Source organism: Camelus bactrianus, chromosome 19, assembly GCF_048773025.1.
Source record: "Camelus bactrianus isolate YW-2024 breed Bactrian camel chromosome 19, ASM4877302v1, whole genome shotgun sequence".
NCBI classification, from domain to species: Eukaryota; Metazoa; Chordata; class Mammalia; order Artiodactyla; family Camelidae; genus Camelus; species Camelus bactrianus.
Genome location: NC_133557.1, coordinates 33,173,483 through 33,292,500, shown reverse-complemented (window position 1 = coordinate 33,292,500; position 119,018 = coordinate 33,173,483). Strand labels below are relative to the sequence as shown.

The following is a 119,018-nucleotide window of genomic DNA, read 5'->3' as shown; positions in this document are numbered from 1 at the left end:
CCCTTCACTTGTAACCTGCCAAGCTCACCTTAATTATTTTTTGACTCCTTAACCACCCCTATAGATAATGCCTCTTGACATCTGGGTTGCTGTAGTAACAGGGGCTTAAATTGTTTTCCAGGAACTTGGAGTAGGCTCCAGTTCAAGCCAGCTAAAACTAGTTGCAACCACTGACCTTAAAACTGGGCCTGCACAGGTGTCTGGTGACGTCTGACGAACAACCAATCAGGGCCCAAAACCACCACCCTCAGACTATGCTAAGTGCCTCCACCTTCAAACACACATGTGACTCCGATACCTTTCCCCTAACTCCAATCTCCTTTCCCCACCCCTAAAACCACCCTGCTTCCTCATCTCGTAAGTATCTCAGGCCCCTCGCCTTCAGGGAAGTGGCTATGATATTTGTTCTCCTGGGTCCTCGTTTGGCTGTCTCGTGACCTCAGCGTCTCAGCATCTGCCTCCTGTGTGAGGGGCAGACGAGCTTGGTTTTGAAACACCGTAAGAGCGAGCTACTTTACCCGGAGTCGCAGAGCAGGGGTGCTCTTATAAAATATATCCTGCCGAAGGAACTACACGAGAAAGTAGGGAGACACCCCGGGACAAAGGCCAGAAAACCAGGCTTCTGTGCTCACTACTGAATGCAACATCTCTGGGGAAGCAGGGAGGCTGCAGCAAACCTCCCCCTGCGCACTCGAGGCTGTAATCTGATGTGGTTACAGAAAGAGAAAGCGGCACAGACCATCTGCAATGTACTCCAGCCCCAGAAAGGGCGCCCTCACCCCACCACGCCAGCACCCTGATCTCAGGCTTCCGCCCTCAGAACTGTGAGAAATAAATGTTTATTGTTTACAAGCCACCTAAAATACCCAACTGGTGTTTTGTTATAGCAGTCCCGAGGAACTAAAATAATCAGCAGTGATGTTTAGAAAATTTTGGACTTTGAAACGGAAAAAGAAAAAAGCTCATTTACAATTTGTAAGTCCAGACCATAACCCTCTGACCTTCGACCCTAAATCCTGACCCTGGCCATGCCTAACCCCAACCCCAACCCTAAACCCTCACCTCGTCCCTTGCTGCCCAATTACCTTGTATTTACCCATTTTCATATTAGAAAATTGTGCCAAAAAACTACCCACAGACTCTTGTGTAGTCAGAGCAAGCCACTTTCTCTTTGGCTATTCCAACTTCCTGTGTTTAATTATGTGTGCTAGAATGGTACAGAATTCAGCAAAAACACAAATAATGAAAGAAAATACATGATTCGGGGGGGGGGGCGTTAGTTTATTTTTTAAAGATTTTTGAAAAAAAGAGTATGTAGCCCAGAATTTCAATTCCACACAGGAAACAGAAGCAATGCCAAGAAGTCTCAGGCGTCTTCACTACCTTTACAGGTACCCTTTGTGTACTGGCTCATGAAAATCTTTTGTTTCTAATTTCTTCCATTAATTCCCTGGAAGTTCCAAACTGGCAAAAATGTTTTTAAATACACAGTTGATTTCTACATTACCTACTCAATATTTATAAATTTATTTGTTTTGCCCACGTCTATGGCTTTACTACTTTAGGACAAAACTCACATATGAAAATACAGACCCCTCAGAACACAGCAGTCAGCAGTTGTCTAGAATGTGGTTTACAAATACAGAGCTTGCAGCCAGCACAGACTATACATAATTCATCTATTTGAAAACAGAAGTAGTGTCCCACACCAAACTCTGGTGTAAGATGCTTAAGCACACGAAAATTCACTTACGATTCTCCTTTATGTTTACAAGATAAACAGCAAACCACTGCACATATATTATATCTATATATTTTTTAAAACAAATTCTGATCTAAAAAATCACAAACCAACAATACATAAATACAAGATGTTAGGAAAGGTTTAACATACATAGGGGAAAACATGTCTTACGCACTGTAGAGAGTTTTTACAATCTAGCATAAAGGCAAATACGGTTTTGAAAAAAAAATGAAATCCATATAGGGGAAAATCAGTCAAGCCACCTAATAACAGATTTCATAGATACCATTTATGTAATATTATCTCCCAAACGTCCACGTATTGCAGAGGCCTCTACAAGTCAATCAGAATAATGTCAATAAGACCTGCAAACTGAAGTGTCAGCAGATAAACAGAACTCATGCTCCTCCTCTGAAAGAGGTTTGACTTCCAGTTAAAAAGCAGGTAAACACAACTATGAAGTAAATTTCTTTACAACAGCTTAAATTTACACATCTAGGGCAATTCAGACGTTTTCCCAGCTATGCACGCACACAGCGTTCTGTGACGAAATGACTCGGTTACTAAAAAACAGAAGCATAAAAGGTAAAAAATATAACTAGAACTCAGTTAAGCTGGTGAAACCAGCAACACCCATGAAGCTAAGGGATACAATTAATCACAAACTCTGGACGATGAATCCTCCAACAGCACTGATTCTGGGTTTACTGTTAACATTTCATACTGGTCTTTGGGTAAAATTAAAAAGTCTGAAAAGAACCAAAGTTTTGGAAGAAGCAGTATCACCGGTAAACATGCTACCACCTGCCTGACCTGATGGCTTTTTCTTCCAGACCCGTGACCTGATGAAGGTAGAAAGTTAGGCCTGGAGAAGACAGTTTCCAAAGTCACTGAGAGTTAAACTGTTCTAATGAAATGGAGCTACTAAAATACATGTTTGTTCTTAAGAAAAACTACAAAACTAATGAATCTTTTTCTCCAGAATTATAAAAGATAAAATCTACCAATCAGTATTACAATGATTACAGAAAAATAGCCAACTGAATTTAAAAAAAAAAAAAAAAAAAAAAGGTTCGGGCTGCCTGTACTATGGCCCCCACCCTACTTCCTGCAACCAGCATCTTCCACCTGTGCTGAGGACTAAGCAGGCAGTACACCCGCTACTACTGAAAGTAGGATCAACAGTCAGCCCTGACCCTGGGGGGAGTAACACAGTTCATTACATTCGCTTTAGTCCTCAGGATATGCTCTGAGGCGTTACCCAGTACTGGTTCTTTTAAAGGTAACAAAACGTGTCAGGAAAACACTCCTTGGAATTCTTCTGGAATTCCAGAAAGACACCTGGCACTTGGATACTTAAGTTCCTCCTCCCACATCACAATTTTTCTTTCTTAAAATTACAACTGACGACTCGCATTAAGATTTAATTAACTTTCTTAAAATAAGGGAAGGCTTTTCAACGTCTCCCCCTCTAGATAACTAAAGGTTCAGTGAAACTCAGTGCCAGAAATTAAGTGGCTGATACGGTAAAATTCAAACCTGGACACAGGTGTCCCACCCAGAAGAGGTTTTACACACTTATGCTTTGTCTCGCATTCTGTAAGCAACACAGGTTAACTTCAACCTCAGTTTTCACTTTTGATGCAAATATGGGCACCTCCCGTGAGAGCAGGTCAACAGCCGTCTCCATGCGAGACCGCAGCGTTTCCTGAGAGCGGAAAGGCACCCCTTCTCCAGGAGATCCTCCCCCTTCTGAGAACACGTTCTCCCTACAACTGCTTTCGTCGGTCAGACTATGTTTAAAGAAATCAGACCAATGAATGAAACTCTAGAGGACAGTCAGGAACAGACCAGAAGCAGAAACACAGAGTGTGGAGCTGCTCCTTCCCCGCTGCACCTGCTCCAGGCGGCCCTCGGGGCGGAAGGCCGCCTGTCCCCGAACCACAGACTTACTTTTCCCTGTAATAAAGCAGGTAGTATTTCAGGGGGTCTGGCAGCGGGAGGCTCAGGACCTTCTCACGCAAGAAGTTCACCGGGGGGTCTGGCTTTGTTTCTGATGGGGTTTTCACCTCTTCTTCCCGCCGGTCCTCCTCCAAGTCTTCACAGCTGGTATCATCAGAGGGGTTGGAAACCCGACTGGCAAAGACCTCCTTGTCCAAAAAGACAATGGTTTCCATGCGGCGGCGGCGAACTCGCCTCCGTTTGAACTTGGGAGTGTTCTTCAGCCCATTTCCGGCTTTGTTCACCGTTTCCTGGTGAATGACCTTTTTAATGGTGCCCCGGATGGCAATGCGTGCCAGGTCCTGGAGGCTGCGAACTGCCAGGGGTGCTGTGGTACAAAGAACGAGACCGTCAACGTCCCTACACGTCTGAGAAGACCCTGCGTCACCTTCATCCACTGGCACATTTACAAATACGGTGCGAGAATACGGGTGTTCTACGTAAATGTTAACTACTGCTCTCATCTGCATTCACACGGTAGGTTCCAAAGATATTTTCAAATACACTAACCCTTATTAAACGAGATGAGAAAAGGAAGCAACATTGCTCGCCTAATCAATCAGTGGTAGAATAAAAACCTGAGTCATGGTTTTTTGGTTCTCTGGCAACCAGTTTCATTACCCTATTCACTGTGATCACTGAGGCATTCCGTCTCATCCTCACACAGACACTGCAGGGCTCCACCATTCTTTTATCTATTTTAATTTTTCATAGTACCTTAGAAATTTAGTATTTGTTCCTTTTTTATTACAACAGAGACAAAGCAGTTCCAAAACATTTTTAAGAAGAATGAAAATCTCAAACCACATAAAGGAAAAATAAAATCCGGCAATTAAATTAAAGCTCAACTGAATGGAGGCAAGACACACGTGGTGACATACAGGCTTTTCTGAGGGAAAAGAGTTACAGGGATTGTGTGTTTAAATACATTAAACTGAAAATCAGCATCACTCTTTACTTCCCGGGACCTAACTTCTCCAAATAACAACCTACCCCATAGGGAGGCTCCTATGCTGCCCAGGTCACAGGCCCCCACCTCTGCTGCTCTGCCCGCTGCTCCACCGTCCCTGCTCCCTCCTCCAGGACATCCGGCACTTACCCGCTCCTGAGCACCCCTCGTGGCTTCCAACTCCAAGGCCACAGCCTTTCCTCCTCTCACCCCCCCGTGCTGTTGTCCTGAATCGACTCCTTCCCAGGCCAGGTCTCCCACCTGCCAGCTCTGGCCCCTCCAGCTCTCCCCCAAGGTGTCCCCTGGCCCAGGTGTCTCTTGCTACCTCTTCCTCATCCACCCAGCCTAGCAGTGCTCCCTTGAGAGGCCCCCTCTGCATACGCCTGTTAGTCCTCGGCTTTACATCCATCCCATGGCTTCAAGTGATAGAGACTAGCCAAAGGCTCCCAGGATTCTCATCCAGTCCTGACATGTGTCTGAGCCTCCCACAAACCAACACCCAAAACAGAGGGCAGACACCCCAGGCTCCCACATCCTTCCTCAGAAAGGCCCCACGTGCCTGCTTGAGTCCTCGCCACTGTGGAGCCAGGCATCTCAGTCTCCGTCTTTATCTCCTGCCCGGAAAACTCCAACAGCCTCCTAACTGGTTCCGGCCTCGGTGTGAGAGCTGCCCCTGCCTACCTGTTCAGCACACATCCACGCCCTCACGACTTCTATACGCACTGTCTCCACTCACGGTTGTTCTACTCCATTGTCTTCACCAACATGACTTTCCTGGTCTAGAAAACGCTGGCCCAGGAAGATAAAGTTGCAAGTAATTGGACAGTTCACCTCAGGAGCCCTAAACAGCATCACATGATGTTCAACAGGCCACAGTGGCACTGAGCCTTGGCCCCACCGCCCGCACCTTGGGGTGCTTCCACATCGCCATGATTCTCACCCAGATGTGATCAAGCCCCCACACCAAGACACATCTTCAGCCAGACCCCCAAAAAGCCTCACAGATCCCCAGGTGTGCCCTCGCCTTGCGAAACTCTGCTCAGGCTCTGGAAGGTGGTGCCCGGCCCCACTACCCGCAGCCAGTGTTTGCTCAGTTATTCTGGTGGGGTTTTCAGAGAGCACACTGACAAACTCGTCCTCCCCTTAAAAAACATGACAGCACTCTACATGATGAACTCAGGTCTAACCCTCCTCCCCATCTAGCTCCTCCAAAGACCCCACTCTGACCACACCGGGGCATCCACATCAGGCACTCGGCCTCTGCTGATGCTTCTCTCTCTTTCTTCCCTCTTTAGGTAGTTCCTTTTCACCCCTGAAGACCAAGCACAAACGTCCTGAAGTAACCCAGAAGAGGCTAAAATGGGTTATAATTTTTAAGTGCCTAAAAGTCACTTATGAAACTTTCCATTGGGTGGAAAATGCTCCTTAACACCGAAAGGCTCCTTATGAATTTTACTTCCCGTCAAATCTTAACGTAAAAAGATCTAAGGGTCGGCAGGCTCCTTGTACTTACGTAACTGGACGAGCCTTGACTTCCCCGGCTCTGAATGGCAGGGCTGGATCAATGGAGCAAAAGAAACGGCCAGAATCTTTTTGGTTTCCCAAGCAGAAGGACCAGTACGAGTTATCTTAGTCAACTACCCCAAAGACAAAAACGAGAATATTCAAAAAGTTTGACTACTGGTAGCTTACATGTAAATACAATCGTTCCCATATACAATCTAAAAAAACACAGAGACGCTGATAATGAAATGACCTGACAATACGGGCTCTCTAATATGATATGACATGAATTACACATAGCTTATTGATATTCTTGCAAACACGTTTAGCCTGAATATACTCAAGCTTCTAGTACAGGAAATACATCTGATACAGAAAGAGGTTAAAGTTAACAAGAGAGGAGACAATCAGATAAGGAGAGTGGGGATTCTGATATGACAAATTTCTTGGACTCTCCAAAAATGTCAATGTTGAGGGAAACATAAGGAGACGGGGGCTATTCTAAAGCAAAAGTCATCCAAGACATACACAAAACCACCTGCAATGCTTCAACCTAGACTGAACCCTGGGCTGTCGGCTCTGGTGGACGGGACTGTGAAAAGACCTTCCTGCAGTGACTGGGAACTCATGACTCCACCAGGGGGCAGAAACTATTGCAGCCAGTGCTGCTTCCTTCAAGGTGGCCTGCCACCTCAATGTGCAGGAGCTCACTCTCACTGGCGTGGGGTGCATGCGAATATGCTTAAATGAGCTTCCCAGTGACATCACCCCATGACATGCGGAGTCAGCCAGCTCACACACCGCAGTGCAGGGCATCAAAGAGTTCTGTGAATCATAGCAAAGGGGCACCAGGAGGACCAGGTCAGACCCCACAGTCCTCCTGTGTGTTCTGTGACTGAGCCCGTCTCCAAATGGCCCAAACAGGTCACAGTCCTATTTCTGGTCAGCTTTGACACGCCAAGATTATTGCTCTCTTGTCTAAAAATATCTAAGCCAGCAAATCCTCTAAAAACTGAGAATCTGTGTCCTGGATCTTAGAGCTGGAAGAACCGAGTGGCCATGTACTAGATGAATTAGATAAACATCATCAACTTACTGCATTCTTGTATACCAGCAAAATCTTTTTTTTGAAAACCTTTTCTTAAAAGGAGAATTTCTAGTTTTAATGAAATATTTGAGTATAATCAGTAAACTACACATCCCTCTGTCCTGTTCTACATAAGCTAGTGAAAACTGAACAGATGTCTTCAGTCCCCAAAGTAATCCAGACGTTAACACACGTCCAATAAAGAAGTCCAGTTATTTCTGCAATACAACGAAGATTTCGAAAGTCACTTGTAAGTAAACATGTATTTAAAACAGCATTTTGAGAAAGAGGAGCAAACGTGGGGACGTGAGCCTTGTCACACAGGACGAGCTACTAAACAGCAGGCAGGACAGTCAGCAAGGCCTCTGGCCAGCAGCTCTTCCATGCTGAGAGCACTGCCCTTGAAACGACAAATGGCAACAGTTAAAATATAGAGGATTTGATCAAGCACTTCCGGAGGAAGTCCTGGATATAGACAAAAACTAAGAAAAAGAATATCCACAGAACAATATATGCACAGGCTCTTCACAGCAGCACTGCGCCTAACAGCAAAAGGCTAGAAAGAACCCAAATGCCCATCAAAAAAATTACATTTTATATATCAACAAAAATTTTTTAAATAAACAAAACAGGGCCAAAAAAGAATTCCTAGTTAGAATGAACATCAAATACTTAAAACAATAAATGATGTATAAAACTTAAAACTACCATTTCTGGGTGGGTGGATGGAGTGTAAAAAAGGGCATGCACCTTCACTGAAGGAGGTTATCAAGAGATGTGTTTGCCTCCATCCTTTTAAATGAAAGAGACCAAAAAGAAACCAAAAAACATTTTTTTAAAAAGTTACCTACAGGTGAAGGGAGCAGGGTGGAGGGGACACGCGTGGAGGAAAATTCTGAGTACCCCTTATTTAGACTTTGGACTCTAACTACTTTACACAGTTATGGTACCTAAAATGTCCATCCTTCAAAACTGAACAAAAAGCGATCAAATGAGCCGTGTCAAGCCAGTGCCATAACTTCACAGGGAAGCACCATTTCCAGTGACATTAAGTGTAACAACTGTACGTCTCCAGTGGAACATAAGGACAAACGCACCACACCCACCAAAAAAAAATTCTGAACCAGTTTCAGATCAGAAATCAGATGGCTGATGATGACAGTGCTACACACTGCAGACAAACAGTGCATGGGGGGGGGGGAGGTCAGGACTTGCAGCGAGAGAAAGGTAACACTGACGTAAGACTGAAAAGGTGAGAAAAACCCTCTGGTCCTGATTCTGAGTTGGAAGTACCAATGGGGATTTATGGCGTATTTTCTCTCCAAAACAACAAACCAAACAAAAACGCGTGCACATGTACGCAAACTTCCTAGCTATTGATACAGCATCAAAGATTACCCACAACGTGACAGATGTGGTCTCTGGACACCAATTCCTACTGAATTAAAAATGAGAATAGGAATCCTCAGAAATGGTCAATTCCAAGTTGGTGGTAAAAAAAAATTATACAAAATAAGTGTGGAACATCTTTTCTTACCAGAAAGCAACACAGCTCTCAGAGACGACTGAGGTTGTATCAGAGCCCAAAGGCCAGTTTGGGGAGGCTCCCACTGGCCAAGGTGGGGCAAGCTGAGCTTCAGTAAGAATCAATACAATGATTAAAATATTAAGTATGCTTAAATCGATGAATTCCTTCTGAAACTAAAAAAATCAAATAAAACCTCATTGGTCACTATCTTTAGCAGATGCTAGAAAACCAGTTATTGAGAAAACTGATCAACAAAGGTTATGTATGAATCAGAATTCTCCTTATAAAGTAAACCTCAGGGTAACCAAGTAAGTAACGAGGGCATTTCTCTTTACATAAGCATTCTACCTACTAAATGAAGAGAAACAACAGAATCAGAATGCATTATTCTGCAGCCCTTAATGAAATACTGGATCAGGACCACAGTCACGCTGCCGGCATCAGAGAGAAACGGCAGGCGTGACGTCTCACACACGGAAATACGTCATGATCCTGGTGAGGATTCCTGCACCCTTTCTCTCCCCCAAAATAAATCACACCAGAACCTAATCAAGTCTTCAGATCCAACCACCAATTTATAGGGGATACAGAGGCCATAAAGAAGAATCTGCAAAACATCACCACAGAGGAAAGTAACCTCCAAATCAAGGCTGCAGGAAACTGAAAGACTAATGACCTGATTTCTTTAACAAAAAGACTGCAAGAAAATAGTAAAAAAAGAAAGAAGGAAAACTTACAGATTAACAAACACTGAAGAGCACAGTCCATAACCCTAAACGGAGCCTCATTCAAATACCTATTCAACCCAATATTGAGCACAATCAGGAAAATCTCAAGGCTGGTTGGACATTTGAAGATATTAAGAAATTACTATTAATTTTTTAGGCTGATAATGGTTTTGTGATGCTGTTTTAAAAAAAAAAGAGCCCTTACCTTTCACAGGTACAAACTGAACTATTTATGGATAGTTTTTTTTAATTAAGAACATTCACTACAGCCTTTATATCAACAGTGGAAGACCACACACCTGACGAGCAGCTGCAGGATCGGAGGGTGCACTAAGGCGACACTCCAACAGGCTGCCATGCAAGCGCCAAAAACGACGAGGTGGGACGCCAAGCGACCTACAATCATACTCAAGGCCTCTGTTACTAACACACCTTGACTTCTAAACCACATGTACAACAGCCTTTTTTTAAGAGGGTATAAACTAAGAGAAAAATGCTACAAGAATCACACACTAACAGTCACTAGGGATTGTGAGCAGTTTTTCTTAATGTTCATCTCTTCTGGATTTTCCAAAATAAATGATATGATTACTTTTCAAAAAAAGTGAATTAAATGCCAACATTTAAAAACTGGAGAAAACTACACCAAAATGCACAATCTTCTAATGGTTATCATTTCTGTTTTCCTTCGTTCTTTGTGACTGAGAAATTCTTCCTGACCAATTCATGTCTAATTAACTTGCTCATTTATTACAATTTGTTTTTCCCAGTGAAACACAGTATCTAAAATATACAGAAGCATGCGTGGACAAACATACTTGGACAAGATTCCCACCAAGCAAGGGATTCTAAAGATACTCACCACCATGGAATTTAAGTCGGACAAACGGTCAGAACAGGATTACTCTAACAATTTTTTATACATGTACAATAATTCTAATACTAGAACAAGCATGACCGAGTAGTTACGGAGGAGGGGGAAGAGGAGGAGGGAAGAAAGGAGGGGGGGGGGAGGGAGGTGGGTCAGGGCCCATAGTGCAGGCTCTGGGAGGCCCACCTGAGTCTGTCCCGGCCCACCCAGGCGTCTTTGTGACCTGCACCTGCCTGCTTCACCTGTGAAGTGGAAGGAGTGGTTACGAGGGTCACAGGGGAGATGTACGTCAACTCCCCAGAACAGACCCTGGCGGAGGGGTGAGTGAGCAGAAACGTGGGGTACAAAGGGTCTGACCTTCTCCTCCAGCGGCATGACGAGGATGCCCCCGACTTTGAGCAGCCCCTTCATGTAGTCCTCGTGCTCCTTCTGCACGCCGGCCCCGCAGTACACCCGGTCATACTGAGAGCGGTCCGGGGAGATCTCCAGGCAGTTGCCAGTGACAAAGGAGGGTTCGCAGAAGTCAAACCTGAGAGTGAGAACGTTTTCCACACCTCAACACACCACAGTGCAGCAAGTCTACACAGCACCTCTATGCTAAACACAGTCCATGTTCTCACTGCACGATCCCACGGCAATTTAATAAAATTAGAGCCAGAAGCCGGAAGCCAGAATTCGGAACGGATTATACCGTTAATAAGCAGAACCCTAGAAATTCCAAACAAAATACTATGAAATTCGGTATCATAACCATGATCCAAGCTTAAATCACCCAGGTGCCAATCATCACTATCTTTGCTGTTTTTATTATCTTATTATCTTTTACTATTTCATTCAAGATCTACTAACTGAGTGAAATGAGGGAAAAATATATTTGGTTTTTCTAAAACTTTTAGTCCCTAAAGTAAGAACTTTAATGCCTTACTTTAAAAATGGCAAGATCTAGTTTTATGCTACCATTTAAAGACAAACGCAACAATTCTGTTTTAGAAACAAGCAGATGATAAAATGTTGTCTCTACTGGAAACATGAAAACTGAGAAAAATAAACATTCTATTTCCTTCTCTTACTATATTGGTGAGGAATCACCTTGACGTAGGTATCATGGTTAAAAAAACTTGAGGTCCTCAGAAACAAAAAATATTTTTTAAATAATTAGAACAGATACATGTATCTCCCTGAGTCTCTGTCACATAAATATGAGGACCAATAAACTGGTTTCTTTCCATCTAATCCCAAGTTGAAGCTATAACTGACAGCAGGCCTGTGGACAGACTTGACCTCACTTGTCAAAGCTCTCGCTCGTCCTGATGAAGAAGTCTAGCTTCTGCTTCGCATATTCTGTTACATCTGAGTGAAGTTCCACCCCGTGGTTCACACCAAAAGGACCTAAAAGTTTCAGGATAAGAAAACATTCAGAATTAGGGCAAGAACTCTTACTCTTCATTTTGTTATTTCATCAAATGCAATGCATTTGACTTAGCATGTACACCTACAGAAATTCACACTATTGGGCTTAAGTCACCCAACCTAATCTCTAAGCACACAGGTGAGCGTCTGCTCACCACATCGTAAACACTCTTCCCTATAACATTACCGACTCCCAGCCCCCTAAGTCTGGGCCTCTCTGTTCTCAAACTTCCAAACAATCATTTGAAAATGTAAAAAAGCAAAGTCTGAAACCAAAAGTTCAAGTCCTTACTAATGAATTAAAGAAAAAACATGTGTTTGCAAACAAACATAGGCCTGTTTTCCATCAAAGGTATCCCCAAACACTCAAGATGTGGGCATTTCAATAATCGTCACAAAGTAGGTTTTAATCATCACCATCCAGAAAAACCCCATAATTCCAAAGTCACAATGAAACATTTTTTAATCAAAGGAAATTTATCAGTAATTGGATATAAAACTGTGAGAAAAGTTAGGAGACCACTTAGTGATGAAAATGCTCCCTCCGCACACAAAAGCTTCGGAGTTCAATCGCAGTGAGAACCACTGACTCAAACAGCTGAGGTGACTCTGTGTTGTCAGAATCCAAGCAGGCAAGACCACCTGCGTGATGGGGGGCAAGGACAGTGCCCACCCCTCTGGAGGGTGGGGTCCTCCGCGCTGGGGGGCGCTGGCCGCAAGAACCTCAGGCACAGAGTCTGCCCTGCACCCTGTTCCGAGGGGTGCCTGCGTGGAGGTGGATGTAAAAACTCACCAAGTTCCACATTTCAGGCTTGTTAGTTTACTGCAGGTGAGTTATCCCTCAACTTTACAGAACTCTGCATGTGAAAACGATCAGGACATACAGGACTTTATCCAGAAGACACACTGAAGCCACAGTGTAGCAAGCAACCCGAGAGCCCACCAGAAATACCAGTTAAGTGAGCACCCCTGTGCTCACGCATGCCTGCCTCTCGACACGTGGGCTCAGTCTGGTCCTTCCTAGTGTGAGAGCCGCCACCCCAGGCCACGGCTTCCCTGGCCCCCGGACCCCTCACCTGCCCCCTCAACACCTGTCACACACCAAGCTGCTGCGAGGACTTTCTCCCATCCAACACACCCTACTTGAGAAGTCACATTTCCACTATTTACAACATCAGATTCAAACTATTCCACTTTCAGTCCCCACTGCTCTCTTGGTCACTTGCCGGAGTTGGAGAAAATTTGCCTTTATTTCCCACTCATCATATTTTCAACAGCCCCTCACCCTGTGTCAGACACAGTTCTAACGACAGATACAGGACACAGTCCCCGTTCCCAAAGAAGCTTCACACTAAACAGAGCAGTAACACACACCCCCTAACCCGCCGCAAGAGAAGGAGACTAAATGAGGAGGAAGTCCAGGGCCTCGGGGGAAGGGGGGGGGAGGGCAGGATGGTGGCACCAAGGACACAGCACTGAAGCCGGTCCCCACCCCACCCCTAGGCAGACCAGCTCCTGCACACACTCTGCTCCTGAATCACACGCACTTTGGGTTTAGCGCACGCGCCACTAGCTCTGAAGTAGGGGTCATGCCCTCCCCTTGCCCATTAAAACCCCAAGAAACGAGTGTCCTGAGCAAAGGAGAGGAGCCCACAGAATGAGCACACGAGTGTGACAGAAAAAGGACAAAGTTCAAGGCCAGGGAGAAGGCAGCTGGGGTCAGAAAGAACAAGGACCCCTGCGTCAGAAGAAAGACTTCAGGCCTCACATTTGCAGGCACTGGGAGGCCAACAAGGTTTTCACCCTGGGGTGATCTGCAGGAAGCAGTGCGAAAGGTAAATAAACCACAGCGGGGGCCCAGGACACACAGCAACAGTCCAGTGCGTGCAGCCTCCCCTATAGATCCCAGACGTCTACCTGTGAAGGCGGACTCTCAAGTTACCTCCTTCAAATACATCAAAGCAGTACGTAGTGCCCATTTCCACTAAAAACACAGCTTTCCTTCCTTCAAATGCTCCTCCCCCAACACCTAGTGAAATTCCCAGGAAAGGAGGGGCTCAGAAAAGAGAAGCAACACCACCAAGTTGCAAGCCGTCTCTTTACAACTCCCAGGAAAAGTCAAGCGCAGCATCACTGGAGGTTTATCTTAAGTCATCTTTTCCGAAGCATTTGGTTCTTTCAACAGCATTTATGATCTGATCAGTTTGATGATCCGTTCCCCCTTCCCCAAATTCCACCTATCCTTATAGCTCCTCCAACTTCCCAGCTCCCATAAACGGAATTATAATGCACTAATTCTAGAATGATGGCTCTCTTCGCAAAGCAGTCTCAATCCAAATTAAGTTCAAAAAGCATTTAGCTTAAAAAAGATACACATTTAATAATCTGAGGGTAGCAAATCTAGCCTAAAACCAAATGATCAAAATCTCAAAACTTCACCAAGTTCCAAAGTATATGAACTTAAAAACAAAAGATTTCATTCCATATCCACAAAAAGCAACTGTTACTGCTAAGATTTTCTAAAGCAGCTGTAACAGCTACAAAGAAACAAAGTCCTGATGTACCTGCCAATGATTACATATAACTTTTAAGTTGTTACTTTAAATCTCCAATATTCAGAATCTTACAATGACTTGATAATAACATTAAGATATTTAAGCCAAAAACTTTGCTATTTCACACACCCTATCTGCTCCAACATCCAAAAGGATGCAAACCCCCAGCACCCAGCACCCAGGGTCCGGCCTCTGCCCCTTCCACCCGAAACCGCTGCAGCAGCAGCTCCAGCCCACCTCCTCCTCAGAGCTACCTTGGAAAGCACAGATCAGCTCCTATCCCTCCACTCACGAAACATTCCACCTTGCTCAGAGGGAAAACAGACGCCTTCCCCCGCTATCACATTTTGCGCAATGCTGGAATTCAGTAAATCCTGTTGTCTGATCATGTGTTTCACTATTAAAAACGGCCAGTTCCCATGTACAGTCTCACAACTTACTTGTTTGTGAGACTAGGCTAAGTGGCTTCAAATAAGAGAATTCATGAAACCCTTCCCATTCCTGGAATTCATTTAAAAATAAGCAACTTACAGGTAATAACTCTTTTAGTATTAAAACAACAAAACAAACAAAAACTGCTTGAAAGAACTTTAGCTCCCAGGGGACTTCAAAGTTGATGATTCCCTGTTTAGAGACAGAATGAGAGGGCAGGTGGGGAGCTTGTATTCATCAAGAAATCACCGCAAGGCCCAGATCTACACAATCTCCAGGTCCTCCGCTGTCCAAAATGAGGGTGTGCGGAGTAGACACTGGTGGTGCGGGCGGGAGGGACGGGGAACAGAAGGGGTCCCTCTGGAAAACTCAGGGCCCTCCCGCCACCACCCACCTGTGACTGAGTGGACAGCACAACGCTGGGAAGGCCAAGGGCAGGCCTCTCCTGAACCGAGACAGAACCAGACTCACCGAGGATAAGCCCCACCATGGAGCTGAGGTAGCCAGTGCCACTGCCCAAGTTCAAGAACGAGAGGCCGGGCTGCAGGTCCAGGGCCTCCATCACCTCCGAGTAGATGCACGGAGCAGAGAGGTGGATGTTGCCGTGCTTCCACGCCAAGTCTTTATAGGCATTTTCCTTAAATTCCTCCAGATAGTAATCTGCGCGGTCAACAGCTCGGAAGGCCTGCTCCACCAGCTCAGTCCGGATGTACTGCGCCTCCTTCAGGTTGTCTATCAGCTCATCATTGTCCTCGCCGGCACTCACGGCACCCCCCATCCTCACACGCGCAGTGGCAGGGCTGCGGCTGGACCGGTGTACAAGGAGCCGAGCAAGTGAAAGGTCAGAGCAGAGCAACAGAATCCTAAACACATACCAACCTCAGACTCCGAACTCTGAAAATACAGATGGAATATATTTGGTCAAAACCCACTCGACTCTTCTCCACTCCCAAGGATGCCAGTTTCAAAACAGGAAAAAAAAAAACCTCAAAAAAAAAAAAAATTTGAAACTCAACCATGTCCATCCAGAAATAAGTTTGTACTTTATAATATCAACTGAATACAAGTGAACTTGAGATACCTAAAACTTAAAGACATCATTAATGAATTCAATACTTCACTTTTGAAAGTCACCATTTTAGAAAGTTCAAGTATTCAGGATCAAAATCATCTTGAATGCTGACCCATCTTAACAGGGATATAACCACGTATGGCAAAATCATTGAATGCAAACATGAAGAGACAGTAAGTATGTCTATAAAAATTCATGCTAATATTAACTTCTTTGACTATTTCAAGCGCTGTTGATCTTTTTCTTGGAAATAAATCTTTAAAAGCAAAAAAAAATTTTAATTCGGGTAAATAACAAATACTAAAAAGTTATTCATTGTTCGTTTGAAATTCAAATTTAACTGTTGTCCTCTGTTTTATCTGGCAACTTCACATCCACATCCACATCAGTATCAAGTCAGACAATCCATGCAGTCTTTGACTTGGACATCCTGACATACAAATTTCAAGCAAAAACAACATCCATACAAGTCTCTTCCCCGATGGAACAGACTGCGACAAACTCCTTATTGTAACAAGTACAACATGTGTTTCCAGGCTACAGCTTAGGAGCAGGAGAAGCCGCTACCACAACAGCCGAAATCCCTCTGAAGGGCCTGCTGTCCAACCTCCCAGCTCTTTAACAATAAAACGTGCATTTCTTACCTTCTTCCCAATTGCCTTCAAGAAGAAAAACTAACAGCATGTGTTCCCCTTTGAGCCGACTACTAACATACAAGGAACATTCATCTAATTCATCAAGGAAAATGCCCCTTCATCTGTAGAGGTTTTACTCTTCCTAAACTATAAAAATATATTTTCCAAGTTTATACTTACCCCACGTAACCTTTACTTCACATAAAATGGTAATGTTTTACAAAACATTTGATATAAATTGTTGGGGGATGAAGGAAAACACCAGACATCACATAAGCTGACTGTTTTTCTGAGTCAGGACAATGTCCATAACACTGTACTTTCATTATTAACGTTTACACCTGTTTTCCCCCTCACAATCCTGGGAATTCTACCAGCGGAACAAGAATCATAAAGAAATACTGAGGTTAGAGATTCCATACACACACCCCAAGCACAAAACTGGCAATTGTGGTGGGAGAGGTGTTCCCAGGAATGAAAGTAATGAGAAGGATGAATCTTCATCTTCACACAAGAAGAACACAAAATGTGTGAACGGTGGGGCTTAATGTTCTTCCACTGTATGGCTAGAACAGTTCATCCTCATCATCAAGATTTTAAAGGTGAGTATTAGACAAATCACCAGGACAGTCCAATTGTTAGACTGTCATCCCCACTTTAAGCTGTTTCAGAGCCCTTGCTATGTTGCAGTTCATGGCCAGTTAACTTAGATGGGATAAAGTGCTAATGAGGTCAAGTCTAATCCTGGATAAGCCAACTTAGTCCTGAGGCTAAAGTCTACACCCCTAGCCTAGGACAGTAATCTCAAAATTTGGGTCACTAGTTAGAAGTAGAGTCATGTTTGGCCACTCAAGGGTCTACTGAGGAAAAGATCTGGTGACCACATATGCCACACAGCGGCTCTGAAAGCCAGCTCTACCTCAAAACAAACCAAATGCCAGTTGGGCATGTTCCATTTTCTACGAAGTGTTGAATCCGTAGTTTCAACTTTGCCTCACTTTGAAAGTGTATTCCACATGCAAAGGCTAGCTTTTTTTTTTTTTTCATAGCAGCACCATTTATTTTTTTAAAACATTTTCTTATTGAGTTATAGTCATTTTACAACGTTGTGTCAAATTCCAGTGTAGAGCACAATTTTTCAGTTATACATGAATATACATACATTCATTGTCACATTTTTTTTGCTGTGAGCTACCACAAGACCTTCTATATATTTCCCTGTGCTATACAGTATAATCTTGTTTATCTATTCTGCATATGCCTGTCAGTACCTACGAATTTTGAACTCCCAGTCTGTCCCTTCCCACCCTCCTACACCTTGGCAACCACAAGTTTGTATTCTATGTCAATGAGTCTGTTTCTGTTTTGTATTTATGTTCTTTTTGTTCTTTTTTTTTTTTTTTTTTTTTTTTTTAGATTCCACGTATGAGCGATCTCATATGGTATTTTTCTTTCTCTTTCTGGCTTACTTCACTTAGAATGACATTCTCCAGGGACATCCATGTTGCTGCAAATGGCATTATGTTGTTGTTTTTTTACGGCTGAATAGTATTCCATTGTATAGATATACCACATCTTCTTTATCCAGTCATCTGTTGATGGACATTTAGGCTGTTTCCATGTCTTGGCTATTGTAAATAGTGCTGCTATGAACATGGGGTGCATGTGTCTTTTTGAAGTAGAGTTCCTTCTGGATACATGCCCAGGAGTGGGATTACTGGGTCATATGGTAAGTCTATTCCTAGTCTTTTGAGGAATCTCCATACTGTTTTCCACAGTGGCTGCACCAAACTGCATTCCCACCAGCAGTGTAGGAGGGTTCCCTTTTCTCCACAGCCTCTCCAGCATTTGTCATTTGTGGACTTTTGAATGATGGCCATTCTGCAAAGGCTAGCTTTTTGTAAAAATAGCTACGACCTTTTTACAGGCACCACCTCCAGTCACGACCTCATTTTGGCTTCACATTATGAGGCAAAATGGGACTAAGAAGTTATTTTGCTCATGATCACACACCAGTGTGCAAGAAGAGGGCTGGCACCGAAACCCAGGACTGTCCAGCCAAAGGTCACACCAAATACAGCCTTAAAAATTCTCAAGGGAGCAAAATTCTTTAACATAGAATATGCTGGTAATCTCTGTCCAAAATGAGACAAAATAACTATGTGGTAACCCTATGTGTTGCCACTGGTAGGGTGCACATGACCATCTGTAGATCTGATGTTATTATTAACTTTGCCTGGTAACCTAACACTCGCCCTCACAACTGACCATCAATGTCCTGCCACCAAAAAAAAACTGACAAAGGTGCAAAGGTACCCTTGCCAAACCAAATGTGGGTCCACAACCCACTCACGTCCACTTTTCCAAAGTAATGGCACATCATTTTTTGGATGCTGTGCTTGATTATACTTTGCAATCCTTCACATACTTCATTACCCTGCAGTAAATGGCCACAGCCCAACAGGACAACCAGACGCTTACTGCTCCTTCCAAAAACAACTGCAAGGGCACAGTGAGGAAGAAGGAGAGCAGCAGCGGGCTCAGGACTGATGACTGAGAAGTCCGTGACTGTGGTGAGGTTAACACAGCACGAAGCCCTAACAACAGGGGTCAGGAGTCAAGCCCACGCTGGGTTTGTCAGAGTACACGTGGAGGGCCACGTTCCCACCTGAATGTTGCTTATCAAAATCAGGGCAATGTGAACAAAGCAATTCATGTAGAAGATGAGCTGGGAACTAAAACCACACCTCCTGCCTGAGGAACAATGGAAGAAACTGAGGTATTTTTCATCTTGAAAACCAGAACTCTTACAAGGAAATGCAAAGGGATTTTTTTCAAATACTTGAAAGGCTGCCAGCGTATGCACTGTTCACTGGCCTGACAAAGCCAGACCAGAGGAACACACGTTAAAGAGAGAGAATTTCTACTGAACACACAGAAAAGCTTTCTAACAACCAAAACTGCGAAGACCAAAACGTTCTCAGGAGGATTCCCCAGGCCAAGCACAAGCAGGGGGAGGGCCCAGGCGCTGAACCCCACCACCTCCAAGGTCCCCCCTCACCCGAGTGTATGGTGCTCTTTCCCCCAGGCAGAGCCATAAGCTCTGAGATGTTTATAGGCACCCTTCAGTCTACTCCACGCCAGTAGCAGGGCTATTTACTTCAGCAGCTCCTTGAGCAAAGGGGGGGGGGGGGAAGAGATGACCTTTTTGAGGTGCAAACATCAACTCAAGAGGCCTGTGCCCTCGCAAACAGCAACAAAACACAGGCACCAAGCCAGCGGGGGAATGTGGAAGGAGAGAAGAGAGCAGGGGGAGGAAAAAGGAGGCGGAGGGGAGGGGAAGGGAAGGTGGGGGGAGAGGGGTAGAGAAGGGGGGAGGGAGGGGGAGAGGACGGGGGAGAGAGGAGGCCAGGAGAGGGGAGAGGGAATGGAGAGGAGGCGGGGTGGGGAGGGGCCGAGAGGACACACCGCCCCCGGCCAAGGGCGGCGGCGACCGTGACTCTACCTCCTCGCTCGGCCAGCCCGCGAGAGCGGGACCTGGCTGCTGGCCGCGCCTGCAGCTCCTCAAGCGCCCCTCGTCCGTCCGCCGAAACGCTACGCAAGCTCGACCTCCGCCGCCGTAAATATCCGCCGTCCCACTGCGCCTGCGCGCGCTACGGCCCAACTGCGCGTGCGCCCCGACCCAGCCTTAAAGGGGCGATGGCGCCGCGGTGGGCCCCACCCCGACGTCGCGGCCGACCCTGCGCTTGACAGGGATGCGGAGGTCGAAGGTGAGCGTTGTCACTTCCCGCCCCACCGCGAGCCAGGACCTAGCTGCGAGCAGAGCAAGCCGGGCTCGCTCCCGTGGAAGTAACATTCCACGAGGGGGCCAACAATTGAGGAAGAAAGGAAAACAGAGGTGACGGACAGTAACCCAGTGGCGGTGGCTGTTGTGGTTTCTGTGACACCGAAGGGCCATTCGAGCGAAGATCTGCAGGATGAGAAAGATCCAGCGGTGTCAAGAGAGGGTCCAATGGCTACAGGCCACAGAGAGCAGAAGTGGGTGGGAACCCCAGGCCGTCCCCACACCTGCGAGGGGTCCACGCAGGCCCAGGCCTGCCCGCTCACCCTACTGGGCTTTAGCGGGCTGCTGCCTCCCACCCTGCGTGTGGTGCGAGAGTGGGTGAGGGTCGCAGGTGGACCTGATCTCAGAGCAGGAAGCTGTGCTCCACAGCAGCTGGCTTGGAGATGTTCTTGGCCAGGCAGGTGGCCCCCACACAGGCTGTCTGATCAGCCCTTCCTGTGAGAGTGGTCTGGACATCAGTCCAGTGACCTTCAAGGGACCTGCCTCTGCGTTCTGGCCCACCGGCAGATCCTCAGTGTTACCTCCCCAACCACCCACAGCCGCCCTGGGGCCTCCAATCTTCTGCCAACTGGTGCCACCATCCCTTTGTAGCCAGCCTGCCCAGTAAACTCTGGAATCTGCCCATCTTCCTTCTGCTTCAGACCAAACCTCACACAGGTTTTCCAAGTGAGTTTTCAGCAGCAGAACCCTTTCCTCAAACACAGTCTTATAGGGCACCCCAAGCATTGCTGCCCTGGAGAAGAAGACTTGGGTCCCTCCTGCACCCACATTCCTCCCCTGACTTGAGCTCCACCTGGGGGCGTGGTTTTCACCACTTTCCCTGGTTCTGGGGAAGGCTTGCTTCTCCTTTGGTGGTCCACAGCCCTGATCAATGGCCCTTTGGTTGCCACCAACCTCATGACCTTCCCACTGGCTCTCAGAGTCCTTCCTACCTGGGTGCCTGTGGTTTCCTGTGACAGTTTCAAATTGCAGAGGCCCTGGAGCCATCCTTGACCCTCTCCCTGCTGGGAGGGGATACCCCTCATACACACCCTCCCCCCCTTAGCCTTCTTCCATCATCTCTACTGGGCCATGCTATAGCCTCTTCAAAGGGCTCCTGCCTCCCATCCCACCACCCCTCCCCAGGCTCTGCTGAGTGGTCTTCCTCATATATGCCTAGTATACATAATAGATAACATACCATCGGTATTCATCTCCCTAGAGTGTCATGCTAAGCACTTTACACAGGTTATTTCTGGGAAGTAGATACTAGCGTGCCCCCCGAGGAAAAGAACAGCCCCGACAATGGGAGTTGGCCTGGCTCTCGCAACAAGGCCCTGTGGCTCTCCTGCTGGACATGGGCATCTTGCAGAGGAGCTCCACAGCGATAAAGGGAGACAAAACAGGGCCACGTCATAACTGTGTCAAAGCACAGACCAAAGCCAGGTCCCTGTGCCACCAACGTGCCCTCTCCCAGTCAACAGCAGTGAGCCCTGCTCCTTGTCAGTACAGCAGAGCAGCCCTCTGCCCTGTCCCCACAGATATCATTCACTGAGTTAATCCTGCTTCCTGACAGGAGCCAGTCCGGTCAAAGCTTCCCTGTCTGTAAAAGAGATGTCAGTGTCCCACCAAAGGCCATCAGACACACCTATAGTTGGATGAGCCGGGATTATTTCTTGTCCCAGGGAGTGAGGTGCACACCATGGGGAGCTGTGAGGTGTCTCTGGCAGGTATTGGGGAACCTTACTGAAGGCTGTGGGCTTCGGTTGGGTGACTTGTGGGCCACCCATGGTTGACAGATCTGGAAAAAGAGTCCCCAGCACAGGGACAGGCGTGCAGAGCCAGAGGCAGGAATGTATCCAGTATTCGTGTGGTTGGAGCCACATTTAGGGCTCTGTTGTCATTGTCCTAGAGCTGTACTAAGACTTCCCTTGGTTCAAGTGGCCCTTTTTATTTTAAGGGTTGTGTGTGTGTGTGTGTGTGTGTGTGTGTGGTAATATATAGATAACATAAAATTTGCCATTTTAGCCATTTTTAAGTATACAGTTCAGCAGCATCAAGTTCATGCTCCTTGTTGTACAACCATCACCAACATCTATCTCCAGATTTTGTTCATCATTCCAAACTGAAACTCTGCTAAGAATCTCTGACCAAGATGGAGTGACAGAAGTCGGACTTGCCCTCTTTGCTGAAACAACAAAGAAATAGACAAAATATGTGAAGCAACAGTTCTCAGGACACTGGACATTATGTAGCAAAGCTCAGTGACTCCTGTGAAATGCAAAACCGATGGGCTGAGCCCTGCAATTGCCACCCCCCCCCCCGCCCCCACCACTCCAGGCTGCAGTGCAGAGCAGGGGCCCAAGCAGAGCCTGGAAGATGCCCTGACCTGAGGAGATAAAACTGAGACTGCAGGGCACAGGGCAGAATGCTGGTGGGGAGAGAGCTACCTTGAACAGGAGCTTGGGAGCTGCAGGAGACCACTCCAGTATCCTGTAGAGAACTAATCAGCACCTGTATGTGAAGAAACAACCCAAGTCCAGGGAAAGAATCACCTGGAAGGATTAGAGGTAATGCTGCTCACAGTCACAAGGCAGGAAGTGGTGAGGCCCCCATCAGCCAGACTGGAAAACCTCCTGGTTCAGGCGACATTGGGTAGACTGCACAGAAAGTCCTTGCCTCAGTATTGAAGAATAATTAGCCCCAGACCGGGCACTGCACAGACCCCACCTAACAGATTAAAAAAAAAGATTTGAAAGAATCAAACTATATCCTTCTAATTGTGCCCCAAAACAAATCTCAAGAATAGTTTTAAGAATGCAAAATATCCAACCCTCAACAAGGTAAAATTCACAAAATCTGGCATCTGATCTAAAATTATCAGGAGAAAAGGAGGAGAAAAGGACAACTCACACTGAGGAGAAAAATCGGGCACTTGGAACTGGCCCGAGAGCTGATGTAGATCTCAGTGTTAGGAGACAAAGACACTGACACGGCTGTTAAAGTGAATATAAAGTGTTGAAAACAGTTAAGCAGAGAAGAGAGACTCAAATATCCAGAATTGAAAATTACAATATCTCAGTTTAAAAATACACCAGATGGTTTTAGCAGCAAATTGGACACTGCTGAAGAAAAGACTGAAGACACAGCAGTAGGAACTAACCCAAATAAAACATGGAGAGAAAAGAGAATAAAAAGTTAACAGTCTCAATGACAGATGTGGACAACTCCCAGTGTCCTAATACATGTGTAATCAGTATCGCCGGAAGAAGGAAAGACAGTTTGGGACAGAAAGAGTAATTTGACAAAACAAAGTCTGAGATTTTTCCAAATTTGATGAAAACTATAAAACTCAATGAACCACAAGCACAGAAATATAAAGAAAACTACACCAAGGCACAACATAGTCAAATTTCTCAAAACCAACGATAAAGAGAAAAATAAAATAGGACAAAATACCCAGAGGAAAAAGACGCATTATATACGAAGGCATAGAAATAAGGCTGACAGCAGATTTCCTGTTGAGAACAACACAAGCAAGACGACAGGGAAGCAACATATTTAAAATCCTCAAAGGGGGAAGAAAACCCTGTCGACCTAGAACTCTACACCCAGTGAAAAGATCTCTCAAAGACAAAGGGGCGAAGAGTGTAAGTGCCTGGCACGAAGCTCTCATTACCAAGGCACCGACGTCAGAAGATACTGCTCGTGAATAAACATATCACCAGCCATGTGACACAGCTACTAGCAAAACAACCAGGCAGGGAACTGCTCCCCCAGCGTGGAGCCCCCCTTTCAGAAAACCCTGGGTGACCTAGGAAACTGAGCACCTGAATGACCCAGCCTACATCCTAATTCCCGCCCTTATGCTGCAAGCTTGCCAGTAATGAGCATGAAGCCCCAGACACCCCCCCCCCCGCCTCAGACCCTGATAAAGGCAGAGCCCCAGGTTCTCCCTCTCCCCTTCCAACCTTGCTGTGTGGCCGTGGGGTGTGCCATCTACCCTGCAGGAACTGTGAGTAATGAATCTTGTTCCTCAGCGTTCCCTCATGGTTTTGCTGCAGTGCATCCTCTGGTCATAGTAAGAACCACAAGATTCCGGTCCAGCCACAGCATCAGTCCCAGCAGCAGGGGTGGGGGTGTCTACGAGGCTCACTACAATAATACAGGCCTAGAAAATGCCCCAGGCACTCCATCAACAAGCTGGGAGTGGCACAGCAAAGAGCAAATTAAATCCAAGTGAGCAGAAGAACAGAAATAACAGAAGTGAGGGCAGAAATCAATGCAAGTGAAGATAGGAAACCAATAGGGGAAATCAGGGAAACCAGCAGGTAGTTCTCTGAAAAGACTGATAAAATCGATAAACCTCTAGCCAGGCCAACCGAGAAAAAAAGAGAAGATACAAATTATTAACTGTCAGAAATGAAATATGATCCCATGGATATTAAAAGGACAATAAAAGAACTTTAAAACAACAAGTTCATACTGTGTAGTACACAGAACTATATTCAATATCTTGTAACTTATGGTGAAAAGGAATATGAAAATGAATATACGTATGCCCATGTATCACCGAAGCATTATGGTGCACACCAGAAATTGACACAACATTGTAAACTGACTATACTTCAATAATAATAATATATATATATATATATATATGAACATTCCATAAAATTAAAAAAAAATTTAAGAATTTTGTGAACAACTCTATACCCACAAATGTGATAATCTAGGTGAAATGAACCAATTCCCTTTAAGACACAAATATCCAAACTCACACAAGGTTACACAGATCATCTGAGTGGTCCCACATCTATTAAAGAAATCAGTAATGAATAACCTTCCAAACAGAAAGCACCAGGCCCAGATGGGCTCACTGGTGAGTTCTAACACTGGAGGAAGAAATGATACTAATTATTTAATCTCTCCCAGGAAACAGAAGCTAGGGAATGCTTCTTAACTCATTCTAGGAGGCCAAAATTGCCCTAATACAAAAACCAGACAAAGACATCACAAGACAGTGAAAGTAAACACCAATATCTCTCATGGTCATAGACACAAAAACCCTCAACAGAATATTAACAAATCCAATCCAATAATATATAGAAAGAATTACACACCACGACCAAGTGCAGTTTATTTCAGGGATGCAAAGCTAGTTCCACATTCAAAAATAAAAATCAGTGCTATCACTTATACATGGAATCTAAAAAAATAAATAAATAAATAAAAGACACAAATGAACTCATTTACATAACAAAAAAGACTCACAGACATAGGAAACAAACTTATGGTTACCAAAGGAGAAAGGTAGAAGGAGAGATAAATTGGGAGTTTGGGGTTAGCAGATACAAACGACTATATACAGAACAGAAAAACAGCAAGGTCTTACTGTACAGCACAGGGAACTATATTCAATAACTTCTAATCACCAATAATGAAAAAGAATATATATGTGTATGTATAACTGAACCACTATGCTGTACACCAGAAATTGACACAACATTGTAAATCAGCTATACTTCAATAAATTAAAAAATCAGTGTAATCCATCACATCAATAAGCTAAAGAAGAAAAATCTTAAAATCATATCAACAGATGCAAAAAAGCATTTGACAAAATCCAACATCCATTCATTATAAAGACTCTCAGCAAACTAGGAATAGAGAACTTTCTCAACTTGATAAAGAATATCCTCAAAGCCCCCACAGCCAACATCATACTTAGTGGTGAGAAACTAGATATTTTCCCATAAAGTTGGGAATAAGGCAAGAATGTTCTCTCTTGCCGTTCCTGATGAACATTGAACTGGAAGATTAGTATAGCATCGTACTAATCCAATGAGACATGAAAAGGAGGATAAAGGTATACAGATTTGGAAGGAAGAAATAAGCTGTCTTTGTTTGCAGATGACATAGAATACACCCCGAAAATCTATTAAAAATAAACAAAAACCTCCTGAGCCAATAAACAGTTGTAGCAAGGTTTCAGACTACAATGTTAATATACAAAAATCGATCACTTTCCGATATACCAGCAGTGAACAATTGGAATTTGAAATTAAAAACACAACATTTACATTAGCATCAAAAAAAAAGAAATACTTAGAATCACTTATAAATCTAACTCCAAAAAAGTAAAAATGGATATGAAAAAGACTACAAAACTGATGAAAGAACTCAAAGAAAATCCAAATGAATGAATAGATAGTCCATGTTCACAGATAGGAAGCCTCAATGTTATTTAAATGTCAGTCCCTCCCACCTTGATCTGTAGACTCAATGCAATCCAGTCAAAATCCAAGCAAGCTATTTTGTGGATATCAACACACTGATTTAAAGTTTATGTTGAAAGGCAAAAAAACAGAGTATCCAATACAATATCGAAGGAGAAGAACAAAGTTGGAGGACTGACACTCCCTGATTTCAAGACTTAATATAAAGTTACAGTAATCAAGACAGTGTGGTATCAATGAAAGACTAGGCAAGTAGATCAATAGAATAGAATACAGACTCCAGAAAAAGACGTACACAAATATAGTTGACTGTGTTTTGACAAAGGAGCTAATCAATACAATGGAGGAAGGATAGTCTTTCCAACAAATGATACGGGAACAACTGGACACACACATACACAAAAATGGATCTAGACACAAACCTCACAATTTTCACATAAAAGTTCCAGAAGATAATATAGAAGAAAATCTGGGCTACCTTGGCTGGGCAAGGATGTTTTACATACAACACCAAAGAGGTGATTCATGAAAGAAAAAAAACCTGTAAGATAGAGTTCATTAAAATTCAAAACTTCTCCTCTGTGAAAGACACTATCAAAAGAATAAACAGATAAGCCACAGACAGAGAGAAAATATTCACAAAATGCATAATCGATAAAGAATTTGTATCTGAAATATATAAAGAACTCTTAAAACTCAACAACAAAAAAATCCCAAACAACCCAATTAAAAACTGGGCCAAAGACCTGAATAGATGCCTCAGCAAAAGAGACATACAGGTGGCAAGTAAGCAAAGAAAAGATGTTCAACATCCTGTTATCGGGGAGATGAAGCTAAAACAACAAGATACACACACTGCACTCCCATCACAATGCTGAAACCCCAAACACTGACCACACCAAGTGCTGGTAAGGATGTGGAGCTACAGGGGATCTCATGCATGGCCGGTGGGAATGCAAAATGGCACAGCAGCTTTGGAAGACAATTTGGCAGTTTCTTACAAAGCTAAACAGTCTTATCATTAAATACAGCAATCACACTCCTTGGTATTTAACCAAAGGAGTTGAAAACTAATGTTCACACAAATATCTCCACACGAATGTTTATAGCAGCTTTACTCATAATTGACAAACATTGGAAGCCACTTAAGATGTTCTTCAACAGGTAAATAGATACAACTGTGGTACATCCCAACTGTGGAATGCTATTCAGCACTAAAAAGAAGTGAGCTGTCCAGTCACACAGAAAGACGTGGAGGAAACTTACATGCTTATTGCTAAATGAAAGAAGCCGGTCTGAAAAGGCTACATAGTGTATGATTCCATACATGTTGTATGATGTGACATTTTGGAAAGAGCAAAACTGTAGAAACGGTAACAAGATTAGTGGTTGCTAGGAACGGGGGTGCAGGAAGAGAAGAGACAGAGCACAGGGGGTTTTTAGGGCAGTGCAACTATTTTGTGTGATACCGTGATGGTGGGAACATGACATATGCATTGTCGTAATTCGCAGAATGTACAACACCAAGAGTAAAGCCTAATGTAAATTATGGACTTTAATTAATAGTGTATCAAAAAATAGTGTATCAATACTGGTACATCAGTTGTAACAATGTATCACAGTAACTCAGGATGTTAATGGCAGAGGAAACTTCGTGATAGGGAGGGTATATGGGAATTCTCTGTACTAGTCCCTTAAAACTCCTCTCAGAAATAAAGTGTACTAGATTTTTTTAAAGAAGATGAAATTTTTTTCAGACATACAGAAACTAGAAGAAGCAGCAGACCCACACAACATGCAATGATAAAGCGAGTTTTTCACACAGCGAAAAAAATTGTGACAATGAATATATGTATGTTCATGTGTAACTGAAAAATTGTGCTCTACATTGGAATTTGACACAACATTGTAAAATGACTATAACTCAATTAAAAATGTTAAAAAAAAAAAGAGCTATCTGACAAAGTTTTTTTTTAAGTAATGAAACTACTTCAGTGAGCAGTTGATGAACAATCTTGAAACAAATGAAATGAAAAGGTGTAACGTATGTAATGGGAATATCAAAAGGAGAATAAAGAATAGAGCAGAATACATTTTTTTAAAAAGTGAGTTTTTCGGGCAGAAAGCAAATAATAACAGATGGAAATTTGGATCTATACAAAAGGATGAAGAACACTGGTTATCACTGTAACTATGTGGGTAAAGGTATAAGGTTATTTTTTAGTGTGCCTCAGCCCTGGATAAGAGTGTCTCTTCTCACTTTGTTCACTGCAGTGTTGTCTGACTGTTTTTACTGTGGGCAAGAATTGCTTTTACAATTACAATAACAAAAATACGTTCTGTCCCCCAAGAGTCTTCCCACCGCACTCTGCTTTTGAGAAGGAGCTCCATTTCCAAACCCCAGACCGTGGTCAGGGAGCTGATGCAGGGATGCTGATAAAGAGACTCGCCAGTCAGAAACACAGCCCCTCGCCCCCACCCTGTGTCAGCCAGGAAGGGCTGCCCAAAGCCCCGCTCACACAGGCGTCCTCAGCTCCACCTGCTCCCCCACCCCACCCCTGCTTTCTGACGTCTCCCCCAGGGGAGGGGGAAGGTGTCGTGTCCACTCTCCGTGTCTTGGGCCTCTGACTGAGATTATTGCCCACAGACACATCAAACACCACTGAGGGGTTAAGGCAGGGGCAGCATCCCAAGTAAAAGGTGTTAGAGCTGGACCTTCTCTCCTGCCTCCATCAGTGAGACTAGCCGGGGGGGTCCTCATCCCAGGGTCGAGGCCACAGCAATGACAAGATGCAAAATTAACCACAAGGCGTCGCTACTGCACAGCTGTTGTGTTGAGAGCATCCAGCTGAGGTGGTCTGAAGAGAGAAAAATTTTGTTCTTCACTTTAAGCCATTTGTAGCCAGAAAGTCGAATTAACCACAGTTCCAGACATGCGCAAAAGCTTCTCTGCTATCTGTACTGTACAGGTGGCCGCGATTTGTTGTTGATCTAAGAATACTGGTGAACTCAAATGTATTCATTTACGGGAAAATGATTGGAAAGTTTCTCAAAAATAATTTCTCATCTTACAACGAACCACCTTAGTAAGAGGCTAGCAATGCCTGGGTCAGGGAAGGAGTCTGCAATGATTAATTTCATGCGTCCACTGGCTAGGCTGTGGTGCTCAGATGTGTGGTCAAATACCAGTCTAGGTGGTGTTGTGAGAGTATATTTTAGATGTGGTTAACACTTCAGTCATTAAACTTTGAGTAAAGCAAATTACCCTCCAGATGAGGCCCTGAGAGCGAAGACTGAAATCCCAGTTCCTTGAAGTAAGCGCCTCTCAACGCACATGTGTCTGTAGCTACAGACGGAACGCGCTCTGAGTGACGTACTCACAGGACACCTGGGGACCGGGAGCTGGGGGACTCCCTGCTGCCCTACAGAATGCAGGGAGGGCTGCGGACCAGGGCAAGCAGTCCCCCTCTGAGCACGCACCCATGATTCCTCAATTTCAAGTTGTTCTGACTCCAACAGGCCCCTAGACTCAGCACTTCAAGAAAGAAACGCGCCTGGGGGTCTGTCTGGTCGTGACCCAGACCTGAGGTTGGGGGAGTTTACTGGGAGCATATCCCCTTCCCTAGGGTCAGCACACGGATGAAGCCAGGGAGACATGAACTCTCCAGGAACAGTAAGAACACGAGGGGCCCCCCAGGGAGGGTACATGTGATGGTTGCTCCAGAACAGTCAGGAGTGTTCTGGAAAATGTGCTCCAGGGCAAGGACCACGTCTTACTCCTTTCTGCTTCTGACTGCAGATGTATGCATCGGAAGACACTGCCTTTAGGAGTCTAGAAAAGGGATCTTGCACAAGCCTGGCCACCCCATGGAAAACGCATGGCCAGCTCTAGTGACGGTAAATCCTTGCTGAACAACTGGAGCGGGGCTTTTGGGGGCTGGACTGATTCCCCAGGCTCTCAGGGCCCTCCTGCTTACAAGGCCACTCTGACAGCTGATCTGGCCTGCCTGGGGGCTGCCACTGCCGTCAGCTCACAGTGAAGGATGTGATCTCCAGGGTGATCCAGAAACAGAAGAACACGGCATGTGGCTGGTCCACCCTTCTCCCTTTGGAGAATGTGGGGTGTGTAAACCTCGAAACCAAATCAAGAGGAAGCAAATTTTCTGGGTCTGGTAGCCGCAGACCTCCTGCGTCCAGGTGGGGCCGCCTGTAGTTACATCACTCTCTCTGCCCCAGACACAGAGGCCAGCTTCTGCTGGGCTCCCACACTGCCAGTGGAGTGGCCAGGTACCTGGGGCCACATTACAGACACCCTGGTCTGCAGTAGCCTTGTCCTCACACTGGAAAAAAGGCCCAGCCTGTAATTAGCTCAAGGTGAAAGGAGACAAGTGTTTTCTCGTTGTAGCCACTTCACGGTTTAAATCGATGTTACTTAGAAACCAGAAGCACTGATTGCTTTTCTCTAGGGAGCTCCAGTTCCCTGGAAGGAGGGACCAGAGGGTGAGTGCTGGGTCTAGAGTCCACCATGGAGCCGTCTGTCAGGGAGGGTTAGGCTGGGGGTCCTGTGCTAAACACTCCAAGCAGGTTCAGGAACTTCACAACTTCTGGGGCTCCTGCCAGGTGTGGCTCCTGTCTGTGGGCTGCCCCAGCCAAGGTGCTGGGGGACACAACCAGATCTTCCTAACTCGCAGCTTGTCCTCCGGGCCCTCCTCCTGCCTAACGAAGCCACAGTCTCCCCACTCTGGCCTGATGATGGGTCCCCCTGCTCCACCTACAGGCAGGAGGAGCCAGAGGAGCACCAGAGGGTCTACTTCCACCCAAAGGAGACTGAGGGGTCTCTAGCCAGGCCTACGTACCCTGGTGAGTGGTCAGAGCATCCCAAGAAGCAGTGGCGTCTGCCTGGCCAACTCTCCCAAGTCTGGGGCAACCAGCTGCAGGGTCGGCCTCTCCATGGAGCCCCTCCCCTCCTGCTGGCCTCAGGGCCACAGAAGCTCCCTCTCCCCTGGCTCCTTAGCATCCACTGGGCCTGACTACTCTGTGGGGTCCGGCCAAGCTGGCACCTCCTTCCTCTTCCTGAGGAGGGCCTCTAGTCCTGGGGGAGATCCTGGCTGCAAAGCCAGTCCTCTGGGGCCCCTGAGCAGCATCCTCAGCCTCAGCCTCCTCATCTGTATGATGGGGACATTTCTAGTGCCTGCACCCCAGAGTGAGAGGTTGGAGAAGCCCACGTGAGACCAAAGGGCTCAGGGCCACCTAGGAACTGCCAGTCATCACTTCTCTCCTACACCTGCTCCTCAGGAATCAGCCAGGCAGGGCTTTGTGTGAGGTGACTCAGCTGTGACTGAGCCCTTCTAGTTTTGGTAGCTGGTGGGGTCCCGAATTATCAACCTCTGGTTGGGAGTCTCAGGCAGTGGCCCAGGGGGCATGATGTGGGCCTCGCAAGCCCTTCTGCTTGGTCTTCACAATGTGGCAGGTGGACCTTGGGTGCATTCCTCACTGTCTTTAGTCATAAACACCACCGGGTTTCTCCTCTGCTGTTTTGACGACTTCTACAGAGAGAGCCGTGTCAGAACTAAAGATAAGGAAAACATTTTTGACAGTGTGTGAAAGAAACTGGCAGAAGTGTATCTAATTTGGCAGAAGGTCTCCTTAGAGCAGAGATGAGCGGGCTCGCCAAGGAGATGTTCATGGGCAGGATGAGGGGAGGGGCCTATCCTTTCCTCCTCAGCCTCCTGGGGGCCAGTGAGAGAAGCAGGGCTGATCTGTTGGCACCTCCCACGAGGTCCCTCGTCCTGGAAGTGATGGGTGCTCGGGGACGGCCCCATGGGGCTGAGCCTGTGCGGCCTCCTCCAGCTCTGTGGGGCTCCAAGTGTGTCCCCCAAGACCTCCCCTGGCTCAAGAAGCTGCCAGGGTTGGGGCCAGAACAACCCAATGTAGACACCTCGGCTAGCAGGAGAGGCTCCTGTGGAGCTCAGGAGCCACCATGTCCACACGGTCCCCTGTGGTGGGCAGGGCATGGCTGTGCTGTCATACATGTAACCCTGCACAGATCCATGTATGGCTCAAATAAATGTCTGTGCTTCTGCACATGGCTAGCCCCATCTGGGGCATACACACCCCTAGGTTGGTGTTCTACACGGCATTCACACCCACACGGCACAGCTGTGGCCTCTCTTGGTGGCTTGCACATGGCCTGATCCCCTCATCTGGGTGAGTCAGGCTGGGACCAGCCAGTGGATGCTAGTGGTCATCTGAGGATGTGTCCCAGCTACAGAGCCAGTCCTCTGGGGGACCCTGAGCAGTGTCCCGAGGCCTGCGGGACATCCAAGTGGAGACCCAGAAGGTGCTCAAACTGGGAGAGGCAGGCTTGGGACACTGTGGGCACACACGAGCTGCAGACGGGATAAGAAAGGGAGTGGAGATGCCAGGATGTGTGCGGGGGCAGCCTCCAGGGAGCATGCGAGGGCCAGTTTGGAGGAAGACCCAGAAGGGGAGGGGAGGAGGGGGTCCGTAAAAGGCTCCAGAAGAACAGAAGTCAGAGGCCGGCATGCTGTAGTCCCTGAGAGGAAAGGGAGAGGCAGGAACTCCGTGAGGGGAAAGTGGGGACGGGTGGGAGGCTGGGGTGCAGTGAAGGCTACAGGGGCTCTACCACGGGTCAGCTGCCCAGCTCTGGCAGGGTTCCCACAATCACAGATCACCTGGGCCCACAGAAAAGGGCACTCCTGTGTGTTTTAATCTGATTGCCACTTTGCTGAGGTGGGGACTGGGGTTCTGTTGGAGAAGCCAACACTCCACCTCCTTATTTGAAGGAGGAGCAAAGAGAAAGGACAAGCCTGTAACACCTGGAAGAGATGCTGACTATACTACCAGGTTAGAAATCTACTGACAGTTAGGGAACTCTCCCCAACCACAGCTGACACAACCTCTACCCAATAGCCTTAGGGACACAGTGGTTAATTTCTCCTGCACCCATGGGGTGGCATCGACGCAGCATCCACACACAGTCAGGTGCTCATCCCCTTGGGTCATTACCTGTGGGTCCAGGCGAGGCGTGCTGGTATACACACCCATCTACCTTGGCACCCTTTCAAAACCTGGCTAAAGTGACAGCTCTTAGGGTGTAAGTTGACAGGGATGGGAAGATGGAGGAAGAGACAACAATGTGATTAGAAGCCAGAAAACACACAGATATGCAATGAATGACTCAGCAGACCCAAAACCGGAATTATAGCCAGAGTGTGGGAAGCTCCGGATGGAGGCAGTCCACACCTCAGAACCCCGGGGACTGGCAGGTTCAGGTTCTGCTGGAGGTGGAAGAGGGGTCCTGTACCAAGAATGACTGGTGGAAAGTATGTCTATGAAGTCAGAAGATTCTCAAGAACCCTGTCCTGACTCAGAGCCAGGGAACACTCCCCTCCCTCTGGATAAAGCTTTGAGTTTTAGTCTCTGGAGAGTAAAAGAAGGGTCTGCAGGCTGGGAGAGAAGACCCAGTGAGGTTCCCAAAGCACAAATAAGTCCTAAGAGAGCATCTGCCTATGACACCAAGATCCTGCCCCTACCCTGGACCCCAGGAGACGTGGGAGCGTCTCCTGGGGGGCAAACAACTGGTGTCATCATCAGACTGCAGGACTGTGCAGCCTTCTGACGTCACAGTAACGCCGCATCATCTTGAAGCCAGAGGGGCTGCAGGGGTCCCTCCGTCCACAGCATGACTAAGACACCAGCTGGTAAATGCAGAGCCAGTTCCAGCTCAGGTCTGCTGACCCCACAGAGGACAAACCCTCAAAAGCCCAGGACATCGTGGCAGATGGAAGCTTCTCATGGAGGTACTAAGGACCCAGAACTCTGAGGCCAGGCTCCCTCGTACCTCCCAGAATCCTCGGGTCAGAGGGCAGAATCTGGAAAACCTAAAGTTCTTATAGGATCAGAGCAACCTCCTTAGAGCTCATAGTTCTTCAACATCAAGGTCCTTCACACCAGCATAGCGTGTCCACTCCAGGATGTCCCTTCTCCCGTGACCACCAGCCACATCCCAAACATGGTCTCCCTGAGACATCTTCCAAATCCCACAGCAGATGGCCCTCCACAGGGAACGCAGCCCACACACATCTGTTAAGGGCAAGGCTGAGTCCATCCTGGTTGGAGCCCTGCCCAGGGCCAACCTGGGATTGGGTTGGAACTGTCTCTCCCAGGGCAGCTCTCTCGGCCGTTGCCCACCTGTCCCCAACCATGAACAGAGGTCTTCCCTGAGATGTGGCCCGTGGAGGGGGCCCTGCACCACCTCATGCCTACCTTCCAAAGCCTCTCGGTTCCCTCACCACCTGCACACTCACCTGCACTTGAAGCTGACCTCTAGGGCCCTCTTCCCACCCATGTTACTCTTGTGGTTCTTTAGACCAGCCAGGCGAGCACACTTGCACCAGCCGTCACTTTCCCAGGCATCCGTGCCTCTCAGCATGGCTGCTCTTGGGAATTACCTGGCAGCCTTGAAAATGAGTCCTGACACCATGCTGCGTGCACTGGGGGAAAAGGGGGGGGCTTCTGGCTGAGCTGGTGCAGGTGTACCAGGCTCCCTCCATGTGTACTGTTTCAGTGTCAGAAAGGGCGAGAGGCCAAGTGAATCTTCAGAGGAAACAGGGCAGAGACCCCAGGAGAGGGTGAAGGCAGGAGGTCCCACGCAGAGACGGACGTGGCGATTCACTCTGAGCATCTTGTTCTCCCCCAGCCCTGGCCTCTTCTACCTCTTCTCCAGGCAGCCAGAGCAGGGGCCTCGAGCGGGTCCCCAGAATGGTGTCACCTCAGCTTGCAGAGGGGACACTGCAGGGTTGGTATTGCCCACACCCCAGCACTTGTGTGCCAGCATGACTGGGTACGACCCAGATAGCGGTTGGAAATGAGGCCCAGAATTTCTAAGAATTTTCCTTCATTCACATGTCAGATGGAAGCTCCAGGTTAGCCTCAAGGGCCGCATTCCCAGGGAAGTCAAAGTGTGTTGACAGTTCAGGCTGAAGTGACTAGAAGCCCAAACCTAAGTTTCACCTGGGAGAGATAAAGCCCCACCTGACACAAAAGTGTAAGATGCCTTCAGGTATGGCTGAACCCAGGAGCTCTGCAAAGGCCATTGGAGAGCGCTCTCTTCCTCCCCCTCTCACTTCTACCTTTCTCTCTCTATTGCTCAGCTCTGCCTCTCTCCAGATTGTCCATACTCTCCTCCTGCAGGTAGCTTCCTCCTGTGGCTAGGAGAGAGGACTTGGGGCAGCCCCCATTTCACGCCCCACACACTGACAACCCCAGCAGAAAGACTTCTCTCTGACCCCGGAAAACTCTGATTTAAACATACCCGGTCTGCGACTTAGACCTCAGGGGAAAGGGCAGTTCCACGGAGGAGATGTGGGTTCTGCATGTGGCATCAGGGAGAGGCCTGAGATGGAGAAGTCCACCCACCACCCAGTCCCCAGGAAGGTGACTCGTCAGAGCCATCGGGACAGAGACGGCGTCCTCACCACAGACAAGCTCCCGCTCACAGTCAGAGTGGACTTTTATTAGGAAATCACCCTGCAAACACACTGAGAAGTGCTGTGCTGTGGGTTCCATGTGTTTCCTGAGGAAGGAGGGTCACAGTATCAGAGCTGTCGAAGGAAAGGGGCCGGAGGGCAGGCGACCTGGGCCCGCGCCCCCACAGCAACAGGACTCGGCCACCGAGAACCTGCACACAGACGCAACATGGGAAACACGCCAGGGCACACACATCTGCACTACACTTAAATAAACAATAAATACAGATTCTGTTTGCTGTTGTCCGTGCCTGGAACAGAAGGAGCCAAAGGGGCAAAGAAAACCAGAAAGTCCCTCTTTCCAGTGGACCAGGGGAGAGTGTCCCCAAATTATCAAACCTCCTCAGTTACAAAATACTTTTTCACAATTCCATTATTAAAATAATAAATAACAAAATATATAAAAATAACTTGGTTGCATTAAAATTACAACTAGAAGTTACAGCGAGATTTTTTTTGTGGCCTATCTCATAGTCCAATGGGTAATTTTGCTTTGATTTCATTTATTTTCCTCTCATGCATCCTGGTGTGGGTCTAGGTAAAATAGTATAAAATCAATAAATAAAAATGTCAAATAAATAGCAAATGTTAACATAAGAGGTTGTGAATATAAATACTTACATTTTGACAAAATTAAATAATTTACAGAATAATTAAACTAACTACTTTCTTATTTCTTCCAGGAAGTGCAATTTCTCTACTTTTAAATACTAACTTGGAATTGCAGTCACAATTGATTTGGACTCTATTTACATGTTAAGAACATTGTGTTTTTAACACATTAAATTAAAATTTACCTTCTCTCAAATCTTGAATGGATCTAAAAAGAAGAGAAACCTTGGTGGTCTCCAGTTAGGAATTTACCCCTTGACCTTGCTGATGCTGCGCCCCCCTCGGTAAAGCTCAGCTGTGACCCGGGGGACGTGGCAGTGATGGGTCTGGGTCTGGGTCTGGGTCTGGGCGGGCACATGCAGAGCCAGAGGCCCTGGCCCCGACCCAGACCTCAAGAGAGAGCATGACCCCAAGCCACAGTGTCTGTACGGGCTCGGGCCGCAGCGCCCAGACAGAGGAGCTTCCGGTTGGAACTTTCAAGGGTCCCAGGTTAGCTTCCTTGAGCCGACAGTGGGCTGCAGGCATATTCCTAACCTAACCTCTGGAACGTTGCTTTTTTCCATCCTTAACATAAAACTGAATTAAAGGACAACAGAAAACACACTTGCCACAGTGGCTGCACCAAGCAGGCACACGGGCACGCTCCAGGCTGACATGACACACGCACGACCCGCCCCGGCCCACGGCTGCCCTCCCGCCTCGACAGACAAAGCAATACTGTGGTTGCGAACTCCAAAACTTCCCTGAGAACCTTGTCCATGAGCTTCCACTGGAGACTCCAGAAGCAAAAACAAATCACTTTGTAACCCTTCGTGCACCTGCACTTGCGTGGAGAGGCCCAGGCTCCGGCCTGGCAAAGCGCATCGCATCGAGGAAGATACGGGTTTCCAGGCCCAGCCCCTCCGGGTGGCCACCGAGGCTGCCCGGGGCTGCCAGCTGGGAGTCACTGCAAGTTGGAAATCTCCACCGGGAGGGCCGGGCAAGGGAGGTAAACAGTGGAGCTGAGTGGGTGCCCCGGCGCCCCGGGGTCAGCATGGTGGCTCCCCGAACAGGGAGGCCTAGACCTGGATCCCCCTCACAGCCTGCTTGATGCTCTCCAGGAGGTCCTTGTTCTCCGGGTTCTGGTAGCACTCCTGGTTGGAGTACATGTCGGTAAGGGTGCTTACGTAGGCGTCAAAATTCTGCTCGCATATTGGCTCCTAGAGAACAGAAGCAGTTTCGCGAGGCCCGTCCATGCCGCGGACGTGTGGTTTTCAGAAGCAAAGGAAATAGAAATCGATGGGTGAACCTCAGACCCACGTGCCCTCGCCCCCGGAGACAAGCCCGGGCATCCCCTGGGCAGCCCTCGGGCTGGAACACCCAGGGGCACAGGCCAGCCATGTGGCCCGCCCAAGCAGAACTCCTGGGCCGGGGCCTTCCACCAGGACCCCAGAGGCAGGGGAGCGCCCCACCCTCCTCGTCCTCCTGGAGCCCCGGGGGCAGGTACCAGCTCAGCTGTGGTGCCCGCAGGGCCGCTTGCTGCTCACCATGTGCGGAAGGCGGATGTTGGCGAGACTTCGGATGAGGGCTCGGCTCAGGCCCGACAGCTCCAGAAACAGGGCCTCATTCTGCTCCTCAATGAGCCTGTTCTCCTCCTCGATGGTCTTCAGGCTCTTCTCCATGGACAAGATCTGCGCAAACAGAGAAGGCAGCTGCCTCCTGGCACGCCCTGCTGGGAGCACGCCAGCCACGCCGCTGGCCACACCTCACGTCTCTGTGAGAGGGTGTGGAGGCAGGGACCCTGCCCCCTGGGGGTCCTGCTGCAAGTGAGGGGCTGGCCTGGGCCCTGAGTGGAGGAGGCGATGCGGAGACTGAGCCAGGGGCTTCAGGGCCACAGCCTTCTGTGCCTCATGGGTCCTACGGGGTGGAGAGGAGCACAGACGGAGGTGCCACTTGGCTGTGCCACCAGTGTGGCCGTCCTCCCTACTCCTCTTCTGTGATGGGAACACACCCACCTCAGGGTGACCACCGGCCTGTGGGGTTTCCCGCATCAGAAAGACCAAAACATTGTGGAGGCAAGTGGAGCAGGTCTGCGTCTCTCTCTGCAGCTTGCGGCTGGACAGGCCTGGCCGACGGCTTCCCCAGCTCCCTGGGGGCATCCTAGGGTTTCCAGCACAAACCCTGTTCCTCTGGACCCAGCAGAATGCCAGGAGGGAGTCCCAGGCAGAAGCCCAGGAGCTCCTCCCAGGGGCTCTGAGGGCTCCACACCAGAATAGCAGAGGACATGTGGGCAGGGCTGGCTGGCTTGGGGTCCACATAACCCTGTGCAGAGGCTCACAGTGGGGAAGGCAGCTGGGAAGGCTGCCCAGGGCCTGGCCTGGAGAAGACACGCTTGGGAGGCAGCCCCTGCCCAACCGCCTCTTGAGGGAACCTGAAGGCAGAGGCAGGCACACAGTGTGTGTGGTACACGGAGCCGTCCCTTAGGTGCGGGTGGTGAGCGCCTGCGAGGGGGCTGCAGCTTTGTGACCTGTGGCTGGGCACATCCCTCCTTCATCGCTGACTGACAAGCCTTTGGCTTTAAAAGGATTGAGTAGGGCTGGGGAGCTACACTGTCTTTGCATGAACCCTTCTGCAGAGCACTCAACTCCAGACCCCTCCGTCCTTCCGAAAGGACGCTGAATAGCGAGTAATCTGTCTATGAACGAGGTAGGCATTGGCAAACCAAGAGAAATCAGAGGTGCTTCCCAAGGCTATTGGCTCTGGGAGGGCCCTTGGACTTTGAGAAGGAAAGGAGCAGGGAGGGACGGGGGTGACAGCTGCCCGTGAGGTGTCTCGGTGCCCAGAGACAGTCCCTGTACGCCTTCTCTGCCTCCATTGCCCAGAAACCCCGGGGAAGATGCTGCATGGCGGGATGGATGAAACCCATCCCGACCTTTCCAGGCTGATGCTGCTTTTCTGCCAGTGTATGAGCAATAGGAGGTTAGCGTGCAAGCCTGTCGATGGGGAAGGAGCAGCACGCGGGGCCCAGTGCCTCACACCTCCCACTCTCCCCTCTGCCCTCTGACCCTGCGGCGCCAGGTCACCTCTTCATCCCTCTGTCTTTCCAGCCATAGGGGACACAGCTACGTGTGGCCGCTCCAGCCCCCGCTCAGCAGCCAAGGGAGGGACATGGTCTTCTTTTTAAAATAAGACCTTTACTGTTTTTTTTTTTTCTCATTGCAAATATTCATTTTGGGGAAATGAGTGAGACATGACACACACACTTAGGGTAGTTTGTCACCCCATCACTTGGCAGCAGTGCTCTTTCTGGCTGGGACGCCTGAACTCACTGTGTTCATCTCACAACCGCTGAACCGGGCAGGTCCTGGTATTGTCTCCCGCCCACCTGTGAGGGCGTCCGGGAGCAGACTGGTGACCAGTCCTCCAGTGTGTAGCCGTGCCAGGTGGAACCCAGCTCCAGCCAGGCTCTCGGAACCCACAAACTGGTTCTGCTCCTACTGACAGGACCAGTAGCCCTGGAGGGACCACAGCACCAGACCCCCAGGACTCCTGACACTACTGGGCGGGGCGCGGGCTTGGCTCCCCCACCCCCACCCTGGGAAGAGGAAGCTGAGCACAGGAGGGACTTCCTTGGGGTGGGGAGGGGAAGGCGGCAGCACTGACCTGGGACTGCAGCTGCACCATGGCTGCCTCCATCTCCGAGTTGGACTCGTTCAGGTCGCGGATCTCCTGGTTCAGCTGCTTGATCTCCTCATCGGTCTCCAGCACTGCCCGAGAGAGACCGGGTCGTGGCTTGGCCAAGCCCCAGCCCGCAAGTGGGTGCAGTGGAGGCCTGCCTTCCAGGTGCAACTAGGGACCCCGTCCAAGCAGAGACACCCAGCTGGTGTCCCATGTTCCATGATGGGAAAGTCGGCCTTGGGGACTACTGGCCATGTGTCAGCTGTTTGCCTCCTGGCCCTGGGTCTTATGTGGGAGAAGACACACTTCTTTGGCAGATATTAATTGCTAAGATAAAAATGGAAGTTTTTCCAGATGAGGCTGAATTTCCTCAGCTTCCCTCTTCATTGAGCCTAAATGGGTTTGCAAATCCATACATCTTGAGAACACGGTTTCCAGTGCTGCTGGCAGGGCTCTCTGGTGCCAACACTCACCAACACCCAGGTCAGAGCAGTCACGGCCACTCTTGGACACAAGGCAACCAGAAGCTCTGAGCCCAGGTCAGAAGAGCCACTGGCTCAGCTGGAGGACTCAGTCTTCACCAAGACTCTCTCCAGGTGGGGCTTAGCCACCTACCCCCGCCCACTGGTACTGCTCACTCACTCAGGTTGCAAAGATCACAGGCAAGATGGCAGCCTTACCATCACTTGTCTTGAATTTTGGGCTCAGAACCTCGTCCCCTGAGAGTTTTCCCTTTTTTCCAGCAAAGGTCGCTCTAGGGCAGCCAGACAAGCTGGAAGCAAAGGTCACACATCAAAAGCAAGTTCGAGGTCATGCACCAGAGGCCATCTGAGGTCACATGTAACAATGAGAACCAGGTTTAGCTGGCAGCTGGGTAGGGTCCTGTTTGGAACTGTGCCCCTCTCTCCCCAGCTCCAGCCCTCCATCCTCCTCACCCCTCCATAAGCCCAGACCATTCTCAGCTCAGGCCACTGCTCTTAGACGTCACTTCGATGGCTCATCCCCCAGACGGTGCCTCGCCTCCTCTGAAAGGACCGCCTCACCCACTCCCTGCCACTACATCCCCCGGTGCGACCGTCCTTCACCAAACTTGTATTAAGTGTATCTGTTGTTTGCAGGCTGGCTCCCCTGCTGCTCTGCCCAAATCAACTCCAGGAGGGCCGGTGGCCAGTCTTGTTCTCCAGAGACTATCTACCTCCAGAGACTGGTCTTTGATGAACTATCTGTATTGGTTTATGGAATGAATGAGCTAATTAATCGTGTAGGTGGAGAAACAACAGCAAAAAAAATAAAATAGAAAAATGAGGCTCCTGATGGGACCAGGTGGTGACTCCGTTCACCCTGGCTTCCTGGCACAGAGAGGAAGAGGACCGGGGAGGTGTCGGGGGCAGGCCCACTGCCTGGGCAGGAGGGGTCCCTTGTAAAGCAGGCAGAGGCCTAGGCCCAAATTTCAAAGAGGAGGTTCCAGCGGGAGGGGCAGGGCGTGAGCTGTGACAATGCTTTTCAGGAGGCAGCCTGCTGGCCTCGCTCTTGCCAGAGGGATGTAGAAGGGGTCTGAGCACAGGAGACACCTGCACTGGCAAGTCCCATAGCTTTCAGGTGGTCCCACAGACTCTCTATGGCTTCCTCCAGTTGGCTACCAACTGGGTCTTACTTTTTCCTCAAGAAACTACGGTTCACACCTGACCTCAGTCTCCCTCCCTGGGAGCCCTGCCCCAGCCCAAAGCTGGGGTCCCTCGTGGATGGCAGAGAGGGTAGTTACCTCCGGTGGGTGAGGAAGCTCCCATTGGCGTGGCCAGAGCCGTCGCAGCCTGGAGTGGGGCATGTGGGCCCCTCATTCTTCAGAGACTTCCAGGAGAAGGACGAGCCATTGAGGGAGCCCTCTTTCTGCCTCCGGGCAGCCAGGGGGCAGCCCGAAGCACTCCTGTGAGAGGCATATTTGCCGCTGATGTGGCCAAGCCCCACACAGCCTGGAACTGGGCACCTAGACACAAGAGTTCAGAGGTGAGCACAAGGTGCCGGAGGTGGGAGGAGAAGCCCAGAGACCCTCCCAAGCCAGACCCTGAGACACTCCGGGAGCTCCTGGCTAATCTCCTAGGGTTGGAGGAGAACCTGGGCCTTCCCAACCAGAGGTGAGGGCAGCAGGGATCGTGGTTCCCCTCTAGTCTTGGCCTCGTGTCCCCTGCGCAGCAAGAAGGCCAGCAGCCACCCTCTCTCCCCACCCCCTGCAACAGTGACCCCTGGGGCCTGGGGCTGGCTCTTGGTGGCCTCTAGGTCCACACCTAGACCTTGCTGCCAGCATCGCTTCTGTATTACCCCAGAGGCCACTTGCTGGGAGCTTGCACTGAGCATGGGGCCTAGGGGACCTGGGGGTCACAGGCAGCTTGGGGACAGCAGGGTCCCCATCACCCCACAGCATCCCAGAGTGAGGCTGGCCGTGGCATGATGCCCATGATGTCCCAACTTGACCGCATCTGGAACGTGTATCCTGGATGGAAGATCGGTTGTCCGCAGAGCTCCGACTGCCCCTGGCAACTCCTGTCCAAGGCCCTTGGAGCAGCATTTCCTCTGTTCGGGTTGCTCGAGGAAAGGGAGTAAACCCTTTGCAGAGGCAACAAGCACACCAGGAGCAGGTGAGGTGACTTGAGCAGGGTTCAGAGTGACTGCCCCTCATGCTGCCGCTGGAATCCATGCAGTCAGAGAACAGGACGAGGAGAGGGCTCTGGGGGTCTATCCTCACAGCCAGAGGACGAGCCCCTCCACCTGCTGGTTCTGTCTCCTTCTTCCAATAAACCAGGCTGCTTGTCACCCACTTTCCACATGCCACAGACCCAGCAAACTCACAGGACCCGCTTACAGAGAGGTCCCTGGGGTACAGAGAAGTCAGAGGCAGGAAGCCCTCAGAAGGGCAGCAGAGTTGGGGAACAGGCCATGCGGCCTGGGGGCCCCTGCACTCTGGCCTCATCTCAGAGGTGGCCGCTGCGGACGCGTTCCCAGGCTCCTCAGCCAGGACTGTCCTCATGGGCCCCTGGGCACTCATCCCACCCAGGTGGGCCCCAGATGTCAGGGTGTCCACTGAGCCGGCCCCAGGTCACCTTAGACGCCAGTCCAGAGCAGTGTCACTGCTGAGGCCCTGCAGTGGCTGTGGGGAGGGTCCATTCTGTGTCCATTCCCCCAAACCTGGACAATTCCCAACTATGGGGTCTCAGGGGAACCCTGGACCTGGCACTCTGAGGAGGGGCGGCTTCTGTCTCCCGGGAACTGCATCCACGATGTTTCAGGTGTGTGGGCAGGAACGGCCTCTCTCTCTTTTACTCCACTTGGACCCCAGGTGGGTCCAAGTCTTCAGAGCTGTCAGGTGGCCTCACGTTAAGGCGTGTGTGGGGACCCAAGTGGGGCGGCTTCTACGCTCCCAGGTGAACCCAGCGCCCCAGGTCAGAGGCATATCTCTGCGCGGTCAGTTGTCAGCATGGCCAGGGACACCTGGGGTCCTCCCACAGACAATGCACATTAAGCTCTGGAACCTCCACTGACTCTCATGGTCAGTTATTTGGTGGTGGCCAAAAGGATTTACCACAAAATGCTGACCTGGCTCAATCTTAAATGGTGCAGACACAAGACTTCATAAAAGGGACCTCTTCCTCCACCAACCCCTCCAAAATCACAGCTCGTGCATGCTAACGAAATCCTGTCCGCAGCAGGACCTGAAGCACCTATTAAAGTGTCTGCTGTGGTCTGCACTTGTTTAAAGACGGTAGTCAATTATAAACACAGTTTAGGTTTATGGCTGTAGGAAGCCCCACAAAATGGAGGCACCAAGTGGGCAGCCTCCTCTCCTGGCCAAGGAGCCACTGGAAACTTCACCCATCCTGTAAATGCTGAACTGCTTCTGACAGTCACATTCTCCACTTGGCTGCGGAAATCTTGTTTTTTTAAAAGTAAAGTTGACAGCACATTAGGAAGAGGAAAGTCATTTTTCCCAGTTAACTTGAAAAATGCTGATCTTGATTTGACCCATTTGCAAATGCAGCACAATTCACTTCTAATCCCTTTCAGCAGGATCCTTGCTAAATCCGTAACAGCATTGCATTCGTGTGATCACAGGCAAATTCCTGGATCCTCAGAAGGAAAAATACTCCTTTACCGCCCTCCCATTTAGTGGGCAGCATTCACAGTACCAGCAACCATGTGTTTTGCATTTCTGATTCAGCACTTGTTACAGTTTTATTGTATAAATTAAATAAACAAGCCGCAGCCTTATTACACCAAGCAGCTGGTGGGCCATCCCTTCTGAAGGTCAGTGAGGCCCCTCCTCTGTGGCTGAACAGATGCTTTGGGGCAGCTGGGGTGAGGTCCGAAGAGGAGCAACCGAATCTTGGGCCAGATGTGGGGTGAGCATCCAGGTGTTCGTGGCCCGCAGGTAACTCAGGGCAGATCTGCTTCCTGTGGACCTGCGGGCCCTGACCCAGCCAAGCCAGCCCCGAGGCCTTGGGGCCCCCAGGGCCAGCGCCACCCCTGCCACTCCTCACCTGCCGGAGGACCCACTGCCTGCTCTGCCCGCGTCAGCTCTGAGAGTCCTGGGCAAACCGGATGGTGGGTCACCCCGTTTGCACCTGTGGCATGGCCTTGCCCACACCTGCAAGTGGGGAGTGGCCTTGCCCACACCTCTGGAAGGACCAGCTTGCAACACATCAGCTCCCTTCAAAGATGAGGCAGCATGCAGACACATAGACGGTTCAAAGACTCACCGCTTTCTAACCTCCTCTCCTCCTTGACTCCTGCACTGACCTTTCCCACCAGACCAGAAGCCATGCAGATTGCAAAGCTCCTGCGTGACCTGGGGGGCCATCCACACCCTGAGGCCTACACCAGGTACCCTAGGTGCCCAGGCAGCAGGGTGCTTTGCCTCTCCCAGCCCTGTCAAACAGCCCAGACCTGGGAAGCCCAGACAGGAGCCAGTGCATGTGTGTGCCCTCATAGGTGTCCACGTGCATAGCACGAGCACGTCTGTGCCCCAAAATGGGCACTGTCACTGATCAGCTATATTACTGCAAAGGGAATCCAGAAGGGGCTTTTAAGATTACAAATGCAGGAAAACCCCAACTCTGCACCACCATGAAGTGGCCGGCAAGACCCAGACTCACTTCATTAGCTCAGGGTCCTCCTTGTCGTCCTTTGCAGGCGTCGCCTTGGCTCCACTCTTCTTGGCACGGGGGCAGCCTGACAGGCTGGTTTTGAAAGAGGAAAAAAATGCCACAGTTGTCCCAGAACAGCAGTATCTCACACCAGCCCCACAAGCTCTGGGGAGACTTCCGCTGGGGAGCACCCTGCCCGGCAGCGGGGCCACCGCAGGAGGCATCACCACGAGCCCCAGATCTGGCTGTAAGGCCAGCTGTCCAGGCTCTGGGAGCATCAGCAATTCAGATTAAAGACATGAAATGGGTTCTTGATGCAGCAACATTAGTGTCTCACTTGGAGTCCTGCACTTTGAGGAAGAGACCACCCCCACCCGCACCAGCCTGGCATCCAGGGCGTGGCAGGCTCACCTCCGGTGCGAAGCGTAGTTCCCCGTTATGTGGCCAGAGCCATCGCAGCCAGGCGTGGGGCACCTGTGGAGGACAGTGGAGCTGGGACCAGAGCCAGTGAAGGCATGGCCACAGAAGACAACTCTGCACTCAGCCCCACATGGGCCCACCCACCAGCCAGCACTAAGGTCTCAGAAAAGGTCATGTACACCCTGCCGGCCTGCTGCCATGACCTCCAGGCCGCAGGACTTGGCCACCCAGTCTCCCCAAGGGGCCCGGGAGGGCAGAGACGGAAGCACGTCTCCAATGCAGGACGACGGGCCCCTGCAGAGGGCCAGACTGGACTGGAAGTTTCAGAAACTGTATGGGCCTTCACACGGCCGCTCAGGACGGCCCACCTAGCACCTAAGACGTCCTTCCTCAAAGCTGCTGGAGAAAGAGGGACTATTCTCAGGGAGCTTTGTGGCTGACCCTCGCAAATGAACAGAATCCACCGAACCCCTGAGATGTGCCGTCCACAGCACTGGCCACACCAGGTGTGATTCCCACTTAGTGAGTGCAGAGATCGCTCAGACAGGAGCTTTGGAGGGGTAGCTGGCACTGGCCGAGGGCAGGGAGGGGGACACAAAACACGAAAGCCCAGCTTTGTACACCCAAGATGTTTGATGAACAAATCACTGTAGAAGGTAAAAACTTCATTTTAATACACCAGCACGGCTTTCCTTAACTTATTTTTCCCTGAATGTCCCTCTCTGGAAGGCCAGACGCACGGGGGGGGGGGGGGGGGGGGGGCGTGGGACGGGGAACAGTGCTGCTCCAGGAAGGTGGGCCCATCCCATACTCCTCCTGCAGCCTGATGTGATGTTTTTTCCCCAAGAGTCACGTCCAAGAAAGAATGGTGCTCATATGGCTAGAGAAGCAGGTGTCCACACTGGGCGCTGGCAATATTGGCCACTCTTATGGTCCCAGGGACCCATGGGGCCAGGTTCAGGAACCCTCCCACCACCTGTTCTGAATGAGTTGTCCGGGCAAGAGAAGGATTCATGTCGAGGGGACACCACGTGGCTTGGCGCACACCAGGCCCCGCCTCAGCCCCGTCCCTGTCCCGTGGAGGGCTGTCCCCCAGCCTGTGCAGAGGTCCCCGCTCGCTCGCTTGCAGGGTATGTGGCTGCACTCCAAATCCCCACAACGGGGACTTGATTAAAACACAGAAAACACATCATCTGAGATTGTCACTGCACCCAGGTGCTGGGGGGGCACCAAAAAAGACTCATTTGCAAGGCCTGGCACAGGAGTCTCTGCCCCCCTGTGGACAACTCATCTTCACTCAACGCTGCCCCAAGGCTGATGAGGGTGCGACGCCCCTGGACTGGGCGGTAGAAAGAGCGGCGGTACACCAGGACAGGCTGGAGCCAGGCCGTGTCCACACTTGCAGAAAGACCCCTGGGGGAGAGAAGAGCTTTGGAGGGAGCTGGGGAATGATGTGTTTTCACACAAGGAAGACTCTGTTGCTTACTGCGAATCAAGATTTGGGCTACAGTTCTTCACAGGCCCTTTGTCCTAGAAGGGTGCCAACCCTCCCAGTTGGCCACATTTCTGGACCCAGACTAAGTCCTCATTTTCCTTTCGGCAGCCCTGACCATCAGCTTTGTGGGAATAAAGGGCTACTAAGTGCATGTGGCTGCGTCCAGGCCTCTGAAACCAACCAGCCCTCAAACTGGAAAATCATGAAAACTGATCAGTTAGATAAGCAAGCAGAACTAGAAAAGAAAACAGGAGAAAGGACATGAGAGAGATGGTAAAAGAAGGGAGGAAGGAAGGAGAGAGGAGGAGGCTGGGGGAGGTCTCACTGGACCCCTGCGGCTGGACACAGAGGACGATGGGTACACCGGGGAGGCTGCCAGGGGAGCTGAGCCCCAGCACTTGCTTGTGTCAAAACCGTTAATTCCCGGAAAGATGCTTTGAGTCGTGAGTCCTGCCCAGCCTTGTCTGCGGGAACGGAAGGCCTCCTTGGTAAAATGGGCAATGACACGCTTCTCTGGCTGCTCGGACCAGACAGCCCTCCCCAGAGCCACGAAGACGAGGCTGGCAATCCCGGGACTCACTGAGAGACCTGGCGCTTCCTGCCCTGTTTCTCGGTCAGCTTGGGTCCCCGGGAGCCTCAGCAGCAATGGCTCCTCGTCTCAGAGGCGCCAGAGCCCCGGCCCCTCTCTGGCCCTTGAACAGAGTGAGCCAGAGAAAGTGGCCTGGATTCAGGGCCCCAGGGAGGGAGGAACACCTGGGAGAGGGGTGGGACCTCCCTCCACAGCCTCCGTCCAGCCTGGGAGCCCAGGACCAGTGCTGCGTGGCTCAGGGTCACACCAGCTGTGATGTCGCAGCTCAGCTGAGGGCACCAAAACCAAAGGCAATCTCAGCCCCCAACTCCAGCCCCAAGAGGACCCTGAGAGCTGGGAGGCCTTCAGGTGCTTGCACCTCATCTGAGCAGGACAGTCAAGCAGGACAGCCGGTGCCGCAGGGCTGCCCTGCCCGTGTGTTAGGTGTGGGAGGAGCAGAAGCAGAGAGTGGGGCTCAGGAAAAAGAGTGGGTGAGCATGGGGGAGAGGCATGTGTGGGAAGGCACCAGGGGCCACGACAGAAGGAGATGAAGGGGCTGCAGGAGAAGGCAAGAGTTTTCTCTGCCACCATCGGCACCCATCCACTGAGCAATAGCTGCACAGCCTGCAGCCCTCGGAGCCTTGGCGAGACTTGCAAGCCAAGGTCAAGTCTGGGCTTCTCTCACACCTCAAGGGCAGCGAGGAAAGCAGGCCCAGAGCGCCCCGTCGGGGTCCTCAGGAGAAGGAGAGGACGGGCTGGGCTACCAGGAGCCAGAGGCAAGTCCTGCCCCACCTCGGCCCTCAGAGAGGCTGGCAGGGCCAAGGGCAGCAGGCGAGCCTCCCAAGGGAGCAGGCGGAAGCAGCACTCAGAGCAGGGGCACAGGCAGCAGTGGCGGAAGCCCCAGCCAAGTAGAATCAGCCCCTCCACAGCCCTGCCTCTCTGCCCCCTGGTGCCGGAGCCCTGGAGAAGGCCGATTTTGGCTGGCGCCTCATGGAAGGAGAGAGCAGAGCAAGGAAGCCGCCCAAGAGGTGGGAGGCCAGGAGGGCAGACATACTTGAGGTCAGCAGAATGGGCAGCCATGAGGTTTCTGAGGCTCTTGTCAGCAAGAGGGCAACCAGAGAGGCTGAAAGAGAAGAGATGGGATATGGGGTGAGCAAAGAGGGGGAGCAGAGGTGGAGAGGAGGAAGACCCACCACGCGGCACCCAGGCCAGGCACGAACCTGCGGTGGGAGGCATAGTTCCCGGTGATGTGGCCACTGCCGTCACAGCCGGGGGTGGGACAGCTGGACAAAGGAAAGAGAGCGTCAAGACGGAAAGCAAGGCACACCAGCCAGGCCTGCCCCGGGCTGAGCCCACGCGGGGAGGGGGCTGGCCCTGCTCCTGGCTCACCGCAGAGGACAGCCCTGACCTCTCCAACTGCAAATTTCTCCCACACAACTTAACTCAGAAGGAAAAGGGAACCAAATTCATGCTCAGCTTGAAGTCAAGGTGCCTCTGAAGCCCACGTGCTGCACAGGCACACGTGTGCAGGGAGCTCCTTCCTGAGGTGGCAAGGCCTGCCCTGAGAACAAGGCCCCAGACCTGACACTGAACCGGCCATTCTGGGGAGGCCAGCTACGGGGCCAGAGGAATCTGGTGAGGTTCAGGGTGAGAACCCCAGGAACAAAGTCTGAGCGTAGGTGAGGGCTGGATCACCTGAGGTGCGGGTGCCAGATGTGGCCTCTCTCAGTCCCCTGGGAGAGGCCGGTCTCAGTGGGGACTGACCAGAGGCTACAGGATGGCGGACACTACCAGCCACCTCCCCACTCTCCGGGGACATCTGGTTAAACCCAGGGCACTCAGTCCTAAGGCAGAGCACACCTCGGGCCTGGGCTCTGCGGGCCGGAACAGGGTCCCGTCCTCATTGTCCAGCACCCTAAAGGAGCGTGCTAGAGCCCAGCATGGGGCAGAGCTGACAGGAAACCCTTCACCCATTCTGGCTCAGGACAGTCCCAGTGGAGGATGCCCAGCCTCTGCCCTCCAAGGTGGTCAGGCCAGGAGGACGGGCAGAGCTGGGCCGGGAGGGGGAGGGCCCGGTCATTCCGGCTCCCACCAGGACGCTCTCCTGTCCAGGCCATGGAGGTTCCCCGCAGAGTCCTGTCAGCCAAGGTGGGGACTTACGTGAGCAGCTCCTTCTTTATGTCCTTGGAGAGAAACTTCAGCTTAAAGTTGGTCAGGGTGACCTCCCCAGGGTACTTCCGCTCCTCAAAATTCTCTTCCGACACTTCCTGGTCATCTGCTTCAGAAGAAGCAAAAGAATGGGCTGCTGGCTCTGACTGCAAAAAACCAGCAGGGAGACGTTTTAACCAGCTGGCGGGGCCGGGCGCCCAGCCCGGGGCGGAAGGAGAGGGACCCTTCAGAACAGTGTCCACAGAGCATTTTCTGGAGGCTCCCATCCTCTGGACAAGGAGGGGAAGGATTACCCATCCCCAGATACAGGAAGCAGCGCCCTGAGCAGCCGGAGTACCCCCACCTCAGCCACGGTTCCTGAGCGGCCTCAGGAACCAGGAGGCCTGGGTGCTGCCCCGGCGGCTGCCTCTGATGCCACGGGCATGAGGTCACCTCCAACTAACCGCCCTGGGCCACCTTCTAAACACAAATGTGTACATAGAGTTCAGCCCCTCCAGGGCTCGGGAGGCCCTCAGTAGACAGGGGGCCCAAGTACGAGTTTCCTGAAATGCAATGATGAGGGGTTGGCACAAGGCACAAAGTATGATCAAACTAATCACAGTGACCTTGGGGCCACCTGGCTCTTTGGCCCCCACCCAGCACGATGACCTGACTGCATCAGGCACTTAATAAGCACTTTGACCTCAAATGTGGGATCTGGAGGTGTTCAGTCACCATCCGAGGGCAGGTGCTCTGGACACAGGGGGATCGAGGATAGTCCCTCCGTCCAGGGGCAAGGGTGGGGAGTCCACAGAGGTGGGGAGGTCAGCGCCAGCCCTGCAGGTCAGCCTGTAACAGGCACCCAGCCCCCTGTGGCGGCTCACGGTTCAAACCCAAGTGCTGGTGCTCGCTGTGTCTAGGCAAGCCGTCCAACCTCCCACACTTCCAAACTTGAGGTAACAGCAGCCCCTCCCAGGACATCAGGGGATGGAGTGAGGGGACGCCCTGAAGCACCACGAGGGTCTCGATGAACCAGCGCATCTCACTGATATTGTACCATGACTGTCACTGAACGTGGCCCAGGGAAAGGGACTCCTTCGCCTGAGCGAGACGGAGGACACTCCTCAACTTAAGCTGAGTCTTCAGGATAAATGGTGGGGGGGGGGGGGGCACGTCCCAGAGGCCTGTGGACTCAGGGTCCTGGGGTGTTTGGGGAGCAGAGAGGGGGGCTGCTGCCAGAGTCAGGTGAGAGGTGAGGCAAAAGAGCCAGGGCAGCAGCTTTGCCCGGGATGGGTCAGGGAGCCTCGAGCAGGGCTAGGACAGTCTGAGTCAAGAGTCCAGGGTCGTGGCAGAGGCGATGGGAAGGCCTGATCCAGGAGGCATTTCTGGGTGTGATCCAACAGGACGTGGGCACCTGTACCCAGGAGAAGGAGCTGGAGGAGAGGACGGGTCTGGGGATGGGCTGGGGCTTCCTGCTGGAAAGCAGACTGTCGACCATGGGACAGAGGGGCGGGCTTCCATGGCCGGGGACCACCGCACAGATAGTCGTGACAGTCCTGGGAGGGGACAAGGATGGTCAGAGGGCCTGTGAATGGACAAGGGTGGGGGGCCAGGGGGCGGATACAAAGTGCCCAGAGAGACCAGCCTGCGCTGGGAGTCAAGGAAAGGGACAGGGAAAGGGACGTAGCCAATGGAGGGGCCGAGGAGGGGTAAGGTCACAGGGCAGGACTGGAACAAGGATAAGAGCAGATCTGGGGACCCTGCCCTGGTGGCCCTGAACAGGAGAGTCCCACCAGGCCCCAGACTGGACTCCTACCAACCAGGGAGAGAGCGTCCTGCCAGCCCCAGGAGACACCCACGGCCGGCTGCCCTCCGCTGCGGGCTCACTCTGACAGGTGCCCCTCTTCTGAGGCTGCAGCCATGTGACTGAGCCATGACCTCACCCGGGGCCCCGTCTGCCCTCTGTAAAGTGGGGGTGAATGCGAAGCCAGTAGACAGAGGTAACCTGGCTGACCGGGACAGAACTGTGGAGGTGCCAAGTTCTCAGGGAGGAATCCTCACACTGCCCACCTCCTCCTTCACAGGGACCTGCCCCGCCCCGCCCCCCTGGGCCACAGGGTCCTGCCTCCCTCCACAGGGACCTGCCACCCCTCCTGGGGGTGTGGGCTGGCAGGGAGCGGCAGGTGGGTAGGGCACCCACAGACCTGCCCAAACTGTGTGGAAGCTGCCTGGAGCCATGCGGTCCTCAGAGCTGGGCTTTCTTGTTCAGGAGGCTCCCCTCCCCGGGGGGAAAGCCCTCAACAGCCCGCATCCACAGCGGGTGGAGGGACTGGGAAGGAAGGGCCCACTGCCCCCAGGCTCCAGGGCCTGGGTTGTTGCTCTCCACTACGTAGTTGCCCTCTTGGGACTCAGGCCACTGGCCACCCAGGGGCTCCTGAGGCCAGGCGTTTCCTCCTGCGTCTGTCCAAGGAGCCAGGTGGCCTGGAGTATCTTGAGGACGGTGTGAAGGGGCTGCTGCCAGAGTACAGTGCGTTCCTGATCTGGACAGCAAGCTGCTGGCAGGCCCACAAAACCAAGGAATTCAGAACCATTCCCAAATCCTCCCTCGTGGGATTTGAGTAAAAGCCCTTCTGCTCTGCGTGCCCCCAGAGGGCCTGTGCTGGTGCTGACCACCAAGTCTGCAGAGGTGAGAAGACCACCTCTCTCAGAGGGGGCAAGGCCCAACGGTGAAAACTGCCCCAGGAGGGTGGCATGAGTCCTGGCTGCTCAGGGCTGCAGGGACAGGACCTGGGGAGGCTCTGCCTGGAGGAGCGACCACATTTACACCAGCCCTCAGGCCAGCAGGCCAACCTGCATCACCCGCTCATCTGCTAGCTTGGACCCCAGCACCCACCTCCTCAGGCTCCTCCTCTCGCTGGCGGCTGGGCTTCGTGTAGTCCAGAGGCCGGTCCCACTCGTCCTGGCGGGAGGCGTGGCTGGATGGGGGGGAGGTCATGGAGCTGCTGGGGGCGCTGGTGCTGCTCTGGCGCTGGGAGGCCTCTGGTGACTTCACGCTGGGGCTGCCGCCACCGCCAGGGAAGGCGTTTTCCCGCTTGCGGTGCTTGTGCATGCTCAAGTCCAGGGTTCCGTTCTCATCCACCTCGATGTCCACAGCCTGCGTTGAAAGGCGAGATCTGCGGCAGAGCCCACCCTCCCATGCTGAATACCACTCCTCGGCTTTCAGAAGCCAGAACAGTGTCTCCCTCCAAAGGAAGCAGAACCAAACAAGAACAGAAGAGTCTCTGAGAAGAGAGAGGCCTGAAACTCACACAGACTAGACTCGACTCACTCCCTCGAGTTTCCCAACGCTATAACCAGACCCTGGAGAAGAGAAGGCCATTCATGTGGTCACAAGAAGGTGTGCAGGACCCTAAGAATCGGGGGACAGCTGAGAACACACGAGTGTACAGCCGCTTGGCACCCCCAGCACACAGAGCACACAGAGCTCGGGGGGTGCCCATCCAACGTCTCTGGTCAGTGTCTTTGGTCAGCGGGGTGACGCCAGGAGGGAGACGAGGAAGAGGAATAACAGACACTGGGTGTGCTGAGCACTCTTCACGCTGTTGGCGTGGGGTCCTGACTGCAAATCCCACCCTTCCTCTGCCTGAGAAGGGCTCCTCGCAGGGGTCGCACCAACCTTGCTGGGCAGGTCCTGCGGCTTTGTGCTGAGGTTCTCAGGCATTTCCCAGCAGCGCGTGGAGAGGTTCAGGATGGCGGTGGCAGCCATGTGGGCAGCCTCTGCGTCGTGTGTGTAGTCGAAGCCTGCAGAAGAGGATGAGGCGCAGGGGCTGTGCCTGGGGGAAGAGGCCTTTGGGAAAGACTTGGCTGCAAAAAGGGAACAACACCAGGCTGACAAACGACTTGAACAGGAGGCAGCCATGCAGACACATGGGGGCCTAGGGGGCTAGAAGCACACAGAGCACAGCCTCATGAAGGGGTGCCCACACGCCCCTCAACCCCCTGCTCTCATCAGGCATGGAGAAGGCCATTTCTGGCTTGACCAACATTTGGGCAGAAAGGGCAAAACCCTCCAAAGACTTCCTAGCGCCCCTGATAGTTCATGGAAAGCAAGTTGTCTACCAGTGAGTGCTTACTGAGAGACTGCAGGAGTCTGCAGACAGGATGAGTACTTGGAACGCCACTCAAGGAGGAAAGTTTTGTCACAGTCTCTCAGACGGATGACTTTGGTGTCCCCCCCCCCCAGCAGTCACAGCTTTAATAAGGAGCATTATTGTTCAAGTAACCATGACAAACGAAGGCATAAAATGTTCTCTTTTCTAGTAATTGTGCTGCAGAGATCAGATCACTCTCAGGTCTGACCTCTTGCTCCAGTGTAAGTGGGCACCTTGGTGAAGGCATGAAGCCCCCAGTCCTAACAGGTTGAAGAGATGCTCCCACTCCAGCCAGCAATCGTTTCAATCAGTTTCTATTATTAACGATTTGGGCATCCACCAGGAGATGCCAGTTCCAATCTCATGGTCACCAGGGGTGCTTTTCCGTTTCACATTCCAGGTGCATTTCCAGGGTTAACGGGCTCGCAACCCACAAATTAGTACAATAAGTGACAAAAAATTGATGGGGTGCTTGTTCTCAAAGGTTTTTAGGAATGAATTTTGTTGGTGCAAGCACCCAGAAACTTTGTTGCTAAAATCACAAATAGCACACTGTATCCAGCAAGATGGTCCCCATGTAGGAAGGGCCTGTCAGGTACCCAGCTCAGCACAGCGGTTGTCTGACCCTCCCCAGACCCCACCCCTTGAGCTGAGTAAACTGGCTGGGAAGGGGGGCCAGAAGAGGGCACTCTCTCCCAGTGAGCCAGGTCAAGGAAGCTGTTCTTAAGCCTTTGGACACGACACCATAATGGACCTGGGTTTTGTTTCACGTATAGTGAGGAGATAAATCAAGTTTGATGGTGGACATGGAGGCGGCAATGTCGGTGAGACACAGACCCTGAGAAAGCTCCCACGACGGATGCCAGGGATGTTAGGGCCTGGGCTACAGTCCCATCCCATCGGTACCCCCAGGGTGGAGATTCCTACATGCTCCTGGTTGGGGGGTGGGGCTCCTCCTCCACTGCCCCTCAGACCCTACACCTCCCAGAAGCCGTTTTCCCCAACTTACATTTAAAGGCTTTAGGTGAGGTTTCGCTGGTCTGAATCTTTGGGGCAAGCATGCGCTTGCCAAAAACCTGAGCATCAAAACTTGCGTAGTCGAAGGTGACCTTGGAGAACTTCTCCAGCTCCTTGGCCAGGTTGGCCCTGGGTGTGGCAGGGGCCACGCTGGGCCGATAGCTTCCATATGGAGGGACCTCAAGCTGCTTCACGAAGCACATGGGCCTGGGGTGCAGGGCAGAGACCTGTGAGGACAGGCTCCAGTGGCCTTGCACTACCCACCCCCAGGGCCCCATCCCACAGCCTGGACAAGCCACCCCTCAGAGCCCAGCGTGGACAGAGACCCAGGGAGCCCCTCCTCATGTCCACCCCTAAAGGGTGTCTGGGTCTGCTCTGCAGGAAGGGTTGCCAGCAGGGAGGAAGCGCTGGGACACTTGGAGAAACAAGCGTTATGTCCCCTTGAGCACAGCGTCAGCCAGAGGAGGGAAGTCGGAGAGCAGGTCTCAAGCAGCTCAGTGACAACACGCGCGGGGCCCTGGCAGGGAGCCCCACAGGAGCACTGCTGGGCGGGGGCCAAGGCAGAGCTCTGCAGCTCCCCAGGGCGGAGGGAGCAGGGCACCCAGAGGCAGGCCACTCAGCCCTTCACAGGGCGACCCTGTCCTCCCCTGCCTCCCGCTTGAAGTCGGCTGAGATGCCCCTGGAGGGGGCTGCTGCAAGGGTGAAGGACAGGCCGGAAAGGACCACCACAAGCACTCAGTTCATTGTCACCAAAGCACTTGGAAACGTTCAGAGTTTTAAATGAGCAGGAGACACCAGTGAAGACAGTGTCCCAGACAGCACAGGAGCCGGGGCAGGAAGGCCAGCGCCGCAGCAAGGCCATGGGCTTCTGTGCTTTCCTTGGAGGAAGGGGCTTGTATACCGTCCGCTCAGAGAGAAGGAAAAGAGAGGAGGGGCCTGGAGAGCCAGGTGGTGACTTCATCTGGAAAGGGTGGGTCAGTGGAACCAAGAAGGGGCCAGTGTGGGGCCCCAGGTGCTGGGCACTGAAGACCTGAATGTGGCCTGGAAATTGGGGACTGGTGACAGGAAGATGCTGTAGCCACGGTAAGGCCAGCTCTGAAGGCCTTAGGAAACCAGCACCACCAGAGCATGAGCAGAAGGGCTGAGGGCTCTCCGCACCGGCCAGCAGCATCTGAAGAAGATGCTGGAGAGCACCAGGGACCCCGGGGGAAGCAAATCCTAAACTTAACATCAGGACCACATTTTGGTGGCTTCAGCCAGCAGCACAGACTTAGTGTCTGTGATGCCAGCAAAGCTTTTTGAAGACTCTCCCCACACCCCAGGATGCAACACTCAGAAGCACGGCCCCTGGACCAGACAGAGTCCGAATGGAAGGCTCCTTCATCCGGGCCCCAGTTGCTACCACCCTGGGCTCCTCGCTGAGGGTCCGGGAGGCAACAATGCCACTGCCTCATTCACGCCTCATGAGAAACTTCTGAAGTCGATAACACTGCTGTCCCACTTGTACTGGCAAACAGACTGAAGTGGAACTCCCGAGGCACAATCTCCATGTTTGGAACCTGTTTGGCCTCCACCCTGGCCTCACCAAGCCTTACCTGCCTGTGGTTTGACATTTTATCAGTAAGTTGGATCAAGGCAAGAAAACTGACAAGAAGCTGGAAGGACCAGTAATAACTTGGAGGAAAGGCGCTGCTTCCAGTCATCACGAGAGCTACCCAGTAGAAATAAGCCAACTCGAGTGCAGGACTGAAGGCGCCCACGGACCAGCCTGCAAGAGCCTGCCCGCCCAGGTGGGAGGGTGAAGCCCCCGCCCTACCCAGAGACCCCTCTCACGGAACTCAGAGCAGGCCAAGTGGGCGTCCCAGCTTCTCTGGCTGAGGTTGTGCCCAGAAAGGGACAGGCCGGTGGCGGGGTTGGAGGTGGTTCCTGAGCCTCTGGCCTTATTTGTGGCACTCACAGGGTCACTTGGCTGGAGGTCACACTAAGCAGATTCTTTCTTAATGGTCTACACACACATATACAGATTCACACACAGGCACGCATGCTTGCACACGCACTCACATACATGGACATGCACCTAAACACTTGCACACGCGCACACACACTTGCCCACTGCTGTCTCAGCACCTCAGGGGCCACAAGGGGGCAGCACTCTGGAGAGCACCGTCTACACTGGCTCCTCTCCCGAGTTCAGGGTCCATCCTTGGGGTAAGGGAGGTGGAGGCAGGACAGCCAGGGAGGAGTGGCTCCCAGGGCTCCCTGGATGGTGGTGACCCTCAGCTGACGCAGCCTGCTCTCTCCAAACTGGGCCAGCATCTCCGCAAATATCCCTGAGCAGTCCAAAGCAAAGAGATCAGACACCCTCGGGGAGAGAAAGACAGGGGCAGAGGCACTGGACAATGCAGTGTACACAAGACTCTGTCCTGTGTGCCCCGAAACCACCCTCCAGCTCTGCCCTGGGAGCCTCCAGGGCAACTCAGGGCACGAGCACACACACGACACAAGCACGGACACTCACACGCACATGTGCACACGCAGCCCTGTGGACACTTCAGGAGGCAGCCCCTGACACCAAGCAGGACCCTACGGGTCCTTCCTGGTACAAAAAACCCTCCACGTCCCCTGTTTCTTGTCTGTAGAGAAAAAAGGCTTCAAGTGTCCTAGGCTTTCCCAGAGTTTCAAAGAGCAGGTGCAAGCAGTTAATGATCTGGACAGTAGAGTCCCAGGACTCCCAGTTCCTCCTGAAGGGCCATGGGTAACAATCTGACCCATATCTTTGAGTCGTTCTGCAGAGGCTAAGAACCCTCACCCAGGGGAGGATGCTGACCATAGGCACTAGACCCCAGACTGGCTGGAACTAGAAAGCTGAGACTCCTGAAACAGCACACTGTTACCTCACAGCCAGCCGACCACAGCTGATCATGCATCCCACCACCCTCCCCTAACACCGTCTTTAGAAGCCCTCGCCTGAAAGCCATTGGGAAGTTCGGGTCTTTGGCGCACAAGCCGCCTGTTCTCCTTGTTTGGGCCTGCAATAAACCTCTCTCTGCTCCAAACTTTGACTCTGGTTTTGGTTTGTTTGGCCTCAACGCGCGTCGGACATTAGAACTTGGGTCCAGTAACACCCCTTCCGGTCTGTAGCTCGTTTTACTCACCTGAGGATCCGATCTGAATTGGAACTGCTCTTGGAAGGGTCTCCCGTCTGTGGTTGTTGCTTCTCGTGAGATTTGGCTAATTTTTCTGCAGCAGCAATGGGACACCCAGACAAGCTAGAGAAAGGACAGGAGGACAGCTGAGCCCTTCCTCCAGGCAGGGGTTCCCCTAGTTCTGTCCTCGAGCCCTCAGGGCACCAGCAGCTCAGTTGGTTTCTGTTTTCGGAAATTCTAAGCCAATGACACAAAGACAAAATGCATCCTAAAGGTCTTCCAACCTCTGGGCAAAGGCACATCCTGGGGGTGGGTCTGGACAAGGAATCTGCCTCTTGCCTCCCTCCGCTCCCCTCACCACCAACCAGATCTGCTCAGCCAACCTGGGGAGGCCCCAGGCCCCATGGGCTATGAACTGGTTGCTGACCCTGCGAGACATGGACCAGCAGGCTCCTACCAGCAGGGCACATGCCCTCCCAGGAAAGCAGCCCATCTGAGACATCGCGGGTGCAGCTGTCAGAACTGAATAACTGCCTGAGAGGAGAGAGGCCCGGAGAGGTGACGTCATCACAGAAGCGTTGGGGAGTTTAGCCTCTTCTTCAAAATTCTTAAAGCCGTTTTGGCTGAGTGTGTACCCGCTGGAGCAGAGGCCATCCCGTCACAGCTGCAGCTATCCAGGCACCCCGGGGAGTGGGGAGGATACACTAACCTCTCCCCGTGGAAGACAGCAGACAACTGAACCCTGGAAGCCGTGCTTCTCCCAGGGTCTCAGCTCCCACGGAGCAGCCCAGGGCTCCAGCAGCCTGCTGAGCGAGCACTAGTGTCCAGAGGGGTCCTGAACATCGGCAGGACACCATCTCCACCTGGCTCTGCACCGCGCCTGCACCCTCCTGACACCCTCTGGTCTCTCGGGACCCCCCTCTCACAGTGACACAGGCAGTAACACCACCAGGTGACCGCACATCTGGGTGCCACTCTGCCCCACCACACATCTGCGCTGACCTCGCACTGGCCCTCAAGGCAGCCCCCAGCCGAGGAGCACACAGCAGGCCCCACCACCACCCTCACCGCGCATTTGGCCCAGTACCTCCTGTGGGTGTTGCGGTTGCTGTTCACGTGGCCCTGGCCGGTGCAGCCGGGGGTGGGGCACTTGAGCACGTTCTCGTGCATGGCCAAGACTGCGAGGGAACAGGGAGGGGGCGGTGAGCACAATCCAGGCTCAGCTCAGTCAAGGCCACCTCTCCCCCTGTGGCCCTCTGCCTCCCTGGGACAGAAACCAACACAGCCTTAAAACCTCCAGCTGTTCTGTGATTCACTCCTCTGAATGGAATGTCCACAAGTACTGCCCCTCGTCTAAAGGCGAGGACAGGCTTTCTCCTCCTGAGCCTTCGGAACAGACATAGGCCCTCCCCAGCTCCAGGACTCAGCCCCCCAGCAAGTCTGTGGCGGTCTTCCAGGGCCCTGTCCAGGCTGCGTGGATTGTGTCCCCACACTTGTAGGGTTGGGTTTGGGCTTCTGGACAGTGCCACCCAGAGGACAGGGCCGTGGATGGCCACTCCCATATGAGGACACCGTCCACACAGCAGAGGCAGCCTGAGCGGACAGAGCTACTCACTCTCTGGGGGGATCCGGTCCTTGTGGGGACAACCAGATAGGCTGCGGTGGTGCGGGTACAGCCCCGTGACGTGGCCAGTGCCATCACAGCCTGGCGTCGGACACTTGATCTCACGCTTCTCAGCTCTTGAGGGATCTAAACACATAAGACTGTCAAAGGACAGCCGGGAGGGGAGCAGGGTCGGGGGTGGCAAGCAGGGCACGGGCAGAACATCTCCTGACCCTTCACTCTGGCTGTCCAGAGAGGAGAGTGGCCAGACTGCCCAAGAGCCTGAGAGGGACCAGGGGCTGGATGGCGAGGGGACGCTGGAGAAACTGCCCACACCGGTGGTCTGGGGTAAGAAGCCCACAGACTGTGGAAACCCACAAACAGCAGGACATGCAAGGCGGAGGGGTGGGGGAACCACCCGATCAGCGGCTGATGTCCTCTGCCCTCTCTCCCACTGAAATTATGCGAGGTCCCCTGGCTTCAGGGTGGGGGACAGGCCTCCACACAGAGAGGTGAAAGTTTGTGACAAGTCCCTGCCAGGACACAGCCTTTGAACTGAGAAAAGAGGGGAACAAGGAGCTAAGTAACTTCCCCAAAGCACCTAACAAATGCCTGGGCAGAAATTTAAATCCAAGTCTCAGTCACTGGGCGCATCTGGCCTCTGCAGGCCCAGAGAGGTCGCTATGAGCGTGGGGCCAGAGGAAACACCTGTCAGGACACAGATGGTCCCCAGAGCACAGCTGTGCCCTTTGGGAGAACGCAGAGGTCACAGACCACGCTCAGAATGCCCACTAGGGGAGGACAGGATCCTGGGATGGGATGGGGGGCTCTGCCTCTGATTCAAAAGGGGGGATTTGCACCTCCACCGGCAGGCAGGCAGGGGCACCCTCCCCAGGGCGCACCCCGAGGGGCCCCCACATCTCTCCCCAGGGCTGGCTTCCTGAGCTCGTGACTGTTGCCACTGGCCTTTGTCCAGGACTTGCGCTCCATCCACACCAAGTGTCATTCCCTTGGAACCAGCCGCGGTCCTCACAGCACGAGCCTGCTCAGGGCTGCCCAGGGGTCCCAGCTTGGCCTCCTGCCTTTAAGGCTCTGTCCCCTAGGTCCACGCCCTCAACTCTATGCCTTAAGGCAGCACTTCTGAGACCCCACAGGTCTGTGGCCCCAAACACTCGGGACCGGACCCGTCACTCTGTCTGTGCTCACGCGTATCCCCGTTACTCCTCTCCGCTCCCCAACAGCATCCCATCAATATTGGCCCTGATCTCTAGGCCCCAAGACTGCTGCCCCCAGGCTGACACTCGACACAGGCCCAGCACTTGTTCCCGAACCTGTGCCCCTTCATCTCCTAGAGTCCATGTCCTCCCAAGGCCTGTGCTGGTCTCATTGGAGCCCCCAGACAGCTATCCCCCAAGTCTGTGCCACCCTGAGAGGGTATCTTATTGATAGCTGTCCTCCATGTCCCTCAGTATCTGCCCCCGAGCCCATCCCATGTGAGTGAGTGTCCCCAGAACACCTGTGCCCTTTGTCTCTACCTACCACCAACTATGACCGGGAGCTACAGCTCACTCAAGGCCCCCTCAACCCAGGTGCGCATCCCCCAGCTGAGCTCGCTGTCCCTAGACCCCTCCTCATCCCCCGGCCTGGCTTCCCTCAGCTGTGTGTTTCCAGACCACCCTGTGTGAGCAGGTGAGCCCGCTTCCTCAGTATCGATGACCCCAGTCTTCCATGTGCGTATTTGTCCCCCCGTCTGCTTCGGTCTGCCCCCCACCACCCCCACCCCCCCACCTGCTGCCCAGCCTGCAAAGGCCTCAGGACTGTGGCCCCTGGAGGCAGGGGGAGCATAGGAAAGCGGGGTCAGTATGAGCAGCCTACCTTTGCTGCAGTAGTCCTTCCGCACGCCATCCGGGGGCCTGGCCAACTTCCCTGGCTCCCCTGGACCCAGCGGGCCTCGCTCCGCGGCTGGGCAGCCCGGCTCGCAGATAGCCCGCACCTGTTCTGCCTTCAGGGCGATGGCCTGCTCCAGGAGGCCCAGGTTCCCGCGGGTCATCATGTCATACATCTCCGACTCGTCCGTGACCGTGGACTTCTGGGAGCGCGAGTCCTCGTCTGAGTGCACCTCCACTATGACAGAGCGCTCGGGCGTGGGACTGTGAGGTGGTGGGTGCTGGGGCTCAGGGGCCTTTGGGGTGGGGGTGCAGGGGGGGTCCTCTTGGCAGATCAGGTCTGGGGGGGCCTCCTCGTCCTCGTCCTCCTCCTCGTCCTCCTCATCTTCCTCTTCCTCCTCCTCCTCGTCCTCCTCCTCTTCCTCCTCGTTACTCAGGCCCACTTTCTGATTGCTGGACTCCTCACTGACCACACCCTCCAGGGACTGGGGACACAGCTCCTGGGAGCGCTCGCTGGTGACTTCGATGACCTCCTCAGCATCCTCCGGTTGGATAAAGACGTCCTTCTCCCCCGCGTCACTGGTAGCCCTTTCCTCAGCCTCCTCCTCGCGCACGGGGCCAGGGCCTGGCTGGGCTGCCTGGCCAGAGCCTTCCCCAACCAGGGTCTCTTCAGCGATTTGGCCCAAATTTAGGAGTGAAGTTGCAATGATTTCCTGATAGCTGCTGTAGCTGCCCTTGGAGGAGCCCGTGGGGCTGCTGATGGGATTGGACCCGAAATGAGCCTTGGCAGGGCTCTTTCCTGCACAGAACCAGAGACACCAGGTGGAAGGGGCACAGGGGGAGGGAGGACAGGGCTCCAGGCCTCTGATTCCTGCACTCTGCCCACTGCAGCAGGAACAGAAACCCCTGGGGGTGGGTTCAGTGCGGGCATTTGTGTCAGCCCCTCTGCCTGGATCTTGAGATCACAGTGAGCCTACTTAAGGAGGTAGATGGAGTAACTGTTGCTATATTTCTGAAACTAGGAATTGCTCTGCTATTGTTGATTAAAGGTCCTCCCTATTACGCGCACTTTCTTAAACCAGGCAAACTTGCACTTCATACAACGGAGCCTAAGGGTTAGGGATACGTCAGGGTTTCAGAAGCTGTTTCATAATTCAGAAGCAGTGGAATTTGTTTTAAAGGTTAGGTCTTTCAACTGCCAGGACTAAGCTGCAGGTGTGCTCCCCACACGCAGGTGCCCTGGAGCGCCAACAAGGCCCCCAGGGCACAGAAGCAGCCCTCTCCGCTCCGCCCCTGTCTGGCCACTCCCAGAGGTGCACCAGGGCCAGCCCCAGGGCCATGAACGCCGTCGAGCGCAGCGGGATCCCCAGGAGGGAGGCAGGTGCAAGACCCTGCCCGGTTTGGCTCAAAATAAAACAAAATAAAAACCCTGCAAAGTCAGAGAACACGAGAAGCTTGGAAGTGTTGGGGTGGGGTTGGACCTTGGGCCTCAGTCCCACCCTCAGGACTCTACGGTCTGCCGAGGTCTCAGGGGACACGGCTACTTCCCACCTTCACACTAGCGTTTGCCAAGGGCTGAGGGTCCCAACCTGGCCAGTCTTGGGGGCCCTGCAGGGGAGGAGGTGCGAGCAGGGAGACCCCTCAGTTCCCCTCCCCCCCCCCAGCTTCCCTGGACACCCCCCACAGTCTCCCTGTTTCCAAACAGACCCTTCGCACAGCCCCAGGCGGCTCTCCTGAAGCCGGGTCCGGCAGGGCCTGTCTGAAATCCCCACACACACAGCCCACGTCCACCTGTTCATCCGTCTCTGACGCGCACACAGACACACATCCACAGAACACAGTGTTCACACACAGATGAGCCCTGGGCCCGCCGGCCCCCACGCCGGCCCCTCCCCAGGAAGCCCCGCGAAGTCGCACAAGAGTCGCTTGTTCTCAGCAAGGGCCTTCCCGCTCGCAGGCGCTGCCCCTTCACAGGCCGCAATTCTCCAGGGCCACACTAAGCCTTTATCTGGAGGAGAAAGAGCGACACAGCACCTTCAGCTGGCTCGGGGCGACGACTCTCCTCCGGTCCTGACGTCTCCGCCTCGTCCTCCTCCGCAGTTCCTTCCGATTCGTCCCAAACAGAGGCGTCCTTCACCTCAGCATCCTCACTGCCGTCGCTGTCCACGCCGTAGCCCTCGTCCAGCGCCAGCTTCAGGGGGTGCGCCTTCCGCTTGGACCCCAGGTGCCCAGCCTCAGCACCCTCCAGCTTCCTCTTCTTGGCCAGAGGGCAGCTCTGCAAACTGGGGGGGACAGGGCCGGGCTGCCCCGTCAGCACCTCCTGGGGCCCTCCCTCCTGCTCTCACCCTCTGCAGCCGCCTTCCCTGCTGGGAAAGTTCTCTCCGCCTCTCGTCACTGCCCCGAAGCCTGAAGCCCCAAACTCATGCCTGGCACGTTGATGTGTTCAAAATTTTACATTAATTGTCCACATTAAAAAGCACCTGATTGGGCTTGAAATTTCACTTCCTGCTTGTCTCAGAAGACCTCAGTGGGTCCCGTCCATGCAGAGTCACTCCCCCGGGGTGGCTGGGGTCGGGGGGCCGGCCCAGGCTGTTGGCTCCATGCCCTGGTCAGACCCTGCCTACTTCCCCACAAGCAAGCCCGGAGCACCTGGGCCCTTCCTTCTCCACCTGCAGACTCTTCCCACCCTCACCCATCCTCTGAACCTGGTGCTGCACACGGGGGCCCTGAGGGCATGCTGACCTCTGGAGCAACAACAGTTGGAGCCCGGGGGCAGCTCAGCCAGGCACCACAGTGTGTGCTGGGTCTGCTCTGAGCATTCCCACGTGGACTCTTCCGGCCTCACAGCAACCCCTGTGGGGAGACTCCCGGATGGCCCTGCTTCGCCTCACGGAAATGGGGTCAAGTGCGAGGACAGCGTGGCTCAGCAGCCGAGAGCAGAGACGGAAAGATCTAGATCCACGAAAGGCCCCCAGCAGCCCAACCTCTTCCGCAGGAACCTGGTCAGGGCCACAGGCCTCCTTACCTTCGGTGCCTGGAGTACTTGCCCCGGATGTGTCCTGAGCCTGTGCATCCTGGGGTAGGACAGCTAGGGGGAGACAAGCAGGAGCCGTCACCTCGGGGAGAGGGCCCGAATCGGGGATCCCACCCCAGACCCTCACCCTGTCTCTAAATAGTTCATCTCAGAACAGCTGCTTGCAGTTTGCTAAAAATTAATGAAATAATTCACCCCATTTAAATAAATGAATGGCTCATTACAATTTCATGAGTGTGTTTAATTAAAGATCTGTATGCATGAGATCAAGACTGGACGTCTTCCTTTCTTCACGGGTGAGTCTTTCCCACTGCAGGCAAACTGCCACCAGGCTTTCAAGGGGCAGGGACCAGGACCCTCGGATGTGGCCCCAGAGCCAGCACCTGAAGCCCAAGGACAGAACACAAACAAATTCTCCAGGCCGTCAGGCAGCTGAGAGGTCCACAGCTACTGAGGACAGGGTCTCTACAGCCCTTGCCCCCAGGCAGAAACAGCTCTGCAGACCTGCAGCTTTGGCTGGAGCCAAGGGCCCAGCTGGAGGTGGGCGTGGTTCGGCGGCAAAGACCCCACCCCAGAACCCGCACCCTGCTGTGACTCCAGCTTCCTGCGGAGGCAGGTGAGACCAGGAGGGCCCACAATCCAGGCGCTGCCGTGAGACCTGGCTGAGGGCGATGCCTGGCCTCTGGCAGCTCCCACACTGCGACAGAGATAAGACTTCAGGAGTTCCTCTCCCCCCACCATCAACTGTCTCCCCACAGAACCAAATGGTGGTAAGTTCTGGAAACTTCTGATCATGGGCAGGGACCACTCAGACCACTTCCCTAGAAGTCAGCTCCCCAAGGGGCCACGTGGGGCTCAAGGCCAGGGTCCCAGCTCGGGCCTTTGGGCACATCCATGGACCAGGACTGCGGGAAGCTGGCACCACCTCGTGTTACAGAGCGGCAGACCGATGCTGAGACGGAGAGCCTGGGGGAGGGGAGCCCAAGCTCCTCCTGGAAGGGGGCACCACGGTGCCCCCATCCAAGAAGGGATGACCCTGTGACGGGGTGAACATCATGGGGTCTGAGCTCCCCACCTCAGATCAGGCTGTCCTAGAACCCGGGAAGGAAGGGTTGTGCTGCCCCACCAACACCTGTGGCCGCCTGGGACCCCAAAAGAGGCACCACTCGGGACCTGTATCCAGACACCCCGACAGTTTCTAATCTGATTGATCATGAGCCTGACCGCAGATGACTGTGGGGTGCAGCCGGCTGGAAGGCCACACCCACCAACACGCCGACCCGACCCAACCTGCCAGGGAGGAACAGAACAGTCTGAGGACAGAGCCCGGCCCCCAGCTCCTCCCACAGCCCACAGCCCTCCACGGTGCGGCCACCAGGGCTCATCCCAGGGCTGATGTTCCTGGTGTTTAGAGGAGGAGAGGAAAGCTCAGGGGCAGACGGGGGGGGGGGGGGGGAGGCTGGGGGGCAAGGGGAGGGGAGGAGGGGGAGGGGGAAGACGTGCAAACATTGCTGTCTGTTTCCTCTCCAGACCCAGAGGACTCCCTGCTGCCCACAGCCTCTCCATTCTGGAATCTACGCCCCACACTTGCTGTCACTTTCTCAAGAACTAGTTTGAGACTCCACAAAAGCTCCTTGTTATCGGGGATTTGAAGCTGAGGTCCCAATTAGTCGATTAATCACTGAGTTAATCAGGCAATTAGGTGCCAGCTGCTGTGGAGGCCTGTGGGGCACTGGCACTGCCCCCAAACACGTCACCTGCTCCAAGTCCCACCTCCGCCCACCAGTTCAGAGGGGTCCTGGCTTCCAGCCCCTCGGGGGACAGCGGGCGTGCTGTGAGCCTCCATGTTCAGAGCTGGCTAGGGCTACTCTGGGAGAGGAAGCCGGACATCCCCTGCTCCCCACAGGGTGGCCCAGAGCATCACTGACATGAGACCCAGCCCTGGCCCCAGCAGGGCAGCACCCGCAGGCTACCCTACAGGGACCCCCAGTGCTCGAATGGTTCCCTGAGTGCGCGGGGCCAGAGGGCAGGGTGAGGCACAAGCCCTGGTTCTGGGCCTCTGGAGCCTCTTTCATCGCTGGGGGAGGAAGACCCAGCCAAGCCCTCCCCCGACTCACCAGCATGGCTCTGAGTGTGGCAGAGACAGGAGTGGGCAGGTAAGCTCCCCGAGGGCCTGCCCACAGGTAGCACCACGCAGGGTCCAGGTGACTGCTCTGAGGGCCCAAGACCAAGGCCAGGAGGAGCTCATCCCAGCGGGAGCCCCTGGAAGAGACTGGCTTCCCACCCCTCCGCCCCTGGAGGCAGGTAGAGGACTCCCTACTCAGGCTGACCCCTAGGTGGGAGCTGGCCGCCGGCTCAAGGAAGAAGCCCTCAGGTGAGGACAGGAGGGCAGACGTCCCTCCCAGAACCTGGAGATGTCCCAAAGACACTCCAGAGGGGTCTGCCCACTTCCTTCTGCACAGAAGGGTGGCACCACCCCACCCCCACCTAACCCGCCTCCAGTGGCTGTAGCAGCTGTGTGACAGCGGATGGGCCCAGGGGGCCAGCAGAGATGTCTGTGGTTCTACACTGGTGCCAAGGGAAAGGCCCAGACCCACTTGTTTTATCTCAGGAATCATGTGAAAGTCAGAGCAAGACTTGAAGGGGGCCAGGGCTTGGGGGCAGCTGGGATTCCTGCCTGTTCCAGAGTGACCGCTTTCAGCTCACCCCCCACAACCACTGAGCTGAAGGCACGTGGCTGAGCTGGGGAAGGGGCAGGGGTGAGAGGCCGACTGCAGCCTCTGGGACCACGGGTGCAAGTCCCTTGTCCATGAACTGAGTCCTGCTCAGGCGGCTCCACCATGACCCTTCCTCCCTTCAGGTGGTCCGAATGGGTCCTTTGAGTCACAGCGGTGAGTTTCCTCGGTGGGTCTCAACCAGGGTTGGGTAGGCACTGGGGGCGTACGCCCCACCAGGACAGGGTCTCGTCCACTTGTCTGACCACAGCCCCTGGTGTGCTGAGGGGAGGAGCCTGCAGGCAGCCTCTGCCCCTTTCCACAGCGTGAACCCTCCCACGGGCCGCACCCCACATGCACCTCGTGGACAACAGGTGGTTGTGACACAGGAGTGAGGGGCCCCTTCCATGCAGAGTACATGTGCTCCTTGGCACAGCCTGATCCATTTTCCTCTAAGCACTGATTCTCAAAAACTTGAAGAATTGCTGAAGACACTGTTTCTAGAACATGTCAATGCCTCTGTGCCCAGTTTCTCCATCAAAACTTATGGGTCTCACTCTCGCCAAGTAAACAGGTTGAGACCGCAAGATTAATGAAGGTGGACACAGTCCAGATGCCCACGTCATCCCCGTACTTACACTATCAGGTCCTCTCTCAGAATATTTCAAAACAAATCTATTTTGAGAGTTATTTTTGCTTCAAAGCTTCGAGAGAAACCTAGCCCTTTGGGTTTGCCTTTCCAACTTCCCCCATTACTTCACCTGAGCCAAAATTAACTGCTGTTACCAAAACTCGAGTCCTGTGCACAGCCTCCTTCCCCTTATTGTCCCCAAGATGTCCCCAGGTGAACGTCACATGGAGAAGCAGCACCTCCTCCTGGAAGCCTTCTCTCCACCCTGTATGCCATGGCCTCTCTGAGCACCACGCAGCATCTTCTCCAGTGGTTTGCCCACAGGACCCCGCCACACAGGGAGCCCCCCACAGTGCTCTGTGGACCCGCCGTGGCCCAGCTTGGCTGCTGCCCCACCCTCACCCTCCCGCCCTGTGATTCAGCTATTCCGGCTGCATGAACTTTAACCCTCTGAGCCTCAGTTTCCCCCTTCACAAGTGAGACAATACCACCACCCGGCAGAGCTTCCGTGAGGATCCCTGAGATCAGACAGCACTTCGCAGCCACTGCAGAGCTGCCCGGTGCCCGGGGCTCCGGGCATCCCTCCTGCGCGCTTCCCTTCCATCTCCAAGTTACAGCCTCAAAGGCTGGAGGCGCGCTAGAGTGATCTGGGGTCCTCTTGTTCTCCTGATTGGCAAAAACCATCCATGCAACAGTCTCTCTGGTGGAGAATGAGACGGTCCCAGCCCCGGATGTGCTCACTGTTTAGTGAGAACCGTCACCCCTAAGAATTTTAGAAGCAGCAGATACCCCAGAATCATGCACTTATGTGGCCAGAGCTGTTCCAGGCCCGGGGCAGAGGGAGCATCCACCCTCAGTAACTGGACTGCTCTGTCTGTCTCCACCCACGAGCCTGCAAGCCCACAGAAGTGTCCATCAAGATGTGGCTGTCACCCTCAACCCCTCGTGTCACCCTGACCCCACAGCGTGGGCAGAGCAGCTGTTTCCGGGCACTGGGTGACGGGCACCATGGTGTACTCAGAGCCAGAGCTGCCACAGGGGAAGGAGGGTGGGCTCCGAGCCCCTTCATTCCTCCAAGGACGAGCCTCAGGCAGGTTATCTCAACCACAGTTCAAGCCTGGCCCCATCTCACAAGAATTTGTAAAAATTAAATGAGGCACCTAGTGCCCACCTGGCACCCCCTCCCTCCTCCTCCAGTGCTTTGAGCCAGACGCAGTGGCACCCTTCCTCAGAAAATGGGGGCGTGAGGGCCTGGTTTTCTTTGCCAGTCACTGGACACCATTCACTGGACACCATTCACTGGAGTTCTGCCTGGGCAAGTCGGCACCCGAGGCTGCCAGTGGAGACCCCAGGAAGAGCCCAGGCCCACAGGCCTGCAGTTGGAAGGCTGTGTGGAGTGGTACTGGGGCAGCCCCAAGTTGTAGACATTGGAGTGGCTTTCTCTCTGGCCTCCCAGCACCCCCAGCCTCCCACACAAAGGTGTTGGCCAAGCCCAGGGCAGAAGCCAGCAGGCGAGGGCAAGTCGACCTCTGGGGAGGAGGGCCCAGACCCTCCTGTCTCAACCCAGCAAACTGCTATGTGTCTGCCCTCCTTCCTCCTCGGAGTGCATGTCCCTGTGAGACCGACCGGGAATCTGGAAAGTCATCAAGCTCGGCCAGCACACAGACCACTGTCTGCACCTTGAGTCAGTGGAAGACTCAGGACATGGGACAGCCTGACCCCTCGTCTCTGCCCGAACGGGGCTTCAGACCATCTGACATACAAGCATTTGTGAGAGCCTTGCTGTTGGCTGGGAACCTGACAGTGGTGGCTGTCAGGTCCTGGTGGTGACCAGGTGTGGGCATCCCTGCGCAAGTTCGACCGCACGGTGGGGCCAGGACAGAGGCGGGATGCAGACACTGGACACAGGCAAGGAAGAGAGGGGCCTGCTTAGGGAAACAGGCTCGGGCGCAGCTGGCCAATTCCAAGTGCCTAGTGTGGGACATTTAGGATGTCCGGGTCCCAGGGATGCACCATGCTTGATGCTGGCAAAAAGCCTTTCTTACCTGAGGTCAGCACCTGTGGGCTCTAGGGGAGCTGAGTGAGAGAAACAGAGAAACAGGGAAACGCATGTGGGAGTTAGAACTGAAAAGGCACGTTGCCCTGCAGCACAAGTAGAGTGAAAAATGGAGGCGCCCCCCCATAGGACCTGCCCCCCCAGTAATCCTTGACCTCCTAGCATGTCCTCCAGGGCCCCCAGCGCCAGCTGCCTCTCTCCAAGCCCATGTTCTGCCAGACCCTCCCCTGGGGGCTGGTGGTTTTGTGGACTGGAACAGATGGCCCACCCAAGGCAGGCTCCCTGGGCGCTCAGGCCAGGGCACTGTCTCCTCCTCTGACTGCAGGCAGGGGTCAGCGCCTGGCAGGAAACAGGACCCACCAGATAGAGCTGGACAGAGAAGAGAATGGGGGTCCAAGCAGCTGGTCCCTCAGTGATGGGGCCATGGGGGCGCTCAGAGCACAAGACCCTTGCCCAGCTGGGCGCTGTGGTGCAGGGGGCAAGGCTCGTCATTGCAGAGCAAACAGGGCCTTGGCCCCTCCCCACCCCACTGCTGGTTGGACTCAACACTGCCCCAACCTCCCGGCACCGGCACCAAGACTGACATCCTAGGAGGCAGAGGCTGGCGGCCTCTCCTTTCCAGACAGAACAGGTCTAACCAGGCTCTGCCTCCTTATCTCCAACCCAGCAGGTGTGTCTGGCAAGACGGCCCCCACCCTTACCCCGCGGCCCTCTCAGGCACCCAGAGGCTGAAGAGGCTTGAGGCCTCCAGGCGCCTCAGACCCCAGGCACCCAGCGTAGGGAGGCAGTGTCCTGGGGCCTTAGGCGCGGCTGTGGGGTCTGTCTTCCTGAGGAAAACTGTTGGGGGACATGGCCTTTACAGCTTCAGGACCTGGGTCTCTGGGCCAGAGCTGGGCTTTGGGCTACCCAGGCCAGACCCTGGTGGGAGGGGTGCAGAACTCACCTCGGAGGGCCTTGGATCTTGTTCGAGCTCTCTTTTCCTCGTTTTCCAAACTCATCTGCAAGTGAAAACAACAGAGCTGTCAGCGGAAACCAGCAGGACCACCCTGGGAGGCTATGGCATCACCTGGGTGGTTTCCTGGCTCAGGCTTTGGGGTACATGTGAATCTGTGACCCAGAACAAGAAATGGGCTCACAAGGCAAGAAAGGCCTGTGGACCTGGGAGCAGCAGGCAGGGAGGAGGGACTTCAGGGCAGAGACCACCAGCCCTAGACGATCCCCCGTCTCCTGTTCTGACTCTACTGCTGCCCCAGGTCCACATCCGAGGAGGAAGCTACACCCACCAGACCTTCATTAGTGTCGAGGTTTGGTAACACGTGGTCTCCTGGCGACACCATCCTCTGCTCACAGTGGGCAGGGCAGGGCAGGGCAGGTCGCCCAACACTAACTCTGACCACACTGTGCGCCAGAGCCCAGCTTCCCCTGGGAGTTGTTGACCCAAGCACACTAGGGTTGTCTTGTTAGCAACAGGAGGCTGGGACCCGGGCGGGCCTCCGCAAAGCATCCAGAGGTCAATGGCTTCCGTTTCTACCATGTACTGTACCAGGGAGAGCCCAAGGGGGGGCAGCCTGAGCCCAGAGACCCAACCATCCCCACATGAGTCCAGACCCCCCATGTGAGCTCCTGCAGGCACAGGGGCCTCCAGGCACCACCACCCAGTGAAAAAGAGTGCAAGTCATCCACATCATGTAAAATTCTCTAATAATCACATTAAAATGTAAAAAGAAATGGGTGGAATTAATTTTAATTCTAAACCTTACTTAGACCAACCTATCCAAAACATTATAATTTCAACAGTATCAATATAAAAATTATGAATGAGATTTTGTTTCGTGCCAACTCTTAGAAATTCCTCATGTCTCCTGGACTCACAGCCCATCTGAGTTCGACCAACCACATGCCAAGTACCTGTGGCCACTACGCTGGCTCCAGAGGTGGGAGGCAGACTGGGGTGAGAGCCAAGCTAAGGCAGGAATGCAGGCCAAGGGTCATCTAGGCTCGACTCACGGGCCACCCTCCCAAAGGTGACACTTCTCCCAGGAAGGATGAGTGGAGCCTCCTGAGGGGGACCCTGCATGTCCTCTGGCCACCCCACCTGAATCCATCAGAGCTCCCACCCCACATGCTCTGCCCCAGACTCACTTCCACTGGGGATGTTACCCACATGGTCCTTCAAGGGAGTGGAGGGAGAGCCCCCAGGAGGGCAAAGCCTGGGGACGAGGATCAGACAGGGACGCCCCCAAGGGCCACAGGTCAGCACACAGAATCCTTCTCCTGGGTCTCCAGGGACAAACCTGGGCAGGCAGGTGACAGTGAGTTAGAGATGGGAGAGGACTCTTCCCACCTGTCCTGGGCCACAGCTGAGGCCATCAAAGTCACAGCCAGACGGTGGGACAGGAGCAAGAGGGGGCTCCAGCTCCCAAAAGCCGGCACAAGACCGGTGTCCGAAGCTCCACCCAGGAAGCAAAGAAAGGGAATCCTCCCATTAACACCCCCCCCCCATTAGTAAGATGGAACTTGCAAAGTGAGCCCCTCCCTGGGCAGCACGAATATACAAAGATTTATGTGGTTTGTTAAGGAAGAAACATCAAAATCTGGAATAATTTATGCAGCCTGTCTAGTCGCGGCTGCAGAGCCACAGAGCTGAGCTGTGCGTTTACAGCCTTCCAGCAGCACGGAAGACAATTTTTAAAGCGGAGGTTCCCCCTGGACCAACGGCTTGCATTTCAAGTGAAGAGCGGAGCAGGTGTCAAAGGGACTTCATTACATTTATGAGCCTTCAAACGTTGTCTGCGCGGAGCCCAAGCCCAGCGGCTTCCGGTGCAGCGGCACAAAGGGGCTGATGAGTCCGACTGCTCCATGCGGCTCTCAGCTGAAATACAATCTACAGCTCTTCTTAAAAAAAAATTTTTTTTGTCAGTTTTCCCGAGGAAATTGGCAAGCATTCTGCTAGGTTAAAGCGTGCCTTGGCAATTTGGATTTCCCGCAGATCAATTACTCAAAGAGCAGAGAGTGGAGAGGGCTGCAGCCCGCGAGCTCCCCTCAATGGAGCTACAGCTGCACATTCCCTTTGCCGAGCACCTTTCCACCTGCAATTTGTCTGCATCCAATGGTCAGTAAGTGAGATGGTCTCTTCATTGCCGGAAGCTTCGATTTTAAAAGGAAGACATGGAATGACAGGAGGAAAAGCGAGGGTTAGTGCTTCAACATGAGAATGAGTTGGGAAGAGCCGGGTGGACCACTTGGGCATCGACAGTGAAGCAGGGAAATCTGACTCCCGAACTGCTTGAACTGGTGTGGCGGCTGCCTTCGGAAGCACTGGGTGAGGCTTGGCAGAACCTGCCCCGCTGGACTTGGTTGTTTTCCTTCTCGGAGGCGGTTCTCTGCTGTCCGCATGCCCTCAACTGGTGCTATGCGTGCGTATGGTGGGAGCCCTGTACCCCACTCTCCTGCTGGCAGTCCCCCACCTCCCAGCACCACAGAAAACACACTTCCTAGTGCAAAGACAATGAGACACTTCCCAAGCTTCCACTGACTTATTTTTAAAACTCTCCACCTGTTCTGAGCACAAACCAATCAAGGCTATTTCCAGAAGGCCCACAGAAAATGAGTGGCCTCTCATCTTGAGGGTGAAAGGCCCCGTCACAGCCAAGCCAACCTCAGCCCCTTACCCCATCTCTCAAGCACAAGCACAATATTTCTGTGATGCCAACCGCATTCTGCCATCAGGAGCATGACTCACAACTGCCCTGGGCTCCCTAACCAGCTCTTCGCTCCAATTAAGACTTAGATAGCTCTGTCTCCAAAAGGAAACTACAGGGAGGAGAGGGATCTACTCACGCAGATGCAGCCCGTTCTGCTGCTCCTGTTAACCAGGGAGGCCCGCCGTCCCTCCCTGTTCCCCTGAACTCGCTTCACCAGTGTCCTGGCCATGGTCTCATCCAGGACGGTGTCACTGCTTGGTTCCATTTTATATTTTCACTAAAGTCGGTCATGTGAGCACTTCTCACAGGACATGTTACAAAGATCAGCCGCTTTCACGCCTATCCACCCGGCACCCTTGACAAAGCTGAGTTCCCTAAGTTGGAGATTTACAAACTCCAAAAATGGGAACGTGCTAAGCAATCTTGAAACTGGTAGACCCTTGGGGTGTGGTTGTGAGAAGTCTGCCAGACACACAGCCAGTAACAAAGAGGAGAGGGTGAACTCTCTGTGTCCACAAGTGTCCAGTTAGAGGCCCAACAGGCTTTGTCCCAATCTTCACCTTCACCAGCGAATCCAGCTCTGCCCAAGCCCTGCCCAAGTTCAGAGACCAAGTTTAGGTGGTCTCAGGAGGGGTGGCCCCCTTCTCTTTATTGCCCATTCAGTCATCCTTGCTCTCTCTGTCTTTGTTTCTATCTCTGTCTGTTTCTATCTCTGTCTCTCTGTCTCTGTCACTCTCTTTTCTTCTTGGTTCTTCTGGGGCCTTCGCAGCTGAAGAGGTGGCTGAGGGCTGGACAAAAATCAGAGTCCGTACTGAAGCCTGACCCCAGCAGCTCTAGACGCCGTCCTGCCTCTCTGGCCCTGTGGGGTGTCCTGGCCTGAGGAGCACCAGACTTACAGGTCCCTCACTCCAGGGAAGGGAGGATGTCAGGGGAGAGCTTGAGAGGTAGGGGCTGCTTGGACATGGGAGCCTGGATGGGTGTGGGGAGGCTCCGTGGATCAGGGAGGATGGCCGCAGGGTGGGGGTGTTCCAGACCTGGGGAGCAGAGTGCAGCCGTGGGTGGCCAGGCCTGCTCCCTCCGTCTTCCCAGCCCCCACCCTCTCTCCACCCTGTGCTCACCACCATCTGAAATAAGCTCATTCATTCATTTTTTGAGGTCAGTGTCTCTCCTACAGAGACCTCATTCACTGCTCAGTAGGGATTATGTAAGGACAGGCAAACAGGCAGATGGACAGACCAATGGGGACAATCTGACCTCTCTGAGGCCCTAGACCTGGGGAAGGTGACCAGGAGCCATCAAAGCAGAAACCAGAGCCACAAGTTGCTCAGGGGGGTCCAGACTCCCAGGGAACTCACTTGTCCTGGGCTAGAGGAGACAGATTATTGTTCCATTTTATTCAGAACACATTCCAACAGCTGGCAAAGCTGAGGAATTAGAATGGACTTAGGTCAAGTTTTCAAATCCACAAGACTACATTGATGATAGGGTCCCTGTGGGAGGTCTGAGGTGTTTTTCCTCCCGGAAGCCCTAGCTGAGGCTGGGGAGCATCTGCCAATGCCAGGCGGGTCGGGGCGGGGGGGGGGGGGGTACCAGGCAGTAAAGGAAACAGTGAGGGGGGCAGGGGGACATAACCGGAGGGGCAGCACCTGCCCAGTCTCCCCTTTCCCCAGGGAGGGAAGGGGCAGAGGAGTGGCACGGTCTGGGCTAGTTTTACCCTCTCACCTGTGCACAGGTGAGGGCAAGGCAGCTCACACATGGCTGCTGCAAAGCCTTGTGGCAGATCCATGTTCTCACTCCTGGGAGAAGCTCCCCTTAAGGATTTAAGAGCAGTATTCAAGTATGCTCCTTTACTCCCTACCCCCACCAAGCACCCCAGTGGAATCTTACAGAGCCCCCAACCTCTGCCCTGCTTGCTGCTGCTGCCTGCACAGCCTTCCCAGCTCCCCTCACCTGACCACACACCTGCAGGCCGCAGCAAGTCAGCCTGGAGAGGTAGAAGTCCTGCTGCCTCAGGACCTGCAGCTCACATCCTGCTCCCATGCACTGGTCTCCGAGGCTAAGCCACAAGCCTGTACTCCAGCACCTCCTGACAGCCATCATGGCTCCCCTGGCTCCTGGCAGTGACAGTCGTGTCCCCTAGGGGATGTCCCACCGTGTGTCTGAAATTCTCTGACACGCCACCCGTCATCCAGCTGACTGGCAGCTGAACAGACCAGCCTTCTCCTCGGGTTGCAGAAAGGACACTCAGGAGCATTATTTAATATGTGTCTTGGGAGGGGTTCTCCTGACATCTCTAAGCATGGGATCATGGCTCGCTCCAACCCCCAAATTAAAAATTTAGCTATGAAATAGACACCCTGATAAAGCAGCCATGTCTGGGTGTCCATCTGTGTAAAACATCAACTTAAATGGGATTTCCACCTATCCGGGAGGAGAAATCTAACCACATCAAGTGAGGCAGGGGTCCCTCGTCGGGAGCATCCACGTCGGCAGCAGGAAGAAGGCCCTGCTTGCTGACTGTCCATGCAGCCACCCTGCTTTTCGATTGCATCTATTGAACATTATATGATTTGGGGCCCTAATGTTTCATTCTTCAAGGTCAAAAAGAGGTTTAAGGTCCTACCATCAATGCTTACTCCTTTTCTCCTCTAGTTAAAGGGAAAAAAGCCCAATGTCCAGCACGTCCACCAAACACACAACCACCCACTCTTTCCAACAGCCCCTTCCCACTCGTCTCTGAGCTGTCCACATGCCCGGTGCTGAACTCGGAGGCAGACAGGCTGTACCACCTCCCACATAGGGTTCCTCTGCTCCCACGGCCCTCCAGGCACTGAGCTCCCCACCTCGCCACCTCCTGTCTAAGGGTGCACTCCGCTCTCCGGTGCCCCTACCTGTCTTAGCCCCCACCACGAGAAGCCACCACTGGCGCCAGCCCCCAAGTCCTGTCCTCTTCACAGGAACGTCCTTCTCTGTACCACTCTTTGTCTTAGTGCCTCTGCTCAGAGCAGTAACTCAGGCCCAAACTAGAGGAAACCACTCCCTAATGGAGCAGTTGTGAAACAGCTGGTGCTTGGGGAGAGGCTGAGCAAGGCCACCAGGCTGGTTCTCAGCAGGTCCCTCATCCTCCAGGCTTGTCACACCTGAGCCACAGGGGGACAGCAACCCTCCTACCCACCCTCACCCAGTGCCAGCCACTGTGGGTGAACATCACCCAGAGACCCTGTAGCTTCTTGGTTTCGTGATCTCTGGATGCTCAGGGCCAGAGCCGTGAGGCGAGTGAGGCATTTAGCCAGGTGCAGACTTAAGGGGGGAACAAAACCAAGTGATCAAGATAAATAATAATTTAATGCAATATTTGAAGTACCTAAATTAATGCCCAAATTACATGGTGAATAAAATAGCAAAAATTACTTAAAGACTGAGCCAGCTATTGGCTTTTCCTTTTGCCTCAGGCTCCTACATGGCTCAGCAAATCACTGATAATCACACAGCAAGAAAAGTGTGAGTGGAGATGCTTCACAAGGTGTTAGAACAGGCCCGTTAAAATGTACATTGCAGCCACCGGATTCACAACGCAGAGTACTAACCACTGTACAATCACGGCCAGCCACCGCATTCAAAAGAAAAATGTTGGGCTTCGAGAGTAAAACACAAGAACCTTGAGTGGGGTCGCCGCCTAAAACTCCATGACCACCTCATCTCTACCCTGGGTCACTACGACTTGGTGGCCCTGCCCTGGATCATGGCTTGGATCCCTGGTGGAGAGCATCCACATGTCAAAGAAAATGAGAGATCAGAATTGAGATCCAGGAAGGGATGCCCACCAAGCCTGCTATCACCTCCACCTCCATCTCTGGGGGTCCCCTGAGCCTGGGGGCCTGGCTTTATCCAGAACACGTCATGGAAGCTCTAGAATCAGAAACTTGGGGTGGCAGTAAGTGCATGCGACATCCGGGGCTTGCAGCACCTCCAGGGAGGCAGAGAGCCTGAGGCACCTCCATCAGCGAGTTCCAGGCAGGTAGGAACTGGGCACTATCTGCCCCTACTTGGGAAGATCGAAATAAACAAAGTCAGCAGAACTCAGGAGTCCTTGTGGCAACGTCAGTCCAGGACCCTCAGGCTGCCGGAAGCAGCAGGGAGAACAGAGAACAGGAACTGAGGGGAGTCATGGAGCCCTGGTGTGACTGGACCCAGAGCAGGGACCTGGCAGATGTGAGCCCCTGCTGCCACATTTTGGTTTTACTCCACTCAGTTATTTTTCTTCCTCTAATTTTAAAGTGACCAGATCACTGATGGTCCTAGCCCACTTACTCTTTGCCTGATCTAGACGGACGACCACGGTATCAAAAGTCCCTCCGTGCCCCATGTCGAGGAGGGAGGAAGTCCTGTGCCAGGCCAGGCCCGGGGCGGGGGCTGCCCCTGAGTACCTCACCTTGCCACGTCCACCCAGGAAGAGTCTTGAGGTCCTGCAGTCGTTGGCTTTGTGTCCTTGCGTCCACCTCTGACTCAGCAGCTCCCCCCGGAACTCATTTTCTGAGGGTCAGAAAAAGAAAACCTAATAAACGCTCGCTGTGCCAGCTCCAGGGGAGGAGTTGGGGAACTCAGGCCACTCTTTCCACAGCAGGTGTACAGCCCTTCTCAGGGACCCACCAGAAAGACATCCAGGGTCATGGCCCCACGGCCGTTTCAGGGACAAGACACAGGAGCTCTCTGAGGAAGACCTCAGTCTGTCTGGGGCACACTCCCTCACCGGCATCCCAGCTCTGGCACTGTCGTGTGGAACTTGACTTAGAGTTGGGGTGGGGTTCCGCCCCCACGGCCCCTCCAACCCGGGCGCTGATGTGAGTCGGGTGCGGCCCCACGCTCGGCCTCCCCTGGGCCCTGGCTCCCAGGTCCCTCCTCTGCCTGTGTGCCTGCCTCTCTCCAGGGCATTGCCTCCAGTTGATATTTAATTCGTCACGTAAGTTCACATGTCGCGAAGCAGAGGCTAAAGGCATCAGCTGGACCTGACAAAGAGAGGCGTTGTGTGCCTGTTCCCTGCACGGCACTCCCTGTCTCCATGACAACCAGCTTTCTACCACTGCAGCTTTCAAAGGAAGGTCGTGAAGTAACCAACAATAAAAACAGGAAATGAATACTCCTGCATTCTGCTCTCTGCCTCCCCTTGGAAGTGAATCTGGGCTCTGCTGGAGGCCGGTCGGGCGCACTGCTGTCACACCCATTATCCTTCTTCTCACATCTTTGACATGTGTCCCCAAATGCTGTTTTTCTATAATTCCACCACTTCTGCCCCGGGCAGCTCTGTGGCTCTGGCCACAGTGTCCTCTTGTCTGGAAATGACTCCACCCCATTAAAGGGCCTCTGGTGACCCCCAGGAACACAAACACAGAGGGAAGCAGACAGGTTGTCAAGGAAACAGCCTGATGCAAAGTCTTCAAAGGGATGGGTAATACCACCAGAATTTGGCACCTACTGTGTGTTCCTACTGTGTGCCTCACCCTCTGGGCTATGGGTCACCTGCAGGGCCCCCGTGAGGACTGACTCAAGTGGAGAGTGGGAAGCTATGCAACTCTTCTCCCACCCGGGCACCAGCAGACACCAGCAGGCTCCACAAGGAACCAGGCTCAACCACTGGGCACCCAAATTCCCAAACCTACGACAGGAGTTGCCCAGGATCCTAAACGCAAAAGGAGGGTGCCACTCACACCACCAGTGGGGAGGAGGGAGCAGACAGCCTCCTCGAAGGGGATGGAGGGAGGAAATTCAGGAGGTGAATCACCAGGAATCGCCAAGAATCGCTCTGGCCACAGCGTGTGTGTCACACTTGAAGATGGTATGAGGGTTGTGCATCTACAGCGACAATGAAAGCTGGGAGACCCCCGGCCATAAATGGGGTTCACTTCCCACAGGTACCTCCCGTGAGAGAAGGCGCCGCAGAAGCCTGCACGCTGGGCTGATCTACGAGGCTCCAGTGGACTTTCTTGTCACGGCAACGTGTCAGTGAATGGGGTAACTAGGGCCTGTCTCCCTGACAGCTGGCGGGAAGGACACAGGACCCTAAGTCTGTGCTGCGAGCATCAGTCGTCATCCCAGCAGGTGTCCTGGAAGCACCACCTCAGCTCTTTCTCCCCTCAACCTGCTTGCCTCCCAAGAAGCCCAGCGGGGGTGAACGGTGCAACTCTGTGTGAAGGGGCCACTGGTTTTCTGTTTGATGAGAGATAACCAGCTCACAATGCCTCCCCGCTCGCCTGCCTGGGGAGTCTGAAAGCGAAGTCCTGTTGAGGGGAATTCTCCCCTCGCCTGCATTCCCTGGGTCAGCTCTGGTCTCTGCAGCCTCACAGCTGCTCAGGCAACACTTGGGCCTAAAGGCCGTCCCTGGCATCGTTGCCTCCAAACAGCACCCCAGTGAGGTCTGCAGCGCTGGCCCTGGGATGCGGAGGGATTTACGCGAGCTCCCTCTCCAGGACCAGAACCACGTTACCAGGGTCCTGCCCTACCTTCTCCTTTGCTGGGGGACAACCTGGGGCCCTCTTGGTCCCCACTGGGACCTGCATGTGTCTCCACCACAGACAAGACCCCTCCTGCCTGGACGCATTGAGCTGCCACAAAGGCAGCACATGAGGCCCCCACATCCCCAGACAACAGCCGAGCCCCCGAGCCAAAGGCAGGCCCTGCACAAAAGAGGGTCTCACAGATGCCCCGTCCAGAAGTCATGCCAGGGGCTGACACTCAGCCCATGGAGGTGGAGGGGCAGTTCTGCCCCTGCCCTGCAAGCCACCTTTCTCACCCATGAAGTTGGGGACAGCCACTTAGAGCCTCCAGCACACAGTGAATGCGGAAGGAGCTCTGCCTTTCTTATCAGGAGTCAGAGGTGAGGACGAGGCTTTCCTCAAGACCAACCCTTTCTTTGGGCTCTGAGGTCTCTAACAGGTTCATCTGAGCCCCTGCTCCCAGACACACATGGCAAACAAGCCACTGGGCAGCAGGTAGTGAGGTCAACGGCCCTGGCCACGACCCCTCCGTGGGACCTGGCACCACGTACCCTGCTTGCTCCGTGCTGCCCCCAGCATCTGACCCACAGAGGTCCCACACTCAGATCTACAGGACTCAGGTAGGTGGATAAGGTCAGGGGTCCCCAGGGTGGGGAGTCTCCTGGGAGGTCAGTTGGTGCCTTCCTCCACCGGGCAGAGCCCTGACTGAGGCCACAGCTGGGCTCATCCCTCTCCTAAGGACAGCCCAGGAGGTGCCACTTTGGCAGAAGGGTTGTTTTGCTCTGAAGGCAGTAGAGACCCTGTGGGCTCAAAAGAAACTCCTGTCAAAATGTTTTCCGAGTCTTCACTAGATTTTTTGTCTTTGGTGACCTGTCTTTGGAGCCAGGAGCTGTTACTACCTGCCTCCCGCCAGGCAAGCAAAGGAGGAAGGGTCTCTGCTTGGAGAGAGCCCACATCTTGGCTCTCCCGTGCGCCCACCCAGTGGGACAGGTCAGCCCCTCAGCCCCAGGCTTCCTCTGTCCTCCTCTGTCCCAGACATAGGGAGGAGGAGCTGCATCCCGGCTGACAACCTCTCCAGCGTGACGGCGAGGGGCGTGATATCCCCTTCTTCCCACTGCCAATTAAAGTGTCCCGGGAGCCTCAACCATATACAATACTCCTCTCAAATCTGTGATCATTCCCCCTCAACTGGACCCTTCCTGGGGCTTCTCAGCTGTTCAACAAGCTTGAGGTGTCCACATCTGAAAAACACTATCTGGCTGGACTCCACACCCCAGCCCCAGTAGCTCTGCATCTCCACCCACCTCATAACCATATCTTGTAAGGGTCTCCAACTTGCAGACGCCATTCCTTGCTCCCCAGTCTTGCTGGCCTCTATCCACAGCCCGCCACCAAAACAGCAGTCCCTGCCAGGTCGCCGGTGCCACCCTCATCACACTGGCTCCCTGCTCCAGTGGCAGTGCCCCACCCCCCTGCGCTCAAGCCTCTCCTGGTTGCCACTGCCACCAGGCAGGCTCCTTCTGCTCCACTTGCCTTCCTGCCACCTCCTGATCCCACCCCTGCCCACAGCTTTCCCTCCCCCTGCTCTCAGCTGTGAACTCCCTGGGTGTGAGCACGGGGGACCGTCCTGGGCCCCAAGTCCTGCCACTGTTACTTTCTGAGTCTCCCCAGAATCTGACCACTTCTGACCTCTCTGGCTCTTTTGTTTTGTTTGCAAAATTTGATGAACTGATACTAAAATTCATATGGCAGATCAAGGGACATAGAATAGTCAATAAAAACGAAGCTGGATGCACCTCACATCATAAGTCAAAACCAACACAGGGGTCACAGATCTAAACATCAGAGTTAAAACTCCGGGAAAACATAGGAGCTAATCTTCCTGACTGGGTCAGGCAATGGTTTCTTAGATATGACACCGGAAGCACAAGCAACAAAAGAAAAAATGGGTAAACTGAGCTTTAGCAAAGTCTGATATTTGGGGGCATCAAATAACACCATCAATTAAATGAAGAGCCAGCCCAGACTGGAAAAAGCATTTGCAAGTCACGTTCCTGAGGAGGAGCTTTTACTCAGAGCACGTAAACAGCTCTTGCAACTCCAAAATAAAGCAAATAACTTGACTTCAAAATGGGCAAAGGATTTGAATGGACATCCCTCCAAGGACAACATGTAAGTGGTCGCTAAGCACATGAAGATGCTCCACACCTCGTCATCAGGGAAACGCAAGCGAAACCACAGCGTGATCCCACCACACAGCCACCAACACAACGGACAGCAGCAGGTGCTGGAGGGAATGTGGGGAAACTGGGGCCCTGGCCACCCTGACGGGGGAGCAAAATGGCACGACCACTTGGAAAACCATCAGCAGGTCATCAAAATCCTAAACGTAGATTTACTGTAGGACCCGCAATTCTACTCCAGGAATAGACCCAAGAGAAATGAAAATATACGTCCACACGGAGCCCTGCACACAACGATTTGTCACAGGTTTATCTATACTAGCCGAAATGTGGAAATAACCAAAAGTCCATCGATTGCTCAATGGACGATACAAAATACGACTGCACAGTATTTGACAACAAAGAAGAATTAAAGAGCTCGCGCACGGTTCAGCATAGCTGAACCTAAAACATCACATTCAGTGAAAAAATTCAAACGAAAAAGACTACGTATGATTGTACGGTTCTTTATTTATGGAACATCCAGAAATGGCAAATCCAAAGAGACAGAGAGTAGATTAGCGGCGCCGGGCTGGGGGGAGGGGCAACAGTGGGCATGGGGTCTCTTCGGGAGGGGGCGGCCGAAAATGTTCTCAAGTCAGACTGTGGTGACAGATGCCCAACCCGTGAACTGGCTGAGGCCACTGAACTCTATACTTATAACAGGTGAATTATGTGACATGTAAATTATATTTCAATAAAGCTATTTTTTAAAAGTCGACAGCACACAGAGGGAGGAAGCACAGCAGTGAGAGTCCACGGACCAGGTTCTGACACACAGCCTGGCCGCTGCAGCCCCCACCCACCGGCCCAGGCAGGGTACCAGCCCTCAAGAGCGGGTAGGCCGCAGTGTCCTGCTCAGCTCAGGAGTGCACCTGAGGAACTGGGGCAGGGCAGGCGCTCCTGTCCACGCCAGAGCGCAGTGGGCAAGGGCTGCTTCAAACACCAGGGGCCATCAGCCAGAGGAGTTTCAGTGTGCTCTGGGTGCTTTAGGAGATGCTCACATCAAAAATAAATTTCTGACAACTGGAGCTGCCAGACAAGAGATGAACTGCCCCCTCCGTGGTGTGTGAGCCCCTGGACTACAGGCAGGTCAGTGAAGCCGCCCAGGGCCTCTTGCACAGGGCAGTAGTCTGAGCAAGTTGCCTTTGCTTCTCCCAGGCTGGGTTCTGTAAGCCTGGGTTCTGGTGCTGCCTGGAGGCCAGGGAGGGCTGGGTCCAGGGGTGCAGGAAGAGGATGGGCCAAGGCAGGGATGTGGGACGGGCCCTGGGGGTCAGACCCCACCCCCACCTGCAGCAGCTCGGACTCCAGCCAAATGAAGGCACGGCCCCTGCGCAGCAGGAGGCTCCGAAACCCAGAACAGCACAGACGGCGCCCACTTCTGCCACAGAAGACATGTCAGTGGCTAATCTCAAGTCAGGGCTGCAGCCAACCTCCCCTCCAAACCCCACCCATCACTAACCAACCACGCGGTTCCGGGTCGGCTGTGCTCCAGCATCAAGCATTGTGCGGCTGCCCTGGGGGCCAGGCCTCCTCACGGGGGCAGTTTGGGCACATTCTCCTCCCTCTGCTCCCCTCCACCTCAAAGCCATAGACTGAACGTACCTCTGAGACACTGGGCCTGGAATGGAGCACAGTCGGCCTCTGCATCTGCGGGTTCTGCACCCACGGATACAACCAACAGCGGATGCAGAATACGCCCCCCAAATTCCAGAAGTTTCCAAAGAGCAAAACTCGGCTTTGCTGGCAACTATTTGGGCAGCATTTACACTGTCCTAGGTGTTAGAAGTCTGTGGAGGATGTGAGTGGGGGGATGCAAATACATCACCGTTCCGTGTGAGGGACTGGAGAGCTTATTGGGGGGATCCTGGAACCAGTCCCCTGCAGACACCCAAGGACAACTACCTAAACAAATCCTGCCATTTAAAAGGAAAAATTCTTCCCTGCTTTCATCTCAGTCCTCATTCATCCTCTCCTTGCTGCTGTTTGGGTTTAAAGCAAAGCCCAGAGAGGCAGAAAGGTTAGAATAAAATTGTAGTAACCATTTTAAGGCCCACACAAAACCGACCACAGTCACAGTAGACACTGGAGGGACGGCAGCCCCCAGTTCTGCCCTCTGAACCCAGAGAACCTCTGACTCCAAAGCCCTGAGGTGCAGACCATTCTCTCAGACCTGGGGAGACAGGCCCTTGGAGGACACACAGGCCATGTCCCAAGGCTCCCAAGGGCTGCAGAAGGAAGCCTGGCATTCCTCCAAGTCCAGAGAAGGTCCCAGGCCTCCCTCAGATCTGTGGGCCGGAACCTTGGGCGGGACCGAGGGTGGGGAGCGCGTCCAGGAATCTTTGTCGGATGAGTGAGTGTGGGCCTTGGGAAGCTCCCTTCCTCTGCATTGTGGACAGCGGCTAGGGGCTGGAGCACGGACAGAGCCAGCGGCGGCTGGACAGAGCGGACATGGCCTGGCCAGGCAGCAGCAGAGGTAGAGATTAGCACGAGAGTTATCTGAGAAGGCCTGATAGCATCACGTCTGTCTTCCCCGGTTTGGAAATAAAACATAAAACCAAAACGAAAAATCCAGCAGAGGAGTTGGGAGGTAGAGTCAAAGAAACATACCAGAAAAGTAGACAGAAGGAAAAGACAGAGAGAGAAACGATGAGGAGGAAAGCTTAGCAGGACCTAAGGGCCAACTCCAGGGTTCCTGAAAGAGAGGACCAGGGAACGAGAGGGGAAAGTATGAATTAAATAATAAAAAATAATTTCCCAGAACCAAAGGAAATTACATTTTCAGATTAAAAGGCCCATTAAGTGCCCAACACAGTGAATAAAAAAGACCTGCTCCAACCAAGCCAAGCACTGTGAAATTCTAAAACACCAGGAGTAGTGAGAGGTCCAAAAAGCTTCCCCGGGGGAAAGGTCACAGACGGAAGCGACCATTGGAGTGGCGTACCCACAGTGCAGCAAGGCCTTCGAACCGTGCCCAGACAAAACACCAGTCCAGGAACATGGTAGGATAAAAACACCTCCAGAGACACAGTCTCAAAAGCACCTCTGGACACCAGGTAGGTCGGAGGAGGGGACGGGGCAAATTACCCACGAGGAAAACAAAGCTTGCACAGGAAATCATCTTTCATACGTGACAGGGCTTAGCCGTGAAGACGGATGCATGGAGGCGGAGCTCAGGACCGCGAAGGGAGCTGTGAAGGGAGCCACAGCCGCCCTGACTGGAAGTGGGAGAAGAACCCAGTACTGAGGCCACAAGTCCTTCCAGGTTGCCCTGCCCTGTGACCTGGGCAAACCAGGCCAGACCCCAAGCAGGGGAGAAGTCCTGGCCGGAGGGGAGTGTGGGGCCATCCCATGACGAGGGGGTGTCAGAGCCCACAGGCTGGGGAGCGCCTGTGGGAAGGGTGAGGAGCTGGGTGCCAGGGTGGAGGGGAGGGGCCTTGATCTGACAAGTAAGTATGTTCAGGAAACCAGGTATCCCACTGTTGGAGGAAGAAGTTACACATACAGAAAGGGAGACGTCTAGACCGTATCCTGGGGGCAGTTGGACTCAGAGGTATAGTGTGAACTTGTGGTTTTCAACACGTATAGAAAATGGAGAAATAAATCCAGGTATGTGTGCGTGTCCACTGAGAGGCTGGGAGCACACTCACCCTGGGCCCTCAAGCCAAAGGAGCCGGGCGCTGGGGTGGCTCCAGGCCCAGGGCAGGGATAATACGAAGGCGCAGGAGAGAGACGGAGAGGCGTTAGAAGGACAGAGGGCCAGCATGGACAATCTGCGCATCAGAATGATGCTTGTGACTGGATAAAACAAGTCATGTGCCTCTGCAGATAGCAGTATAAATGAGTAACTGTAGTCTAATGAGGAATGGGGTATTTTCATAGTTTCAAAGTACCTTCCCCCCAAATCCTTATTAATTGCAAAAGGGAAAAGTTTCTTTGCAGCCAGAGATGCTAGGATGGCTGCACTTACCCAGTGAGTGAGCTCACACCTGGTGTCCCCAGACAGCTCACGTCCAGCCACGAGGACACCCAGTGCCCTCCAAGGAGGGCCACGCCTGAGTAAGCCTGATGCAGGGTGTGTCCTGAGCCCACCCTCGAGAAGGCTGGATGCTGGGAGGGCCAGATGACCCTCTGAGACAGTAGCTCTGGAGAACCTGTGCTTCGTTGGAAACCCCCAAACAAGCGGTCTGGGCGACAGGCTCAAACTGGGCAAAGCTACTCTCAGGTGGGTCTGGAAACAGTTTGTCCTGTATTTGAAAAGTTTCTGTGAGTTGGAGACTGTTTCAAATATTTTAAAAAATAACATACTGCGAGGCAGGCTCAACGGGACCTCCTGGCGGGGCAGGTGGGGGTGCCCTCAGAGAGTCTGAGAGCCCGCAAGTCCAGAAGAGGGTGCGGTACACATGCCCTGGACTCTTCGGGGCAGGCAGGTCATTTCGAGACCCCCACCTGCTCCCCTAGATCTTCCTGGAGCCCCCGGAGCTCCTAGACCTGGGTGCCTGTCCTTCCCCTGTTCCAGGACTTGAAGAGCACAGTTGCCGTGGGGGCTTCTGACTTGGTTTGGGGGGCCCAGAGGCAGTGCTGGTGTCCCACCTGCTGGACCAGCTTCTGGCAGGAAGTGCAAACAGAACCGATGGGAAATGAGGGTGAGTTTTCCTCTTTTCCTTCCCTTTTTAAAAAAAATTCATTATTATTTTTTTAAGATGGAATTCAGGGAGAAGTAAAATGAAGACTTGCTGAGCAGAGCAAAGACAGACCTGCTTTTGCTGAGTTTAGGTGAAAATGGGGGGTGGGGGAGCAGTTCCATCGCTTTGCACGCTCCTCATTATTCTGCCTCTAAATCAGCCTCGCCGGTGCCTTCTCTTTTCAGTAAAAGCCAAACGCAAGCCACGTCCCCTAATCTCCCCAACAGCAGCTCACTGCTGAGAAAATAATACAGATGTAACTTCCAGCATCACACACTTTCTTTTCCATTTATATGCAAATAGTGACCTTTCACCCAGGCTGTCTCAAAGAAGTGTTTCCTTAAAAATGCAAATAGCACGTTGCAGGCAGTTACTGCGGCTGAGTCTCTCTTATACCATTATTATTATTTCTTTTAACCTTACCAACGCTGTAAAAACAACAGCTAAACTGCCGGGCAGTAATGATGACTTTCCAAACCAAATCACAGGACTGGCTCTCCAGGCGGCCTGTCAGGGAGCCTGCCAGCAGGGGAGGGGGCCTCAGGATGACGAGGGGTGGTGGTGGCACAGCCCCAGGGCACAATAGAGCAGAGCTGCTTCTGTCAGGCATGCAGGCCAGGCCTCCGACACCCAGGCAGGTGCCAGGACCACAGGCAACAGCAGCAGACACTCAGCAGGTCCTGCTTCCTCCAGGCAGACGCCCAGGGTTTCACGGAGAGCGTTCCCACTCCAGGTGGAATTCAACACCAGTGACCCTGAACGTGTTCCACCCTCAGCACTAGGAGGCAGCTCCTCCCTCAAGCCCCTCAGGCCAACAGGAGAGACCAGGAGGCCCAAGACCAGGAAATAGGTGGGGATCCCACGGGCACAGACGGCACTCCCTCCCACTCCCCGACCCGCCCAACTCACCAAGTCTGGACACAGTCCAGGGGAGGAGCCAGGGAAGGCATCCACTCTACCGCCTGTGCCCACCCACAGCTCCCAGGGTCCCCGCGGGAGCCCCAGAAACAACTTTCTCAGTCAGAATTCTCCAGCCCAAGAGGACAAATGGCCATTTCCTTCCTCCCTGAAAGCACACTTTGCTCTGCTCTTGAGGTAGCACTCTCTTGTATCAAGGGAAGAAACTAAGCCGCTCGGAGGTCCCTTTAGGTCTGTCTGTGCCCCTGCTCCAGTCCAGTTCAGGAGAGGGAACCAGGCAGGATCGGGGAGCACCTCCTGCCAGGTCCACGCAGCTCTGGGGCCTCAAAGCCCTCGGACTCCCCCCTCCCCCTCCCTCCCCAGTCCCTCCAACTCCAGGAAGTGGAAGCACTCCTGTTGAGGGACAGGGGTGAGCCCCAGGAGGCTGGCATCAGGCAGCTGCTCCCTGGAGAGTTTAACTGTAGCCCCGGCCCAGGGCTCAGAGTGGCCCCCATGTGGTGGCTGACTTTCCTCTTCCGGAGTGTGGGCAGAGACCCACCTGTCAGCTTCCCACACTGCCCAGCAAGAACCCACTCTGCTGCCTTTTAAGCTTAGAAATATTGGGGGGCCGCACATGCTGGCTTCCCAGTCTAGACGGGCGAGCTCAACACGCAGAGCACCAACACAGAACAGAGTTTGGTAAAAACACAAACCACACAGATCAGAGGCAGCCAGCCTCCCAGTGGCTCTGGACAGTAAGGGCCCATCCCAGCAGGGGTGGGGCCTGGTGGGTGGGGGACAGCCCTTCCAGGTCCCTGCACTGACACACATGCTCCAGGAGCTTGAGGACGCTCTGGGAATTGTCCCAGCAAGAGTGGGACTCTGACTCTCACATCGGCGCCCTTTTGGGGTCCCCTAGGTGTCAGAGGTGCTGGCTGCAGGCCAAGTACAAGAGTTTAGACCCTGGGCATGAAGGGAACCCCACCCCCAGCAGCAGTTTCTGAACTTAGAAGCTGAGTGTGTGATTTGCAGCTGGGCAAGCAAACCAGGGCTCAGAAGCCGGTTCTCATGACGTGTCCCAGCAGCCTTCGAGGGGGCTAAAAATTGTGCTGATGCAATTCAGATTTCAAGTCCAAACCGCCTTTCTTCTCTCTTTGTGCTGATGCACTGGCCTCAGGGTCTACAAGCTTCCCTAGCGACATTTCCCGGAAACACCAGACCCGTGGGATGATCTCACAGCCGTTCACAACTCTCACACATCATGAAAATTCCTGCTTTATGTGTGTGGAGGGTGGGGGGCCTCGCAGCTAACCTGCTTGGTGAAAACGAGAGCTCAGGAAGAAATGAGGTCGGGCGTGGGCTTCAGGAAGTTGAAGGAGATCACACAAACAGCCGAGTAATCCAGCCAGCGCGTAACCAGACCACTGGAAAGTCATGACAGAAACAGCTCTCAGCTTGGACCGCAGTCTGACCCTCTTTCTGGGCCAACGTGGTCTTACTTCCCCAGAAGGCAGGCGGTGGAGGGAAAACTCCCCAACCAAGCCCCAAGAGAGAGTAGCTTCTCTCCCCGCTTCGATTTAGAACCCTCCCTGCCCACGTCCAGCCCGGCACTGACAGCGCACTGCCTGTGTTCCCAAGGGTTCTGGGCCAGCACCTGAGTCCGTACCAGAACTGAATGCAGGGGCAGCACCCCGCCAGGCAGCCTGCAGGCTCTCCTCCAAGGAAGTGGGGACACTCACGGGCTGATACAACGTGTAACAGAGATGTCTCAAGGGTAAGACACCTAAGGGGGTGACACCTGGGGGGGGGTCCACCTAGGGACCCAGGGTGGCATCTGTGTGAGGTCTTGAAGGAGAAGCAGGAGGTGAAGGGAGCTGGGAGGAGGACCAGGGGTCTCGGGGTAGACAGCTCGGGGATGGAGAATCGGGTTGGGAGACAGGCTGGAGACAGACTAAGACGTCTCCCAGGCCGGGGGGAAGCTCCCAAGAGGGCAGTGAGGTTCAGACGATGGTCTGAGGACGACCTCCTGGGCTGTCTAGGGTGTGGGGCAGCCGGAAGGCGTAGGCCTGGGCGGGGCCAACATCAGAGGCTATTCCGGAAGAATTTCAAAACCAGGCTGCACTCTCACCTCAGTTCCCAGCCTCAGGGCCTTGTTTGTGAAATGGGGCTGCAACGGTGTCTACCCACTGGGCGTGTTAGGGGGAATCAAATCGGTCAGCACAGCCTTAGGCCACACAGGTGAAATAACAGCATCAAGTGCATCTGTCTGCCCCTCACGACAGACATCTCTGGTCCTGTTGCATGTGTTTTGTGGGATAACGGCCCAGTATCAATGAGAACAGTGCTAAATGTGGCCCTTCCCATCACAAGTCCCTGGTTTTACCCCACAGAACCTTGGTAGAATGTGTGAGAAGTTGCACAGTTACACATAAAGCAGCCTGGTGACCCAGCAGAGTCACTGAGGCTGGGGGCCCCTGTCCCCAGGGCACCTTGCTTAGAGCAAAGGTGAAGCTCTGAGTCTGTGAAACATGTCGTGGCTGCACCTTCACTCAGGAACCACCGGGCTGCCCAGAGCACAACTGTGGCTGAGCTGTGTTATTTCTGGAATTCAGCAAGCCCTGCGGGTGCAGCAGAGGTGCTTTGACAGGTGGACTCAGCACGATGTGCAGGGACAGCAGAGATGTGCCAGGGGCTTCAAAGCTCAGGGGTGTCCGGCCCTCAGGGACCTTGTAAGGCAGGGACAACGGAGCACCGAGCTCCCTCCCAGCAGGCACAGCTCCACCCTGGGTCCGGAGGGGCCGAGGGCCAAGGCGAAGGCAGTCTGTCCAGCCCCGACTCCGGGGATCTCTCACTCAAGCTGCTGCTGTAAAGTGGAGTTTTTAGGCAACAAAATGGGGAAGAAGGAGAGGACCCAGATGGCTTGTGCCAGAGCCCTCAGACCGATGTCGAACATGATCAAGGTGTGAAGCCAGGCGTGAGGGGGAGGTGGGAGCCAGGGGCTAAGCTGCCCGCAGCTCAGGCCATATGGCGCATCCGCTCTGCCTCCGAGGTCTGGATGGACGTGCCCACGCACCTTGCCTGGGGCCTGCCCCACAGGCACCCTCCCTGCAGGCCCTACTCCCAGGCCGCAATCCCAAACGAACCCCTGGGCACACACACCACACGTGTCGGCACCAATCCAAGGGGCCCCTCCAGTGGCCTGAGCACCGGGAGGGGGGGCCTGTGGATGCAGAGCTGGCAGCGCCCAGGCGAGGGGAGCCGCGAGCTGGACCCTTTTCCCCTCTCCAACTACCGAACTAATCCTGACAGCGGGGGCAGATGTGGTCACAGCCCGGCAGGGGCAGATTAAAATGTCCTCTGAGCACGTTCATTCCATCTGAATAAAACAATGCTGCATTTTTTAAAGAGCAAATTTAAAAAGGAAAGAGGGAGAAAGGGTGGGTGCAGCCTCTTCTCACAGGAGCTCCTCGCTGCCCGGCCGCCAGAGGGGCCAGGTGGGCTCCAAGCAGACAGGCAGGACGGAGCCCTGTCTCTGCCGGCAGGTGCTGGTTACTATCCTCTCTCTGAAACAACCTCAAGGGAACTCAGAGCAGAAGCGTTTTAAGTCTCATTTTGTCCTGAGGGTTTTCTAAGCAGTATTTGGGGAAATTTAGCCATCTGTGAAAGACAGGAAACACGCCACCCGAAAGCCCCCTTGGCAAGCACTCTGGCCTGCACAGCGGTGGCCCCTGAGGGGTCCCCAGGGGAGGGCGGTGGGGGGAGGGGTGTCTTCCGGGAGCGGAGAGCTGGCTGGGGGCAGCTATCTCCTCCCTTCTGGGAAACAGCATTTTCCGGGCTGACTAATCTCTTGATGGTGCCGGCTCCCAAAGACTGTTCTCCTGTAAACTCACACCATAAAATTCCTGTTAAAATTACATCTGTAGACAAATAACTTCTAGCTTATTCATGAGGGAGTTCACAAGGAAGGAGCAGATGGGAGGATCTAGGAGCTGGTGGGAGTAGAGGGAGTCGGGGGAGGGCCCTCTGGGCTAGCCCCTTCCTGGCTCCCAGGCCGGCTCTCCAGCAGATAAAAGCCAACAAAAAGCAGATCTGGAGTGGGTGTCCAAGGGCTGGACTGGCACAGCATTGATCTCTCTAACATGCAAGTCTGACTGGTCGCTCGGTGCCCTGCCGGCCCGAGGGTCAGGTGACCAGGCAGCCCCTGCCCACCTGGCAGCCAGTTCCCTGCCTCTGTCCACTTAGGGCCCAGTGCCCACCAAGGAGTTCTGGTCACTCCTGGTCCCCCTTCCCAGCCCTCCTCGCTCTCTCTTCACCACAGCAGAAGTGCCTCTTGCTTTCAGGAGGAGCCCAGCCCGCACCAGCCTGCCCACTGCCCTCAGAGCAGCTGTGCAAGGACCAGAGGCACTTGTCAGTCTGCAGTGTTGGTCCGTGCAAAGCAGCATCCAACCTGTGCGGCCATCACCCAGGCCTGGGCACCACCACAGGAAGGGGCGGCACACAGCCCCTGGGCTCCCCAACCCAACTCCCAGAGTTAGTACGGGTCCCTCTGCCCCCACCTCACATGCACCACCCGCACCACCCAGAGTCATCCATGTCCTCATGGCCACATTTGGCGACCCCAGGCCAGAGGTGGACAGTAAGGCCCAGGGAGAAGGGGCCCTGGCTCTGGGCAGCACCAGGGAGAGCGTCCACCACAGCCAAGGGGAGGACAGGTCTCCCTTCAGCCAGAAGGGGCACTGCTGTAGGTCAGCTGCCTGGAAGGCGTCTGAGAACACTCCTGTGTCAGCATACACTCTGCCAGCCTCTCCCTGATGCCACTGGGCAGTGATAGGACTTTCCAGTACAAGCGGCCATGACTGCAGGGACAGAGCAACTTTGCACCCCAAAGGCTCTGCCCACAGCATGGGGTCATCTCAGAGCAGGTCCTCCTCCCTGAGGCACCGAGAGTGTTCAGGGCAATGGGTGACTGTTGCCTTAACCAGAATCTTCCGAGGGGGTCTGGGGCATTGGCTCTGACTATTTGGGCTGCCTCCAGACCTATGGGCAATGCCTGAGGGTCACATAGGCCACCTGGGTTACACTTTAGACAGAAGAAACCCTCTGCCCTTGGTGAGCTCCCAGGCCCACGTCTGGGTCCATGGTCCAAAAGGGTCAAAACCCAGGGGGTTCCAAGATTGAAGGCCTTCGTATCCAACTCTCCAAGGCCCCTGCTCTGCCCCCTGGATCAGCAGACATCCCTGTGAGTTCCAGTGTTAACCAAGTTCCCAGGAGATAAGGACACCCTGCAGGGGCCTCAGTCTCCAGCCCCACAGGACAGAAGGGTCCGTGAAGCTGCTCCCTTCTCTTTGCAAGCAAACTGCCCTGTAAGCCCTAAGCTGGCCTCCTCTGCATAGCAAACAGCCCTGGGTCCAGCCCTGTTGGTGACACCCTCCCCTCTGGTACCACAAAACTCCAATCCCTGCTCCCTCTCTCTTTTGTTTACCATTAATTAGCAGAGCCATATGGAAGGAGGTGAAAATCACAGCCAAGGACCAATGGGAGGGGAGCCCTCCCCCCCCCCCCCCCGATGGTGAGGAGCCTGGGCCTCCCTGGGCCGGAGCGAGGGCAGGGCAGACCATGCCAGCGTCTGGAGGAGGCAGAGTCCAAGTACGTCCTCTCGCACCAAGGCTGAGGGTTCACTTCCTCTGGGTTTGCCCAGCACTCTCCTGCCTTTTGTTCACTCCGCCGCTAGCCTCACAGATGTCCTCAGGTCTCTTTGATTTTTTTTTTTTAACCACTGGGGCAAAATTCCTCATCCCCCTTTCCCAAAAGGATAATGATAATAATCGCCGTCATTATCGCCATTGTAACGGCCTCATCAGACGGCCCAGGACCGAGCCCACATCCCGCTTCCAGGCCTACCACTCGGAGGTTGTTTCAGAAATTAAAGCCCAACTTTACCAGCCAATGGCATCCACTGGTGCAGAGGTGATGCTGAGACCAGAGAGCCCTGGGTGACTCAGAAAGAGCAGCTCTCGTGATGAGGACCCACCGCACCGCAACCCAAGAGCCACCGCCAGCTCGTTTATTTTCCTGATTCACAAAGAGGAAAGTGAACCCAGCAAACAAAGTCCACGGCCCCGGAGCACATCACCCTACGGCCAACAGCATCACATCGTTCAAAGCTCACACTGACTTCTTGGCTAAATCTGATTTCTAGTTTTAAATATGAAGACCCAGTTACACCAATTCCATAAACAACCACGCTCGTGACCCCGATCACACAGCAGGAGAAGGAGCCCGAGGAGCAGCAATACTGAGTTCAGTGCATCTATTCCTCAGACACACGCACCCTAGATGCTGCTCCGTAAGTTTAGAAATACGTGACACGCAAAGACAGAGCGCTCACATGACCATCTCTACGCCGTGTCTCGGGTGGGAGTCGCCCACGCGGTACTGACTGCGTTCCCCGCTCCTGAGAGGTCTTCCACTTTAAGGAGCCAGTGTTTTCCCCGAGCACATAGCTGCTGGGTCCCACAGCTGCGGATATGTCTGTGCTCCTCTTCCAGAAATGCACATAAAGTTTCTCATCTCGACACAAGGTCCCCAAATGTCTTTTCTGTCAGACGCACAGTGTACCCACTGGACACTCAGAGAGGCCGAGCGCGTGAACAAGCCAGAGACGGACAGAGGAAGCCAAGGAAAACAGCCACAGGCAGACCCAGGAGAAGAAAAATCCCCAGTCCAACAGAGCGGCTTTAAAAAGCCATCCCCAGACCTGCTTTTCCAGCAAAGAAAGCCTTCATCTTAGAAATCAGCTCTGCTCACGCCCTCTCCCCATCTCCGTCCGAGGGGAAAAGCCAAGCTCTGGATGGCTGCCTTTGTCAGCGAAAGAACGTAACATTGACTTACCTTTCCCCACAGCTATTGTCTGTCCTCCTTCAAAATGACATCACGGAAAGCAATCATGAAATTTACATGGGGGTGCAGGGTGGACGGGGTGGAGAGGCGAGGCAGCTGCCTCCCTCCCAGCGGTCACATGTGGGGAGCCTGTGTGCGGGTTTCAATTAAATATCTTCTCCCTTTAGTGTGCGAACTCCTAAGCCAGCTAAAGGCGACGTCTCATTTACTTAATGACCGCTCTCATTAGCAGCGGTGGCACGGGCTGGCGGAGAGGCTCCTTTGTAAATACGCTACCCATGAACCCTTGGGGCTCCAATATATCTGTTTACTCTCCGAGGTGAAATAAATTTACAGTATAGCATCAGAAAGATGGATCTGCTGACGGGGAGCGAGAGGTGCCCAGGCCAGCCCAGCCTCTGTCTCCTGCTCCAAGCCTCAGCCAACAGAAGGTGCCTGCGTTTGCCCACACGGATTCATAATTAATATGCAGCACGGTTTGGTTTTTTTTTTTACTGCAAAACACACAGAAGGGCAGAGAGCGTCACAACCACCAAGCTCACCCCCCTCTGCTTTCTCCACCAGTGGTTCAGTCCAATAATTCCTAATAGCAGCGACCGGAATGACAGATGCCCTGGGTTAGCGCGGCTGCAGCGAAAGTACTTCACAATATTTATTGGTGGTTGGGAATATGACCTACCGTCATAAAAAACGGATTGCAGAATTTATTACTCAGATGAGCCAGGAGGGTCACACAGTGGCTCGTCTGCATATTCAAGTATCAGTGACTTAAATGGATAATTTTAAGTGTGTAAAAGGTACCTATGGCCACAGACCAAAAAACAAATAAATAGAAGTCACACACACAAATTATAGATCAGGAGAAGATACTCTGCAAGATACTTTCTTTTATCACATGTTTCCTTTTTGTTTCAAGTCTTAAAATAATAAAACCCTCTCAAAGAGGGCTTGAGCCCTCCTGAAGCCACAAGTATCCTACACCTGGAAACCACTACGCTTATCCCAGCCAGAGGGATGCACACCACTCAGCTCTCTGTCTTTCTGAGTCTTTTTCAAACTGCCTGCGAGGAGCTAGCCAGTGAAAGTCAAGAGGCGAAAGTCCGTAACACACAATAGCAGTGCCCACCCACTCTCCACGCAGCCCGCTGTCTGCTTTCTTTGGCGTTGGCTTGTGATTTTTTTCTACATTCAGGGACAAATGCAGAAATTTCCTCAGTAGGCACACCCAGGAGCCAGGGTATTCTGGCTTACTGTTCAAATTCCTTTTTCTTACTGATAAAGCAGGCAAACAATTGTCCATTACCGTACTCAGGTTGTCAGAAGCTGTTCTATGAAACATGACACAAGCTGAATTTCAGACACCTGCAAAGAATGGACTGTCACAGGCCAGCATGACCCCTGGCCCAGGAGTTCAGAGCGGAGATTGCAGCAGACAGTAAATATCACTCCTTGGTAAGTTATGCAGGAACACAGCACCGCCAAGTTAATTAAAGCTGAAGGGCTCAGGCCACCAAAAGCACACATGAGACAGAACTAAAACATTTAGCTTTCTTTAAGAGAGCAAGTTTTGAAGATCAGCTAAACTCTTCCACAGTCAACTGTTTTTAACTTCCAGAGCTGCTGCCCACATTACAAGTGAGCCAACGAGCTTCGTCCTAAAAGGAAAGATGTTCAGTCTTTATACGTACACGTTATTATCCACAAGTAAAATACAAACTGTACTCAGAGCGATCTCTCAGCTTGAGCAAAAGGAAATAAAGGCAAGCCCTCACTGGTCAAACTGAGGATGAAATATTAATCAGCCAGATGAGAGCAGCTTGGGCCACGCGATGGCTGCGGAACATTGTCCTCACTCTCCCCTAAGCCCACACCCATCAGCACAGGGAGCGTGTTCAGTTAAGAGCTTTCCTGAAAGCCATTTTCTGTCTCCTCTGGACACACTGCAAGTGCTGGGATATTTTACATCCCAAACCTTTGGCATTCAGAAACTCTATTAAACTCTTATCGGCAGGCTGCAGGCGCAGACAGCACCATTGTTCCAGATGAAGATAGAATCACAGGGAGGGCCGGTGCTGAATCAGCCATGTTCTCCAACAATACCCAGTGTTTCAAAGTAGTTAATTCAGATGCGTGACACTCAAACCCAGGAAACAACAGCAAGCAGAGGTAACGTCAGTGCATGCAACAAGAAGACCGGGATGACAGCTGTTTTTTCAGGTAACCAGCTACATTTGTGGTGCTTGCCACACCAACCCCACCACCACCACCACCAGTCAGCAGGTTTCCCCAGGCTTGTAGCCCAGTGGTCTGGGATGGGGCCCCTGGACTCCACCTGAGGCTCACCAGGGAGCGTTCACATGCTCAGAACTTCAAGTGGGTGCCTGTTTCAAGCGCCTGGAGAGAAGCCCCGGGAGCCCCTACTCGGGGGTCACAGTTGAAAGAGCCGGTTCAGAAGAGACAGGTTTTGATGAGTAAAGGTTCAAAGCCTTTCTCCAACGCCGTCAGGAGAGCAAAGGAGGAGCCACAGGAAGGGAGCGGGGAAGGTACTCAGCCGGCAAGTCTCCAGGGTCTGCCGGCTCCCTTCAGCCAGAGTGGTGGGGTCGGATCAGCACGCTGGACAGCGCTCCCTCGCGCGCCCAGGCCTTTGTTCTCTGCACAGAGTCATGGCAGGCTCTCGGCAGTCAGGCAGTCACTGAACCTGGCGGGGAGAGCCGGCTCCAAACCAAGGCTCCCAGCCTTGCTTGTAAGTGACAGCAGCAAGATGTCACTGAAAACTTTCTTTCCTACACAGGGGGAAATTGTCAGGATTTCTTAAAAATCATAAAATATTTCCATAACTAAGCATAGAGTTCCTTTAAGCTTTATTTCATTTAATGAATCTGTGGGGAAGTTGCCTGTGACTTAAGTTTGGGAAGATCCATAGGGAAGCAACTTCTAACTGGGGGGTCCTCAAATGCCACATGGGAGAAATGGGGAGATTTGCAAAACCAGACTGGAAGCTGCAGCACTTGCTAAGGAAGGTTTGTGGGAGCTGGGGAGGCGGGCCCAATGGCCGCCTAGCTGGTAAGATCATTTCAAATAAAGTGTAATTACTTGTGCAAATCTGCACACAGACATTCCAAGTGTCAGTTCATTTGCTTCATAAAAACTCTTTCAAGTAATTTTGGTCTAAACTTTCTGCATCTGTAATTGGCACCACCTTCTCCGGTGACCAGCTGGGGGTGAGGGTTTTCTTGTTTCCTTCTGAAAGCTTCCCTGCAGATGGGCGCCCGCCTTAAAGCTGCAGACGACAATTAGGGCCGTTGTGTGTGGAGCCGCGATGGTCAGCATTAATATTGTATACGAACAGCTGAGGGCGAGGGGGGGCGCTGCCCCAGGCAGGCTCTGGCAGATGGAGCAAACAAAACCGAGAGCCACTCTCACCAGCACCCTGGACTGACTCCGTGTGCCTGTCACACGCACACACACACACACACACACACACCCCATATAGAGAGACTATTTCATGCTAAAACATCAAACACACCAACACTTTGGCACTGTGTGAACACTTACACACACAAACACACATATGATTGGGAGAGTATTACACTGAATGTTTCTCACACACACAGAGCAACTTTGCATGTGATGGAAATCCAAGGAGCAGTGGCCCCAGCAAAGCATCTTACTGCAGTAAGTCCCAGGTGGGCACGCCGGTCACACAACACCCCTACAAGATGCCCTCCCCACCTCCAGTCTTGGGAGGCGGGCCCACAGACAGGACAGCCTCCACAGGGTTCTGCAAGCGGCTTGAGCGTCTGGAAGGGGAGATTAGCAGGCCAGTTTCTGAGGGCCCTGGCCTTGCTCTAGAGAGAGCATGTGTCTGTCACCTCCTCCGCTGCCCAGAAAAGAGCACTGAGGGCGGTAGGGACACACAGCTAATTAGCCCCTTTGGCGTCTTGGCAGAAACCCGTGAACAGGCCCAGGGAGGGGTGCTGAAGCAGGGAGCGGAGAGGTACGCACCCAGGAAGGTCCCGCAGAGCATCATCCTGGCCGGCAGGCACACCTCCACTCCAAAGCTTGTATACACGGTCACTTCATGGTGCAGAAAGTTGCTTCACGAACTTCTGTGTCCCAGGGCCCTGGAAAGCTCCCTTCTCATCCAGCCAATCGGGGCCAGGGAGCAGATAAACACAAATTGATGCCCTGCCAATGAGGCTCCCTCCCCACACAAAGGGGCCCCAGGCCCCAGACAATGAGCCCCGCCTGCAGGTGGGGGGGAAGCAAAGACACAGCCCCTTCTCACTAATAGGCGAACAAGTGAGGGAGGGGAGGGGCCTTTCGCTCCCCAGAGAGCCTTCCCCTCTGCACCCCCCTCCTCCCCGACTTCCCTCTCCCCTTCTCTCTCCCACTTCCCCTCTCTCCCCGCATCACTCTAGATCAAGTAGGCCAGAAACCTGGTCAGGCCAGTCAGGACGACTGGGGTGGGATTAGGCCTTTGGAGCCCCTCCTCCCAACACAAACACTGGCTGCCAAGGAGGCAGGCCCTTGTGGTAATCCCCACTCAAGTGTGAAGCTTTGGGGGATGGGCCAGGGAAGGTGAGGAGAGGACCAGCTCCCTTAGGGACAGAGGGTCAGGAAGGGGCATGGGAGGTGGCGGCTTGTGTGTGTGTGTGTGTGAGTGTGATGGGTTAGGCCGTTCCGGGTGAGCCCTCCCGCCCCACCCCATGTCCAGGAACCTGTGGTGCCCAACAGGGCCTTTGGAGAAATAAACCAGACATGGCTGGACACTGCTGGCGTCTCCTGATGCTGGGAGGAAGCTTCCACTCACCCCTAAGGCAACTCAGGTGTCACCTCCCAGGAGGTCTCCATCCCATCCTCAGCTTAGGTACTCAGCTGACTGTGTGCAGGTGTCTGCCCCCCAGCAAGTGAGGCTTGTGCAGCCTGTGGCAGCTAAGATTATAGCAGAAATTCTAAACTCACTGGTTCTTTGGGAGGCCTGGGAGATAGGGCTGGGTGGGGCTCCCTCAGGCCAGGGAGGTGGTTAGGGGCAGAGGAGGACCAAGCACCCCACCCCCATTCCTCTAGAGCAGAAGGTCTCAAATCTGGCCCCTGGAACCATGGGGTGAAGAAAAGGAAATGCCAGGTCCTGTCCTCACAGACCCACCCTTAAATGAAGCCTGACGGTGGTGCGTACCATGCACTCAGGCCAGAGGGAGTCACAACACCCCCAGCTTGCCTTGCAAGCTGGAGGGATGGGTGCTGGGGGAATCAGGCTTCACTGTCCTGGAGCCAGGAGGCAAGAAATCTGGACGGAACCCAGGCTGTCCCCCATCCCCTCACATCCCTGTGACCGCCAACAAATGGTTGAATGTTTCCATGCCTGCAGGGAGGCCTCCAGGGAGGACAGCTGGGCAGGAAATGGACAAGCGGGTGCTCCAAGGCGGAAGGCCAGGTTAGGATACAGGCTGGGGGAAGGGCCAGGCTGTTGAGAGTCCCCGAAGGGACACACGGGACTCCAGAGTTTGGCCTGAGAGCAGGTTTGTGGGAATTGACAGCCTGTTGTCCCCTGACATGGTACTCAGGGCCAAGGTCAGACCAGAAATTGTGAGTCACCTGCTTAGAGGACATCGAGGTGTGGAGGAAATGTGCTGAGAGGCTGGTGAGAGTGCAGTGAGAGGAGGAGAGCAGGGGAGAGGGGTAGGGCAGGGGAGGGGGGGAGGACAGGGGCGGAGGGGGGAAAAAAAGCAGAGGGGGCAGATGGGGAATATCAGGGGCAGATGGCGGACCAGGGGCACACAGGGAAGGGATTCTGCAGTTGAGTGGAAGGTCCCCTCCACTTCTGTCACTGTCCCTCCAATGCAGTGACAGATGCACTTACCAGAGAAGTTCCTAGGTGGAGTTATCCAACCCTCCTGCAACTCAGTTTTCTGCTCTGCAGAATGAGGCGCCAGGGACACCTTCTCGTGGGTCCCCAGATGGGGCCACCCCGGTTGGCCGGTGCAGAGTCCTTGCTGAGCCCCTCGCCTCACACCCCAGGCCTCCCAACCTTGGACCCCCAGGAAGCCCAAGAGTCTCGCCCCGGCACAGCAGACTCCAGGTCCCTGCGTGAGCAGCCCTGACTCCACCAGGCTCCCTGCCCTTGGGGACAGGCATCCTCTGGATAGAGCCAACTGAGACTGAAAGTAACAAAGCGGGCAACCCGAGAACGCGCGTGCTGCTCCCCTTAGTACAACCAAGCGGCCTCACAGCCATCACACGACCAAAGCACAAAGCAAGTTCACAGCCAGGTAAGACAAAGTCAGTGCACCTTCTGAAGGCCGGGGGCTCTTCTGCCCCCTCCACCCCGACTCAAAGTGTGCTCAGGGACAGCGGGACAGGGACGGGACCAGAGCATGGATGGCTGAGTCAGAATCCATATTTCCTCAAGACCCCAGGTGACCTGTGAGCCCTTGGAGGTGAGCACTCCCTTCGGCCCAGCGGCCCTGGGAGGCCCCAGCCGCAGGACTAGCTCTGGCTGCTGAGGGCGGTGGTCCTGTGTGGCTGTGGCACCTCCCTCTCCTTGACCAGAGCCAGATCAGTGCTGAGCACTGCCCTGAGGAAAGCCCTCCGGACAACACCTGCCACAGCTGTGTTCCCAGTTGAGACTCAGACAGGCCCCAGCCCTCAGCGCTGTAGACTGAGGTAACACCGGAGCAGAGTCCGCCCCAGGGGCCGGTTGTGGGCTCCCAGGGCCGTGGGGCACTAGGGCTGGGGGGCATTTCAGCCTCGTGCCCGTCGGCAGGTCAGGCTGACAGCAGCTTCCGGTGGTGCCTTAGTAGAGCCTTCACCGGTGCACCCAGAAGCCCCTCAGGTCTGACCTCTGGCTCCCCTGCCAACCCTGCCCCACCAGGAGCCCGCAGAGCCCAACACATCCGCCTCGCATCCCTTGGCCTTCCTCAGGCCAGAGAGGGCTCCAGAAGCAGGTAGCACCTTGGAAGGAGTTGTCCTGCAGGACCGCTGGGGCAAGGGGTCACACAGAGCGGCTGCCTGCTGGGTTCTGAGCGCAGGGCTGTCGGGGATGGCAGCCACTCCCTGGACCCACGTTGTGGGGCCCTCGGGCCTCTAGGTGGAGGCTTGAGCCCAGTGGTCCTGGGTCTGCAGGCATCTCTCAGCGGGTTTAGGAACAGCTTGGTGCCAGGAGCAGCCGGGGTGGAGGGAGCACATCCAAGAGAAGAGAAGAGCCTTGCACAGCATCAAGGTCTGACCCCTAGAGGCCTCACATCCCCCCTAACCCCAGGCTGGTGTCAGAGGGCTTCCAGCCCAAAGGGAGGGGCCAGAGGGGAGGGGCCAGAGACGGAGAGGCCCAAAGAGGGCAAGGAGGCAGGTAGGGAGGCAGGTGGGCCAGCAGGCCCCAGGAGAAAGTGAGGGCTGGACTGGAGCCCCCTCTGGTCTAGTCCTTTTTCTAGGCCTCGTGCCGGCAGGGGTCGCGCTCACCTGCGTGTACGTGTGTGTGCACAGGAGGTGGAGGGCAGAGGCTCCAGGCTCCGTTCAAACGGCTCTGGAATTCTGCTCCCGAACAGATGGCCTGGGAGATAAAGCAGCCCAGGCGCCTGGACTGGGACTGAGGCTCGGCGGTTGCCATGGGAGGCCAGGCTGCTGGCCTCTGCTCACAGCAGCCATGAGAGCATGGCCACAAGCGTCAACAAGGCTCTGGGGAGGGGAGGCCCCAGCAGGACCCCAGAAGGGAAACATCCCTGCCTGAACGTCCAGCCCCCACCGCAGCGAGAACGGAGCTTGGTGGAGCAGGTGGGCACTGGCTGGCCACATGCTGAGGCTCAAAGACAACACTCTCCCCCAAGACTCAGTCCTGAGAGGCCGGGCCGCAGCCCAGGACACACTGATCAGGGGTGGTTCCAGCCGTACCCAGCACTGGAGCCTGCACCACACTCCCGTATAACAGGATGGCTTCCTGGGGGGAGTCAAGGAGTGCCCTGGGGCCCTCTCAACAGCGGGGATCCTGAAGCCCAGAAGGAGAAAGGGCAGCCGGAGCCTTGGACAGAGCCAGCATCAAGACAGGCCCTGGTGCCAGCTCTCCTGTCCCTCCCCCAACACACCAACCCCGTGAGGGTGCGGCAAGACGGGTCCAGCCCTGAGAGGGCGGCGGGTCCCCCTACGTGGGGGTCCTGCAGGGCCAACAGCATGGGTCCCACCTTGCAGACAAGGCTGAAGAGGGCAAGGGCCCGCAGTTCCCAGGGCAGGGCCGGGACTGGAGCCAAACCCAGGATCTGGGCCTTGCTCCCCACAGGGGAGGCCTCACTGGTGAAAGCCTCTGGGTGAGGACGGGCCCCACCCTGGGCTTCCAAGGGAGAACAGGACTGGGGGCGGGCACGGGGGGTGTTGAGGCCTTACCCTCGTCCCAGCCCTGGAGTGAGCAGGAGGCACCCGAAGGGAACGTGAGCGAAGCAGAAGGACGGGAGGCAGCAGCGATGACTGAGGGGCTCCAGGCAGGTATCTGGAGGACACACCCACCGGGACAGCCACGAGACGCTGACTGCAGGGCCTCCAGGGCGTAGGCCTGGTTAGCCCAGGACCGCCCAGCCCACCAGTGGGCCTGAGCCAGGCTAGGCCTCGCAGCGCTGCCCAGGGCCCAGGCCACACCTTCCCTGGGCCCTGCCCCAGTTCAAGCCTTCGCAGGCTAGAGTGGCTTGGAACCTTCCAGACCCTGTGCAGACCTCCAGTCCCCACTACACCCAGAAGCAGAGCCTTGAACCTACTGGATGAAGCTGCAATGAGTCCATTAACAGCCCTGACCTCCCCACACCCCAACTCTGCCATCCTCGAGTGCATGAATGGGTGGGTGGGGAAGTGGGGGATGGATGGCTGGGTGGGTGGGTGGATGGAGGGTTGTGCACAGAGGAGGCAGACGAATGAGCAGGTGGATACATCAGGTTTGCTGGTGCAGATCAGTACACGTGGGAAGGGCTACCTCCAGTCTCAGACACGGGGGACAGGGCTCACTAGGGGCCACAAGTGTGACCATCCACAATGCCCCTGGAGCCCAGAGCCCATGTCCCCCTACCTACCTGATCCCCACCACACCACACACACCTCCAGAGTCCTAGACACATCCAGGCAAGGCAACCCAGTGTCCAGCCAGAGGCCTGTGGGACAACATTGACCCCAGCCCTACAAGCTAGACATCCCTGAGTCTGGAAGGAAAGAGGGGCAGGCCAACAGACCCCGGCCCCCCCAGCCCCAGGAGCACAGGCAGGGCAGGGGGTGTGGAGGAGGCTGCTGGGAAAGGGCCCAGAGCTGGCTGGGAGGGGAGGTGCTGTGAGACCAGGACCATCCCCGACCTTCACCAAGGTGGTAATCAGGCGGGTGGGACACCTCCCATCCATGAGGGCTTCAGGCTGTTAGGAAACAAAGAATGCTGAAGCTGTGTTACAAAAATCAGGGTGCGTGTCCAACACTTGCATTTAAAATTCAACCCTTCCATGGTTGGCATGTTCACTGTAATTGCTGGGTTAATAAACATTTCAGGCACACAGCGACATCTCAGTCTGTCAACAGACCTGCCAGGCTCACTGTCCTGCTGGCTGGGCACTGCCCCACTGGGAGGGAGCCCAGAAGGCTTCATGGGAGGGCTCTGTGAGCGTGCAGCCTGGGCTGAGAGTCCTCCTGCACCTGAAGGGACACCCCCAACCCCATCCAGCTGCATCAGTCACAGGGCCTCAGCTAACACAACCCTTGCAGGCACCCCCGTCCCCCACAAAGCTACAGACCAGGAATGGAGGCTTGGACAGTGGCTGATGTGACAAGGCTCCAGAGAGACCTGGTGGCACAAAGGCTCCCCGGGGCCCCAAACACCAGAGCCTGCCTCCCCCCACGGCACGGGAGCCAGGCTGCAGCTCTCAGGAGGTGGCAAGGGACTAAAATCCACTTTCCAAGTGGCCATTGTCCCAGCACCTGTGCTCCCGTGCTGCCGCCCTCCCAGCATGGGCCCTGGCTCCACCCCCAACCCTTCAGCTGCCACCAGCAGGGGCACCTGTATGCAAATCCCACAGAGAGAGCAGGTGGGGTGGGGGCTGGTAGTGGGACCAGCCAAGCACAGGGTGTTGGAGGGGAGGGCAGGGGAAGAGGGCAGCTTCAGGGAAGCCCCAGTGACCTTGGGGGAACAGCCACCTGCATGGGGTGGCCAAAGGCCCCCGCCCCAGAAGGGATAAACAGGATTGTGGGAGGAGAGGCGCACAGTCCTGCATCAGCCAAGACAGACCTGCTGGAAGGTCGAAAACCACCCCCAGTGTTGCAGAACAAGAACATGGGACAGACACTCACGTGCACACTGTGTACACACGGAGCTTGGGAGGTGGGTGCCGGACAGACATACAGAGTCCTGAGACCCCACAAAGCCCTGGGGTCAGGTGCAAGGTGGCTGAGGCTCAGCTGCACATGCAAGGCAGAGAAGGACCCCATAACCCTGTCCTGCATCCTTGCCGCCTGTCCCAGGCTCCCGTCCCACAGCCTGACTCCACGGGGTCTCCAGAAACATGGGGACTGTCCTGCCACTTGTTTCTAAACCAAGGAAGACCCCAGACACCACGTGAGACTCCAAGGAAACAACGCAGCCTGTGCTGTCCCAGCAATGCCGCACCCTTCGTGTGACTGAACACGCCATCCTGTTTGAAGGGTCCTCCAGTGCCATGGGGACGTGAATGGAAAATCAGCAGCAGAGGCTTACCTGTGGCTGATGCCCCTAGGTGGTTGCGGCCACCTCCAGCTCCACCTTCTCCTGGAAGGATGATGATGGGTGGGAAGCTCCTGGCAGCCAAGCCACATCCCGCGGAAGAGAAGCAGGCTGGGGCAGTGCAGGATCCAAGCTCAGACCCACACCTCGTGCAGGGAAGGGGCTGCCACGTCCCCTTCTTGGCTCAGCTCCAAGGCCCATTCTGGGCTCATCCTCAGCCCAGGCCAGTCATGGCGGCGGGTTGGGGTGGGGGCAGTGCGGCTCATGCCTGCTGCATTCGGCCTACCCCAGCAGCCACACCAGCCTCCTCCCTACACATCCAGCGACACTGGTTCTGACCAACCTGAGCACCTCAGACACCCCAGCTGGCCATGCCACACCTCCCACCCTCGAACCTGGCTGGCTCTCACCCACTGAGACACAAGCCCCACAGAAGGGCAGCGCCCAGCACCTCTGGGGCACTCATGAAATGACTGTCCAGTGAACGAACAAACACTGAATGGCCCAACTGGTCCTCTGAGTTCTCTCGTGGCAGCTCAGTCTGGCTTTCTCTGGCCCTCTGGCAGCTGCCCACGGAGACCCTAACCCACACTCCTCCGGTGTCTGGACCTGACATCCTGCTGTGGCTCTGTGGCCCGCCTCCACTTGTGCTCTCTGGCCGCAGTCCTGTGCTGACACACTCCTCGCCACACAGCCAGCCGCCTAGGTGTCCCCTCCTCCAAGGGGCCCCCCAACACCAGCCCGGGCACCCCAGTCCTGGTGACCTAGATGTGGGTGTCAGCCCAGTTGTTCCCTTGGCACCCCTCCACAAAGCAGGGTCCACGTCCTCCGGCACCTCCTGGGGAAGGCATCCCTCGCACCCAGGACAGCACTCTCTTGTTCTCCACACAGGATCGGGCACCCTGTGTGTTTCCTGAATGAACGGCTCTCAAGACAAGAAGAGGAAGGGACACAGGGCTCCTCTGGGGGAGCTGGCCTTGAACCGCTGTGAGCCCTCTGGTCTCTGTGCCCTTCACGGAGCCTAGAGGGGGGATGAGGAAGCCACGCCCAGACTCAGGAACCTCTACAGCCCGAGACCAGGGGCTCTCTCACAGCTGTCCTCAAGCGCCCTGAGGTCTGCAGACCCCCACGCTCCGGGGCACCCACGTCTCAGCAGGCAAGTTCCTCTAGCTGGAAACAGGAACAGGGCTCTGGGCGTCCCTCCCAGAGCTCCCACAGAGGTAGCCCTGGCCCAAGCCCCTGGGGCACAGAGCAGCGACGCCGGGCCAGGCCAGGGCTGGACGGGGCGGGGAAACACCAGTACCTGTCAGCCGCAGGAGGGCCGTGCGGCGTCCCCGAGCTGGGGACCCTCCAGCACCGACCACTGGCCCGCGCCCTTGGTGGCCTCAGCAAATCACCCTATGAAGGTGCAGAGAATCAGCCGTCTCAGGGGCTCTCAGAGCCCAGCCAAGCACAGTGGAGCCCACAGCCCCATCCAGACCTTCAAGGGTCATCAGACTTTGTCCTCAAGCCAGGGTTCAGAGGTGAAAGTTCTCAGCTCGCTTGGACCCTCTGAACCGTAACCCAGCACCAGGCACCAGCCCCTCGCCTTGGTACACTAACTCCCTCCAGCAGCCTGAGGGTGACGCCCCAGCATCCCCAAGCCACAGACTGGGAAGCTAAGGCCCGTAGAAGGGCACCAGCGCCAGGCCTTCTGCCTCCAGGCCCCATTTGTCCCTTAGCTCCACCGTCCTGAAGGGAGGACACACGGCCAGAGGGGAGAGGTGACAGCTGGCAGCAGAGGCAGAGCTGCGCAGAAGAAATGTGCTGTGCTTGTGCGTGTGTGCATATCTACGTGTACTCGTGTGTGTACATCTGTGTGCGCATCTGTGGTTACGTCTTGTAGCGGGTATGCATGCATTCACGTGTACACATGCGAGCATGTTTGTGTGCACGTCTGAGTCCACGTGTGCACATCTGCATGCACATCTTGTGCAGTGTGTATGCACGTGTGTGCGCCTGTCTGTTATGTGGGTCTGTGTGCACATGCACACTGGGGTTTGCACATGTGTGTGTCTGTGTGTGCACACCATTCCTGCCCCCATGACGGGGAGTGAGGCTGGAGAAAGCACAAAAGCTACAGGTCTCACTCGGCACCCAGAAGAGGGCCACGTGTGGACCAATCCCCATCAGCTGCCATCGAGTGGGTGGCCACCCAGACTCAGGCCAAGATCCACTGGTGTCCACCTCCCACTCAACCCAGGGCTCATCATGTGGCCTAGATCCCTCTCCTCAGACCAGGAGGCCTTCCTCGAGGTGGGCCGCATGCTTCCCCCAGACCAGGGTCTCTTGGGTCTCCACTCCTAAGGGCCTTTGCAGCTGCTGGGCACAGCAGGGACGCTCTCAGATTGCCCTCATTGTGGGACAGGCTGCACCTCATCTCCACCCAAGCACCCTTTCTCCAGAGACCTGCAGCCCTGCACCTCCCCTGGGGTGTGGCCCCTGCACGTGCGTGCCTCTCCCACTGGGCTGGGAGCCATGCAGGCCTCTGGTCTGCTCTGCTCAGGACCAGTGCCTGTCAGTGTCTTCCAGGTCTTTCCCCTAGACCTGAACGGAGGCCCTGCCGGCAGCCAGACTGCCTTCTGCAGGTGACGCTCCGAAGAAGCATCTCATCCCCTGGCCTCTCTTTGGTGGTTTTTCACATTTATCTTGCAACGTGGGGCCATTATGTTGGAAATTGTCCATCAGGAGGTGGAGAATTTGAAATGGGAAGAGCCAGCACAGGGAGAGGGCATTAGGCGTCGCCAAGATCCCTCGGGAGCCCTTGGTGGAGGCAGGGAGGGGCCAGGAAGCAGCCCCTGACCACCAGGAGGCCCTCAACCCCAGGGACAGACACACAAGGTCAGAAGGGAGGTTGTTCCTTTTTGAAGTGACAGTGAAGTAGCTTGTAGCTCTGTGGGTGGTCCCCTCCTTTAGCTCTGTGGGTGGTGCCCTCTTTCTAATGGAACTTCCTGGGCTGGTGATCCGCTTGCTGCTTTGCACCCCTCAGCATCCCTTCCTTGGGGAACCCTCCTTAGGGTTTCACCCCTGCTCAGTGGTAGCTGTGGGGACACAGGGCGTGGAAACCTGCCTGTGCCCCAGCCCTACGTGATGGGGCCCCCAGGGAAGACTGACGGCAGGCGTGGGTGTGGACCGGGCAGCTGGACACAGTATCAGTTTAACAATGGTGGGGGTGCTGATTCCTTTCGTCTCCTGCCACTGAGAGCAAACACGTCCCCTGCCCACCCCAGCCCATTTCAGCTGTCCACGGGCCGGCCTGGCTCGCCCTGCTAGGCCATGGGACACAACAGAGCAGGGAGGCGGTCCCCGCTGAGTCAGGCAAGCCCCTTCTTCAGCTGGAGAACAGGAGGGGCCCACCCCTCTCCGGCCCAGGCCCAGAACCTCCCTGCATCCACTTTCACTGCAGGATAAAGCACAGGCCTCCTCCTGCCCTCTGCCCTCCAGACCCCCTCAGGCCTCAGCCCCGCCCCTCCCTTGAGCTCAGCCACACTCAGGAGGGTTTGCTCCCTCCCATCTCCCAGGCTTTGCCCCACCCAGCTCCTTCCCTGGTCCTCCTGCTAAACCCCCTCTCTGGAGTTTCCAGATTAGGTCAGGGTGTCCTGGGAGTCTCTAGGCCCTGGCCCCCTCCTCTGGGCCATTCTCCTCACAGACGGAGCAGCACAAGTAATCAGGTCATCATTTGTCCAGCACCTGAGTCCTCAGGGGAGGGTGGGGCATAATGGGGCTGTCCCCCCAGTGCCCAGCTCAGGGCCTACCCAGGCTCTGGCCAGTGTGGATGGTGAAGGAAGCACAGGGCAGACGCAGGCCCCATACATCTGAGGGAGGCCACCCTGGGGGAGGGAAGTCTCCCAGAGGAGGCTCCCAGAACAGGCCTTCTTTGAGAGGCTGGGGGAATGAGGAGGGGCAGGCCGGAAGGCCTGGGGAGGGGGTGGCACGTGGGTCCTGACACAAAGGGCTCTGTCTGCAGAGTCAGCCCCTGCACCTGCCCTGCCGCATCCACGCGCCTGGAGGAGAAAGCCCAGGCTCCAGCAAGGGCGTCTGCAGCACAGAGAGGTCACCTCCTCCCGGCAGCTCTGGAACTGGCCCAGAAGGCCTCTACGAAGTGCAGGGTACAGGCCTGGGCCCCCGTTGCCCGGGTGTGCAGAGTGAAGAGGCCAGAGCCCTAAACAAAGGCTGCCCTGCCAAGAGGTGCCAAGCTGGGGGTCCCTGGAGGCCATGGTGTAGGGGCAGAGAGTGGCACGCTTCCCCCTCCCCAGAAAACTGCTGTAGACTCCTTCCCTCCAGCCAGGGACCACAGAATGGGAGCAGCATTGATGATCAGGACTGTCACAAACTTACCCAGTCCTCCTCCTCCCTCTGCAGGGGGGAGGGGGAGGGGGAGGAAGAGGCAGCTCTCAGGAGTGGGCCCTGAATTTGCACCCAGCACCCTGGCTCAGCGGCTGAGCTTCTAACCAGCATCCTTACTTCATCTCCTCTGCAAGTCTAGGCCCAGGGCCCAAGGGAGACGGATTTTCTATTCCTCGTCCCTCCCACTCTGGGTCTCTCCCCTAGGCTGCCCCCTTCCCTCTGCAGAGCCTCGAAAGAAGGTGCGGCCTGAGCTGGGTCAGGGGAAGCAGGACCGGCAAGGCTGGTGCAGCAGCTGGCAGGCTGCAGGACAGGGGGCCGAGTGCGCTCAGCACTGCCTGCAGCAGAGTCTCCCTAATTGCTTCAAAGTTGCGCTAATTGAACTGATTGGAAACAGAGTCTAGGGGTGAAAGAGGGGGGAGGGTGCTCTGCAAGGAGTCAGTGGCCCATCCCCCAGGCCAAGCTGAAGCCCCTCAGCTGCCCAGGGCCTCCGTCAGAGCTGCTCTTTGTCTCATGACCCTGGGCCTAGCCCGAGCCCTGCCAGATTTGGAGCTGGGGCTGGTGGACACAGGAAGAAGGGGCCAGGCTCAAACTCAGGGAGTGCCCGTCTCCGGCAGGGCCCACAGTCTCCCTTACTTACATGGGCAGAATCCACAAGTGGGCTGAGGCGCCTCACCAGGCCCTGGGCCGCACGCAGCCGGACCTCTGGTCCACTGCCACCCATCAGTCACCACTGGCCCCGGCGCAGGTCTGAGAGTCAGGGCTCCTGGAACCCCAGGCCCCACATCCCTCTGTCCACCACAGCACTTTGGTGTGGTTGTGACAGATCTGTTCCCCTGCCCAACCAGAAGACTCAAAAAACAGCCTGGGCCAGACCATCCCCTGGACTCCACGAGAAGGGTCCAGGAAATGTGGGAAGGGGAGTGGGTACTATGATCCCTCACCAGCTCAGAGTACAAACAGGAGCATGGTTTCTGTTTCCCTCATTAGTGTGTAAGCCTCCAGACCCACTGTCAGCACAGAGTCTACAGTTTCCCTCCTAATCCTCTCCTCCAACACTCAGCGGCCCAAAACCTCTGCCGTCCTGCCCAGTCCAGGGACGGGTCCTGCCTGGCCTGGGTGGAGGAGTCCAGCCCCGTATGCAAGGTGGTGAGCCCCAGTCATAGACACCAGGTGTCTCTGGGGGGCCCGGCCCTGTGAACTGGGTGGGGGGAGGCATCCTGCCACCCAGCATCCCTGTCCCCAGGCCACTGGAGGGCCAGGGGTCACGACTCTGATCAGCTTAAGCATGGCCCAGAGCCCAAGCCTGGGGACTCCCCGCATGACTCCACCATGTGCCACCACCGATCTCCAGGCCCTGTGTTGAACCTGGACCCTTTTCCCCAAAGTGAGCCCTTGTCGGAGACGGACCCCAGTGTCCGTTCCCACCAGCCTGCTTCAGTCTGGCCACTCCCAACCCACCCACGTGGCTCTATTAACGTTTGATCTAAAAACTGAATGGGTTGGTGGGATGGGAATAATCTCCCTTCCCCCACTAGAGGCTCCAACGCAAGTGTGTGCCGCCAAGCCTGGACTGGACCCCAGCGTGGAGGGGAAGCCTCAGGGGAAGGTGCTGGAGGCTCTGCCCACAGGAAGTACCCAGCCAGGGTCTACGTCCTGAGGGTGCCTGAAGAGGACTCTAGAAATCCCACCCAGAAGGTCACTGTCAGAGTGTTCAGAAACCAGGGCCCGCTGCTGTCTAGGGGCAGGAGTCACTGTGTCTGCGTGCTGACCGACCAGCTCAGGCTTCACTTTGCTTCAGCCCTACCTGGGCTCACTCTGGGGCCAGCCTGCAGAGGGCCCGGGGAGGCAGGCCTAACCAGGGGGGTGGTCAGGGCCCAAGGAAGGAATGAAGATACGAACAGCCCTCGGCCCCCTAGGAGGCGCCTCCTGGGAAGAGGGGCAGGACTGAGTCCAAGGAAGACTCGGATCTTGGGGAGCCAAGTTCCAGGTCTGTGTCATTACTGGTGTTGTAAAGAGATGGTGGGGGGACAAGCTGGGGGACTGTTATAAGGGAGGGGAGAGGAGAGGCCAGCCCTGCACGTGCACCGTGAGGTTCAGGAGCCCCAGCGGGGGTGCCATCCTGGGGGTCATGAGCACCAAAGAATCTCCAAGCAGGGATGGCAGGACAAGGTGGGCTCAGGGGGATCTGGAGAGGAGGGGGACCCACCAGGAGGGTAACGAGCTGACTTGCAAGTGAGTAAGCAGCAGTGGCTGATGAAACTTGTTTGTGGTGCGGTTAGCAGCTGCGCCATGAATAAAAGGTTAGCATTACACTGTACACTTCTGCTCTCCATGGCCAGGCCAGCCCGTGATCGTCATCCATTGGAGGCGGAATTACATGTGCTCTCAGCCTTGAAGGGGCTCACTCCTTAGCTCCACAGCCACCTCCATCCCATATCTCCATACCGCCCCCCATCCTGACCCGCGTGGACCCTGAAGTCTGGATGGGGAGGAACTGCGCCCCACCCCGGACTCTGGGTGTGGCGCTGGCACAGGTCCCCACCTGGGCTCGAGGTTCCCAGAAGTATCATTATGACCCCATGTTGCCTGCCCCGCACCACCTCAAGGCTAGAACCTGAGTACCTGCCCGCCTCGGCTCCCCCCCAGGTGCCCCCAGCTCCCCCAGGCCCCCCAGCTGCCCTTTGCTGTGGGACTCTCCTTCTTTTCAGGTCTTCTTCCTTCAAAATTCTGCCCGGAATCCTCAACGTACCCCCTCTGTCCAGTCTCCCACTGCCAGATCACTCCCTCTGCCACCTGGGGATGAACTTCCTTCAGCCTGCCTCCTCGTCCCATGCCCCATAATCTTTGTTTTTAAATTTTTAAGCAGGAAAGTGTTCAAACACAGAGACGACGACAATAAACACTCAGACCTTTGCCGTGCTCCCCAGAGGGAGCATCTCTGAAACTGGTCTGTGCCATCTCTGCGTGTTTTCATAGTTTTACCACCTACGTACACATCCAAGAACAGCTTGTAACGTTCTCTGAAGATTACGTTGATGTGATCATGTGGAACAAAACCCTGTGCAACTTGCTTTTATCACTCAGTGCTATTTTGAGGTGCACACCCTTCGACAGCTCAGCTGGTAGAGCAGAGGATCATACAGGTGAGTATTTTTCAGGTGTATCAGAACTAGGCAGTCTAGCTGATTTTAAAAGTGTGGCCCCAAACAGCATAAATAAACCATACCTCTGTGTTCTTCCTGCTGACGGATACCAAGTCCACTTCTTGTCATGACAAATGCATTTTTAATGACTCTGTCTCCTTGCCACTGGGTGCCTTGGGTGGCCTGGGAGCACGGGTGACCCTGGGAGCACAGGGGAGGCTCTCTGGGGCCTCTGCTGGTCATCTTCTTGCTGCTGCATGAAGCTCACCACTCACACCCTGGAGAATCTTGAGTTTTCAGTTCTGCCAGCCTCACGTGTTTCCCAGGTGACTAGTGACGTTGGAGCTGTAGAGAGAGCCTCACAGATGGGTGGGAGGGACGACACACTCAAATTCCCATCTTGGTGGCCAAGGACCCAGAACTTCAGGACAGTCAAGAGGTCAGGAGAGGCTTGTCCTGGGCCTGGAACATGCTCTGTGCCACACGCAGCCTTTCACACTCACTGCCGATGTCGCCCTCGTCCCCCGGAAGGGATGCAAATTTCAGCTCAGCTCCTATAGCACCACTTCTTCATCTTGCCCAGACGAAGAGGCAGCCTGCAGGGTCACCAGAGTGCAGGACCTGCATCTGCTTGTAAGTAAATACATTCATCTCCAGGCCCCAGTGGCTACCTGGCCCACAGGTGCACCTGCCTTCTCCTCTGCACAGTATCCTCTGTGAGCTTGGCGTGGGGAGGGTCTCTCCCCAGCAGCCGGCGGGTCTGAGGAGGCCGTGAGCATCCGGTCAGAGGGCCACCAAGCAAGGCACCCATCAAGCCTGAGAATTACGGCAGAAAGGTGGGCTGTCCCTTTAATTTCTTCCCAGACAGAGCCTCCAGACTACAAAAACAACATTTCAATTTAAATTCCGATTCCACATTCATTCACAGAGCAGCTCTGAGCAAGGATTTCATTAAAAGCTCTAATAGATTTTATAGGACTTGTCACATCCGGAAGGTGATGGAGCAAATGCATTTTCCCTGCTTCCAGAATTTCAATGACGGCTCAGGAAACAAATTCACCATGAAAATGCAGAGCAGTCAGCTTGGTACCAACAAGGAGGAGTGAGCCACAATCCAGGTCAACAGCACACAGGTGACCCACCCTCCGTCCCCAAACACCAGAAATCACAGGGCAGCGAAGGCCAATTGTGCAGAGGACTCTGTCTGGAGCAGGAGAACAAGAGGTCCCAGGGGGCAGCAGTGCCCTGCAAATGGGAGCAGATACCTCACCTGGGAGCCGGCGGCTCCCTGGGCACGGCTGCCCTCTGTGTCCACAGCTGTCCTGTTTCGGGGTTGGGGAAGCAGCTTGAACTTTGACCTGGCTTCTTTCCTGTGGGGCCCTGGACCCTCAGACACAGAGGCAGCTGCCACTCAGCTCAGCCACATCAGGAACAAAGACCTACAAGGGGTCAGTCAGCTCATAAAGATTTGTCCAGACTGTCTTGGTGTTAAAACTGAGAGTCCTGGAAACACCACATCCTGGGAAACCAGGGTGGGAGGCCATGGGGCCAGCCCCTCAGCCCGTCTTCTGCGAGAGCTTCCTACGTCACCTTATCCCTGCAGGCACAGCCTGGGGCCCCCATGGGTTCCCCAAGTCCAACTGTCACCAGCAGAACCGATCTCTGTCCTCAGGTCCCCCTCCCCAAACAGGGCAGGGCCTCCTGTGGGTCCTGGACCCGTCCCAGAGGTGCCCTGAGAGGAATCTTCCTTCTCCTTTGACCTGGTGGCGAACTGTGGGGGCACCCTCTGCACACCCCATCCCACGTTGCCCCAGCTCTGTTCACCACCATCCTCAGTAGCCCCGGGGTCCCCCTGCCCCCAACACCAGGGTGCCGCCATCAGCAGCTCCAGGAGGACTACAGCCAAGCCCGTCTCTCTGGGCAGCCTGCGCTGGACCCAAACTCCTCCTCCTTCTCCCAGATCTGCGGCCAAGTCTCCTCCGTGGGGACCCCACCCACCTCCCTCACATCCCCCACCCCACTGCATTTCTAAGAGTCAGGGCCAGTGTTTAGGGAATTATCAAAGCAGGGAACCAAGAACAATTGTTTTAAGAGGAACTTGGCTTTTTTTCCCAAACGTGTCCAAATAGTCATCCTGGGGCAAAATCATCAGCGTTCAGGACTTTGTCACACCGACTTCTGGCGTAATGTTTTTATGTCAGATTTTATGCCAAGGAGCATCCTAATGTGTTGGCAAGGGCTCGACACACGTGCTGAACGAACAGGCGATCAAATGAACGAACGCTGTGGTGTAGTGCCCTCACTCACGGCCCCCTTTGTGAGGAGGCTGGGGACCCTGCGCACACTGACGGTCTCCCTCACACTCCCCACCCCCACAGACTCTGCTCCCTTCAGCTCCACGCCCCAGCCTCAGCCCCTGTCACCCCAAAGACCGGCTCGCAGGGACAGCCCTGGACACGAAAGGCAGATCGCAAGCGGGTCCAGCTCAGGGCCAGCTCCATGCAGCGCAGCTCAGCAGCAGGCCTTTCAGAGCTCAGACCGCCCCGCACGTACAGAAACCTCACCTCAAACATGCCCACTGCCAGGAAACCACGTGTTCAAGGACATCTTTGCACAACTGTGCATGCAAAGTGGGTTAGACACCACCTGAATGTCTATCGGTAAGGGCTGGCCCACACTGCGGATGCCACGGCCCTGCACCATGTGTCCTGTGTGGTGCACAGAGCCCCGCTCTCAGGGGCTGAGAGGCCCAGGGGTCCCTCCCACCGCGCTTCTCCTCACTGTGCCGCTTTCTTTCTGAATTACCTGCATGTATGGCCCACTCCCCCCTCCAAAGTAAAAACAAAATAAAATATTTCAATGTACTTTTTAAAATCCCAAATCCTGGAGCCAATCCCAGAAATTCCAACCCAGGGGCCTAGGGATGGGGACCCCCAGGTGATTCTGAAGTGTCATGGGGCCGGGGCTGGGGGCAGCAGCCCCCGCCTCCACCGAGAACCTAACGGGAGTGTTCTGTCCACCCGACAGGTGGCCCACCAAGAATCCGAGGCAGCAGTCTTGAAGGCAGATGTGAGGAGAGGCTGCCCCCCTCTGGCCGGTAATGGAGGAGGCAAGGCCGGGCCGGGGCGGGAGGGAGGAGGGGCAGCAGAGCTCAGGACTGGTTCTGTGTGGTGGGTCACCGTGAGGTCCTGGCGGGAGTACCCTGTGATCTGAACTTCGCATTGTGTTTGCTGTGCTTCAGTTAAAACAGAAATAAAGCCCAGGTGCCAGGCCCCTCCCCGACCTGCCTGGGCAGTGGGATGGGCTCTAAGGTTAACACTGAAGCTGGCTGTAAGGGCCACTTCCAGCAGGGCTGTGGACCCGGGGGCAGCCTGACAGCCTCCACCAGCCTCCAGGGCTCCACCAGCAGAGATGGAGCTCAGGCTGGGGCCACGGTGGGCAAGGAGGAGGGGCCCCACAGGACTGGAGAGAGAGGCCAGGACAACCTGTCTGGGGAGGATGCCATCCTGACCAGGGCACTCCCCACCCCCATCCCAGGTTCAGGGTTTTTGACATTTTGAAGTCTTTTGCAATTCATCCGGACAAAATTTCAAGTACACACAAAAGTAGAGAGAACAAGTATCGCCCACGTGGGCGTCCCTGCCCCAAGATCAGTGGGCCACTTCCTACTCCACACCCACGTCCACAGGGTCTTCGTGCAGCAAATCCCAAACACGGCCACATCGCTTCATTCATAAGTATTTCAGTGAGTAGTTTCCAGAGGCTTTCAGAGAGAGAAATGGTCCTGCTGCACTTTGGTTTTTTGTGGGTTTTTTGGGGGGCCCTCCCCCGTGGTCCTACAGCACTTTAGAAGAACCACTCTAAAGTAAAGAAGGACTAAGGGGAGAGATGAGCAGGGAGGGAAGGAGAAGCCCCCAGCATCACGCACACATGCGCGCGCATGTGTGGACACACCCCAGGTCCGTGTGCGCACACACACTGTGCGGCCCCCCGCACCTGAGCACAGAAACACCAGGTTCTCGCAGCCTCTCCAGCTGTGCAGCCTGAGCCCCACAGCTGCCCCAGGCTCCAGGGCTCCAGGCATCCTCCCGCTGAGCAGACATCTCTCCACCCTCCAGAGAGCCCTGGTCCCTCTCCTCCGCTATTTGGAGATGTAGGATTTGACCCTCAGTGTTGCCCTCAGGACCCAGCACTGTCCTGCCCACCTGAGCAGGAAGCAGCCCGAGGCACTGGGCAGAACCCATCCCAGCCTCCCCCGGGGCCCAGGTGAGTCTGAGGTGCTGGAGACCACTAAGCCCCTCCCCACGGCTGTCTCTGCGCCTCCTCCACCACTGCACCGGCTGGCAGTTGGCCCAGGTCTCCCCACACCAGGTCTCGCCATCCTTCTGCCCTCAGGGATGCTGGAATCCATAACGTCCCTCCAAGCCACACCCCCACGCCCCCATGTCCAGCCCCCACCTGACAGTGCCCTCCCCCCCACAGGCTGGGGGCTCAGAGGCTGCATTTCCCGCCGGCCACTGCCAGCCTTGACCCTTTGTCCACCCTCTGTTCACCTTCCGTCCAGAAGCCAGAATGACTGGTTTGAAACACACATGGCCATGCTGCTGTGCCCCAAACCCTCTTAGGCCCCACTGTCTGCAGACAGAGCCCCCTGTGGTCCCCTCCCAGCGTGGCCGCCTGCCTTCAGCCTCACCCGTCTCTGACACACCCAGTCACCCCACAGCCTCTCCCGTTCCCCCCACACTCCTCCATCCCTCCCCGCACACAGCTCGGAGGCCGCCTCTCCAGGCTAGCCAGTCACAGACAAGCCTCCAGCTCAATAAAGACCAACCCCAGGTGGAACTCCTTAGGGGCAGGGACCTATTTGTCCCAGAACCCTCAGGTCTTGTCTCCCAGCGGGAGTTCACACACATGTTGAATGAAGCCCCGTCACCAAGCCTGTGGTATGGGTGTGTCCAGGCCAAACTTTAGGGAAGGTGGTGAGGTGCCCGGGCTGGGGTTAGAGGACACCCTCCTGGGTCACAACCTAAGCCCACTGTCCCAAATCCCCTGCAGCAGTGCTCAGGACTGGCCGCTGGGGGTCAGGGTTGAGCTGCACTGTGCAGAACGTGGCCCAGCCTGGGAGATGGAGGGAACCTGCCCACCCACCCCAGCCCTGGTGAAAATGGTCACCCCTCTGTGGTTAGATAGGACTGATCTGGAGGGCCTCCTGGAACAGGGGGGATCCGAGGTGCTTCCCCTCCACTGCAGAGCCCCACACCTCGGGCCAGCTCCCTGCACAGGCTGATGATGCCCCAACACACCACCTCCAGGAAATTCTCTCTGCCTGCAGCTCTCTGCAGACTCCTGTACCACTCACAGCTGTTGTCAGGCCAGTGTTCACTCCAAGCATCCAGCTGACCTGCCTGAGCCCAAGGCTGAAACCCCAGACTAGGTCCAGAGCAGCAGGCGAGACTGTGGACGGGGCTCCTTCAAGCA

The 119,018-nt window shown here is 54.4% G+C and overlaps 2 protein-coding genes across 4 annotated transcripts; both read right to left on the bottom strand.

Annotated features, from left to right (window-relative positions):
- Window positions 1-1,264: 1,264 nt before the first annotated feature.
- On the bottom strand, window positions 1,265-20,177 carry PCMTD2 (protein-L-isoaspartate (D-aspartate) O-methyltransferase domain containing 2). 3 transcript variants are annotated; one of them, XM_045516195.2, is made up of 7 exons: window positions 20,021-20,177; window positions 15,280-15,702; window positions 11,698-11,800; window positions 10,769-10,940; window positions 6,208-6,331; window positions 3,698-4,073; window positions 1,265-2,307 (listed from the first exon to the last, which is right to left on the bottom strand). In XM_045516195.2, the coding sequence occupies exons 2-7, from the start codon at window positions 15,584-15,586 to the stop codon at window positions 2,250-2,252; spliced, it is 1,140 nt and encodes a 379-aa protein (XP_045372151.1). In that variant the 5' UTR covers window positions 15,587-15,702; window positions 20,021-20,177; the 3' UTR covers window positions 1,265-2,249. The 3 variants fall into 3 exon arrangements, with proteins under 3 accessions (XP_045372151.1, XP_045372152.1, XP_010952599.1); XM_045516196.2 differs by having other exon boundaries at window positions 15,280-15,614; window positions 20,021-20,174; XM_010954297.3 differs by having other exon boundaries at window positions 1,265-4,073.
- Window positions 20,178-36,111: 15,934 nt separating this feature from the next.
- On the bottom strand, window positions 36,112-95,547 carry MYT1 (myelin transcription factor 1). The gene is made up of 23 exons (XM_045516193.2): window positions 95,292-95,547; window positions 78,538-78,638; window positions 71,345-71,399; window positions 70,391-70,421; window positions 64,992-65,054; window positions 64,001-64,248; window positions 61,956-62,765; window positions 60,093-60,227; window positions 59,565-59,655; window positions 58,487-58,600; window positions 55,324-55,538; window positions 53,840-53,964; window positions 53,057-53,317; window positions 50,176-50,330; window positions 49,236-49,298; window positions 49,070-49,138; window positions 45,944-46,006; window positions 45,542-45,625; window positions 42,160-42,381; window positions 41,078-41,169; window positions 40,383-40,486; window positions 38,267-38,410; window positions 36,112-37,939 (listed from the first exon to the last, which is right to left on the bottom strand). The coding sequence occupies exons 3-23, from the start codon at window positions 71,397-71,399 to the stop codon at window positions 37,799-37,801; spliced, it is 3,285 nt and encodes a 1,094-aa protein (XP_045372149.1). The 5' UTR covers window positions 78,538-78,638; window positions 95,292-95,547; the 3' UTR covers window positions 36,112-37,798.
- Between the last annotated feature and the right edge of the window lie 23,471 nt (window positions 95,548-119,018).

Excerpts from the sequence above, each read along its gene's own strand:
- PCMTD2 (XM_045516195.2), bottom strand. The coding sequence starts at position 15,586 with ATGGGGGGTGCCGTGAGTGCCGGCGAGGACAATGATGAGCTGATAGAC. Across the intron at positions 10,941-11,697 it reads ACGAGCGAGAGCTTTGACAA|GTTTGACTTCTGCGAACCCT; the intron begins GTGAGGTCAAGT and ends TCTCACTCTCAG. Across the intron at positions 2,308-3,697 it reads CTGCTTTATTACAGGGAAAA|TAACCGAGTCATTTCGTCAC; the intron begins GTAAGTCTGTGG and ends TCTGTTTTTTAG.
- MYT1 (XM_045516193.2), bottom strand. The coding sequence starts at position 71,399 with ATGAGTTTGGAAAACGAGGAAAAGAGAGCTCGAACAAGATCCAAGGCC. Across the intron at positions 42,382-45,541 it reads GAGGACCCTGAGCTAATGAA|GTGCCCAGTTCCAGGCTGTG; the intron begins GTGAGTCTGGGT and ends TCTTGTGTCTAG. Across the intron at positions 41,170-42,159 it reads AGCTTCCTCACCCACCGGAG|CTTGTCTGGCTGCCCTAGAG; the intron begins GTAACTACCCTC and ends CTTTGCTTCCAG.